Source organism: Falco cherrug, chromosome 5 (assembly GCF_023634085.1).
Source record: "Falco cherrug isolate bFalChe1 chromosome 5, bFalChe1.pri, whole genome shotgun sequence".
NCBI lineage: Eukaryota > Metazoa > Chordata > Aves > Falconiformes > Falconidae > Falco > Falco cherrug.
The window spans coordinates 7,749,791-7,860,570 of record NC_073701.1 but is presented as its reverse complement, the minus strand read 5'-3'; the positions used below and the strand labels follow the sequence as shown (position 1 = coordinate 7,860,570).

Genomic DNA, 110,780 nt, shown 5'->3' with positions numbered 1-110,780 from the left:
ACACCTCATATGCCAACCTGAAAATTACTCATAAAATGTGTCCTCCATGCCACCAACACAACACAGTAAGAGAACGTGAAGTTCTCCTCAATTAGTGACCCTTGGGGTTACATTCTTTGAAAAACCCTTAGGTACATTTGTTAAGCAGTGTGTAACAGCAGCAGTATATACCTAGCCTCTGTTAGAAGGAGGAAGGGGAGTGGGGGGTGGGGGATTGCAGTGGATGGGTGGCATAATCGATATGAAAGGCTAGGATGTGATCAAGGGTTGTACAGGTGTCCTGGTTTCGGATGGGGTAGAGCTAATTTTCTTTTTAGTAGCTGGTACAGTGCTGTGTTTGGGATTTAGTACGAGAATGATGTTGATAGCACACTGATGTTTTAGTTGTTGCTAAGTAGTGCTCACTCTAAATCAAGGACTTTTCAGTTTCCCGTGCTCTGCCAGTGAGCAGGTGGACATGAAGCTGGGAGGGAGCAGAGCCAGGACAGCTGACCTGAACTAGCCAAGGAGATATTCCATACCATGGGACATCCTGCTCAGTATATAAACTGGGGGGAGCTGGCCAGGAGCTGCCGGTCACTGCTCAGGGACTGGCTGGGCATCGATCGGCGGGTGGTGAGCAATGCTATTGTGCATCTTGGGTTCTTTTCCCCTTGGGTTTTATTCCTCTTTCATTTTCTCTCCTTTTCATTACAATTGTTGTTGTTGTTATGATAATAATATTTTATTTCAATTATTAAGTTGTTCTGCTCTCAACCCATGAGTTTTACCTTTTCTCTGATTCTCCTCCCCATCCCAACAGGGGGGGAAGGGAGCGAGCGAGCAGCTGCATGGTACTTTGTTGGTGGCTGGGGTTAAACCACAACAGTAGGGAAGAGAGGAGCTACCTTAAGGGGACCAAGGTGGGAATTAGTTGTATCTTCCAGTATCTAATGGGGAGTTACAGTGAAAAGAGAGCTCAGAGGCAAATAGTAGAAGAACAAAAGCCAACAGTCCCGAGTTACGACAAGATAAATTCCAGCTGAACAAAAAATGCTTCCTGGTGAGATTAGCACAGCCACTGGAACAACTGCCCAGGGAGGCTGAGATGAATCTCTGTTCTCAGAAATGTTCAGTCCTTGTCTGGACAAGGCCCCAGGCAATACGAGTTATCTCTGAAGTTAGCTGGACTCTCATCAGGCAGCTAAAGATTTCCAGAAATTCCATTATTCTAAAATTCTATGAGGTTCTATAGCGAAATAACTCCAGCTGCTCTGTTTTGCTGTCCCCTTTGCATTTTGAACACCTTTTTCTTCCCTCCTCACCCATCTTCTCCATACATAGCAGGAGTCATTGCCTGGAGCTATTCTACTCTTAATCAGCTGAGAAAGGAGTTCTGAGAAAGGAGTTCTGATCCCCTGACTTCACCTGAACAAGGGAACTGACAGTGATAAGAGGTGGGTCCCTCTGGTGCCCTCCTGCCCCACCACCCTGCCCACCCCTCTCTCCTGCTACTCCAGCCTGCAGAAGAAAATCATGCTCACCAGTGAAAGCAGCCCTTTAAAAGCTGATTTCCCATTTATGTGACACTCGTGGGGCTTTGTAACTTGCAAGTGCTTACAATGCCATGTTATTTTGTCTATTGTACCAGTGACACTGGGGCATGCTTTTGTTAAGTAAATCTTTCTTTCTTAAATGTTATTTATACTTTTATTAAAACAAATGGCTTGCAGTATGTTCTGATCACAGAGAACATGTTACATCTACCAGTATGCACAGTACTTGACGTTATTGATCATACAGCACAGATTCTCCTCTGTTACATTGAGTTCATATGAGTCAGGCCACTTACAATGTTATTGACAGGATATTGAAATGACAGCACATAGATGTATTTTTAATGTAAGTAGTATGTGTGGGATGTAATTTACAGGTAAAGGAGAGTGACTGTTAGATTATCTTCTTGAAGCAGGGATTTATTCTTCACTATATACGTAGAATACCATATCCTTTATGAAATTACCCTCTAAGTGAAGGAAGTTTCTCTTAATTATTTACAATCAAATCTATATGTGGCAAATTAATTTATGAAGTAATATTAAATTTAAGACAAATCATGTAAGGAATTAGCTTTGAGAATGTTCTTCAAATAGCTCTACAGTTAAAACATGCTGTCTCTGGTAATATTCTTGTCCATGTTCTGGGCTGTTTCAACTTCCATTAAAAGTCTTAAGACATCGTAAAAAGGCTTTAAAACTTTTAATTTTGCACATAGGTGGGTCCCGGGAACAAGCCCTGCAAAAACCAAACCAAACTGAAACCTTAATAACATCTGGCAAGGGCTAGTTGGTGCTGGGAATAAAAAATGCGTGTGAGAATAGAGTCATACTGTACTGTTCTGTAGAGAACCTTGGGAACACGAGTGGCTCTCGTAACATTAGGAACTACCTCCCTAATCCTACCAGCACTGCAGCTGTGAATTGCACGTTATGCCTTTTAGAGGCATGCCCAGTATCCAGCTTTTTTTTGGATGCTCCTGTGTGCTTCAGGTGACAGGACAATCCCTGAGAAGAATTTTACTGCTTTTGCCTTAAGATTAGAGTCAAAGCAGAAGCAACCTTTCGCTTTTTTCCAGTGTTGTATTTGTTACTCATCAGGGACAGTCTTTTGTGTCAATCCTGTATTTCAGTTTTTCTCATGCTGTCCTCAGCTCATGATCTTCTTTTCCTATCAGTGAGAAGGAAAAGGAAAGCTTTAAACATGTGTCTGTTTCAGACATCAACGGCCATTTTGTCATTAGTATTTCAGTGGCTTGAGTTCAGGCCTGGAGTCTCTTACTCAAGCCTTGAGAAGACTCGGTTCAGACTCCGTGGTAGTTACCCAGACTTGTTGGATTGCTGAGGGAAGCCTGTCAGCCAGGCGCACCTGGCCTGCAAGGGCTTTGCCGACCTGTTTCACTAATGCTGGCCTGACGGATCCCATGTATGCTAAACTCACTGGTGCTTTCGAAACCTTACTGCTAGGTAACGTCTATAATGGCCTTGGAATCCTGCATTTTCTTTTTGATCACTGTGATTTGAAGATATGCAGCACTGCAGTAGGCATTCTCAGTTCTTAATGGGGTGGAGAAATAGGTGATAGGCTTGTCACGTGAAGAATAGTGCAAGCCAGTTTCCCGGGCAGGGCTGAATGTGACTGAAGTCTGGTCATCGCCCCAGGGCTGTGCCACTAACGGTACCAGCAAGGGCGTAATCTTGCAGCGCTGAGGTGAATGGGCACATAGGCAGGAGGCAAGGTGGGCACTGTTGAAGAGAGACCTACATTGCACTGTCATTAGGTGAAAGAGAAGCCAGAAAGAGCAGTACACTGCAGTGCTTAAAACACCTCTCAAACTGCTTAATGAGCAGTTCTAAGTTTTCTTTGCTGCTTCTTGTCCAATGCTTTCTGTCATGCAAAAATGACACGTTCTCAGTAAAGGCAGGCAGACCCTTGTGAATTCTCTTTTGGGTTTTTTGTGATTTGTCTTTTTTTAAACAAGGCGGGCTCCTTTTTCCCTTCTTCATTTTTATTTTAATATTGAAGTTATTAACCATTCATGCAGCGGGCAAAAGTGTAGTGCTGTCAAAGTGTAAGTTAGACGAACAAAGCAAGAGTCTCTCTTTCAGTTATAGGCAGCTCAGTGGTTTGGGGCAAAGGAGAAGGTGAAAACATTGTTTAGCTTTATATAAATGGAGGGGGCTGAGAAAAAAATCTGGTAGAATTCCTTACCTTCAGGTCCTAGAATCACAGAAGTGTTAGGAGAAAGGGATTTCTAGAGTTTTTTCTGGTCCAAGCCATTACTGAAAGAATAGCTGTTCTAGCTAGGAACTGATCCCTTGGAAATGACAGCAATATTTGACAGATAAAATCCTAGTCATTTTCTGAGGAAGATTCATCCTTTTTCCAAGAAAATGACGGAAAAAAACAACAGGGATGAACTACACTGCAAACAGTGTCTGTTACTGCTGGCGTACCGTTTAATTTAATTCTGCGCAGGTACCATGTGATACCATCCCTAGGCCGTAGTCTGTAGGCCAGAAGAAAACAGAGGCACTGTACAGTTTTTGTGAATTGAAACCCAATAGAAATAGATTTCTAAAAAGTAAAAGGTTGAGAAATACTGGCAAAATACATCTTCAAGTATGCTTTATTTGCAGGTGATTAAAAAGATTTTTAGGCAAAAAACCTAGTCAATCTCATCCAATACATGATGGAACATGATTTAGTGCCTAATGCCAGGCAGACTGGAAGATGGGGATATAGGACCAATTATGCAGTTTTTGACGAATTACATGTGATTATATGGTCAACATTCATATAGTAAAAAGACTTGATACATACGTATGAAGAATTATAAGCAGTTAATATTTTAACAATAAGCAGGAGATATTGTAAGAAAAAGAAGGGGTGTAAGGGAATGGGGAAGCTACAGACATCTTAGTAATATCAGAAGCCATAGACATTTTTTTAAAGACATTAGCTTGTTCCTGCAAATCACTGCACTCTTGAGAATACTATTTGCAATTTAAAACTTATCTAAAACATCACCAAAAGGAAACACTAATTCCTATTTTTTTTGAAGTATTTTGTATGAAGAATCTTGCAAAGAACTGAAATATGGCATGGCCAAGAAACATGAATTACCCACCATTTCAGAGACTTTGCATTCATCACATTTAAATACTAGGTGTCTGATTTCGGAAGGTCTCATGCAAAATCCAGCTATAAAAACTCACCACAGAATATTTTCAAGGATAAAAAGCTAATGTTTTTTTAAAGCTGTGACAGACATCCAGTTGTGAAAGTGAATTTTAAAACTAACGGTCCACATTTTCCAGAGGACATTCAAAAAGACATTATTGAACTTTCTGTAAATGCCCAGCTCTTGTCTGCACTTTGCATGGAATAGTTACCAAAGCTGTAACTTTGGACAGTTAATGGAATATATCACTGCCTGGAGTATTGCCAGAGGTAACATCATTATCTTTCCATAACTGCATAATGAGAATTAAATAATCACAAACCAAATTCCTATTATGAAATGACTTTTTTTTTTTCTCATGTACAATATATATATTCATTTATATTGAATATAAGTCCGGTAAAACTATCACAGTAATGTGCTGTAGTGGTCTTTCATAGTGAGAATACTGCCCTAATCACCTTTAACATGCAAAGCTTGGAAGAACCAGAAATTCACAGTAAGTAGTACAATTTGTATATGCATTTTCTGCCATCCTAAAGTTAATCAGCACACTCAAGACTGTTGCTTATTTTTCCTATATGTTTGACAAAAGCTACAGTTCTATATACTGTACATTCACAGTGGGATACCAACCCCCTGTACTTTCTGCAAGAAGGATCAGGTTGCCACTCTCCATCAGAGTAAACATTCTAGAATTTAATATAATAAGCTTGTGAACAGTTTGTCCTAGCTCGAAGTTCGGCAGTTCAGGACTTGATAAAATTCTCCTTTTCATCTCTCTGAAAGGTTTCTTGCTAGCGCATTTTGTAGTCATTAGATACTGACATTTCACATAGCTGTCCTTTAAAATCCAAGTCTACTGTGAAATCCAGGTCACGCTGTAAAAAGATTTAAATGTAACATGTAAGTATGACCGTAAGTTCAGTGTATGAATTCAGTTACCAGTGCTTGAGTTGAAAAGACCTGCAGATTAAAGAGATACCTACCATGGTTTCTAACTTATTTGGGGTTTTAATGTTGCTGACACTGGAAATGAAGGCTATAGGGTGTGTAATAGCATTCACCATACTATCTATGTCTAGGTCATATTAGTGTATTATTCGTAAGGCTGATTTACTGTCCTGGTTACAACTAGGAAGCTTCTGAAATGCTCTGCTATCATATCTGTTCTATAGCCATTTTTTAAGGGCATCCCCCTTTGAGTTGCTCTTAATCTAGGGTAACGGGGTTTCACCCTAGCAGTTATTCCAGAGTAGATCTTGGAAGATTCCCACTGTAGAGAAGCCTTCAGTCATTCTTTATCTTACAGTGACATATTTTCTGGAAAGAGGCAGTACATAGCCCCTACAAAATGGAGCTGTCTCTACAAGCTTTTGAAAGACTTCATGTTTCAGAAGAACAAAGTACTAACAAATCCTTTTGAATTGAGGTAGTCTCTCTGTCTTATGATAACTATCAAGAACACATTAATTTTAGCACCTAAATCTGCATTCGGGTACTTATGGTTGTGCAAACAAATTTGAAATATTTTCTTCATTTTTCCCTAAAAGAAAATAGATACATTCGACCCAAACCAAAATGTTCCAGTCCCCGAAGGACAGCATAAAGGTGTGAAACAGACTGTTTTCCTCTACTTTCACAGCAAGCAGTAGCTTCAGGAGTAAATGTGTTTGAATGATAAGTTTATTTTGTGTTTATTTCTTCCCTGTATCAACACTACTATGAAAACCACATCCAATCTGTATTTGGTGCAAAAAAAGGAAAAGTAATGCAAAAAGGGAAGGCAATGAAACTGAGGATTTGCTGCAGTCAACAAATGCAGTATTTCAACAATTACAGCTGCGTGGATTATAACAACATTATTTTAATGGGTGTATGTTGTAGTAGAAAATGAAGAGATTCTGCTCAAGGTATTTGGCAGAAAATGGTGGCACCGTTTCTCCGAGAGGCTGTACTTCTCATGTCTTGTTCTTCTATACAGGCATAGGTTGTTCATTAGACCATATCTCATGGTCTCCTTACAAGTTAAAAGAAGCACTGAATAACGGACATACTTGGTGTATGCCCATAGCAGAGAAATTGAGGAAGTTTTCACCGGTCATGACAGTGTGGTAGCCATCATGCTTTAGCTTTAGACGTCATCTGTATTTTCTGTGGAAAGCCACAATTTTTAAACCACCATATCACTTGATCGGTGACTTCAAGTTCATTTGATCAGTGAATTCATACAGATGTTCAGCTGAAATCTGTTACTTAATTTCCTAATCTTGGGCACTGGGTGGGAAATCTGGCTATACATGTGGAGTGGAAGTACATACTCTTGATAATCCTGTGCTGGCAGAAGGGATCTTACCCCTGATTTCAGTGACAGTATGAAGAGACCCTTGCCTATTTGTGTCATTAAATGTGAGCCCAGATGATTGCAGAGGGCAGCTGACGTGGTGATGTTCTTGAATTACTTCTTCCTTCCCATGCTATCATATTTGCAGGCTGATGTTCTGTAACATTAGCACTGCATTATCATTGCTGTCAGCAGCTTTGGTGAAGCTGTGACTAGAGCTCTTAGGAACAAACATGAATTTAGAGCCTTTAGTGTGTTTGTTGCTTTACTTACATGGATTATATTTACTGTTGATTATAGTTTGTGATCGGTAGAGTTGGAATTAGAATCAGTGATGCTAACTCACCACATTTTTTGCATTTGGTTTCATAGATATAGTCCCATAGATTTCTTCTCCTCGTCTCACAGTTAAATAGTCCTCTAAGTAGAAGACAGTTTGCTTCCAGTGAGTATAGGGAGCATCGGGTGCTAAAAATATATATATATGGGTATTATTTATAGAAATTGCATTTTTGTCTTACAAATCAAATCAAAAGACTTGGGAACAACTAAAAAAAAACCTTTCTTCTCATAGAATGCTTTAACTTATGTACTATATTAGCAAACATGCTTTACAACAACACAATTATGTTGATTGTCAGTTGGTTGTCTTTTGATTTTTACTGGAATATGTCAGCTGTGAGTCACACCCAGCAAGAAGGATTCCACAAAGCAAGTTACTGGCATAATAGGCACTTTTTTGATGCTTGCCTTTCAACCCACACACATTCAAATCAGGGAAGTCTTTACCACTAAGTGCTTTGAAAGTCAGAAGTCTAAATTAGTTCAAAAAAACAATTAATCAAAACCATGAAAGAAAGGCTCATCAAAAACTATTAATCACAATGACACAGATGAAACCTTTGGCTCATGATCCTGGAAGAGCAGATTTTATCGTTTCCAGGAGGAGAGGGCTGGGGAAAGGACACTTGCACTTTAATCTGAGTTTGGACTTTTTAAAGGCGTCTGCTATGGGCAGTTTGCCAGAGGTGGCTACTGGTCCAAATTAATTTCTAGTCTTGCTTAGCACAATCATTTTGACGACCTTCTTCTATTTCAGGTTTTTGTTTTACTTATTTTATTTCTGATTTAAATTAAAATCTTGGAGTAGTGCCTAATGAACTTGCATTGGTTACTTCTTGTTCCCAGCATTCTTGCAATTAACAGCATCTAGGAACATAAGAACAGGTGTACAAGTTCAGAGACTTCCTGACCTGGCAAAAAAGCCTCTGATAAATTTATTTTTCTTCCATTTGTTTCTCCAGTCACTTTTTTGATGCAGACATGGGCCCACTGTATTGAATCATGCTAATAATATCTTAGCACTGTTTAATAAACAACGATCTCATTTCATTTCAACATCAATGTTTCAAAAAAAACCCACAAACTTGGCTTTAGAAATTGTTTGTGACTGGGGAAAGAGTGAAGCTTTTTTAAAAAACTGTTAGGACAGGAATTTTTAACAGTTCTTTTTTTTCCCAGAATTCTAGAATCAGAAGACAGATATAAACAGACTTCTGTCAGAAGCTGTGTTGGCAAACTGGTATCTTCCAAAGGAAAGAATTTTACTGGATAATTTCTGGCTATGCATCTAGGGAGTTTTAATGACTGTTAATCTCAAATGCTAAATGGAGAGATCCTCTTGCAGGAGTTCAGGTCCAGAATCTGTTTTCCATTTGGACATGCCTTTCTAAAATTTCTAATTGAAAACGTGTCAAACCAAAACAAAACTGAACTTCTGTTTTGAAGCATAACTGCTGTCTTGTACACACACATGTACATGTGCCCTTATGCAGAGCTGTCTTGTTTAGAAAAGCTGGCATACCTGGAAACTTGTGTTCCATGAACAGGATAAGTGTGTGGAATGTAGGCACAAGCCTTCAAGTCCACTCCAAATCACAATTATTTTCTTTGTAATTTTTAAAAAAAGTTGTATCAATGAACTGGCACTTTGTCACGTCCTACAAACTTGGATATTTTACTGAATTCATTGAGCTTTGCCAACAGACACTAGATGAGAGTGCAGACCAGTCTTCTAGACGGTGGTGTCTATTCCTTCAGCTACAGAATGGTCTTTTTATGGAGTAACTTGTTCTGTGCATTCCTTATCATGATGTTCTGAATAGAGGCAGAGAACCAGTTCCCTCAGCCTCCTGTCTACACTCATGCTAATACAGGTCAGGAAGATTTGCTGCAAAGACATAGTTCTGACTCAAGTTCAGGTCGTTGCTCACCAGATTCCAAGAGTCTTTTCCAGCTAAGCTGATTTCTATCCAGTTGGCCCAAGCAGTAGCCTGGAGTTGTTTGGTCCCAGATGCAGGACTTTGTATTTGGCATTGCTGAATTTTACAGGGTTCTCATCAGCCCATTTTGAACCTGTGTAGCTCTAAATAGCAGCCCTTTCTCTCCAGCCTGTGCTCCTCCCAGTTTGGGATCATCAACAGATCTGCTGAGAGTGCACTTTATTCCATCATCCAGGTCATTAATAGAGATGTGGAACAATACTGACCTCATTGTTGGTCACCTGTGGGATGCTGCTTATAACTGGCCTCTGGTTTGACTTTGCTGACTGACACATTTTGAGCCAATTTTTCACCCATGTTACTGTTCACTTATCCAGTCCATATCTGACCAATACAGCCATAAGGATGCTGTGCAAGGTTGTATAAAAGCCCTTGCTGAAGTCACAGTATACAACAGCCACTGATCTTCCCTCATCAACACAGCTAGCTGTCTAGAAGGCAATCAGGTTTGTCAGGTATGATTGGATTTGGTAAATCCATGGTAGCTGTTTTCAGTCACCTTCTTGTCCTTCATACAGTTGGAAAAAGCTTCCAGGTGGATTTGTGTCATAGCCTTCCCAGGAACTGAGGTGAGGTTGACTGGCCTGTGGTTCAGTGGATCCCGCTTACTGCACTTCTTGAAGATGGGTGTGATAGCTGCCTTTTTCTACTCATCAAGAACCTTCCTCCATCACCATGACCTTTGAAAGATGTTAGAGGGTAGCCTTACAATGGCATTGAGCAGCACCCTCAGCATGCTTGGATGCCTCCTGTCTGGTCCTATGGACTTGTTTAAGGTTCTGTAGTCCTGATGGCATGCTTTGAGGCACAGCTCATGTACTATCAGCTTCATGGTATAAAACCTTCTTCAGTGGCTGCAAGGAACCTCTCCCTTTATTTTAGATACTTTGAGTAACAATTAGCCCCTCCACATAAATAGTACTTGTCTTAGTGCAATTAGAGGGGCACCACAGAGGACCCAGAGGAAACCCTGGACCAAGTATGTGGTGTACTTCATCTGTATTCCTTTTGCTTGATCTGCAAAGGAGTCACAACCAGTTGGTTCCCCCAAGAGTGGCCCCTAGATCTGCTGGAACTGGTGATATGGCTGTAGCCTCATTTGCATCAAAGAAGGCCAGAGTGAACTTTGGTTTTAGAAGAAGCCCATGTCAGAAACACACAAACAACTTGAATATGGACTTGAAAATGTTAAGAATTTGGTTTTGCATGGATATCTGACTAGTGGCTCTTCCCCATTTGCATGTAATGACACCCAACCTTTTTTATTTGGTGGGCCATACAGCCTGCTGGAGAAGTTAGTTTCTGAAGTAACTAAGTTTCTGAAGTTTCTGATGTTCAGAGGATTGGCAGTAAAGCAAAGAAAAGCATTCAATAGGAGAAATGTAGCATTTGCCAAGTGACAGGAGACTGAATCTGGAGATATAGGAAGTCTCTCCAAGCAAGCCTCCAAGGAGGCTGAGCCACCAGCAACTAAGAGAACTAGTTGCAAACAGAACAATGAGAAAGGGCAAGTCATTAAAGCTGAAAGGATTCTAGGATGGAAGTGTATGACTAAGCACTTAGAGCCTCTGAACTAGCAGCCTGTGGGAGCTACAGATAATTTAGAGAAGCTAGGTTTTCAGGCACTGCTGATGAACCTCATTCTTGACGGAGGTTCAGAAATATCGGAGATTGTGATTCCGTTCCCCTCTTTCTTATGAAAAGTAGGCACAAAATACCTTGTACATACATTTGCAAGTTGAGGTGGGTCTGCAAAAACCTCTCTGTAAGAAAAACGTGATGGCAAACTTGGTGTCTGCCCGAGGCTTTTGTCCAAATGTAACTTCTCTCCTTCCCCAAGTTCTCACTCCCTGTGTGCTAAGGGAAGCTAAACCCCCACCTGTGGTGGTCTTGCAGAACATTTTCTGCCTAAGTGCCTGAATGAACCCTCTTTATTCCATACACTGAAGAGAGTCAAGAAAGTCCTTATCCCAGTCACCTTTTGCTATACTGGTACTGGAGCAAAGTCTATGTTTACTCTGCAGACAAGCAGCAATAATGTAACAGGTCCTTTTCCTTGCCATGTTTGATGCCTGTTCACTGGGGTGTCTAAGAGTCAAGCAAAGAATGGCTGGGTTTGAGGGCCAGATTTGCTGATGGGACATGTTTGACTGTAAAACATTAATCAAATATCCTAATTTAGTCAACAGATGTTTCTTAAAACGTGTCTGTTCATATGCACACATAAAACAAACACATTCCATGAATCCTTTGCAAATGAAGCCACATTCCCAGTGATATAAAAGATCTTCCGTGTAGTTCTGGCAATATAAGCAGACCTCCTTTACTAGGGTAGGTTTCAGTTAACATCACAATATAGTAACTACACCCTTTGTTCAAAGCTATTTTTTGCAGAAAACAGAAGGCTTGATTATATTACCTTTTATAAAAGATGAATAGGCTGCCTTCTGCTGAAAAAATCAGCCTTCTCTGGTAAGAAAAAATGCCTAAAACCTAAAGGATTTTTCCACCTTAGATAATTTGGTTCAGCACAAACTCAGAAACAGTAGCACTCCAGGATACCACTGTGGTGCCTCACAGGTTGTTCATGTCTCCCGAGCTGCACGTTGTTTCCCAGCACATACCAATGCCTATCATGGTGTGGGAAATACTGTAGTGTAGCACATTTATAGAATGACCAGGGAAACAGTTACTGGAAAAACCTAAGAATAGGTACAAAATAATATCATCCATATGGTTATATTTCTAGAATCAAATATACATAGGTATTTTTTAAAATTGCTTTGAATCTCATGTAAAGGCTTGAGAGCTCCTGTGAAGGTAGGAAAAAAAGAGTTTTCTGATTATATTTAGCTTGTATCTCGTTTACACCTGTTTAAGTTGTGTAATGGTGCTAGCTGTGACAAGCACCACCTGTAATTTGTTGTTCTTGTCATTAAAGCAATCATGATTCTTTTACATTTCTTGCCACACTGGCTGGTTTATTCACTCGGGTAAATGATGCCTTACAGGAATGGAGTTACTCCTTTAAATATCTGCTCACCAAGGTAAGTTAGAGTCTCGCATCTGGGTTGTTAGAGCTGATTTACATAAGCAGTATGTGCGTGGTTTTATTCTGGAAAAAAAAATGATGGTTTTGTTCTAGACTGAGTCAAGCAAGAGCTTTTGCTGAGTTTCGGATTTGGGAGAAACTGGGATGCAGAGCTGCTGTCTCTCACTGAGCCGACAATTCCCTGTCTAATCTGAGAAATGTGACACAGGACTTAGATATCACTGGTGAGGGGCATAAACTCCAGTGTCATCATTTCTGCTGAGCTCCAAGCATGGTAGGCATTGTGAAATCCTGCCTCTGGTTTTGCAGAATTCCTACAAGCAATTGTCCTTTCCCCATCCTGCTCACCTCCCCAAAAGTGACAATAATTTTTATCCCTGAAATTAAAACCTGGTGGTACAGTAAACCTCCCCATACCATCTGACCAGTAGCACTGATATACTGATAGCAATAGAAATGAAATTAAAATAAATACAGATTACCTGTAGAAAACCCCATCTTTTTATGGCACTTTGTAAATTCGATATTAAAATAGGTGACCAAGGCATGAATGTAATCATTGCGCTGAATTTGGAGGCAGAATGCAGAAGTAAATGCCAACTCCTCAGTCTTCACTGTATAAATATCTACTTCCTGTTGTGAGGAGAAAGAAAAAGACATTTACATGCAGTTTGTGACTCAAGGGTAAGTGTTCACCGATGTACTTAAGCATTTTATGTAAGGAACAGCAACAAAGACAACTGGCAGCCCTTTAACACTGTAAGAAATCAGTGGTGCATTTGAGTACATCAACTCATCAGCAAATGATCCAGGTATCTGACTAAGCTGATGGAGTGATGAAAGAGGCCACTCGTGGAAGAGTGAGTGTGAGTGGCAGGGAGGGGCTGTGGGAACTGAAGGAAATCAAGGTAAAAACATGCTTTGACAAATACAGGCACAATGGATGTGGAAATGGAGGTACAGGTCCCAGTTCTAAGATAAGTTCGTCATCGGGGACTGTCAGCATGAGGAAAGATGACGGAGTTGGGTTTTTAATAAAAATAAACTTCTGATTTGTTTGAATATCTCTGGAAGGGAATGTGCTTTGGCTGTGCCAAGTGGTGGGAACATCTGAGGCATGACAGGGGCCTGCTTTTTGCTGACAGTGCTTTCCAGTCCCGATCAGGTAACTGATCCCAAATGGTTAAGCACAGGGATCTTATTCTTGACCTAGACAGAAGCAAATCATATAAATTGTGCTGTGGCTTGACTGCAGTGGTTGGGACCAATGATGTAGTCTCCAGGATTGCTTATATCTGTCAATAACTAAAACTCACTGTTCAAGGCTTAAACTGAGTTTTTTAGATGGATCTGATTTTCCCAGCTAGGTATGGCTTTTATCATCTGGACTGTTTCCAAAACTCTTAGTCATGATAAGGAGGATACTAAGTCTGAAAAACCATCAATTGTCATCTAATGCTACGGGATATGTTTCTTATCAGTGCACCTTCTGATATCCTCCTGAGTGTATCTGGCTTCACTGTCCTTATTGTCCTTGTCAGGGCCTATTTGGCAAGAGGCGGATATCCTGAAAATATTTTTCTCTCTACTATTTGCAGTCAGTATGAACAACAAAACTGCTTGTGCATACAGAGAAATAGAAGCTTTGTAGGTAGAAATCCAATTTTCCTCTCTCTACCAACGTAAGCCAGGAATTGTATCACTGACCTCACCAGTGTTACTTCAGACTCACACTGCAAAAATAGAGCAGAGTCCAGAATGTCCTTTAGAGGGCTAAGCAGCATTTTAGGGCACAAAATAGGGGCTCTTTTAGCAATTGCACTCTGTAATCTAAGAAAAATCTGCAAAAATGGACATCAAAAGATGCAGCCATAGAGTTACTGAGGTCTTTGCGTGGACCACATACCATGTGTTTCCGAGAAAACTTACGGTGAGATGATTTAAGCAAGCTATAGTTTTGGCCTGTCTGATTAGCAATATTGTTCAAGAATAACTTAACCATAATGAACATTATTCTACTACATTGCATTTGCACAAGTGACTAGTGTTTATAAATAACCCACGCTTAGAAGTGGTCATTTCAAGCTGGGATAGCCTTAACATTATTTTTGTTCGGTTGTTCTTCTTGCTTTTTTCTTTTTTCTTCTTTTGAGAAAAAAATAATACTAGGAATAAGAATTTCTGAGATCTCCTTGCAGACTTCCATAGCAGTCTGCAAAACCTACTTTGACAAGCTGGACCGGACTGGTGGGTGATAGCTGCAGATTTCCGTAATTTTTGGTGGCTTTTTACTGGTATTGTGGGGAAATTGTGAATTAAGTCCAATGATGAGACACATAAAAGGGATCTAGCTCCCTCTCTCTGAGCTGTGTTGTCTTTGCAGAGTAAGGTGGAATCAAAAGCAGTGGGGAATATCTTTATTAGAGAAGTTTGTGGAAATGTCTGAGAAATACTGAACAGATGTGCTGGATAAAACGGTGGTCACTTTTGCAGTCACTTCTTTAAGGACAGAAGCGTGCTTTCTTTACTATGTAAGATATGAGGCAAATGTGGGATTTTTTTATTAATTAATGTAGTTTTGAAACTGTCTTGATCCTGTTTTGGTGATATCTTTGAATTGTACTCTGGCTACTATATATTCTTATAGTAAATGTCACTACTCATTCAATGTTAATTGCAGCTAACTAGCACAGGGTATAAATGCTGTCTTTGCAAAAAGTAAGTGGAAAAATCATGATGTAACAGATTTCATTCAGGGTTCAAAAACAACAATAATAAAAATGGGCATAGTTAAGCATGGATCTGATCAAAATCCAGCTTTTACTTACACTAAAAAAATAATATGTTAAGCTGAGCATGTATAAGAGTGTCAGAATTATCAGCTAAATAAGGAGGTCCAGGCTGTGGTTGACACCTCATGAAAGACCATGAGCCATCCCATGCTACGTGTCCCCATTGCAGAGAGACAGGCAGAGCTCCAGTTTTTACATTCACTGCATAAAGAATGGTTCTTGGGCTGTCCTGTGGCACGAATTGCTTTAGGAACGAGCAAATGATGTATAGAAGATCATTTAGGATCACAGGGAGGATAACAGTGAGGTTGAGCTGTGGTGTTGCCAGCTGCTGTGTATTTCTTGTTTGAATGGTATCACCCTAGCTGAGGGCAACCTAACTAATAAGAGAAACAGCCCTGAGTCAGGTTTGCTGATGAGAAAAATGCTGACTTGCTGCCTGACTGGTGTCCTTGTGTGAATTTTAATTAAAGTTACTTCCAGAGTGCCATTGCACCTCTTTCCTGATCCCCTTCTGAGCCAGTCAGCTTACTCAACTAGGATTGCATGAGCATGAAGATTCAAATATCTGGATGTCTGGTTTTGGCAGGGTTTTTTGTTGGTTTTTTTTGTTTGTCTTGGGATTTGGGGTTGACACCCCCCCCCTTGCACTAGATGTCTTGGTTTGGACAAAGAGGGAAATGATGACCCCATCATAGGGTGTGATGGTGAGGCAGTGCTAACCACAGCAGGTAAAGGTGCTGAACTGAAGCAGAAGCTGGAGGACAGGTGGCATTGGTACAAGCGGTATAGACAGGTTCAGGAAGAGGGTTGATCTGAAGGCTGAGAAGTAAAATTAATTGTTAGGGAAAGGAGAAAGGGACAAATCCTCTTTTCTGGCAAGCATTGAGAAAATGACCTGCACTGTCAGTTGCATTCATGTGTATAGATGTGAGGGGAGCACGGAATGCAACCATCAGCCCCCAAAACATTCACTTTTCTAAAATATTTTTTTCTTTTTCTTTTTTCTCTTTTCTCCTTTCTTTTAGTGCAGAGAGCTAATAGTATTAATGTGGAGAGAGAAGAAAGAACATTAAATTTGGGGTGTTTGGGGGGAGCAGTGAAAGGAAGAATGAAGTATCTGAGATTCTTTTGACTAGGTGTTGCAGCATATGTTGGTTTTCTATTAGATGACATAACAGGGAAGCAAGGGTAGCTGTGACTTCTAGGTAACAGAGACCTCAGCCTCCTGCCTGGGCCCCTCTTCTGCCACCTTCTCCTGTTTGCACAGAAGGAAATGCATGAAAATTACTAGGGTGTTGTTTGGTTTGGGGTTTGTTTTGGCGTTTTGTTTTGGGGGTGGGGATAAACCTGAGCATGCTGAAAGGAAAGACTGTGGGGAGAACTGTTAGAAAGGAAAGAGTGGCAGGGAAAGTCACTTTGGAAAGGGAAGGGAGATCTTCATGTGAACAGAAGAGTAGAGAGGAAAAATCAGGAAAAAAGAGCAGTGTTTGAAGATGGAAAATGAGTGGCATAAGTGCTTCTTGCTTTGCTTTAGAAACTGGGAGAAAGGAATGTGATTAGGGAGTTCACTGAAGTCGCAGTGGAGCAAGAGAAAAGTCTCATGAGGGATGCCTTGTCCCAGCCCTCATGGGTCAAGATTGCTATGGGAGAAGAACGTGGGACTCACCAGAGCTCAGACACGTGCCTCACCTGCGTGGCTGGATCTTTCTGAGTAACAGTACATTTTTTGCAGAAAATACTGCAGATCCTTTGAAATAAGGCTTCATACAGGTGAATCATGATGTTTCCAAAACAACAGAAATGTCTCAAAGAATGGATATTTGACCATATAGGTCAATGGTGTTTTTTTCAATTATGCTGTGTTCTCTGATAAACAAGAATGGTGCATAATTTTTTTTTCATGCAGGGATTGCAGTTTGTGCTTTAAGTAACATTAAACTGTGTAATCTTGAAAGTGCGGGAGCTTTAAACTGTTCCTGGAAAGTGTGGGACAAATGGGAGCATACAAGTATATTTATTTCTTTGTTGTTGGTCATTCTGCGTGGCTAGATAGGGGAGGTTATGCAGGAAAGTCCAACAGGAAAATTCCTATGCCCCTGGGATATATTTAAGAGATCATTCACAGGAGCATCACTTCCACAACAGAGCAGATGCTGTATTCCCTGCCTGCACCACTCCCAGTGCGCCTGTGCCTTAGTGGCTGGAGTTCCTGGAAGGGTTCAAGACTTGGGTTACATCCAATGCCTGAGGAGTACAAAAGAGGAAATTTTACTCAAGCCTCCAACATTCTAGATAAGTGCTATGGTCACATAGCGTGTAGGGGTTGATGTCTTCTTTTGCTGATTTTGTAGAACAATTCAGAGCATCTAAATTGTGAATTGAAATAAGTGCAGGAGCCCAGGGCCCTGACTGGTCTGTTAGGAATGCATCTAGTGGCTAGTTCATCTACTAACACACAGGGAGCCAAGACTCATCTGGTAGGCACCCTAAATTAGGTGGCTTTGGGTTGAATACACCCCTAAAAAATCCCCTTGTCAATCTAATATGAATAAGCTGTGCCATATTGATATGCTATAATAAAACATTTGCACAATTAAACATTATCATTTTGTTTATTCTCAGATGTTTTCTTAGGCTAATATTCTCTGCATTCGCAAATATTTTCAGGATCAAAGAAATGCACTTTATATAAATAAACCATGTGCAAAACTAAATTAATTTTTTTTTAAAAAAACCCCAAACATCAGTTTTTCCTGCTTCCATATTTCTAGCTTGAACAAAAGCCTCCCTTCTTCCTGCCTTTCATTGACAATTTTCTGATTTTTTTAGTGATCAGTTTTTGAGGTTAGGGACAGATTCTGGAACGAAGGTTGGGTTTTGCCTGTGTAGTTATTACCCACTTTGCTCCCATGGTGCCATTACATGGTAAAGCACTATTCAGTGTATGGACAAAAGCTTCAGGCCATGTAGAATTCAATACAAAACCTGAATAGAAACAGTATGAAAAATTTTGTCTGTCTTCTTAAACTCAATTACTTTCAAAGGTCTAAAGAAAGCCTTAGATTTGAACCTCATTTAAGGGCACGCAGCTTTTATAACTTTTTATTGCAGAGAAGGCAACCCATTCCGCCACCTGATCTCTCACTCTCCAGACATATTTTATGCAGTCTAAATAGCTGTTTATTTTGTGTGTATTGCAATTTTAAATTGCTCTGGCTCAAGTTCTTTTCAGACACGACCATCCTGCGTTCCCCTCAGTGCAGGTGGACTGTGCACGCATACGTACTCACACAGAGTTTCTACTTCTGTTCCTTTTTGCTGCTTTCAGTAAAGGTTTGGCAGACTAAAGGTATGTCTTTCATTTTTGAATTTGGGAATACTTAATGCTGTGTTTTTGTGTTTTGCCTTAATGTTACTGGCAAAAAGCAAAAGGGAAAAATTAGAGCTGAGTCTTTGGGATAAATGAGCACACTCTTGGATTCATGGACCTGATTCTACCACTGCTAATGATACAGACAGCCTTATTCATGAAAGCAGTCCCACATGAGGAGGATTCCTTCACGTGGAAGGAATTGTAGAGCTTTCATGTGTTCCTGCAGGCTGTGGATTCTTCACCTGGTCTTGTGAATGGGGAGTAGTGACCATTCTGTCCTATAGGTAGAACAGGCTACAAACTAACCTCTGGCTGCAGGGAGAGCACATTAATATTCTGGATAAGGCAAAGAATTAGGAACTTACACAAATCAGGTTCCAATTCTGATCTCATGCTCTGGAGTGAATTACAGTTATTTCATCAGAGCTGACCAATTCAGAAACTGATGCATCAGTCTTTTTTACTGCAAATAGAATTAATTTACTCCTTCTCCTCAGCAGCATTCCATCAGTAATTTCCAACTTCTATTCAAAAGAAGGTAGGGCAATTAAAATTTATATCTAAATACACCATGTCTCTATTTATCCAGTATTTTCACTTGTATAATTTGCAAGAGTCTGAAGTTATAGTTAGCAGTAGCCAGATGAGTACAAAGTCACAAGAAACATCTTGCTTTGGGTATTCCATTAAGTGATCAAGGTATCAATGTTCATGCTTAGTTCAGGTGACAGTATTGGGCATGTGCAACATACTAGTACTGACTAATTTAAAACTACATTTTTCTTCTTAGTGTGGTAGCATTCTATGATGATGGCTTCTGCAGCTAGTTAGAAGCATACAAAGATAGTAGTAAAACATAAGCACCAGGTCTCCAAAGAATCCTACAGTTAGGCGTAAACATTCATAATTAGGTATATTTGGAATTACCAAACCTTTATTAAACAGGCATTGGTCACCACTTGCTTTGGATCTACTATGTCCACCAAAGGCTCCTTCATGGCAACATCCCTAATACAGGTCATGTCAAAGCCGTACACATTCTCCCACCCTGTCAATGCAAATGGATGTGTCAAAGATTAGCAGTAATAATAAAAATATTTTTTGTTTCTCAAAGCATCTTCCATTTGAAAGAATTTCTGCCATCCCTTAACTTTCAGCTCTCCTCTTTAATTCTTTGCTCCCTGCCCCGGTTGTCTATGTCATTGCTATTTTACAGATAATGCAGTTGTGGCAAAATAACCTCTCAATGTACATCTTCGAACAAGTGGCCTTTGTTTTTTGGTATCCCCAAAACTGTGTTATATGAGATTTTTCGATTTTCATGACTTTAAACATTTGAGAGTGTTGCCCAAAGTCATATAATATATCAGATTGAGACTTGGGAATAGCTGTTTAAGGCTATTCTATCCTTTCTTATACATTCTCGTTAATATTTCCTTTTTTATATATAGATTGCTACTGAATCAGCAATCTGCATGCTTTTTTAATTATTTAAGTAGTCTTAGTTTCAGCAAGTGAATTACTGTGAGGAGTAGAATTACAGGTGTGTTTCAATATTTGGGGGATCCAAATATTAATCTGCATGTACATCATGACAAAAAAGCAAAATGTCTACCTTCTAAAAGATTTAAAAGCCATGCTGATCTTCTAGATTTGAACTGTTCTTCTGATTGCTTCTTATCTAGATGAGGGATTTTTTTCTTTTTTTTTCTTGAACAAAATGGAAACATCAAAACATTGAAAAGTACACTGGCTTTGCTTTTAATATTGCTTAACAAAATGAAAACAAAAACCTCTGAAAAAGTGAAATCTTAGTCTTGTGAATCATATGAGTCAAGGTACATTCAGTGCTCCATCTGAAAGTCTGAACTGAACACAGTGAACTTTTAAAAAAATAGTTTCAATACAAGCAGGGAGAACTGATAAACAGCAGTAGTGAGCATAATAGAAATGTCTTGTTTTTTCAGAGCATTTGTGCTACTAGCGTTCCCAGGGGACTATGACTGAAAATATAATATAAGCAAAAAATCTGCATATTTCTAAATTGGAACAAATCTGGACATGAACAGTTCTTTGATATGTTATCTCTTTATTGGGCTGTGAGTTTCTCAATATTTCAGGGGAGCTGGTGGTTCAAAACTTTGGTTTCAGGCATCACAAGCATGTAGGAACTATTATATTTATAGAAGCTCTATGTTTTTATGTGGTTACTCAGAAAAGATTAGCTAGGAAACCCTGCAGGACCAATTTATTAACAGAGGTTTTGGGGCTTCCATTGCTTGATGTATTTCATCCTACATGGGATGCCTTTGAAATTTATGCCACAGTCTGTGTTAGACAGAGACCTATCACAGGAGTTAAAAGATAAAATTATATGTTTTGCATTTTGTAGGAAATCAGAGTAATTGACTGCAGTAGTATTGTGACATTAATGAGAAATCAGAAGTCAGATTTTTTTTAGAAACCTCGTATTGCATTATTTCTTATTCAATATGATGGTTCTGGAGTGCCCTTTGAAATGCTCAGCCCTGCATCTCATATGAAGGCAAGACTTTATCCACCTTAAGAAAGAAAAAAAAAAAAAAGATGAAAAATTGACGTGTAAGGAGACACCATCAAGAATTTCTAAACTGAAAAGGGAGACGAGATGGTGGTGCAGGTAGGTAGTGAGATGGAAATACCTGAAGAAGACACAGAAGTGTAAAAAGTGAGGGGAGGAAGGAAATCAGAGTTGAAATCAGAAAATAAAGTTTCTTAAAAGAAAACAACATTTTAGAGGAGAAAATGAACCCAAGACATTTTTTAAAAATTATAAAATACACAAATTAAAAACAGATGGGTTAGCTGTGAGAAAAGAAAAAAGTTCAAGGCCTAGAAAGGAAGGGGTTCAAAAGCAAGGTGAAAGATGGCACTAGGGATTTTTTTTAGGCCAGAATGGCTTTGATTCCTTTACAGAATGGATGCCTCATACATCCTTTTGAACCTGTAAATTTTGTAAGGTTTTAGCTGTCAAGGTCACCATACAACTCAGGAGAAAACCCTAGGCTGTGCTTGAGGAGTGGGTATTATTCTCCCTGGCACCTACACAGGCTTCTTGTCACTGCCCCACTGCACTGGCCTTGCTTTTGACCCAAAACAGCCATTTTGACCCATTGGCAGTTCTGCGTCTTGGCGCTGAATTTGATTACAGAAACACCAAATTTATTTTCTGAGAGGAGCTGAGAGTCAAGGAATGAGGAGTCAGGCATTTTCATTTAAAGGTTGACTGAACACACTAATTTTACCCAAGCTTTTTTGCATGTGTCTTTAAATAATAAAACTGCTTAGGAATTTTGTGATCATTTTTTTCCCCCTAATGGAAAATGCCTTTAAGTGAAATTGACCAGCTCTAAAAAATAAGTAAAAGCCAAAAAAAGGAGAGAAATAAAAATAGAAAAGGAGAGTGAAATAATGTAGAACTTACTCATTTCATCAAAACTATTACGACCAAATAAATCCAAACTTGGGTGACCTGGGGGACAACAAGTTGAACATGAACCGGGAGTATGACCTTGTGGTGATGAAAGTGAACCACATGCTGAGGTGTGAGGAGTGTCCAAGAAAACTGGGTTTGCTTAGCCTGGGGCAGCAAAGGCTAATGGTGGGACCTAATTGCTGTCTGCTGCTACGGAAATATAGAAAAAGTCCGATTCCCTTCGGGTGACAAGGGACAATGAGGGCATGTTTCAGCATGGAAAATTCTGACTGGATATTCAGAAACATGTTTGCTCCTGAGGGTGCCTCAACGTTTGAAGAGGTGCCCAGAGAAGCTGTGGAATCCCGATCATCTGGCTGCAGGGCAGGGCCCTGAGTGACCTGCTTTAATTGTGCAATCTGGCCAGCTTTGAGCGGGAGGGCTGGGCTAGGTGACGTGCAGAGGTCACTAACAGCACAAGTTAGTCAATGAAACTTTCAAGGAAAAACCCCAACATTTTCAATGTAAAGGAAAAGTCAATTTTCTGCATTTACAAAGTAAACCAAAAACAGTTTAGAACTCTTTATTCACATCAAAATAAACCAGAAATTTCTGATCCTTATTTTTCCTTTAAAAATTCTAACATGAAGTGTTTCAAGATGTTAAAAAAGCATTACATGTTCTTTTTCTTCTTGGCATGCTTTTTAGTGAGATAGCATTTCTTCTAGTCTTCTTAACATTTACAACTAATTTGCATCTTATTAATTTTTCCAATCTTGTTATTTTAAAAACAAAACCCCAGCACCTGGATGGCAAAAGAGTATTACCAGTTTTAATGGCAGTTATGTGGGATGATGTATTTATCAAAACCAAAACTAGATCTCCTAAAATCCACATATTAAAATAGAGGTAGCAGTATCAATATAACTCTAAGAAAGGTCTACATTAATTTATTCATACATCTTTCCTTCATGCACTTGAAATTACTGCAAGTTTCCTGAATTTATCACCAGACTAGAGTTTTCTCAGTATTCATATTTATACTGGAATTCTGGCCTGGTCACCGTGATTTCTTGGCTTTTGCAAAACTTTTGCCAGCAAAGAGATTACAGTAGGCCACTACAAATCAAATATTTTAAGGAAATCACCATAGAAAAGTATTACTGTCAGGCATTTACTCACAGTGAATTTTGAAGTCCTTGTACTGTCTGTCTTCAATTGCTACCACGTACAAAGCAGCTCGGTCTGGAAACATTAGCCCTCCAGGTTTCTGTTGATGAATTGTGGGGAAATGGATCTCGTAATCTATTCACCTGACAAAGACATCACATTTTGAACTGCACATACAAAAACCAGACAAGCACCCCTTGCATGCCTTTATTGTTTCCCTTCAGATTGTCACATCAGCTTTAATCTCAGCAACTCTTGCAGCCTGTAGCAATGCCATTAGGTAGCATCTATACGAATTTCGCCAGCAGTTAATCAAAAGCAAAGCTCTTTCACCAAGATTCCCTTTGTTAATCTTTTTGTTTAAGCCCAAGAAGTGGCACTTGGAGATGTAACCGTGTCTTGTTACGGTGACAGTAGGAGAGGGAAGGCTTGTAGTCAGAAAATAAATGATTGGTCCAGCAAGGAGTATGACATGCAGAGCACCTACCAGCCACTTGTCTCGTGCGAAGATGACTGTGTTTAACATTGACTCATAGAACAGACAGTAACCCATCCACTCGCTGATGATGATGTCTACTTTATCCACAGGTAATTCAACTTCTTCCACTTTACCTTTAAATATTGTGATTACTGAAAAAAGAATCCAAAGAAATATGTTTCACATAATAAAACACCTGACTAACTCCCTTACTGGTGAGTAGCAGGCTGCCCTTTGCAATATGATTCTCTTCTTGAATGCCTGTAGATAAGGGGTGACTCCATGGATTTTACACTATTTTAAAACTACTTGTGGTAAGTATAATAAACACAAATTTTGTATCAGTATAAAGGGGAAAAAAAAACCCAACCAACCCAAACCCCAAACCAAGTAAAACACATATATAAAAAACAACAGAAAAACAGCCTTACCTGGTTACCTGCATGATCTCATTTTACACACCCTTTGGAATTTGGAGGATTTCTAGAACATTGACCAAGTAAGGCAAAGAACCCACTAGAATCCTTTAAAAATCCCTGTAGGTTTGCACATACATGATCTCATCACTGAGATATTAGAGATTTATGGAACTAGGATCTAATTCTTGTCTGATTTTCAAAGATACTATGCTGGCTTCACAATGAGGAAACTACAGCTTATTTCTTCTGTGAATTCTGGGGCGCTGACTCAACTGAGAAAGTCAGATCTAGCCTGACAGTACACAAACAACCAAGTTTGTACAAACACAGTTACCTCATGAAAAACATTTCTCATTCCTTTCTGCTTCGTGATGGAATCTTTTATAGCATACTGGCATTTTCACTCTGAATCTTCTTTCTGATTTAGACTTGCATAACCTTCCACGGTTATCTAAAGTGACTGCTGGAAAACATTGCTGGCAGGTATTTTGTCACCAAATTAGTTTCAAGGAAATTAAAAATGTTGCTGGAAGTTTGATGTAATAGAATACCAGAACCTCAGAGACACTAATACAAAACAGAGCATTAAATTACTGGCAGTACTGTATACTACTTACAGGAGACTGGGCATGCACTGCAAGAGCAAATCAAGAAGCAATTATAGAACTGGTTAATACTAGAACAGATGTTTTGCTTAAAGGAAAGTTAAATGCTGGTTCATATTTAGTTTAGTTGTAACAAATAATTTTGTTTTAGGGTCATTACACAATTCACCAATCCTTCTTGCATTTTTTTTATATATGTCCTATTTACAAATGTATTCCAAATTCTTTAGACAAATAATTTGAAACTTGTGTTTGTCTGCTATTTACGTGTTTGTTACAGTGGGTAAAGTCTCATGGTTCTGGATTCTTCCTCACCAAGGTAACTCGATGAACTTGAAATTCAGGAATAAAGTAAGGACAGAAGAAATATTTTTCTTTCCATTACTAATTTATAAGATTGCTGTATTACTCTCAATAAACGACAGTTTTTAGTGATGGCATTTTCTATTGATGAACATGTTCAACATTCAGTTTGAGGAAGATGAACACACTTTCATTTAGCTAGAACTTGGTTAGCTGTTTAAGGGTGGAAGTGTGAGCAGAGTGATTTTGAGAACTCAGTCCAGGGAAGATGTGGTTTCATCTTTTCAAAACACATGCAGTACTAGTACTCCTCTAACCAGATGCCACCACTTTATTTGCATAGCAAACTTCTAATCCAGACTGTCCCCCTAAGAAATTGAGAACACTGATTCAGACTGGGAACACAAAATATCAGCTGGTAAGAGCAACCTGACTGGAAAAGAGCAGAGTTCCCTTTTCCTTCCCCTTCTTTAAACTCCTTAGTAGCTCAATAGTTCATCTGTTGTTATACTGAAGACTCTTCATGTCTACAAGCTCCAGCCACGAGTTCTCTTTAGTTCTCTTTTCTCCCGAGAACTTTCACTGCCACAATTATTTTGGAGTGAATTTTAGCACTGTTGACAGCTGCCAGTGACACACCTGCAGACTTTGGAGCCCTCTGTTTACACCCAGAACAGTCACAGTGCAAGCAGCATCAGCACAAGTTCCTCCCACCTCCCTTCAATTTGATGAAACATCTTCATAAGGCATCATGTGGGAACAGATTGTATCTGTTCTGGAAACAGTGGGTTTTCTCTTGGTTACCCCCTTTTGCTGACTCTGCATTTCTCTAAACAATTAGGGGGGGGGAGAAAGAAAAAATTTCCATGAGCAACAAGATCCTTTGGCTCAGTACGTGGCTGCATTAAAATGAAAGTGAATGTGGGTCAGTGTAAAGTGTGTAAATGGTAGTTCGGTTGTACAATTTGTCTATATTGGAGAGCAAACTGCAGTCCAGCCAGACTGCTGAGCCTGCCCAGGCGAGTCTCCTGCCAAAGGGGAGGGGTCTCTGCTTCTTCATCCACAGTTTTTCCAAGGGCTCGCTCCTTGGAGAAACAGGAGGAAGAAGCAGTGATAAATACCTTCTGCAGCCTCTGGAGCACACTGGATCCTTCTTATTTATTCTGACAATGAACCCTTCACACACAATTCCTGTTGCTGGAAATCCAAACATGAATTTATTTGCGGTATGCTGTTTGTGTAGCTATTTGATGAAAGACCATTCTGGGAATATACGGGCTCTGCACCAAAGGTGCAGGATAACCAAGCTCAGGGCACCACCTCCTCGTTTTAGTGCCTTACCCCTACTGTGGAGGAGAGTATTTTCTGGTCCTTTGCTTCCTTCTTTTTCTTAGCCAAAAGTTGCACACATTTGCTGACCTCTTATATACCACATCACTGCTGTCTCTTTCACACCACACCACTTGAACACTCATGCTGTACAATAAATTCTCCTCCCAAACAGCTCTGTGTTAGTCAGAAGCTGCCAGTGACAGCAATAAAAATCAGAACAGATCCAAACCAGAACAGAAATCTATTTTTGCGCATGTGCTAGCAGAGCATCAGCACAGATGCAGCTAAAAGCGGGGGCAAACGATATGGTCTAGCTAGCTATGACCTGCATTGCTCTGCAGCAAAGGCAAGCTCTTCACAAAAAGCACTTTTAAATAAGATCTGCCTCATAGCCTCAGTTAAAAAAAGCCTGGTTTTTTAGGTTGTTAGTAGTTTTTTTTAGAAGTTGGAAGTCAGAAGAAACCCTTAGTGAAAAATCTGTATCGATAAGGAATACTTTTTGTTTTGAACCTTATTTCGATTTGAATGTAAGTGTGTGTCAATCCCACTTAAGAGATAATGTGGAATTCAAATGGCAGAATTAATTTGAAAAGTTCAGTTCTAATGTGGGGCCTTCTGTCTGCTTTGCTAAATCAAACTGCCCACAGATTAGTCCTATTTGCTTCTGTCGTCTGTGAGCCTAGAAGTAAATGCAGAAGTAACTTTTCCCATGAGGAATTGCTGTAGTGCCTAGAATGAGGTGTTTAGTTTTGTATTTACATGAGTAAATTATGCAAAACTACCATTTATATATAAACCACACAACACAAATAAATCAGAAAAAGTGAAACAGTTATCCCCTCTTTCTCCTGAAGAAAATATTTTTATATATGCCTTACTGTTGTCCAAGTGGTTAGCCTTGATAATTTTTTCTGAGTAGTCAGATATACTTGAGCATTCAATCTAGGAAAAAAAAGAAAAAAAAAGAAAGCAAGAGGAAGAGTAATTCTGTATTAGAGATCTCAGCTAAAAACCAAACCAAACCAAAACCTCAAAATCTACTGAAGGCAGCAAAGACCCTGCAGAGCATGTAATTATTGATAAAGAGTAAATCAAACCTGTGTGGGCAGGATCATGATCAATGATATCTTAACATTTAAACTGCAGTCTGTGTTTGAGTTAAACAGGCTATATAGAAAAGATTGTTTCTAAAACTGTTGAAATGTGTAAAAAAGAGGCCCTAACCAGAAAATTACATAATTTATTAATGATGTTATTTAATTTATTCCTGCTACTTCAGAATATTGCCTCATTCCCCCCGAAAAGTCTGCTGAAGGGAATGAATTAGCATGGTGCTACATTTCTTCACGTATTTTAAAACAAAATACATTCAAACTTCGTGAATAATGTTAAAATTCAAACTATGCCAATATTGGTCTATGTCAAGAAGCAATTGCCTTTCTCTGTGAAAAATCTATCATCTTTTTCAATGCATAAAAAAAAAATACAGACATTTTATACATAAGAAATTACTGAAATTTCTGTATTTACAAAGACGTCCAGATCTGCATGTCTTTTCCTGTACCCAGTTCTGTGCTTGCATTAGACAAGAAATTACAAACTACCTCCTAGTTTTAGATTTGCCTATTTGCACTCACAGATAGCAGAACAGTGGATGGAAGGACACACAAATCCCTTGTTCTTTTTATATAGGCCCATGAAACAGCTAAACATAATAGCAGGCATAATATCAATCCCTGTCCCCACGGGAACACGAGCATTAATTCTGCTCGGCTTGCCTGTGGCGTTAAACTGCACCTTAAGATGTCTGACTTACCGGCCTGAACATAAACCAAAACTGGCATGTAGAAAGGACCACCAGAGTGCCAGCCCAGAGAGTCCAAGGAAGAAATCCCTTGGGGAGAACTCTGTCCTTTTTTTCCACCCAGCTCCTTCTTCCCTTACTGTAAACAGTATAGACTCTATGTCTTGCCTATACTTACAGCTGTTACCACATACTCAGTTTTCCTGTCTGTATTCACATCTGTCTGGCATTTTCAATTCCATTGCCTATTCTTTCTGCTTGTTTAGGATGATTTTTAAATAAAGCATGGGTATGTAGGTGTTTGAAGGTGGCTTTCCAACCTTTCCAAAGAAAAAGATGCAAAGACATAGTAAGTTTTATTTCATGAATGACTACACGTTTCCAAAAATAAGCTTCATTCTCAAAGAAACAAAATAACAAAACCCCCAAACTCAAATATTCCAGAAAGGAATATATATTTTGGAAAATAAACTTGCTTTAGGGTGGCTAGAACTGTTTGCCTCTATTTTGACTTGGATTATATATTGTGGTACCTTTTTATTTTAAAAAGCAACTCATTTCAGAAAAAGAAAATACTGAATTCTGTAGGTTAAGAATCAGGAAGAAACATCAGTGTTGTCAGGTTTTTCCCCAATTCTCTTTCAAGTCAGTGATCTTCTCAATTCTGTCCTGTTTTACAAAGCCCTTGGATTTCATGAGAACTGTGTGTTCCAGTAAAAAATGTCCATACCTCCATTTACAATCATAGAATGGTTTGGGTTGGAAAAGACCTTCAAATATTATGTAGTCCAACCTCCCTGCCATAGGCAGGAACATCTTCCACTAGATCAGGTTGTTCAAAACGCCATCTGACCACACCTTGAACACTTCCAGGGATGGGGCATCCACAACTTCTCTGGGCAACCTGTTCCAGTGCCTCATCACCCTCATCATAAAAAAATTCTTCCTTATATCCAGTCTAAATCTACCCACTTTCAGTTTAAAACCATTACCCCTTGTACTATCGCTACAGGCCCTGGTAAAAAGTTTTTCTTCACTTTTCTAATAAGACCCTTTTGTATATTGAAAGGCTGCAATAAGATCTCCCTTCTCTTCTCCAGGCTGAACAATCCCAACTCTCTCAGCCTGTCTTTATAGGAGACGTGCTCCAGCCCCTTGATCATTTTTGTGGCCTCCTCTGGACCCACTGTAACACGTTCATGTCTTTCTTGTACCAGGGTCCCCAGAGCTGGATGCAGTACTCCAGGTGGGGTCTCACCAGAGTAGAGTAGAGGGGGAGGATAACTTCCCTTGACCTGCTGGCCACAGTTCTTTTTACACAGCTTGGGATACAATTGGCTTTCTAACCTGTAAGCACACACTGCTGGCTCGTACCCAATCTCCCATCCACCAGTGTTCCTAAAGAGCTTTTCTGCAGAGCTGCTCCCAATCAATTCATCACCACCCAGTCTTTACTGACATTGGGGATTGCCTTGTTGCAAGGGAAGGACCTTGCACTTGGCCTTGTTGAACTTCATGAGGTTCACACTGGTCCACTTCTCAAGCTTGTCAAGGTCCCTCTGGACAGCATCCCTTTCCCTCAAGTATATCAGCTGCCCCCCTCAGCTTTGTGTCACTGCAGGCCTCTGAGGGTGAAGATGCTAAATAGCAGTGGTCCCAGTATGGGCCCTTGAGTTTCTTCAGCTATATCTAGTTCTGTATGTGTGTATGCATCTCATTTTACTTCTCAGTCTTCAGTAACGCTGCAAATGTCTCCTCTTTTACTGAGGTCTTTGGGTCTTCTTCTGAAACTGCTGCCACATTCCCAGATTTTTCTCCTGGGCTGTGTCCTTGTCATCATCTTTTTATTCAAATCAGTTAAAATGAAGGCACATGTCAGATGTTATGTGTCTAACTTCTTCACACCTACACTGTTTTGTTTGTCTGAAAATACCATTCTGCTGCAGTGATTGTCCTGAATTTTGTGTGACTGAGTGCAGCAGATGAACCAAGGTTTCAAGGTACGATTGAATGTATTTTTCTGTCCCTCACTCACCCCTCCCAAGCACCAAAGCCACATGCCAGTCCTATCTCTGCATGTCTTATAACAGCTCCACAGTTAGATGAACACCATCGCACAATCTACTGCTATCCTCCCACAGTGGTTAGGGGTCAGAGCACGTGAAGGAAGAAGAAAAACTGAGGAGGCTGGTTTTGTTCAGCATGCAGAAAAGATCCCCCCAGTCCAAGAGCTTTCTTCAACTATCTACAAAGGCCTTGCAGAGAAAAAGTCAAACTCTTCTCTGAAGTGCATGGTGACAGCACAAAAGTCAGTAATCGTGAGCTGTGGCAAGGGAAATTCCTGCTGATTGTAGCACTAGGATAGGTCCTGAGAGAGGATTTAGGGTCTCCATTCTTGGAGATTTTCCAAAATTGGACTGGATAATGTCTTGAGCAGCCTGATACAGCTTTAAACTTAAGTCTGCTTTGAGAAGGAGGTTGAGTTAGATGCTTCCAGAGGTCTTCTAAAAGAAATTTTTCTATGAGTCAGTGATTCCATGATTTACACCTCTTGAAGATCCAGAGACAATTCTAGCAGTTGGCTGAGGTAGTGGCAAGGAATAATTCCAACAGAGAATAAGAGGGGATAAGAAGAACCAGACAAGGTAGTGGGTGAATTTGAACCTGAAAAAGGGAAAGACTGAGAAAGAGGAGAGTGATTTCAGTGGCACTGTACTCAGCAAACCAACACGCTGCATTTGTCAACAGCTCCCACATCATGCTATTTGAAAAATCACATCTAACTGTGGAGAAGAAACTTGAACATCTCAGCTCTATGTAATAAGTCATGGCAAATGTTTGCTTTTTAAAAGGAACACTTGCAGTTTCCGTTGGCACTCTTTGCCAATAGGACCATAAAGACTGGATTTGACTGTAAGGCTGCCACTGCCAGAACTCTGAAATATCTTCTTTTCCAATACGAATACAACTCCGTAGCTTGCTGTATGATCGGGTTCATGGTGAGGTAGCTCATGTGGCGAGGAAGTTGAAACTCAGGCTGTAGCAGAAGAGTTTTGCACCTAACTGAGTTCCTTTGGGAGTTGTTTCCCGGAGAGCATGCCCCCCAGCTTCAGTGCTGACCAGTCTGGGTGGGCTGACACGGGTGTGCCACTGAGCGTTATAAATGCCTGAGGTACCACATGAACTGTAAAAGAGGTCCAAAGCAAAAAAAACCAAAACAAAAACCCACAACAACAACAAACCTGTGGAATTTTCTGCCAGAGAATCAGATAAGCACCAGTGCCAGCACAGGGGAGGGAGGAAGACCATATGGTCAGGGATCTGGGAGATAGGAAGGTGGGAGCACAGCATCATCGTTTTGTATATGCACTTTCAAAGCACCGCAACATCCTTGTGAGACCTGCATTTCTGCATCACGGAAGCCTCACTCCCCAAGGCTTTGAGATAATAAATTGTGTACTTGGTTTACAACAAATATATGCCAGCTGCCAATTCCATATAAGTCTCATGCTTAAACTCCAAACCTTTTGCCAGCACCTCCTGATTTCAGCTATCTATACTTCTATGCTCTAGTGTGATACTCATGAATATGTGACACTCAATTACATTGGATTTTGTAAATATAAGCCTGAGAATTTAAGAGGAGTCCTGGCGTTTCATGTATCGTTACCATTAATAAAGACACACAGATTAGATCCTCAGTGACATCAATGTCTTCAAATGCAGAGATGTAGTCAACTTAATTTTTTAAATTGTTGAAGAATTACACAGAGAAATAAAATCTACTTATTCTTTTCTGTGTTGTGCCTGCAGGGCAAACAGTAGTACAAAGCAAAAAGAAGCTGTATTTGTCATTTTAAAGTCAGTACAAATAACCGAGTATAATTAGGAAGCAAATTATGCTCTCTCTAATGACTTCTCTGCAGAGAAATGCACATTCATACTCAGGAGAGCTAACTGGCCTCTTCAAGGACCTATGTGGAAGGACCCCATGGGTTAGGGCTCTAGAAGGTACAAGGGTCCAAGAGAGCTGCCTAATATTCAAGCATCACTTCCTCAAGCTCAAGGTAGTGCATCCCTATGAGTAACAAATCAAGCAAAAGGGGCAGGAGACCTGCACGGGTGAGCAAGGAGCATCTGGCAAACCTCAAACAGAAGAAGGAAGTTCACAGGATGTGGAAAAAGGGACAGGCCACTTGGGGGGAATATAGCAACGTTGTCAGAACATGCAGGGATGCAACAAAGGCGGCTAAGGTCTGTTTGGAATTAAATCTGTTGAGGGTTGTCACGGGCAATGAGAAGAGCTGCTTCAAGTACATCAGTAGGAAGAGGGTGACTGGGGAAAATGTGGGCCCTCTGCCGAATGAGGTGGGTGCCCTGGTGATGAAGGATACAAAGGAGGCAGAGTTACTGAATGCCACCCTTGCTTCAGTCTTTAACTGCCAAGGCCAGCCCTCAGGATCCTGTAGGCAAGAGAGAAGGTCTGGAGAAAGGAAGACTTTCCCTTGGTCGAGGAGCATCATGTTAGAGATCATTTAAGGAAACCTGATGCCCAGAAATCAGTGGGCCCTGATGGGTTACTGAGGAAGCTGGCAGATGTTACTGGAAAACCACTCTCCATCATCTTTGAAAGGTCATGGAGAACAGGAGAGGTGCCTGAGGACTGCAAAAGGCAGCATCCCTCCAGTCTTCAAAAATGGCTAGAAGTAGGACCCAGGCCGGTCAGCCTCACTTCCATCCCTGGAAAGGTGATGAAACGGCTCATCCTGGAGGTCTTCTTTACTCCTGATAACCTTCTTTTCCTCATGTTTAGTCAACATGGAATCAGCAATGGGAAATCACAGCTGACTAACTCAATAGCCTTCTATGATGGAGTGACTGGCTGGGTAGATGAGGAGAGAGCAGTGGATGTTGTATACCATGACCTCAGCGAGGCTTCTGACACTGTCTCCCGTAACACCCCCACAGGTAAGCGCAGGCAGCGTGGGGTAGATGGGCAGACAGTGAGGTGGGCTGAGAACTGGCTGAATGGCAGAGCTCAGAGGGTTGTGATCAACAGCGCAGTCTGGCTGGGGGCCGGTAGCTACTGGTGTTCCCCAGGGGTCAGTACTGGGTCCAGTCCTGTTCAACTTCTTCATCAGTGTCCTGGATGAAGGGACTGGGCGCACCCTCAGCAAGTTTGCAGATGATGCCAAGCTGGGAGGAGTGGCTGACACACCAGGAGGCTGCGCTGCCTTCAGTGAGACCTGGGCAGGCTGGAGGGCTGGGCACAGAGGAACCTGATGAAGCTCAACAGAGGTCCTGCCCCTGGGGGGGGAACAACCCCACGCACCAGGACAGGCTGGGGCTGGCCTGCTGGGGGGCGGCTCTGCGGAGAAGGACCTGGGAGTCCTGGTGGGCAGCAAGTTGCCCATGGCCCAGCAGTGTGTGCTGGTGGCCAGGGAGGGCAATGGGATCCCAGGGTGCGTTAGGAGGAACGTGGCCAGCAGGTCAGGGCAGGTGATCCTGCCCCTCTGCTCTGCCCTGGTGAGGCTGCATCTGGAGTGCCGTGTCCAGCGCTGGGCTCCCCAGTTCGAGAGAGACAGGGAACTACTGGAGAGGGTCCAGCGGAGGGCTACAAAGCTGACTTAGGGGACTGGAACATCTCCCTTGGGAGGAAAGGCTGAGATCGCTGGGCCTGTTCAGCCTGGCAAAGAGATGACAGAGGGGATCTTCCCAATGTCTACAAATGCCTCAAATGCAAGTATCGAGAGGATGGGACCAGCCTCCTTTCAGTGGCACCCAGTGACAGAACAAGGGGCAACAGGCACAAACTGTAACACAAGAAGTTCCACCTGAATATGAGGAAGAACTTCTTTACCTTGAGGGTGACAGAGCACAGAACAGGCTGCCCAGAGAGGCTGTGGAGTCTCCTTCTCAAACATTCAAAACCCACCTGGATGTGACCCTGTGCAACCTACTGTAGGCAAACCTGCACTATCAGGAGGATGCACTAGATGATCTCCAGAGGTCCTTTCCAACCCCAACCATTCTGTGATTGTGTAAAGTTCAATGTATTTAAGGCAATCATTCCCATCTGCCTCTGAGAAGTGTTATCGTTGGCACAGAAAACATGCTTTCTTCCATGATTTGCTGAGTTGTAACGTACAGGGAAAAACGTATTAAAGAAATTTGTTTCCAAGACTACAAAGTTGCAGAACTTAAGAATTTTAAAAAGCAAGATAATTCCTTTGACCCCCTTGAGTAGGAGTGAGTCCCTTGAAAATTTTTTTGCAGCTGACAAAAAGCGTGGCTATGTACCAGATCACCAAAAATTCCACACAAGAAAAAACATCATGTCTCTCTTTGGAAAAGGCACACTACTGCAAGTCACAGAAAGCAACAGAACTCCACTAAAGTCACTGTAAATCAAGCCACACAGGAGCTTGGAGAGAAGTATTTCAAGCCATGACAAGTAAGAAAATGTAAATCACCAAGCTAAATTCTAAGGCAAAAATGCACAAACAAGTCAAAATATGAGAGAAATTGTTCTTACCCCATATACCTTCTTGGCTCCTGCCTTTGCCGCAAACATGGAGAGGATTCCCGTGCCACTTCCAACATCAAGGACAATCTTATCCTTAAAAACATGCTTATTGTGATACATTGAGTTTCTATAGGTTAATGTGCGCACTTCGTCCTTTAACATTTCCTGTTATGAAAAAAAGACACCATTGTGTTATTTGAAGTGCTTATATGCATTCATTGCTGCTGAATGTATGCCTTGATTATAATTTAAGCATTATTAATACGCAATCTAAAGAGTTTTTCATGTAGTTTGGGGTGCACACATCAAAGCAACTGCAAAATGCTAGCTACTTAGAATTGAATTATTAAGAAGCAGCATGATGCCCTTTGTACTATTTTATTTCTTCAAATATTACTTCACTGTTACAATTGACAACCAGAATGTAATCTAACTACAGCACTGCTTTGGGCATAAACAGAAGCCATACAGAAATCCCAGCTTTCCTTTTCTCTGAAATCATGCACAGCCTAGAGCCTCAGCAGAGGGACTTTCTGAGGTTCCTCTTTGAACGCAAAAGAAATCGTTCTATAAACTGTTATAAGGCAGCCATCTTGATAGCCTTGCCTAAAATGATGCAGGATGTCCACAGCAGAGCTTAGAGATGCTGTGCCATATGGTACTCGCTTATTGCTCTTCTGTTCACTCATTTATATGACCAATTTCCAGAAGATATTAGTGTATAACCTAGACCACTATCTTGTTGCAGCACTATCAAAACTAGCCGGCTGCAACAAGGCTTTTACCATCCCATCCCAGGTTAACTTCAATAAGTAGTTCCCACACCTTGCCCCAGCACAGCCACCAATCCCCCAGAAGATTTCAAAAGTTCTTCTACTGTCCGTGCTGTTCCTTCATCCTCTTCAGGCCAGTCCACCCTGTGGACTGCATGAACTGTAGAAAAGGTCCAAAGCCAAAAAACCACCTGGATGCCTACATCCAGGGCATGTACACACGTACGCTCTCTCTCTCTTCTCCCTCTGCTTCTTCCAGGTCTGTCTTCACCCAGTGCTCCTCTTCCTCACCCCTCAGAGCTAATTAACTACTTAGCAGGAACCAGCCACAGCTGCACACTATCCAGGTCAGCCAACCCACCGCCCCTGAAGCCAGCCCACAGCTGTATGTTATCAATGTTATTTAACCTGCCTTCGTTCCTCTATAATTCCTCTACATACTACTACCATCTTGTCATAGTTTAAGCAAGTAAACAAATGGGGTTTTGAATTTCAGGTTAAGAAGGATCAGTTCACTGCCCAGCAGCCTTGAAGCACTAGTGCACTGAACTGTTGCATACATCATTTGCTCACTTAACTGTCTTGGCAGGATACTGTATGTACTGTAGATGACTAAAAGGCTGTTTTTATCATCATAAAGCATGGTTTGGTCAGGCAAAGAAAAAGGCAGAGGAACAATCCAAAAACACTGGAAAAGTGATGGGAGCACATTCTCATGGAAACTCTTTGCAAACATATTGAGGACAATAAGGTGATTGGGAGTGTTCAGCAGGATTTGGAGATGATGGACCACCTGACAGCTTTCTGTGGTGAAATAATGGGCTCTGTGGATGAGGGGACTGCATGCTTGTTTATCTTGATTTTAACAAGACTTTCAACACCATCTTCCATAACATACTCATTGAAAAATTGATGAAATACGGACTACGTAAATAGTCAGTGAATTGGACTGAAAACTAACTGAACTGCTGCTCTCAAAATGATGTGATCCGCAGCACAAAGTCCATCTGGAGGCCAGTCACTAGTGGTGTCCCCCCAGGAGTCAATACTGGCACCAATACTGTTGGATACCTTCAATAACAACATGGATGATGGGACAGAGTGCAGTCTCAGCAAGTTTGCTGTTAATTGAAAACTGGGAGGAGTGGTTAATTCACCAGATGGTTGTGCTGCAAATCAGAGGGATTTCAACAAGCTGAGGAAAGAACTGACAGGAATCTGAAGAAAGTCAACAAAGGGAAACACAAAGTCCAGCACATGGGGAGGAATAACCTCACGCACTAGAACAGGCTGAGGACAGGCTGTCAGGAAAGCAGTGTTTTCTGAAAATTACCTGGGGAACCTGGTGGACAGCAGTTTCAACATAAGCCAGAAAGGTGCCCTTGCCACATTTTGGGCTGCACTGAAACAAGTGTCACCAGCAGATCAAGGGAGATGGTTCAGCACTGGTGAGACCACATCTGGGGTCCTGTGTCCAGCTCTGGGTTCCCCAGGACAAGAGATGTTGGAGCAGATCCAGTGAAGGCCCATGATGATGATTAAGGGATTGGAGCATCTGACATGTGAGAAGAGACTGAGAGAGCTAGAACTGTTCAGCCTTGACAAGAGAAGGCTTGAGGGATCCTATCAATGTGTATAAATACGTGTTCAGTTGGGGAGGAAAGGCGGCGGTTACCACTCTTCTCAGTGGTAACCAATTAAAGGACAAGAGGCACAAATGGCATGCACAGGTTTATCAGAGCCTTGTCCAATCAGGTTTTAAATATGTCCATGGTTGGAGCCTCCATAGCCAGCATTTTACCGACTTCCCAGTAAAGAACATTGTTTTCCAATTAAGTTTGTGCCCGTGATATCAACCAGCTCCTTCAGCCCTGGCGGACACAGCCCATCAAGTCCCATAGACTGACGTATGTCTGATTTAAGTGATCCTTCGCTGTTGAGGGTACGTCTTCCTCACTCTGGTCTTTGCCACTCATCTTAGAGACTCAGGAATCCTGAAGGCAAGTCTTGCCAGTAAAAGCAGAACTGAAGAGGTAATTTTCCATGTCCTTTGTCACCAGATACCCTGCCTCATTCAGCAACAGTCCCACCTTTTCCCCAGTTTTCATTTTGCTGTTAATACACCCAGAGAAGCCCTGCTTTGTTACCCTTCTCATCCCTTGCCAGATTCATGTCCAGACATAACTGAGCTTTTCTAACCCTGGCCCTGAAATTACTCCTGGGTCATTTGACCCTTCTTGTACCTCTTGTGTGCTTCTTTTTTGGTTTGAAATTTGTCAGAAGCTTCTTGTTCATTGATGCAGGTCTCCTGCCACCACTGCTTGACTTTATGCATGTCAGGATGGACCATTCTTGGAGGATGCAAGCCTTGAAAATCATCCACTTCTCATGGACACCTCCTATCTGCAGGACCATCTCTTAATGAGATTTTTCCAAGCAGATCCCTGAAAAGGATGAAAAGGATCCATGCTCTCAGGATCCTGAACTTTATCATCTCATGGTCACTGCATCCAAGCCTGTCCTAACCACCACAACCCCAGCTGGTTCATTCCTTTTAGTAAGTATCAGGACCAGCAGAGCACCACACACCACCAACACCTCTGCCATCTCTCAGACTTCACATGTACTTACACTTGGGGTGGGCCCCCTTCTGCTGTGTTTTATGGACTGTGAGGTCTTGTCCACACCACCCTGCATCTTTTGCTTACCAACTTGGTCTACCACTTCCCCGTGTGACTGTGGGTCATCATGTCTTTCCTCTATCATTCTTAGCTTAAAGGTCTCCTCACCAGGTTGGCCAGCCTGTTGGCAAAGACGCTTTTGGCCTGGTTTGTCAGGTGGATTCCATGTCTTCCTAGCAGACCTCAATCCTCAGAGAGGGTCCCGTAGACATAAAAGCTGAAAACACGTCATTAACATCAGCTGCACAACCAGTTGTGGACTTGCAGGAGCACTTCTCCTCAAGTCCTTCTCTGCATTGTTAGAACTAAGGCAAAAAACCACTTGGCACACCTTGCTTGTCATCCCAAGAGCTGTGTGGTCACACTTGATATGCTCCAGGTCTCATTAGTGCTCATGTGGAAGAGCAGCAGTAGTAATCCAAGGCTGGTCTAAGGGCTGGATGAATGTCAGCAGCCTCTCCACGATGTCACAGATTCAAAAGCTTAGACAGCAGGTCAGGTCAGCATATGGGGGCCTCTGTCCCCTGCAGGAGAGAGCCTTCCACTCTTACCACTTGTGGCTTCCTCCCAGTGCTTCTGTGTGGCTCAGGGCCAACTGGTTCTGATGCCTCATTGCACAGAACTTCCTGCCCCTCACCTACGGTGAAGGCACTGAACCTATTCTGCAGCTAGAGATCTGCGGGTGGATCAGGAGCTCTCCTCTGCTTGCCAGAAGTCACATGTTTCCAACCTTTACCAGCAAAGGAGTCTCCACTTCCAAACCTGGTAAGTAGAGACTCTGACTGCCCCTCCTTTCAGTACAGCTGGAGATTTAGGCTCTAGTATCTTCAGGATCTTGGAGAAGATCCAGTTAGTCTCTTCCTCATCTCCATGGTGCTGTAAAGTCTGCCAGTGTCCTCTAGCAGCTCATTTACTTGTTGACACAGATCCTGTGACCAGTGCACACCTCCTGCAGGCAAGGAGGCAACCTCCCACTTCCCAGCATCAGCAAGAGGCCCCAGGTGCTCCCTGCACTCCCTGAGACCTGCAAAGCTGCATCCTTCTACCAGGAACTCGACATGATTTGAGGTCTCTGATGTGTCTTCAATATTTCTCTTAGGTCTCCTTCCCACTCAATTGTTCCTCTATCTTCTTGCCTTCTTGGATTGAATTTCTGAATGCTACACTGGTAAGATGTATTCTGTTTATGTATACACCCCATAAACAATCACTAGAATAATGGAAATAGATACTGTTTATTATGTGGTTTGTGAGAAGTGCAGCTGATTTCACAGTGGCCTTTTTACATCCTAGTCTTTAAGATTCCATCCTCTTGGGTCACGTAAATATATTAGTGTCCTCTTTAGAATTGGTCTATAGTCAGTTTTTGGATGGTAAATATGGATCACTGTGTATTTTGAATTCTTTCCGGGAGTGTATTTACTGGGGGCTGTTGGGCTATATGTTCCCATTAATGCAGCCCGTGCATTCAAACACATGCCAGGAGTCAAGAAATTACTTGGCTTCTCATGTCAGTTGAGTAGCTGTTCTGCTGGCATCGGTACTCAAACATGCAAGCGAACTAAAGACCTAACAACAGTAAGGTAGTTTCCATGTGCGGTTAGGATAGTTTGTGACCTTCATAAATGCATTAAATCGATGCACTCATGAAGATCACCACTGTACAGATAGCTAATATAAGCTCGGTGGATCATACATGAGGGATAAATAGCTAATAAATCAAAGAAAACATTTTAATTGTTATTATTATGTAATAATTGCTGAAACAAAAATAAATATTACCTCATGAATTCCAAAGTGAGCATAGGAATCAAAGTAATAATCCCTGGATGTCATCTCTTCTGGATTGATAAGCTTTGCCATCTTGCCTCGGCCCGGGCAGCTTGGTTGCAATGGAACATGTATGACAGATTGAACTGGCTTTGGAACGACGGTAGGCTGAGGAGGCTGGGATGGGATGGGGCAAACCTAGGAAAAGATGGAATATTGTTAAAAGACATAATTAAAAGAAAATGTTTCTCTCTACATAGCATAGTGATATTGTTGTAACGAGCTAGGAGATAGTAAGACCAAAGACATTTGGGGTATCATAAGTGAAATTTAGGCTGCCTTCCGTTCCTGGCTGTATAAATTATCTTTTCCATCTTAGAAAATTTCCTTAATGTCTTTTTCCTTGATGTTCCAGATACCTACACCAGGGCAGAGTAGTGGCACATTATTGGTGTTGGCTGAAGTGGGTGACTTCAAATATTGACACAAGGCAGTTAAGAGTTAGGTTTTCTCCTTTAAGTGTCTTTTTTCTGTCAAACTACCACAGCTTTGTGAGAGATAACTTGTGATAAACAAATAGTTCCCCTGCAAAGAAGAGCTCATAATCAAAGCATTTTGAACAGAGTGTTGCCAACAAAAAGGACAGGATTCACAACTGATTCATAGTTGTCGGGTAATGTATCTGGCTGTATTGATGTGGTAGATCTGAGAATGCTCACAGCATCTGAAAGTCCCTGACACTATCTGAAAGTCTCTCAGCATGTCCAGAGAGCATCACAGGGAGCTGTGTGGGATATGTGATCCCTAATTTAGTTTCCTGTTGCTGGGAGATGCAGGAGTTATTTATTACCAAGACCTGGCTTACTGCATTTTTCCTTGCATATTGCATCTCCATCGCCAATATTTCAACAGACCCAGAATGCTTACACCTCTTGCACCCAGATTTGACACTTGTAGCACCCGAGACAGAAGGTCGAATGCTTCAGTTATGGTCTGGCCCATGAGCACATCTACATGCTTAATGTGAGCAAAATGCTAAAAACTGAGAAAGATTGAGCAAGACGCTACAGCTTAAACATGTACACTAAGTCACCTGCAAATTATGGGTCAACAAATTCACATATTGAGAAGGTCAGTCCTGCTTAAAATATGTCACCTCCTTTTATACTTTTTTTTTTAATATAAATTATTTTAAGATTTAGTAGTTTCCCAGTGGGGACCAGATTTGCCCGAGCTTCTCCTAGATACTTTCATAAAGTTCACTTTGTGTTCTATAGCTTGATACTGCAAGACATCAATTCCTTGTACTCTCTCTGAATAGCATCAATTAGCCTAGTTTAGTTTACTTCAATATATAAAAAAACCCCACACATTTTTCCCTTGTTCATTTGAAGATTTAAACATGTCACCTTTTCATGTTTTCTTTGGTCCATCTGTGAAAAGTGAATACTAGTAGTTGACGTCCCTGTAACACCTTTCATCCCCAAAGATCCAGAAGTGCTTTATTTATACATCTTTTCCATTTCTGATGTTTTTGACTTGATCACCTCACCCAGTCCACCTCCCATGCAGAATACAATTGTTTCCAATTGGTATTTGTATTTCTGTCCTGTCTTGTTTCAAAATGTCCACCAGCAGTCATTTCCCTTCAGAAACTGTTTCATTGCCTGTCTGTTGCAAGCAACACCTTGATAGCTCATTCTGTCAGACTGTTGCTTGTAATATTCAAACCTGCCAAATCTAACCCTGGTACTTTTAATTACATACTTGGGGTTATATCCTAACGTCTTTCTCTGTTGGTGTACACGTGTAGGTGTACTATACATTTCTGCAGTTACCCTGCCCTGCAGTCCTTTCTGTATTTGTCTGCTGTCTACAGACTTGAACTGTAGATGTTAGGAATTTTGTTTTAATTTAATACGAACTCTGTAAGGTCTTACACTTTTCTCCTGAATCTTGTCCTCCACTTCATTTTACAAGCAAAATATGTAAATATAACAGTCACTGAACTCTTCATTCTGTTCCTGTCTTAGGTAAGAATGTCTCCAGCGACAAGACAGTACATCACAGGCAGTCGCTACCTACTGCAGAGAAGATCTGTCAGTTTTTGTAAATGAAACCAAAGAAGTATTAGCATTTCTATTGCTGTCTAAAGATACAGAATGAACCTAAATTCAGCAGCTCAGGCTAGGAAAGTTGTCTGAATTATGTTGTTTGCTGTAAAGGAATTAACATTGTTATGTCACAGTCTGCAAGACAGCTGAATTCTGCTGCAGCCCAGGAGTGGCAGGGTAATGTCTATTAAGCTACTGAGCCAGCATTAGACTCACAGTACTTTTCAGGTTTATCTAAAGTACCTGAAGACTTACTGCTCTCAACTGTCCATCTACACCTCTGCCAAAGAGTACATGGCCCATGTAGCAGAAGAAATAGAAACCTGTTAGGTCTGCTCCTCAGCTGTCTTGGTTTTTAGCCAAGCAGCCCGTGGTGAAATGTGTTGATGGTGGTTGTGAGACAATGTTAGGCTGCTAACACCATCAGGTCATGCCCTGTTCATCCTGTGCTATAGGTATCCCAGCCTCATGCAGAAGGGGTAACAGAAAACCATACAGAGGTGGTGATCTTCTCAGCCAGCAGCACTCTGTCACAGGGACCCTAAGCCAGCTGCTTCCTTTCTTTTTTAGGCATATTAACACAACACAGACCTTTCAAATTAAAAAATGTTAATTTTTGCAACATCTGTAATACCCACTGCTATAATTTCTGTGTGTAGCACTGTAATTCTGAAACGCCAAGACAAGGTCACAATTACAAGAATGATTTTGACACTGGGGCTCAGGAAATCCCTCTGTCATCGATTTGCTATAGACACTGTGAACAATTTCAGTCAAGAATAACTGATGTCCTATGGAAAAAAAAGAACAAACTAGGGAAAACATAGAAATACAGTGGAAAATAAAAATAAAGAAATGTAATGAAAGGTATTATTTGTATCGGAAACAATTAAGTCTTCAGGTGTACAGCTCTGTGCTTGCTAAACTAGAAACAGCTAAGCTTTTAGTGATATGGTATAACTGCTTCAGAAGAAAACATGCCTTCAAGAGAAAAGCTATCAAGGAAAGACAGCTTCCTGTATACTTTCCAGAACGAAAAGAATCCTTAAGATGATTTACAAGCTTAGCACACACATACCCTATCTGTCAGATACAACTCATCTTTTTAATGACTCCTGAAAAGGGAAAGCATCTGGGCTGGGGGTAAACCTTACATCAATGAAAAAAAAATCTAACAAATTCTGTCTGAATAAACCATATTCATTACAAAAACAGATTCCAGCCAGCTGCACACAGTTCCAGAACACTGGCGGCTGTTAATGCAGACGAAGTTTGCAGGAATGCAAGCAGCTGCCTCAGAGTCTATTAATCACTGTGTTAAACCTGCAGCCCTCTATCTTTTCATCTCCCATTTGCTCCTGAAGATCGAGTTGGAGGGTCTCGAGAATCTGAGAAACAATCTTTTTCTACCATTTTTATGGGACTTAGGTCCTGCTGCTCTGTGCCATTTCAACACTTAAGTCAAAGGAAATTAGGGAAATATTTTCCTATTTTTAAAAATCAAACAAATTTTCTTTCCTCCATCTTTGTGGACAAGGTTGGTAGATTACAGATGCATCAAAGGTATTAGCACGAAGGACTGCTTTTTTAAAAGCTTTGAACTCTTACAAAAGGCAAGGTTCATAACCCTCGTTCATTTCTCAAAATCTCACATCTGAACACACCAATAGGCACTTCATTAACAGATGTGACTTTCAGATATGTGGAGTTGCCCATGTGCATCAATAGAAACTGTTGAAATTCTTCTTTCTTGAAAACATAAGTCAATGGACTTATAAGGCTATTTGGGTGTACAATTTCCATAATACAAAAGAGAACTAGGTCTTCAAAAATCATAGGCTATTTTGAAAATTTGAGCCTTTGAGATACATCCATCTGCCTAGAGAGAGGCAGGATGGCGAAATATGCCCAACTAATTTTTTAGGAGGTTTGTGACAAAAGCAGAAGTATGTAGAGTGAAAATAAACTTGAATGTCAATGTTCATTTCTTGATAAGGTACATATTTTCAGGAAGTAGGGCCTTCAAAGATCAGTAAAGAATGTTTGCCTTTCATTGTGGATGTGTTTTTTCTTCGTGGAGAGTTTATGTTGTGATATTTCTCATAATCAGGATGAAATAGCCAGTTCCTCAGGAGCTATAAATCCACTTTCCAGTTGACAAAAATTAAGCTCAGTTTATTTTAAATTACAGATAACTATGAGTTCAATGCAACTGCAAATCTTTCTAAACTCTGAAACTGCAAATCTAGCCAGACATACTCTGTAAGAAAATTGGGAAAGAGAAATGGTTCTAAAAACTGCTTGCTCTGAAGCTACTCTTTTTTTCAGACACTTCAAAACTAAGCACTGCTTGGAACTTTCTGCATTGAGTGTCTGAAGTGCCAGACCAATCTGTCATAGACAAACTTGTCTGTTTATTAACAGCAGGAAACCCATTGTCCTTTAGAGACCAGTATAGCTTAGAGTACATTACAGTTGCTATGTGCTATCCCTAAGGAGATGATGATAGTAAAAATGTTGGAAAACACTGAGGCATGTTTTGAGACTCTATTGTTTGCTTTAGAATAAAGCCTCTGTCCAGAACAACTGAGACTGAACTGTTATACAAGGAACTTGATTATACACCGAGTGTCCAAATCCTCAAAAAGTCAAAGATGCAAGTAGGTCTTCAGTATGATAAAGTCACGGTTGGCATATTAGGCTGCATAAAAAATAACACTGAGTAGCAAGAAGGAATGCAGAGATCACAAAGGTTTGCAAATCTGTTACTTTTTGTTTGAAAGTTAGAAAGGAATTAGGTATCTAAAGTACAAGATAGGAACTGTGATACATTTGTGGATCTGACCCAGAGTGCTATATACTGTCAAGAATCTTAATGGGGATTATCTACTGGGGAAGAGCCAGAATCTTCTTAGTGACAATTCACAAATTAAGCAATTAAATTTCCAGTTGGGTACAATTCTTCCCCCTAATAGAGGTTAAGCACTGAAACAAATGCTTAGAGGGTTTGTGGGGTCTTCAACCTTGTAGACTGCAAAACTCAGCTGGAGAAGGTCCTTAGCAGCCTGATCTAGCTTTAAAGTTATCTTTTATTTGAGCAGGATGCTGGACTAGGTGACCTCCAGAGGTCCTTTCCACCCTTATTATTCTATGATAGTAAGACATGGGACAGATATTTGTACTGCGAAGGAGATACAGGTGGCAATATCAGAATAGACTTGTAAACCTGAGCCTAGTATGGATTATGAGGTAGGTTATAAATTCAGGTTTATAGATTTGCACACACAATAGGAACAGAACCTGTTTTCATGGGGTTAAACTGCACACTATGAGAAGAATAAAGGACATGACATCCGGAAATGAAAAGCTGTTGAAACTACCTGTAGCTGTATTGGACTGAAATGATAAGAAATGAGTTGACAGAATGCAAGGATGGGCATGAGCTAAGTATCTGTAGCATTTATAAAAGTCTGAGCAGTTCTAGACCATTCTGTGTGCCAGTGCAGGTAATAAAAAGGTTCTTCATCCAACCTGCCCTCTTGACGACTTCCTGCACGTTACAGTGCACCTTGGGTACAACAGAACAAAACAAGGGATAAACTGTAGTTATGGACATTGATGTTTAATTGAAGTTGTGTTTCTTTTTTATAAAGATGGAGATTTTTGCAACGTGTGTAGAAGTAGTCCAGTGCAGGGCATGAACAGTCCTAGTTCAGCATAGAACAGAAGGAAATATGAGATGAATGTATTACTATTCACTGAAATCTACTCTTTGCAAAGTACCTCATGAAAGGACAGCAAAGCATTATTTGAAAAGTGCCGAGAGGTATGTTTCCTTAGGACAAAGTTGCATTTTGATCAACTTTGGCATATGATAGATCTAATGTCCATCTAGTGTCACAGATTTAAATGCAACACCTGGGTTTACAAGGTCCCTGTTACAGGGAACAGCTGGAGAAATGCCTGGTGCTTTCACATTTACTCTGTTGTTTAGAACAGATGGTCTATCATTAGACTCTGTTCCCCATCTGTTTGAAGCCCCTTAAGCCTCATGTGGACTGAGTGAAAGCTGCACAATTAGGAGTTTCTCAAATGCTGGTTAAACTCTCAAACATGATTCTATTGAAGTCAGAGACTTCCAAAGGTTCAGCTCAGTGGGGACTCACATTTTACAGAATCACAGAATGGTCAGGGTTGGAAGGAACCTCCAGAGATCATTTAGTCCAACCCCTCGATAAAGCCCACAACCTCTCTTGGCTGCCTGTTCCAGTGCTCTGCCGCCCTCAAGGTAAAGAAGCCTCGGGGTCCTGACGTATTCCTGAGGGCTGGCCTTGGCAGTTAAAGACTGAAGCAAGGGTGGCATTCAGTAACTCTGCCTCCTTTGTATCCTTCATCACCAGGGCACCCACCTCATTCGGCGGAGGGCCCACATTTTCCCCAGTCACCCTCTTCCTACTGATGTACTTGAAGCAGCTCTTCTCATTGCCCGTGACAACCCTCAACAGATTTAATTCCAAACAGACCTTAGCCGCCTTTGTTGCATCCCTGCATGTTCTGACAACGTTGCTATATTCCCCCCAAGTGGCCTGTCCCTTTTTCCACATCCTGTGAACTTCCTTCTTCTGTTTGAGGTTTGCCAGATGCTCCTTGCTCACCCGTGCAGGTCTCCTGCCCCTTTTGCTTGATTTGTTACATATAGGGATGCACCTACCTTGAGCTTGAGGAAGTGATGCTTGAATATTAGGCAGCTCTCTTGGACCCTTGTACCTTCTAGAGCCCTAACCCATGGGGTCCCTCCACATAGGTCCTTGAAGAAGCCAAAGTTGGCTCTCCAGGTCTACAGTCCTGCTTCCTCCATGCAGGATCCTGAACTCCACCGTCTCATGGTCACTGTAGCAACGTTGCCCCCAACCTTCACATCCCAATCCAGTCCTTCTTTGTTTGCTGGTACAAGGTTCAGCACCTCATCTCTTCAGGCCCTCCATCATCTGTGTCAAAGTTATCATCGGTGCTCTCCAGGAACCTCCTGGACTGCTTGTGCATAGCTGTATTATCTTTTGAGCAGATACAAGGGTGGTTGAAGTCCCCCGTGAGAACCAGGGCTGTATCATGAGGCTACATCCAGTTGTCTGTAAAAGGGCTCATAGACTTTCTCTTCCTGAGCCGATGGCCTGTAGCTAACACCCACAACAGTGTCACCCATGTTATCCTGCCCTTTAATCCTTACCCACAGGCTCTTGACTCATTCTGCATCCACCCCTAGGCAGATCTTGATACATTCCACTTCCCTCTCACATAAACAGCAACTCTACCACCCTGTCTTGCTGGCTTGTCTTTCCTAGGAAGTACAGAGCCATCCCTGACAGCATTCCAGTCATGCAAACTATCCCACCATGCTTCTGTAATCGCAGTGACATCATGGCCCTGTGAACACACGCAGATCTTTTAATTTCTCCTGTTTATTCCCCACACTGTGTGCGTTGGTGTACAGGCATTTCAGAGAGGCAATGAAACGTGCAGGTTTCCCAGGAGGCGTGCAAGAGGATCCACCACAGCCATGCACACCTTTGAGGTGTTTGGCCTTCTGGTACTCCTCTTGGGAGGCAGCTAAGGAATAGATATCTCTGCTCTGGTTGGCCTGCCTTATTCCCCAGTTGGATGTGATGGTGTGAGTATTGCCACTTTGGACCACAGCCCTTGAGTCCTTCGGCTTAAGGAGTGCCTTACCAAGCTGACCAGCCTGCTGCTGAAGCTTCACTCGTATCTTTTAGACTGGTGGACCCCATCCATCCCTAACAGATTATAGTCAAAGAACATTTTAGAACCATTGTCCTCTGGTGGATAATATTAAAAGCAAAGTACAGATGGCTAAGTTAGTTCTTCATTTCATGTGGTAGAGACTAAGTTACTGCAGTCAATATGGAAATTAATCTTCACATATAACCATGCTGTTCCCTCCCAATATAAGCATACAGACTTGTTACACTGCAATGGTCTCTGTCACGTGAGTCAAGAATCTGAAAGGTAGAGAATTAAACAGAGGAGAATTATAGCACTCACGAAAGGGGCAAGCTGTGATGTTCTGCAGCTAGATGTTCTAGGATTTTTTTTCCATTTTTCAGTGTAATCAGGAATGGAAGAGGTGGATATACTCAAGCACACGTTATTTTCATGCAAGATTGACACATATAAGAAATCTGACAGGCCGAGGAATAAAGGCTAGACCAGACATCAGGGCTACACTGTTTCTGAGAGACATTCCAGTCTTCTCAGCCTTTTCCTGGCCCAGTACCATGTAACAGGACAGTTAGGAACAGCTTTCTAATGGAGGTCTTCTGAATTTGGTTCCTTGCTAAAAAGTATGGGCTTTTTGGTTGCTGTATGTTACAGCAGCCTTTCTCCCATTCCAGAATCCAGTGTGAAAAGTTGACTGGTGTGTAGATCGCAGACCAGTGCAGCCAGCAGCTCTCACAGGTTGCAGCTTCTGGTCTCGTGAAGATTTACAGCTACATCTGACATGATAACACTGCAAGTTCCTGCTTTCCACTGGGACATCCCATCCCTTTCAAGGATTCATGTAAGGCAAATAAAACCAAATGATGAAAAAACACCCCCTTCCTACCTTCCTGTTCTTTTAAGCTTCTCATTTTCTGACTAAAGAAGGTGAGAATTCCATTTAATTTCATCATTCTTCGTTTGTTTGGTAGAAGCTGAGACACTGCAGTAGTGAAAAACAGGAAGATGCCTTAGCAAGTGGTCCTCAACCTATCAATGTTGACTGGGTGGAATTCTGTTATCATCATGGGACTTTAAAATTAAAAACTGAGGTCAACTATGAGAGCTAAGAACGTTATTGCCAGCCATTTGTTACATAATTGGCGTTACTTCTATCAACATTTGAAGTGCACCTAACCCTAAAATAGCCGTTAAAGGTCAGGGAGTGCTTAAATCAACTGATCCCCCTGGAATACTTTCCCTGCTCTTCCATTTAATTATCCAGGGGAAAAAAACAAAACAAAACCCACCACAGTAGGTATAAAGTATGTTGTGTGTTTTTCTGCAACAGACATTTCCTTCTGAGATTTCTGGGGTTTAGAAGTTTTGACAGATCTCTTTGCAGCACTACATCCAAAAGTCTCTAGAACAAAAGCAATCAAGATGCACAGACAGAACAACAGGCTGTTTCCCCTTGTTATGACAGGGCTATTAGAGGCTTAGCTTTTGTCTGGTTCAGAGAGAAGGTATGAGGTGTGTCTATTGCCTGTCTACAGTTGAAAGAGGAAAAGCTGATAGAATTTTCCATTTGAACTAGGCTATAGCCTCTGGGAAATAAAGAGCTTTTCCAAGTTTAGTGTCATTTTAGTTCTGATTTGCCTTTCAGGGAGCTGCACAAGGGGAAGAAATATCTCTGCATTAATAAAATGCATCAGGTCTTCCAGCTGATTTTAAAGTATTGGTCAAAAACTCAAGGAATCTAAAAATAAATTGTTCCAGTTTCATTCCTGGGTACTCATTGCAGAGTCACCTCTATATTTGATAGTGGCAGTTGTTAACATTAAATACTTACTGCTTGCACTGATACTAATCTTTTAATGTCCCATCTTGCCCGATCAGGGAGGCACTTCTATACCAACAAGTAACACTCAGATACAACGTGCTGTTCAGGCCCCAAACTCACACTGCCACTTTCAACTCCCATTCAGGTTTGGCACAGCAGAGTGAGAAGGTTGTGAAGGTGTCATATGGCTGGAACAGCACTGGCTTAAACTGCAGTTGTTAGTCTTCCTCTTCCCCTTCCCCTTGTATTCTGCAGTACAAGTAGCCATGGGATGGAAACCCTCAGATTTACGTGTGGCTGTCTGAGTAGAGTCTTCAAATCCTGTCCATCCAGCACTAGTTCTAGGGCACCTGGGCACTGTGAGGCAATAGCTGGAACAAGGGTAAAGGTTATTCCTGCGTGCACATGAACACTGGTAGTTCAAGGTTCCTGGTGAGTAATGTTCTCTGCTGCTTGGGTAGATTTGGCATTTTGCAATCAAATAGGATGATGAAATTGTTCCGTGCTACATTTCCCTAGGAGTAGTTCAAAGCCTATATCGTTATTTAGCAAGTCACAATTCAGTTCCTTTTCCTCCTGTAATGTGGGCCTTAGTAAAGAACGAGGCAGTTTTCTAGGACTGCCTTTGTGCAAACTTGTTGGACTAGCTGGGAGGGGGATTTAGATTTCTCACTGTTCTGCCCTTGCTGGCCCCTTCCCTCCTATGTGCATCAAAGGGGACTCACCAGTGTCACCTTAACATTTCTTTTCTATGGTATAGCTCACAGTGTAGACAGACTGCACTGGAGAATAAAGACTGCCCTTCCCCTCCTCTGCAGAGTCCAATATTCAGTGTGCAAGGCCCTATAAAAGAAGTCTCCAAAATGTGTGGTGGGTCACCCAGGTAAGCTGATGTAACTCCACATAAATTCAAATTACAGACTATCATCATGGCTATGAAGCCATGAATGGTGCATAGGGATCTATAGTTAGAGCATTAGGTGCCTGTTAACAAATGATATTTAGTTGTGTTTTAAGGATGACTAGGCAATTCTTCTCTTTCTTTGGGGGAAAGAAAAAAATTAAGGTCAAGGTCATTTTCTGAGGCATGAAACCCTAGCTTTGTTAGCTATTTTTACTTTGTGATCAACTACAAGCTAGGGAAGACATGCTACTGTTACCTGGAAGCAGCCAGCAGAAATGTAAACGTGACTGATTGCTTTTATTCATCTCCAAGTGAAGAGAGATATTCATGTGCCAAATTACTTTAAAACGCCTCACATCACAAGGCACAGCTTGTTGTAGAAATAGCAACAGAAGTTATAGGAGTCTGTACCGAAAATATCAAAGTTGAACGCAGTGAAGAGGAAGAGTGTGTTGCAGATCATTGCTTAAGGAGTTATGAAGCTGCAAAGCTAGAGAAGTGTGAACTTTCCATTGTGGTTTTCTTATTGGTTGCTCTTATCATTGCTGCTGCATAAGTGCCTGCCTTAGTGAATAGTCAGGGTTCTAATGATGTACAAATAATGCACAAGTGATATAGCCCCTTATGAGAAACTCCTCGATGTGGACATAAAATAGAAAGAAAACAAAAATAGCTTGCTACTTTACAGCTGTTTTACATCACCCTGACAAGCGCATTAAAGTCTATCGAGAAAAGCAGGGGGAGGAGGCTACAGCCCCCATTATCAATGCTCATGATGTGTTTCTTGTGGGGGAAGTAGCTGTACCACTGGTCAGCCTCTTCCCCACCCCATCATCATCTTGACTGACTCTCTAGTGACAGGGAACAGGAACCAGAAAGTGCTAATCAACTATAAACCCAGTTATTTTTAGGCCCTTTCTCAGTATCAGGCAGTACACTGAAATTCACATAAAAAGTAGAGCTCTGCTATATTTAGAGGCTAATTATTAACAAAAATAACCAGAGTATTCTATCTGCACAAATTATTTTCTTAAATTAGCAGAAAATTTAATGGAACCCCTCCTCTGCTTAGCAAATTTCTAACACGTTGATCCCTGAAAGTCACTTTGAATCTCGTACCCCAGTCATTCTCTTCCCCTCTCACTGAGCTTCAGGTGTTTCACAGCAGTTCTAGGAAGACATTATATTCTGGAAGCTTTGCTGAGCTTTAAGATGGAGGAGGGGAAGAACTTCCAGTTGATCACCTACTCCATGTCCTAGCCAAGCTTTTGATTTACTCTTCAGTGTAGTTTCAGGTGTAGTTCAGCTCTAGAGGAGGTCTTTGCCTAAGAAGTACGGAGATTTATCTATTATTACTTTTTAAACTCTGCAGTATAAATGAGGACAGAAAGGAGCACAAGATGGAGAAATGGCAGTTCCTGAGCTGAAGTGCCAGAGAAAATCAGCACACTGATTTACACAGTTCAGTGCTGCTTCAAAACCACCAGCAAACAGGCACCACCACTGAAGAGAAGTCCCATATTTGGCACTTTCATTTGTCAATTAGCAAAAAATCTGTTTCCCAGCACAGAGCAAAGATACCCTGCCAGTCCTTTCGAGCTGTAGCTCACTGGGTCTTAATATGTTACAGCACAGATTTTCTCTTGATCACCTGTCATAACAAGGCTGGCAGGTTTTTTTGTCCTCTGTTGATTTTAAATTAATTTCACTGTGTGACTTTGAAGGTGTCAGCCATCATTTAGTGTGGATTATCAGAGTATTGCATCCCCTGGTGACTGATTAAACCCCTAGAGGTAGAATGCGACTCTCTGAATCAACTCCTAAAATGCAAGAAGTCTCACTGGAGATTGGCAAGGGCAACGTGTCCATGGAACTCAGGGAATAACACAGGATGTGACTGACCACAGCTGTGTCAAGATAAACGTAACTTCTTTGCAACAAAGGGGACTAGATGGTGGCCGTTGTTACAGATAAGCAACTATCAACAGTGGAGTGGTTGCCAAATTTGCTTGCTGACAGATAAAACTTTAAAGAAGCCTGAAGACAACATCCTGGGCATAGTATTGAATGAAACAATTCCTTTGGTTTAGGAATCTTAGAAACAGTAGAGCAAAGAATGTTTCTCCTATTGAAACTGAGTTGAAACCAGAGGTGAAACCATTCTGGATTTGAAAGATGCTTTCTTCTGCATACCTGTGGCTGAGCAGAGTCAAACCCTCTTTCCCCTTGAATGGGAGAACCCAACCACTGGAAGAAAAATGAGGTTATGCTGGCTGTGCTCCCACAAGGTTTCAAGAACAGCTCCACTCTGTTTGGTAATGTACAGGCAAAGGAACTGGAGGCATGCAATGCAGATACCCCAATATTACTTTGCTTCAATATGAAATAAAATGAAAATTGATGGAAGCTCCGATTTTAGGCTTTGGCTCTATGTACATGAAGGACAGGACAGCAGGTGGCATTGGGAGCATTAACTCAGCTGCTTGGTGATTGGAAGTGGCCAGTTGCTTACTTTTCTAAAAAATTAGATCAATCTACAATTAGTAAAGTCTGGCCTACTTGCCTTTGAGCTGTAGCTGCCACAGCATTGCTAATTGAAAAGTAATTAAGAAAATGCCAACCAAAAACTGTCCTAGTGCCCCATGCAGTAACAGCAGTTCTAGAACAGAAAGGACATCACTGGGTCTCTCCTAGTTGACTAGTAAGATACCAAGCAGTGCTGCTGGAACAAGATGACACAAGTCTTGAAATAGTAACCTCCCTGAGTCCTGCCCCGCTATTGCCCCTGACAGAACAAGAATCTTATCTTGGGAAATAGGCAGACAGACACAGTGGCAAGAAGGGTGGCAATAAAAGGGTCAATACTATGAGCACCAATACCTGAAAGAAAGAAAATGGGTTTGGAGTTATCAAAATATACAGAAAAGGAAGTCAAATTGGCTGAAATACTAAAGTGTTGCAAAAATCCTGATAGTGGGCGATACCTGATCATCAAATATTAATATCTACAAGAATGATGGAAAAAAAAAAGTCATGCAGAAGATGCATAATGAAACCCATTGGGGAACAGAAGCCTTAGTAGATAGTACCAAAAGATATGCAGTAGGACCAAAAATGCAGTCCCTTGTTGTCACAGAACAAACAAACTGGCGAGTTGCAATAAGGCTTTACTGTGGGTCAGATTCTACTGTCCATGCTGTTTCTTCATCCTCCTCAGGCCAGACCACACTGCTCCTTGTCTCTGCTACATCCCCATTCTTCCTTCTCTGAGCTCCTCCTCCATCCAACAGCTCTCTCTTCTACCATCCTCAGGGCTATTTAACCACTTAGCAGGAACAAGCTACAGCTGCACATCATCCATGTCAATCAACCCACTGCCGCTGAGGCAAGGCCACAGCTGCATGTTATCGGTGCTAATCAGCCCACTGCCTGCATTCCTCTACACCTTGTGGACATGAAGAAGTGCCGGGTGTGCTGTATGAATAATCCTAAAATCCAAAAGAAACCACCAGCACGACATGTGAAGAGAGGAATTGCTCCTGGGGAACAAACAGATTTTTCTAAGTTACCGAGGGGCAGTCAGCGTAAGCATTTGCCTGTTTTAGTAGATACCTTTTCAGGATGCCCAGAAGCTTTCCTTTGCAATACCAATTGGGTGAGAAAGGTTGTTAAGGTAATATTAAAAGAAATAATTCCTAGATTCGGGATTCCAGAAGGGTTGTCCTCTGATAAGGGACCCCAATTGGTCACAAAGATAGTTCAAGGAGTGCCCACATTCCTCTAGTTTAAGTTAGATTTGCACACCCCTTGGAGACCACAGCCTAGCGGGAAAATAGAAAGGCTGTATCAAACAATTAAGAGACAAATAACAAAACTGTACCAGGAAACCCCTACGGAATGGATTGAGGTTTTACGTTGGCCCTACTGAGAATTAGGATTGCCCCTAGAACAAAGGAAGGGGTAAGCCCATTTGAAAGCTTATATGGGGAATCATACCCAGCTAGCGGCCTGACCACAAAAGAGAACCAAATACACGTTAAAGGTGAACAAGTGCTAAGGAGATATTTAAACTCTCTCTCATGAACCTTATCCTCCTTACATAGATACATAAATCAAAGAGCTCCTTTGCCTTTGGATTTGCCAGTACATCAGTTTCAACCAGGAGATTTGGTTTATCCCAAAAGCTGGAAAGATGAACCACTAAAAGAAAAGTGGAAGGGACCATATACTGTTTTTTTTTATTGACTGCCTATGCAGCAGTGAAATTAGGAGTCGACTACTGAACATGTTATACCCAGGTGAAGAAAAGCACCTACAACTAAACAATGGGCGACTGAACAATCGGTAGACTGTGAATTAAAATTTTCTGAAGTTTAATGCACTGTACAAGGGATTTTGAAAAATCATATCTTGACTTAGATTATACTTAAGGATTAATTTTCTGTTGTTTGCATGCTAGTGATAGGAACTGTAGTAGTAATAGAGTGCCTTCAGAAAAATATTAACATCCTTGTAAAGAGAAATAGTATTATAAATTGCTATTCTTTACTTAGTTATAGTGATAGGACAATGCAGGAGCCCTGAGAGGCAGACATTAAATGACCCTTGGGAGGAACATATGTATTTTTAAACTGATACAGAAAAAAATACAAATAATACACAGAACCAGTTGCTGAGTCTGTATACACTTCCCAGAAAGCTTGGCAAGAGGAATGCCTTTCTAATGTATCTTGGGGAGAGTTATGAACAAATACATCCTTTAATATGAGCCGAGGAATAAAAGAACAGGAATGTGAAGTAACTATCCCTGATCTCCCAGAAAAAATTATTCCACTTTTTTCCAAAGATGCACTTCCCAAAAGGAACAGGTAAATTAGATTGACATGCTGTTAGCATCTAAGGTGTGTGTGTGTACTCAAGTGATAGAATATCTAAGATGAGACACAAAAAGATGGCACTTCTATTGGCATTGCTGAAACGTGGAAACGGCTGACCTCTTAGGGATCAGATTTGAGTTCATGGGTAAAGAAAGTGATACACATTGTGATTGGAAGAGTTCTAATATTTGTAATATTAGGTATTATATGAATTATATGTATATATGTATTAATCCAGTGTACATGGAGATGTTGTTTGATCTTGGGTGGACTGCTTAATAAAAAGATGATACTAATAGAAGGGAAAAATACACATTCTTCCCTTATACAGTCTCAAAGGGGGGATTTGATACAAGAATTATTTACTTTAAAAAAGAAAGAGAGAGAAAAAGAAGAAATACGTAAATACCTATAGTGAAAAACAAGAAAGATTTTGAAAAAAAAAGGGAAGGTTAATTAATCCTTACAAACAGTTAACAAAACATGCCCTTGGGAGAGGAATAGATGCCACAAATATATCAAGCTGGGGCACAACAAGATAAGCTCAAGGAGAACCAAATGGTTAATGAGACTAAACAGCAAATTGTTTAAACTATGTGTGGACTACCCTAATTAGCATACCAAAAGATCCACCCTAGAGCAAAGCAAGCCCCCTACTAAAAAAGCCCCCTCACCACAGAACATGCCCAGTGAAAAAACGGAGACAAGACTTCTAAGAACAAATGAGAACTAAGTGTGACTGGATGTAATTGTAAACAATTGTTCAAAGTGTATAAAATGTTTTACCATGTGTTAAGAGGGGTGCCAGCTTGGCAGATTTATCATCTAGCACCCATCAATGTGCAGACATGCAATAAACAAATATCTTGACTCTGTGTATGGATTGGCATTCAGCACACCGGGTGAAGAACCCAGATTTGGGAGGACAACTCTACTAAATCAGAAATCCTATGTAACCCAACTGTCTTCAAATAAGACATTAATAAGATGTTCAATATTTAATGTTACACCCTCCGTGCATGGAATATCTAAAAGAAACTGGTCAAGAGAGTATTGGACTCTTAACACCTATCTGCTACTAGTATTTTCATTTGTAATCATTAGAATAAAACTCTTGTGAGGACATTCAAAGTTTTATTTTTATCAGATGTAAAGGGCCCAGCTGTAAATAACTGGAGAGAAAACTGGAAGAAAGCCTTTAACTTGTGCTCAGGAGCTCCAGCTGCTGAAATAAAAATAGCTTTCCTGCTTTACAACCATGGTGGGACAAAAGGTCTGACTGTTCTCTCTTGGCGACCTCAAAGTTCAGGAAGGCACTTCCCCTCCAAATTTACAATGAAGAGTGCATTTTCTCTCACTTCAGGCTTACCTTGGAGTGAGAATGCATGAATTTTACACTGAATAGCTTCAGGTTAGTTAAATCACAAAGAGCCTGCCTTGAACCACCTCTTTGCTCTTCATTAAGTGCCTGTCTCCATCCTGGCTTTTACCATTTGCATTCCCTTTCTTGCTGTTTCCATTTTCATAAGGGGTTGGGTGGTTTGTCTCAGCGCTTCCATTGATGCTGATTCATCAGGCACAGTGTGTTATTCTGAGCTGAGAGTGGGCACACGCTTGGCTAAGACCGAATGGAAATCTTTGCCTGATGTATGGACAAAATGTAGAATGCTTTGTCCACAAAACATCAAACCTGTGACTGTTCTGACAGCTGTCAGCACCTCTTTGCAACAAGCAACTGCTGCTTGCACCACACAGCGCCAACCGAAGCCGATCCTTCCTGCAGGACTCAGGCATGCAAGGGCAGCCTGCATTTTGCCACCCCGTTTCTGTGGCTCCCACAGACCATTCCATGCTTTTCTATCAACATCTTATGTGGGTCCTGATTCATCCTTCTTGTGAAAAGCTTTGGCTCTGCCTAGGGCATTCACCAGAGCACATGGGCAGCAAGACCTACATGTATGTGCATGAGTGGTGCATCTTTTCCTTTACTTAGGCAGTCATAGAGAAGCAATTCGAATGCTTGCTGCAGAATCACTACAGACTGCAAAAGTGTCTTCACTCAGAAGAACTGTAGAGCAAAATGGAAATTACTAGAGATAACACGAGCAGAAACGTAACTGGCAGTGGAAAGATCTGTATAACTGGGCTTCTGTTCAAATTAGTCTTGCATTGATGCTGTGTAAATAGGTTGATTAGCATGAAGACTGATGTTCTCAGATGAAAATGCCTCTGACTTGTGATTTTCACTGATTCATGTGACTTTTCTTAACCTGAAAAGCTTAGAGAATGAAGCTCAGCTTTAGAAGGATTTTACTATTCACAATTGTGAAGAATCCTTGAAAACACTGAGTAAAAGTTCCCAGGTACAGAAAGACCTATAAAAGGAATGCATTGACGCAAATTCAGTGTCTTTTTTTAGCCAGTCTCATCACCTTTCCACATACAAGGTTGGCATTATTGTTCTTTAGCCAGAGTATGGGCACAGCATGATGTACAGCAATGCAAAAGTCTTTAATGCACCAACCCCGTCCGTGTTCCAATGGTGGAACAGGCCTTCAGCTTCTCTAGCTTTTTGACCACCAGTGGATGGGGGAAAAGCGAAAAAAAAAAAAAAAAAAGAATAAAACTTAAACTTCATCAAATTCTGTTAGTTGTCTAAGAAAACTGTGAGTCGAAGGACAGGACTGAAAGTTTCACTTGCTAGTTTTCTGGACATTAACATGATCTAAGAAACGGGGCGGGGGCGGGGGGGGGAACAGAAGAGAGAAAAATAATAGAAGCAAAAATAGTGTTTCCCTATAGCCTGCTGCGGGCCATGTCACTGAAGTCAAGATATGCCAAAGCTGATTTGTGTTCTTCATGAATCTCAGGGCCACAAGAACAGCGTTTGGCTCACTCCAGTACTACTCATACCTCATTTGGAAGAAAGAAGCCTTTTTCCCAGTTTGTTTAGTGGTGATTGTTGGAAGATATAATAAATTAACGCAGAGAGTGGGGGGAGATTCAAGGTGATTCAAAGTCTTGTTGACATGGAAAAGTACCATTTTTTTTCCTTTTTGGAACATATCAAGCTTCTTGGGATCCTGTTTCTTTAAAAAACTCTCCTGTTCATGGAATGATTGGCAGCTGAGTGGGATGGAGGAGAAGCATCAGCTCTCATTTCTGAACTGGCTGCACATTCAGAGTTAACGGGGAAGGAGAGCTTTCTGATGGGAAGAAGATTCTAAACATGTGAAAACCAGAATAAAAAAAAAATGGGATTTTCCATAGGACTATGAATCAGGGCACTATCTTTCCAGGACAGTCTGTCCTGGTTTCAACCGGGATAGAATTAATTTTCTTCTTAGTAGCTGGGGCAGTGCTGTGATTTGGATCTGGAGTGAGAACAATGTTGATAGCACCCTGATGTCTTTAGCTGTTGCTAGGGAATGTTTATACTCAGTCAAGGACTTTTCGGTTTCTCAGGCCCTGCCAGCGAGAGGGCTGGAGGGAGCACAAGAAATTGGGAGGGGACCCAGCCAGGACAGCTGACCCAAACTGGCCAAAGGGATATTCCACAGCATAGAGCATCACACTCAGTATATAAACTGGGGCGAGTTGGCTGGGGGCTGCCGATTGCTGCTCATGGATTGGCTGGGCATCACTCAGCGGGTGGTGAGCAAGTATATTTGTTGTGCATCACTTGTTCCCTTTTCTCCCTTCCCTTTGGATTTTATTCCTTTCCCCTTCTCCCTCCTTTCCATTATAATTGTTATTATGGTTACTACCATTATAGGTGTTTTTCCCCTATTTTATTTTATTTTAATTATTAGATTGTTCTTATCACAACCCTGGGGTTTTACATTCCTTCCTGATTCTCCTCTACATCCCTTGGTGAGGGGGGGGACGAGGACAGGGGATGGAGAGGGGAGTGAGCGAGCGGCTGTGCAGTACTTAGTTACTGGCTGGGGTTAAAGCATGACACTGTCATACAAAGGAAAAAACACTGTGTTTGGTCTGTGAGTGTTACTGAAGGTTGGCAGCCCAGCCACCTTAGGCTCTACCTAGGATCAAAAGAATGAAAGAGGATTCTTCAAAGTGTGATTCGGGTTTGAGACGGGCAGAGTTGCCGTTCCGAGGTGTTTGCCTCTATTGATTAGACGAGGCAAGCAGGCCACCAACTCAGACACCTTGCTAAAGCATTGGAATTCATGTGATCAGAATCCAGATTCTAGTTCATCCATTAAAACTAAAATAATTACAATAGCAAGTAATAAGGATTTGTTGAACATCGGGAGCCTAACCTAATGAGCTGTGCATATTTGTCAAAACAGCATGGAAAAAATTACTGTTTTCAAGAAGATCCCAGGAGAGTGACCTGAATAACTCTTGAACCTTTTCAGGAACGTAAGCACTGCAAAAGGCTTGTAAAAATGGGTTTTCTTGAGACACTGAATCATTGGAGGTAAAACCATTCAGCACCAAATAAAAACCAGTGCTTATTTTTCTTCTCTTACTGACAACACAGTAATTTGCAGCAGAATTCTGAAGCATGATGTGAGTCAGAGGAATGCACTGTTTTGCCACCAGCAGCACAACTGACACAAATTGTATATCACAGGCAACAAGATTTCTTTTGAAGACCATACCATGAGGAAATTTCTAAATGATTAAAAGATGAAGGAAGAACAAAGGCAACTGATGACAGCCTCTCCTCTACCTCCTTAAAAAGGACCATCTTCATTCAGCCTAGGATTTCTCACCAAAACCAGACGATTAAGAAGGATTTTGATCTTTAATTGGTGTCAGGGATAGTGAAGTCATATCCAGCAGTTAAAAGTTTTAAACTAATGCAAAGTCATAAAAGCTAAATATAGAATTGCTGGCAAGTACTTTAAGTAATTAATTGTCTTGATTTCCTTTGTTCTGGATTGTGCAGACTGTACAATCCAGTGACTGTAATAAATCATTGGTCTTTTTCATTTCATTGAGACCTCAGTTCTTCAGATGTAAAAGAAAACATAGTCAACAGAGATGTGAACATACCCAGCATTTCATAGGGCTGAATGTTTGAGGCAACCCAGGGACTGTGTGCCTTTGTTACAGGTTCCTAAATTTATTGGATTATTCAAATATCAACCAAGGAAAGAAGAAGAATGTAATGCATAAAATACAAAGCTCTTAGATTTCCAATTTTATCGATGTGTTTGATTTTACAGAATCACAGAACAGTTGAGGTTGGAAGTGACCTCTAGAGATCATCTGGTCCAACCCCCCTGCTCAAGCAGGCCACTTCAAGCCAGTTGCCCAGGGCTACAAGGAGGGAGATTCCACAACCTCCCTGGGAAACCAGTGCCAGTGCTCAGTCATCCTCACAGTAAAAAATTATTTCCTGATGTTCAGGTGGAACCTCCTGTGTTGCAGTTTGTGCCCCTTGCCTCTGGTCCTGTCACCGGGCACAACAGGAAAGAGCCTGGCTCCATCCTTTTTGCAACCCCCCTTCAGGTATGTATATACATTAACAAAATAAGATCCTCCTGACCTTTCACTTCTCTAGGCTAAGCAGTCCCAGCCCTCTCAGCCTTTCATCATAGAAGAGATGCTGCAGTCTCTTCTTTATCCTCACGGCCCTTTGTTGGACTCGCCAGTGTGTCCATGTCTCTGTTGTGCTGAGGAACCCACAATTGGACACAGAACCCCAGGTGTGGCCTCCCCAGTGTTGAATACAGCAGAAGGATCACTTTCCTCAACCTGCTGCCAATACTCTGTCTAATGTGGCCAAGGACACCATGAACCTTCTTTGCAGCAAGGGCACACTGCTGGGTCCTGTTCAGCCTGGTGTCCACCAGGATTCCCAAGTCCTTTTCTTCCAAGCTGCTTTCCAGTTGGATTGCCCTCAGCACATATTGGTGCGTGGGGTTGTTCCTCCTCAGGTGCAGGACTTGGCACTGCTCCTTCTCAAACTTCATGAGGTTCCTCTCAGCCCATTTCTCCAGCATTGATTTGCTTATTCCAATATATTTGAATGTAAAATCAGTGTTTGAACTGTTTTCTGGTTTTATTTTCCCTCATGATTTGATGGGTAGAAATGGGTAGAAACAGGCATCACATACCAGATTTCCTCCTTCTGACAAAAATACTAATTCTCTGTTCTTATTTCACTCTTCCTATATACTTCTATAACTCACAGTCCCCTTAATGAAGCTGTAAGTGGTAGTGGCTTTTAAGAGAAACTTTGACCCTCAGTGACCTCTGTGTTTTTAATAGAGATTACACTTGCACACCTCCAAAAAGACTGCAAGTAATAAAAAATGTCAGATGCAGTCAAGAGGCCCTAAATATAACATATGGCATGGGAAATATAAATGGTGCTTTATAGACTATAATTAAAATTGATGTTCATTATCATGACATCTTACAGGAAAATGTATTGCTGTCGACTTAGGAGAAACGAGCTGCTAGAGAATTGTTCTTTTTCTTTATACAAAAGGTATTCTACGCACTCAGCACAATTCAGAATTGCTAATACCTGTTGAAAATTCTCACCTGTAGCTAGGTACCTGTAGCATTTATTTCTGTCCTTGTAAGATTGTACTGGTCATGGATTTATGTAGGGATGTAGCTTTGGCTTCCAAGAAAGATGGATCTCAGTGATACATAATCAAGAGCATAACAGTGATTTTGTGATTACTGTTAACACTGAGATTCTAAATGGAGCAAAACAGACCACATTTTCTAAGACTTAATCTACAAGGTACAACTGATTTTTCCACTCATTCTCTTAGTGGATCTATAGCTACCTGAATTACTTCAGTATCATTTAAAGTCTTAAGCCACTTAACACGGAGTTATCATATTTGTCTATAATAGGGTAGAAATAGTTTATGTTTCAGGAAATGTCAGACCTGCTCACAGGCAGTTGTGGTTTGTGTGTGCTAAATCCAGGGCATTTGTGAGTCATCAAACTTACTGTACAATATGCACAGTAAGTCCCAGGCTTGGTTGAAATAAACTACAGACTTGGCTTAAATTATACGACAAGTCTCAGACTTGTTTTAAATTATACAAATGTGCGTGGTGTGCAGAAAAATCATCATTCAAAAATACAGGATTCACCTGGCCATGCAATTGTAGTATAACCCCAGGTAAGCCTGTCAGAATTCCCTAATTTTAACCCATACAAATTATCTATGCAGAACTAAAATAAATTTCTAAGCAAGTACAGGCATATATATATGTATGTATGCATGTATGTATGTAAGTATACACACAGTATAGCTAAGGGACAGAATTTCAAAGGTGTGTGGAAAGATACGTGGGATGAGGGTGTCACTCCTTTGAGGGTACCTGGTCACGGACCCTTTCCAGTGCAACAGGGACAGGAAAAGGAGGAAGCCGTGAACAAGACCACGCAAGGGACACAACCTGCCTGGCACGGTGAGGGAGGCAGTGACGAGAACCAAACCTGGTCAGTCACATCAGTTGATAAGAGCACGAGAAAGTTTACTCCAGGGAGGTTATCTGACTGGGGACCTGTCAGTTGGGAAACGAGGGGGAAAAAGGGGAAACCAGAAATAAAATACACCGAGACGCAGACCTGACAAAACAAACACGGAGGCAATGGCACAAAACAAACCTCGCCACCCCAACGGACTGATGGGCTGTCAGGAAACCCCAGGTGCCGCTTCCAGGAAGATCAGCCTGGACTTTGCAAGGGACAATCCTGCACGCTGGAGGGCTCCGGGCTGCCGGGGGGGCAGGAGCCGGCAGAGCTGTACAGACCCCTGGGGTGGGGGATGCGCAGGGGGGAACAAAGGGGGCAGACAGAAAGGGGTGTAAGCGGGTCCAGTCAGCTGTAAAGCGGGGCTGAGCCCTGTGCCTGCTCACTGCAGGTGTCACCGCAGCTTCTTCTGCCTCCTCACAAACCTTTCCCTAAGCACCTCTGCGTACGCTCGCTCCGTCCCCTGGCACGTGGGCTCGGTGCCAGCGACCGGCGAGACCCGCGTGTGTGTGTGAGGGGAACCTGGTGCAGCTCCTGGGGTCACACTGGGGGGTGGGAGCCCCTGGCCTGTCACACCAGCGACTGGAGCCAGTGGGGGTCTCAAACCCCCCGCCACTGGGGCGGGACCAGCGTCTGTTCCCAAAAGCAGCTGTCAGGGGGCCGCGTGCGCCAGGTGGGCACGGAGCTCAGCGCCACTGGAGCGGGACCCCGGGTCACGGCCCGGGTGCCTGGTGCCGGCTGCAGGGGCAGTTTGCATCTTCCCCAGCTCTGGTGAGCCTGAGCTGTGTGTGCGCCTCCACCAGTGAACTCTAAGCTGGACTAGCCGGTGGCTGGGGGGGCCAGGGCCTGGGCCAGGGTCCGCCGGGGGGACTTGTGGATGTGGAGTGCATGAGGGATGAGTGTGTGAGCGCTGCGTGTCTGCAGCGAGCACCGAACTGGAGCAGCCAACAAGTCAGAGACCCTGTGGGGCAGGCAAGGGGCCCCAGGATCCAGGCAGGGGTGCTGGGTGGGCAGAGGGGGCACACTGGTGACCAAGAAATCCACAAACAGGTCTGTGCTTGTGAACCTGGGGTGGGGGTGGGTGCCTGTACCAGTGACCTTCTGGCTCTGCCCACTGAAGGAGACAAGGGGCTTGGCTGTCTGGGTTGTCTTGTATGTGAGCCCTGTGTGCTAGAGCTGCTGGAGGCCGCGCCTGTCTGTGGCAGCCTGTGTGACTAGCCATGTCGGTGTCGCGGGGGGTGTGTGTGTCTGGGATGTGTGTGCAGCCTTGGCACTGGTTGAACCTGCAAGCAGGAAAGCATCAGCCATGTCCCTCTGTCTGAGCTGAGGCTCTGGGTCCCTGGTGGGGCACCAGGCTGGGCTCCAAGGGGCCCAGGCAGGAGAGGTGCTGGCCCAGAGTGGCTGGAGGAGGTGGCCGAGCTTCCTACATCATTTAACAGTATGCAGGCAGAGAAGTATTCAAAAATTTATGCGTATAGTTTTCAGAAGCACCTATTCAACTCGGTGGCTTCCTAGCTGCTGCATCCCACTTTCTGTAGCCTCCAAGGCTTCATCCTAGGGGTTCAGCAGCGTGATTCAATGCCTAGCAATGACCAACTGTGCAGATGCATAACCCTGGCTCAGACTTCTGAAAAAAATCCTAAATTATGAGAGCTTTTACAAAGCCTGTAGCGTGGAGCCATGAAAGACAAAATAAGGTGAAATACAAATTTAAAGTTCAAGGATTCAGGAGGAAAAACAATGACGTGAAGAGATAGAACATTCTGACAGAGTCTGAAGATGGCAACAGCAAAATGAAGCATGAACGTGAAGCAACATGACACTACATGAACATTCCCAGCAGCAGCAGAATCTGACCCTTCACCACATGAACACCTGGACAGCAAAGACTCTGTCTTACGTTGGGAATGATAAGCGTATAGTGGTTTGTCTAGTAACTTGTTAATCCTAACTGCCTTTGATATGTCAGACAATAAATAATTGCTTTGCACTTTTGAGCTGAATATATTCTGCCTACAAGATACTCTCTGGGCATGGTGAAAGGTGCTTGAACAGAGGGAAAGACAGTAACAGTGCCTAAATTTGTGAAGTGGTTTTGAAGAAAAAGTGTTTTCGGGAACCAGACTTCTACGTATTTCTCAATGTACTCTCACTGGCAAAAATGTTCAAATCAATGACCTTTGTGAGAGTGACATTTCATGCATTTTAATTAGGTTGGTCTGACTTGCAAGTGCGCTGGCTTATTCTCTGACCTCTGAGATGTGTAGGTGTTACAGAATTTAAGAAAACATGACCAGTTGTATTTAGTTGCTGAATCAAAGCTGTGAATGCTTGGAAGGGATCTAAACTGAAACAGACAAATCTTTTTCAGTGCTCCCTTTCTGAATTGGGAGTTTGTATTCCTAACAGCTCACCAAGTTAGTTGAATTTAAACTGACTTTAGAGCTTTGTTAGCCCTATATCTGAAATGTGAGCTTATTTCAACTTGAAATGGAAGGCTGTATCTTCCTGTAATTCTCCGCAACTAAACTGAATTTTGTCAGGACACCCATAATGAGGAAGACAGGGAATACAAAAGATGCTACTGAATGAAGATTTTGGACTTTTCTGTGAAACTGTTTTTTTAAACATAGAGTTTCTCTGACAAAATATATAGATGTATGTATATAAACATTTAATGTGGTATAAAAGTTTAATCAAGATATTATGATTTTACAGTATATGAGCCCACACTGGCACAGCAGTGTCTTCTCTGATGTAGTTTTAATAACACTGACAATCTGAGTGCACAAAGAAATGAAAGTCACAGCATAATACGCAGTCTGAATTTATGTAAACAAAAAAACTGTGTATATGTATAAAGACATACACATGATAAGTAATTTTGTAAGTAAACCTATTAATGTGCATTTAAGGAACATCGTATTTTTCTGTGTGGCTGAAATGACAAGTGATCACAGTGTTAAGGCTGTTACTGTATTAATAAATAGCATAGTCTTGCTCAGTCAGAACTGGTGCTGTGTATTGGACTTGCATTTTAGTTCTAAGATGGGGAGTAAAGTAACTTTCTTGGTTTGAAACAGTGTTAGAGTACAAACTGTTGTGTCAATGTGACTGGATATCTTGTCAGTAATTCATTAATTTTCAGACTCTGGGACTACACTGAATATGAATGTGTTTTTTTTAAAAGTGATGGTATTTTGTAACCACATTGAAGGAGCTAATTAAACTTAAATCTCAAGTTTAAAAACCCTGATAAAGGAAAGCTACTCATAAGTCTCCTTAGTAATGGACCAAGAAATATTAATCTTTCTTCGGACTATAAAGGCAATTGTGTGTACTTCTGATACTGACTATCCTCATTTATAACAAGGATGACATATATGTCCTTAAACACTCTCTAAATTTAGCCTAATGAAGTAGACTTGCTCGTATTTGGCCACTAAATATTACTTGGTTTTGGTACACCTAGTCTAAGAAATTTCATTGGAAGAGACTGAGGTTAAACACCCATGAGCTCCAGGTTTGGGTAACGTATTTGTTCTCAAGAAAGCTGCAAATCCCACAATTGACTTCAGTGTGTTTTCAGCATTGTTAAGAAACTTGGATATGTATCTAACATTCAGAACACAGGTAATCCCACTTGTTCAGTGGAATTCCTTTTGCTCCATATTATACAAGGTGGATGAGGAATGTTTTTAACTACCCTACTGGTATGGAACTTGATTCTACAATAAACAATCACGCTGAGTGCTACTGACACACATGAGCAAACTAGTGTGTTCAGCATTTCTTGCATTATTAATAGAACATTTACTGAAGCATTCAAAGATCTTCAGCAATTTGTTAACTCCAACAGGTTCTGAACTACACCTGTTAAAAGATATCTATGTAGTATGTTTCAAAAGCAGTCATTGGTAGTCATGTTGATATAAAGCAGGCTTCTATAGCTCTGTGTTAGCAAGAGAATAATAAGCTTTTACTATTTCAGACCCGTCTTTTAAACAGTTAAGAAAACGATACCAGAAAGTATACTCCTAACATTTTTACACAGTCATGAAACAAAATGATGAAAACTATTCTTGAACAAACCCACTAGTGATTAATCCTTTTTAATACAATTTTATATATAGACGTGAGCTGGCTTTGAATCTTTATAAATCACAAATAATTCTGCTGAAACTGGTGCATTTACATGAGAGTAACCTGTCTTGAGAACAGAATGCCTTTGTTTCCAGTAGGCATGGTTAGAATACTCAGTTTTACCTGGTGGAAATAGATCTTGCAAGCATAAATGCTTTTGCCTTCTACTTTATAAAGTGACAAAGATATTTCATAAGCACTAAGGAGCATTTTTGGTTTTCTGTTGAGAAAGGAACAGACCTATCAGACATAGAGATGGCACAGAGACTCTTTTCTTCAATAAAATAGTTGTATTGAGGTTACAAGAAATCATGTCTTCTATTACAAAGAAATACTAGAATAATTTTGCATTTTCATTAAAATCTCACAGTAATAAGTGAAAGCACCTTCATTGCTTGAAATACTTGTCTGTCTTTGTCTCCCATTAAGTTTATCTGCTTAAACAAAAATTCTCTTAGAAAAGCAGGACTGAAATTGAATGTCAACTACAAAGAAAACAGAAACATAAACTTAGTTTTGAATTGGCCTAGCTTTGCAAGTTCTAGGTTAGCCTTCATTAGTTGTATATGCACTGTTGCAGTACTAGGACTGTAATTCATTAAAGTATGTCTGAAAATTCTAAAAAGTGTGAAATCGAGTTTGGCACTGGAGACTTGAATTAACCTCTTGGTACTGAATGAGAAATTATAGGACACATGCTTCGAACAGCCTTGAAAATGGCAATCAGCTTTTTGATTTAATAGACTATAAAAATTCAGCAGATTAGATATTAATAGAAGGGTAATGCAGTTAAAACAGCAAGCTAGGAAAATTATCTTCTCTGTAACATGTCAAGTTCAGCAATAACAACGTGACTGTGATCAAAAATGAGGTGAAGTAAGAGCCACGGTGGGTGCCCAAGGTGGAGCTGTGGTGAGTCGGAGCTGAGCTGCTGCTCAAGATCCTGACATGGACACTAGTGAGGACTGTCGCATTTTCTCCTGGTTCTACTCATTGGAGTGGTGATGGGAGTGGGTTTCAGAAAACAGTATGTGTGCGTGCAAGGCTGTGAGAGTGGGTGAAAAGTTTTCACTGGCAGCATCTCTCTCACAGTACGGTAAGTCACTTATTTGTGAGATTAACCATTTATTAACAATTTGTGAGACAATTACGGTAGAAGCCAATTTCAATGGAGAATTTCAAGGCAGCTTTAGTACACACACCTTGATAACTAGTTAAAACCAGTCTTGTGATTTTCTGTGTTATGTTCTTTCCTCATTCATGGTTGGTTTGGGTGAATCACAGGGCTAGAACTACATACTATCTCTTCTTATTCCATGACTGACTAATGTAGTCAAAAAACAGTCACCACTGTTTGTATTCTCTCTGACAAAGAAATTGAGGTTTGCCTTAGACCTTAGCAGCTGTTGCAAAACCCCCCGTTATTTCCTTATTTGCAAACTGTAAAAGGGTGAATTGATTCCCTCTCCTGCTGGCCTCCTGCTACCTCTGCCTATAGCTGCTTGATTCCTGACATTTCTTGGATCTGACAAGGGGACAATGAAGTGCAACAAGAAAATATTCTGCAAGTATACAGGCACCAAAAGGGAGGCTAGGGAAAATGCGGGCCCATCGCTACATGGGGCAGGAGCCCTGGTGACAAAGGATGTGGAATGTGGAAAAGGCCAAGGTACTCAATGTGTTCTTCACCTTGTCTTTACTGGTAGACCAGCCTTCAAGAATCACAGTGTTATTCTGTGACTTTTTGACAGTAAATTTAAGTACATATTTCTACTGTTCATGCTTTTATGGAAATGAGCAGCTTCTCTGGATATTGACTGTATTTCCCTATCTTTCTCCCTCCTCTTTCTTCCTTCCTTCCATCCCTTTTCACCCTCCCTCCCTCCCTTCTTCCCTCCCTGCCCACCCACTTTCCTGCCAGCCTTTTGTCCCTCCCTCCTTTTCTTTTCCACTTTCACAAAATAATTTCATTATGCCCTTTGACCTCCAGTAAATTCACAAAGCACATTCTGTTTCATGACTGAATATAGTATTTTCCACAACAGGACTTTTAATGAGGGCAACTTCAAGTTTGCTACTTCTAATCCCAGAAATCTAAGAGATCATGAAATTTGAAATTTTAGTCTGCAATATACTTTCTTGCACAATAAAATATGTTTCCTATTTTGCCTTCTCTGCCCAATAACTGTTCTTGTACCTCGGTCTTCTGATTTCACACCCTTGGTCTGCTTCAGCTTTGCAGTGGGTTATATTAAAGCCAAGGGAACTGAAAGGGTAACGATGGCCCTTTACCTTTTTTAAGGCTCAACAATACAACAGGCAGAGCATCCCTAAGAATTGTTGAACACCCCCTGCTGCTTGTAAATTCAGCTACTGCTAAGTTTAAAACACCATTGACTCCTAAGGAGGCAACTGTATTATGATGTGGCTAACACTATCTCATTTGATTTCCTTCTGAAACAGCTGTTCCAGCTGTACACAAGATGCAAACCATGGGTAAGAAACAGTGCTGCTTTTCAGATTTGATCTCTCTCTTTCTAGAAGAAATAAACCAGAAATAACTAACCCAAAATACCAAAGTAAAATGTGCCAGATACACAGCTGGGCTCAGCCACTAGAGATTTCTGCAGAATACACTTTATTGACACTACCTGGCCATGTGCTTGTAATCAGTTAGTCTTCTGCTATATTCTTCAACTAAGAAAATATTCTTCCTTTCCATTCTCATAACATTTCTGCAGAGCTTTTAGTTAAAAGGAGGTAAGCAACATGCTATATAATACAATGGTCATGGGCCTGAGAAGATGACCTGTAAGAAGAGATTACTGTACAAGGATGCAACTAGAAACTGAAACAGATGGCAGGGTCCCCTCTGCTTTCTAAGTGAGAAATTAAGGTCCACAGCTGAAATAATTTTGGACTGGTAGGTTGCTGTTGGAAGGCCCTGGCTTGGTCACGCATTATTATGGGCTCTGAGACTGGGTTTGAGCTTTCTGGTGATATTAGAAACAATGAAACATAGTCTGTATGGCCAGAAAAAGACAAGAACTGCTAGGCCCTGTGTGATCCCAAGTGTGCATTGTGGGCACTAAAGGAACACTTCAGCACTAATTCTTGGAGACCACTTTCACCATACTATTACAAGAGAGGGAAATGCTATATTTTCTTTTAAAAAGAGGAGGGGGAACTGTAATGGAATGGCTCATATATACTTGGATTCTTGGACAGGACAAGAAGAACACGAGGGACTTAAGTGTAGGGTCCAGACCAAACAGTGTCTTCAAAAATATACACCTCCATGGCCCCTCTTTCAAAGCTGATTTTTTTCCCCCCATACTTTCTCAGAAAAGCTTAAGGAACTCCTTTTCTGTGCACAACGGCTAGGAAAGGTGGTAATGCTGCTTTTTAAACAATAATTCACTCTGGGAAGAAAAGATCCGGGTACAACGCAGTCCTCAATACATGCAAACTTCCAAAAGCATGTCTTGACTTCAAAACAGGATATTTTAAGTGAGGGAGAATAGTATTCTTACCTTGTCTATTGTGTCTCTGTCTAAAATTTTAGCTAAACATTTTATTCCCACCTTAATTTCCTTGCATATGTTTTGTTACTGAAATATTCTCTTCATTTTGGAAAGCAAAGACATTGAGATTTTATTTATGGTCACCTAACATTTCACACTCAAAATACAAAGCAAAATTATCTTTAGTTTCTTCACCTAACAGAGTTTTCAGAAAAGAAAACTTGGCAGTGAGTGCTTCTTCAACTAAGTCTGTCTTATTTCCAATTCTGTTTTCTAAATCTCAAAATTGTTGATGAACTAAAATGAAGATAAAGATTTTCTACTCTGGATTTTCAAATTTAGTTTCTATTTTTAGAAATATACAGATTGAAGAAGACAAAATATTAGATACCTTTTAAAATTTGGATTTTTTTGAGATAGGTTTTTCACAACTGGGACCTGAAAAACCTGTCTTATAAGAAATTAATAAAGCCATCATCCTTCATCTTTCTACAGCTCTTAAATGTCAGTTTAAAACTGAAATACTAAGAATGAGATAGTGCCCATCCTCTCACAGTCACTGTGAAGGGAGAAAGTTGTCTCAGCTCCCATGCAACAGCTTTGAAAGCATTAGTATGCCAAGAGACTCCATGGAGCCAGTCAGTACTTGTTCGGGAACACAGGAGTGAGCCAGGTAGGCTGTGACTAGTCAGCAATTGCTCCAAGCTGGCATGGTGAAGACACCTTTATGGCCATTAACTCATCCACTTAGCGGGCAATCTCCTCTTTCCTTCCTTGAGATGAGTGCTTCTTGTTTCTGTTGTTTAGAGGTTATTCCCAAAGAAGAAAGAAAATTATGGAAAGGACAATCCCATTTTATCCTAAACTCTAGATCAAAATAGAGCTGGCATTAAAGCTAGCGAGCAAGACAGCAGGGCAGCAGGATTCTCTGTGGAATTAGAGACAGGAGCAACCAGTTTCATCATTCACCCCCTTTAGCTGTTCATCACTTCATCTGTCAATGGACTGAATTTTGTTGCAAAGTCAGAAAGGTTGAGGCAAAATTATTTTGAAAGATTAGGTTCAATACTTTTTTAACTTCAAGTATTTCTCTGCTCTGCCTGTACCAGTAAGGGCACAAGCCTTCATCTTTTGGAATCAGGCTGAGGGTGAAGCTCTGGAAGGCATGTGAGTCAGTCCTTCCAAGCTCATGTTTGGCGTGGAAGTAGAACAATTACAAAGGTGCTCATCTACACAATTTCTTGCACTCCCCTCTGAGGACTTCACTGCTTTTCACAGACTGTGGCTGGAAAAAAGTCACTACAGCAACTTCTATGTGAAGTGCTCACTAGTAAGGAACCTTTCTTTTAGCATTGCCACGATGACACAATATGATCTGGCCCATGATGTCAGCAGGAAGAAACATACCCTTTCAGAAAAATACCAGTTTTCTTGACACTAAAATGTTGTTCATTAGAACAACCCTACACTGCCAGAGGATAATGTTAAGGTATCATTATCTTAAGACTCTGCTTTGAGATATTGCTGTTATTCTTTATCTAAGCATAAATGGGGTTTGATCCTATTTATATTATTAATGCCAACCAAAAGTTATTTCTTCAATGGGGCCAAAATATTATGGTCAATGTCTTGAATTTTTAGTATTAAATTTAAAAAAGGAATTGAATGCATTTAACTACACCGAGATCTTCAGCTGAGATAAATTAATGTTCTGCACAGTTGAAATTGGTAGGAGAAGATGGCTCAGAGCCATATTTCTGCTCTCCCACTCCTAAATTGGCTAGAAACCAAAAAAGCCCCCATGACTATATTAGAACTGCCTTGTTACTAGCCTAAGTATTTAGTCCGAACGGGAGCACTGTGCAGGATCAAAATGTGGTGAAGGGGAATACTCCCTGCTTTAACTGAGAGGTGCCTTTATAGCCCTTGGGGGTCTGATACACCCACAATGAAAGATTTTTCAGTGAGATGACGGGACAGCTTTCTGACTGCCTTGTCAGCAGTGCCAAGCACCTAGAGCATGGGCCACTGCTCTGATCTCTATAGCTCACCTGTACTACTTGCACACACCAGCTATCACAATTTTTCCTGTTCAAAGTTATGTGACATGGGCATGTGACACATCAATCAGTAAGGCTGAAAGGTATGTCATAAGCTGCTTCTTCAGCTAGCTATCTGACACCAGGCCAGACCTCCTGTGATTTCAGTTAAGCCTAAGAAGCACATCACATAGCAGCGCTATTTGTCTCTTGGGTAAACATCACCCACCCATTAATTCATAAATAGTGTTCTGAGGTTCTGAGCAATTTAGCACCACCAAATAATAATCTTCTACCGCACCTTTCACCAATACATCACAGAATTCAACAGTATGAATGGGAAAGCTCAGAGGGATTAAATTATATCTCCAAGAAGATCCAGTGTAATAGCCAGGAACAAAACTTATGTTTACTGAATAAATCCAGTCCACCGTTCTGTGTTACGCACACTCTTGCTCTGCTTCTGTTCATTTGTACTTTGATAACTTATTAAAGAGAAACATCTCTTCCTACTCATGAATCACAAACAGGAGCTCATGATTTCAATAGAATTTATAATCTCTTCTCCCTTAAGTAGTGGTATGGCTGGATTTCATGCAGATAGGACATGGCAATCTCCCCACTTCTGATAACAGACCTGTTACTTTCACAGACCTGGATCTCATGATACTGTGCCAATTATATTCATCTGTATGAGGAAGCATGCCTATTATGCCTGTTACCCGAAATCATCAAAAGAATTTTTTTTCTAATCAAAATCCAAGCTTTGTGTAATAGGACATTCAGTGAGGATTCGATTTTGCTACAATTAATAAATTACTGATCTCTCTATTCTTAGCCATGAAACAAACATCTTTTCTTTCTACAGACGCTGCACAGTCTTGAGTATAAGGATTGCCTTTTATGAACATTGTATGCATTGTACAAAACCAGCCAGTTTTAGGTTCTAGAATTGTTTCAGTCAGTGAGAAATCTGTTAGGTGTAGATGTATGTCTCTGTTGGGTATGCACATAAACCCTGGCACTTTGTGCTATTGCAGCACTTTGTGCTTATTGTAGCTTTTCAGTACTTAAGGGGGTCTTAGGAGAAAGATGGGGACAAACTTTCTAGGCAGGCTTGTTGTGATAGGACAAGGAGTAATGGTTTTAAGCTAAAAGAGGGTAGATTTAGACTAGATATAAGGAAGAATTTTTTTTACAATGAGGGCAGTGAAACACTGGAACATGTTGCCCAAAGAGGTGATAACAGATGCCTCATCCCTGGAAACATTCAAGGTCAGGTTGGACGGGGCTCTGAGCAACCTGATCTAGTTGAAGATGTCTCTGCTCATTGCAGGGGGGGTGGACTAAATGGCTTTTAAAGGTTCCTTCCAACCCAAACTAAGCTATGATTCTGTGATTCTGTTTTCTTCACCTGGCATAGGTTCATGAGCTATATTCAGGCACACTTCTGAAATCTCACTTCTTTCAATTTCCTTCCCATCTCTGATATCAGTCCTACTATTAATATGGCTTCCACTTAATATATTTAAAATAAAAAGACACAGAAACCAAAATTTACAGCAGGTCAGCACTATTAATTTTACAGAATCTTCATGCATATGTTCTACAAAGAACACTTTAACTTAATTTTCTGTCTGAGTGTCTTTAATTATGTGCAGAGAACTCACTTCCAGATCTGTTATCTATGCAGACAGTCCTGTTTTATTTAGGCAAGTCTTCTTTCATGACTAAAGATACAGAGGTTCATTTTTATATCTCGAGGAGAGATTCCACAGCTTTTGTTCCCATGGAACTTCTTTTAAAGTTCATGGGATGGCCAAGGGGAATAAAGATTTTCTGAATCTTTTTTATTTGTTTTCCCCTGTGCACTCCAAACAAGGGTCTGAAACCATTCTAGCAATCTTCCTGTTTGTGGGAACCCTATGGCCTCCAGTGAGGCTCTAAATAGAAAAGACTTACTGTTTTATTTCCCTTGACTTTTATTTTTATACAAAGCACTGTATACCCTCAGACTGCTATGAACACATACAAAAAACCCACTGGTTCCACTTAAACTCTGGCAGACAGACTGGTATCAGGCTGTTATCAGTACAATAAAATTACAGAACTATTCTGACCCTGATCCAAGATCCAACAACATCTGTGTCAACGCTTCTACTCACTTAATTATATTTTGTCTCAAGATATAAGGCTATGGGGATACTGGCAATATAAATATCTGTACAATCTGGTACCATGCGAGCACACTTCTGTAAGTTTCCTGGTAAAACAAGGTGTCTTCCTTGACTGGAAAGTAATTACTAGTAAGCTATTGCTTTTCTACTGTCTTGTATTCTTGTTTGAAGTAACAGTGAGTATTGTCTCATTGTAGATTTGGTTTTCTCTTGTTTGTATTTGTTGTCATTATTTCTTTAAACTCTTCAGACTAATGAGCTAGCGCTATGGTCATCAGAGGGAATAAAAAGTTTTTCATACAGTGCCCATGTTCTTTGTCTTAAAGTATTTTTTTAACACCCTACTACTGTTCTATAAAACAGTGTACTTGCCATATTTGACCGAAAGTTTAATTAATGCTCTTAGCTGTGGCAGATTAAAAAAAAAAAATACTATGAAACTGTAATATAAGTAACTGGCTCAAATAAATCTGTGTAAGAACCAGGTTTCTGGAACGCTTTGAAAATGGGGCATTTTGACCATTTGTTAAATGGTTAAATGGTTAAATTTAACTCTTCGTCTCTCATTATAGCTGAAATATTTCACATCATGCCTATCATCATGGCATCAAAGTACTTCAGAAATTTAGTATCAAATCATGTGTGTTACTGGTACCCCATTCGTTTCAAATGAAGCAAATTTATACCAATTCCTGATTTTCTCTGACACTGTGATAAGTCCAAAAGTGTGACACTTTGTGCTGTATTCCTTTTGTCACAGAACATTTCCAAACTTCAGGAGAAAGTTAGAGAAATACAGGTTTGAAGGTCAAACTGGTATCCTATGACTTTGCCAAATATAGATGCTTGACGAGTAGAAGGGCTTCAAAGGTCTTGGCATATTTTGCTTGGTGCACTTGTAAGTCTGCATGTATGCAGACTACTTCTCTCAGTACAGAACAGATCTTAACATCACAAATATGAAAATTAATAAAATAGAAAATATCTTGGCAGGTGTTATGAATGTGTCTGTTCCAATTTTCTTGAGGTAAAAGCACAGCAGGATATGCCTAATCTGCAATATTTTCACTCTCATTTCACAAATCTGTCACTGATGGATACTCTGAGGAGAGGAAGCATAGCATTTCAACACTCTGCTAGCCTGTATGCAGCACTGGAATGAAACTGTCGTTGTTAAGAAAGCCTTCTCCATAAAATGACATTGCAGTTGTGTGCAGCACTGCACAAGCAGAAAGGCAAAGGTGGTTAAACAACAAAAATTTACTAATAGTGAATTGAAATAGAAAAGGAATATTTTAAGAGCTCCTCTCATCTATTTTCCCTGTCTAAATTCCAGTTGAAAAACTGGTTTGAAATGAACTGGCTGTGCTTTTACATTTCTCCTTGCAATACTGCCCAGGATCCTGGGACTTTTAATGCAATATGTGCTGTCAGTACTATGACAGTTTACAGATGTGCAGCCAGACTTCTTGCTATTTATAGATGCCTCTTCTATAAACAGCACTTTATGGGGTTGTAATGCAGTAGCAGGGATGTTCCTTACAAGACATTCATTTAAGAAAATTCTGCTCTTCACCTCGCATGGCAAAGCAGATACATTTATGAAGGTCAAGCAGAGAGAGCACTATTAGGAAGAGAAATAAGGAAGTCATGAGGGAGCAGGACACCTGCTGGGAGGACTATTTGAAAGGAGGAGACGTTTGGCAGAGACATTGAGAGAATAAAGAGGGGAACAATCATGTGCTCACTCACACTGAAGCAGTGCTTTTTTTCTTTATTACCTCCACAGGGCAACTGGGCAGGAGGGTCGGTGCCGCCCGTGAACGTAAGGGCAAAGCTGTTGAAGTTGGTCGAGGTGCTTTGCCCTTGGGGTCTGTACATGGCTGTGCTGCATGTCGCTTAACCATGTGCTAAGCGTTCAGCCAGAGCGCTAGGCACAGGGTATTAATAGAAACGGGGAGTTTGGCGCACACTCACACTTTTTGCCTGTCTCCTTCTCACATGCTGCCAGAGAAGCTGGGACTGCATCCTGCATCGTTTTGCTTTCCCAGATCTGAGACTTCGCACACTGCTGTATCCCTTGAGAAGTGTCAGTGAGGTCAAGACAGCCCTATTCAAGTAAACAAGGGCTGCTCAACCCCAGTGTTGAGGAAACCGAAGGTAACGGGGAGGGGGGTGCGGGGTGGGTTTTCTTGCAGAAAGCGTGAGAGCTCGCAGGGTACCCGTTCGGCCCGCAGGCAATGCAAAGCTATTCTCGGCTCGGCTCAGGCCAGCCGGGCACAGGGCGGGATGCTCCTCCTGCCCTCCGCCCCCTCCTCGGGCAGGTTAACACCGGAGAGACACGGAGACCCCGGCGTCCCCCGACCGCCGGCCCCGGCCCCGCGGCTGGGCCCGGCGCGACGCCCGGAGCTGGCCAAGGTGCTGCCGGCCAGGGACCCCCGGTGCCCGCCGCCTCCGCCCGCCGCCCGCCGCGCCCGGCCCCTTCCCGGCCGCCGCCCGCCCCCTCCTCCTGCGGCCCCCGGCCCCGCGCCCCGGCCCCGGCACGGAGCCTCGCCCCGGCCCAGCCCGCTCCGCTGCTCGGGCAGCCGGCGGAAAGCGGCGGCTTCCGGGAAACAGCCGGGGCGCCGGGAGGGTTCGGCGGGGCGCGAAGTTCTCCGCCCGGGGGGCGGCGGGCGGGGGGCGCATGCAGGAAACCCCGGCGGCAGCGGCGGCAGGGGCCGGCCGGGGGTCCGGGGAAGTTTTCCTGGCACTTCCTGCTGCTTCTGCTGGGGGCTCGGGGCCGGGGGCTGGGGGAGCGCGGCCACCGGGCTCTGCCTCGCATCCTTACCTCGGTGCTGTCGGCAGCGTTCTCCGCCATTTTCCTCCTCAGGAGCAGGCAGCGGGAGGAGTGTTTCATTCCCATAAGAGCTAGCCAAGGGGTTGGGGCTTGGGGGTTGGTGGTTTGTTTTGTGTTTTCAAAGATCACCAAACACTGGCGTACGCCAAAGGATAAAGAGGAAAAAGAAGGGGGGCGGGGGGGGGGAATTGGGGAAAGCAGCAAGAAATCAGTCAGCTTTGTCCTTTCTGCGTCGTCCACGGGAATGTTTGTCTCCTCTTAGCATCGGAGCTCCTCGGGCACTTTCAAGTCCTCTTTCTCCCCTCTCCTCCACCTCCAGCGAGCTCTTGGGATGGGCAGAGAGAGGCGGCACACACTCTTCACGTTAAACTAGAAGGCTGTCGGGCTGTGAGTCCTCCCCTTCAGAGAAAGCAGTCAGGCTAAACAGGAGAGAAGCACCGGCTAAACTGAACTTGGGCGTGCAGTGACCAGCTGGGCATCTTTGTGTCCTGTGGCTACTCTTCCAGAGGCAGAGGGAGCCAGAGACAAAGCAACAGGACAAGGAAATCATAGCCCTTTATTTTCCTTCTTTGGGCTTCTTGCTTTCTCTCTAGGTCCCAGGAAACTTCCTTTAAAGACGATCACACAATTTGCCACCCTTTTTCTATGAATGTCTTCTGAAACAGCAATCCCTTCTTCTCCTCCTCCTCCTCCTCCTCCTCCTTCCTCCCTCCCCCTTCCCTTCCCTTTCCCCTTCCCTTCCCTCTCCTTTCCTTTCCCCTTTCCCCTCCCCTCCCCTCTCCTCTCCTCTCCCTACCCCTTCTGCTCTTAGGCAGAGCTTGGTGCCCTTCTCTGGGAATTGCATTCGCATGTCTTTCACAGAAAAAAACACTATATCTAGCTCCCCCCACCCTTCGCCTACACCCTCTCACACACAAGCATGCATTCACACGTACACACACACAAGTTGTCTCCCTCTCACACAGACATGCACAATTTTTTTTTCTTCCCCATCCCTCCTCTTCTTTTGAATCAGCAACACTTGTCTTTGCAAGGACTCTCGACAAGGCTCTTAGAGAGCAACTGAAGAAGTCTGCTCCAGCTTCTTTCCTCCGAGTTAAGTAGCAAACCTGCTTTCTTAAGGTATCTTCACGTGTGTGTGCTCCCAGCTTCTGTTTCGCTTGAAGATTTTCAGCAGGATCCACACTTCGTCAGAGAGCCGTGAACTGTAGCAATACGGTCCCAATGCTGATGCAAGTCCTGATGAAAAAGGGGGTGAGGGGTGGGGGGGGAAGGTCAGAGGGAGAGGTCTGGCTGGGGAGGGAAGGAGCTAAAGGTGTTTTGAACTTCTTTTTAGCCTTTTCTTAGTGATATCTTCCTCTGTGGGAGAGCATTGCCACCTTCCCCACACATTTATCTTGCTTTCACTCCTCCGGGCATTTTCTAGCTCTGAGTTGTCAGCTGGGAGGATTAGGTTTACCTCACTCGTGTTGCTGTGGGTAAGGGCAGGAGAGGGGGCGTATTACATAATTAATCCTTCCAACTTCACTTTCCGCAGCTCCATTTCCAGCCCACTGTTCTCACGTTTCTGTTTTGTTTTTATATGGAGGAGGTGAGAAAATAATGCTGGGGTGTGTGGGTGTGTTGCTCGAAGGATTTCAAGGACCAGAACAGGATTGTTGCTCTCTGAAGAGTTTGAAATAATTTCCTCTGGGGGTGCCAATGGAGACCTGAAGAAGAGGTTTGAAAGATTACTTTCGATGCATATTTTAAGCACATAGCCAGCTCAGATGAGACATCAGTAACAGATTATGATATATCTGGGGGTTTGAATTTTTGTCCCCTGCAGCCTATTTTAATGCCTTTTAATTAGAGTTTATCCTCAGCTGACCTCTGGAATACTGACATACCATGAACTACTGCCCAAACAACAGGAGGTGCCTGGGCACATGGGAGCCTGAATTATCCCTGAGGTTGATGGAATGGAGATACAGAATGTGAATTAAAGAGCAGAGAGCAAAATTATTCTACCCCACAGGGATGAGGAGGTGGGACCAAGAACATTAAATAAGCAAATTTATTCTTTTTACTTGAATGACTCTCACAAATTTGTGTTCAGATACAGACAGGTATGCAATACATTTCAGGGGTCTGCAATCAATCACATAGAAGTAAGCAACCCAGGGAATCAGAAGGTGTGTGGTGTGCCGAAATGTGAGAGTATGCCATGTGTGCCATGATGGTACCCTGTGGAAACGTTTCAGAATGTGAGAGTATGTTACGGACACACATGCCATATAGCTCGAGACTGGACCTCCGTGAGATACTTTGCAGAGCCATTTGATCATTCAGTTTTTCACAAGCCTCTGATTTCCTGTTACTCCTTTCAGCTCACATTTATTCTAACACCTCAAGTTCTTTCATTGGCTCCACACCACTGCTAATTTTTTCAAAAATCATCCACACCTCCTTTGTTTATAAAGTAAAGTTTTATTTCACACCTTCTAGGAATGAGGCTCAGATAACGACAGAAGCGGGAGCAGGGCATTCCCTTTTTTCTTTGGGACATTCACAGAGCTCTTGAAGGTCTTAAAACCCTTCAAACATGAAAAACCCTATAGCCATTGCTGATAGAAGCTATTTTAGAGTATTCCAAAGATAACCTCACAGTCTTGGGCTGTGGAACTCTTTCTCATTAAGTACTTTGATTTCTAGGTGGAGGGATAAGGAAAAAAATCTGCAAATAAGAACGTAATGTCTCTGCAATCTTTGTCACGATGTTTTTCTCTGCTATGTCACGAATATCGGGTGGTTAGTGAGTGCATGAAGTTTTAGTCAGCATGCATTTGGGCTAACCCACATAGTTTTAGTGTGTCTTCTCTATTTTCAGGTAATACACACAGCTAAACTTAGACTAATTAAATATTTTAAACTTAACCAGTGTTCTATATGGAGAAAAAAGAATTAGATTTTTCAAAACTACTCCAGGACATATTTTCCAGTTTTCTCTGACAGCTGGGTCTGTATTTCTGGTGCAGCTCAATCACTCTTTAGTCAGCTAAATGAGGCATTGGATTTTCAAAAGCACTCAGCAACTGGCAAAACTGGCAGGCAGAGATTTAATATAGCCTTCCTTCTCCTGCTTCAGATACTGCATGACTTGTCCTGGCACCTATTCTTGTCCTCCTCCACCTCTTTATCAACATAGATGATACCTGACTGCTCATCCTTGAACACAGTGCTGATGCTTTACAGATACCAGGAAAACCTTTTAGCCTCATGGTTTTCTAGCATAAGGATGAATGTTTTGGACCTAAACTTCTTTGGAAATCTGCCAGCTGGATGGTGTCCTCACACTTTTATGTTCTATATGTGGTTGAGGAAACTGCTTTGAAAATACACACCGTTTGCTCTAATCTGTTTTATTCCAAATGGAAAAGTATTTGTCCTTCAGGTCTTTTTTTAACCAGTCATGAGCAGAAGTTATCTCTTAAAAGAATTAATTAGCAATATCAGTTAAGAGGCTGAAAGCAGCATGTTTACACACACAGTTACCTGTGTGCACACACGGACACGTGTCCGGTCCATCAGCTTGAATATGGGCCTCAGTGCAAGTTGCTGTTGATACTGAAATTCACAGGTACACTAAACTTTCAGAATATGAGCTTTGAGAGGGGAAAAACTTTGCCTTCAGGTCTGTGAATACAAATCCTGCTGACATCTATGGTTATCTAAGGGTGACAGTTGGCCATTGGAACTGAGTGCGAGAACGTATTTCTGAGCCCCTGTTTTGTTAGACCTCAACAAAAAAAAAAAAGTACTGTTATGAAGAAAATGTCATGATAGTAAAAGTGCATTTGTAACAAAGCCAGGAGATGTCAAAAGCATCTTCTGGATTTAAAGATAGCATGTGTAAGTAAATGTGAAGGTCACAAAGTATTAGAAATTGAGTGGGGTGGTGCTGTGGAGAAAATGGAAAGGGAAGCATTTGTGACTTCAGGTTTCCAATAATAGCAGCTGTGGTCGAGGCTGCTTTGCTCCTTGCTGAGTGTGGCAATAATACTGTGCTGGACCTCAGAAGATTCAGACTTATTGCCAGCTTTGTCATTAGCTTGGATGAAATCCAAATGTCTGCATTTGAGGTGAGATAATCCTGTGCATCGATACAGACTGAGAAACTGTGTAGCAGCCCCGATGGAAAGCGTCTGGGGTTACAAGGTGGGGGTGGAGCTAGGTTGAATATGACTCATCATGCTTTCTCACTGCATAAAAGGCAAACTGTATAATTATCTACATTAAATGGAAAGTGGCCAGTAGAGCGAGGGAAGTGTGATTCTCTTTCTACTTGGCACTGGTGAGACTGCATCTCTGATTCTGTGTCCAGTGCTAGATCCCCTGTTTCAAGAGGGAGCTGGGTACGTTGGAGATGGTTCAGTGAAAGACTACTACGGTGGTCTCTTAGGGCACTAACCTCTGGGGAGAGTTGGGCTTGTTGCATTTAGTGAAGGAGAGGTCAGCATGCATCCAGTAGTGGCTTATGACTAGCTTTAAGGATTGTAACTAAGATGAACCAAACTCCTCTTGATACAGTCAGATGATATGAAAAAGGCCAACAGCTGCAAGTTGTGGCTTGGGAAGTTCAGATTCAACATTAGCAAAAAAAGTGCCCCTCCACATAAAAAAGCCTAACCTTTCTTTGTGCTTTATACATCAAGGAAAGGCTTTTTTTGTTGTGGGGGTTTTTTTGTTTGTTTTTTTGTTTGTTTGTTTTTTCCCTCCAATTGCACCTCTATGCCTGAGGATAACATCAGTGAAATATGGGATCTGCTAAAAATAAAGCTAAGGACATCCATGCACTGGAGAACATCTTTTTCTTCTGATAAAAACTTTCTCCGAAAAATAATTTTTTGGAGAAGAAGATGTAATGAAGTTGCTCTTGTGATGCTTCCAATTGAAGTAGGTAAGAATTACTTCAAACACTGACAATTTGGCATCTTTTCAAGCAGGAGGCAATAGCAGTGCTCCAGTCAAACAATGGACAGGAAATGTAAGGATGAATAAGGACAGTAAGAGAAAACTTAAATAAGAAGGGAGGTCAGGTGTAGGACTGGCAGAGAATGTGGCGAAAATGTGTAGCAAAGTTCTACATAGGGGAACACAGGGAAGCCACAGCAGGCAAAGAAAAGCAGTGATGAAACGCTGAAGACAGGAGAAGGTAAAGTAGAACAGCACTTTGTGTCACAGATAAGATTCATATGGCCTGGATCAATGTTAAACTGTTGCTTATATTACACTGGAATGTTCTGTCATATAAAAGAATCCTTCCATTGGGTGTTCCAAACCCTTCTGCTACCATCATTTCTGCAGCTTTGGCCATCTCTTCCCCCATCACTTATTCACAGATCATAAGGACAATTAGACCAGGAGATTTCACTTTCCTTAATACCTTGCATCTTGATGAAAGGAAGCAGATAGGGTGTAATCAGCCTGGAAAAGACTTCTCCCCTTCTGTTTGACCTCAGATTTCAGCAGACAGATCGGGTGTCAGGTGCCTTTCTTCCTTGTTTGCTTAGAAAAGTGGGGAAGGGCTTTAAACAGAGACTGGGAGCAACCACTGGGCTATAAATCCACTTCCTAGTTGGATGAGAAAATACTGCAGCAAAAATCTATTCCTGCTCCAAAATCTCCACCAAATTTTGGGTTTTATCTGATCAAAGGGAGACAAGGGGCAGGATCCTTTTGTAGTATCACATTGCATCATTTTTTCAAGTTAATAGCACTATATGAATCGATAGCAGCTGCAACTTTTGCCCTTTAAGTGAAAAACTGTCATAACTGATGTGCCAAGGCTAACTAGTTCTCATCGTTTTTCTTTTCTTGTGCAATGTTGAGAAATTTACTGGGTCTGAGTGGTTAGTTCTTTACCTGTTGTTGAAGGTAATATTGGTCAGAAAGTCACAGTGATTTCCTTTGCCTCAAAACATATGTTATATTTGGCAATCTCTCCAATCTCTTCATGCGTTTTCTATCCCCATTATATCTCTCACAAATGCCAGTAGTTCAAATATTTATCTTATTTCATCCAATTCACCCATGTTAATTCTGAAGATTATGAAGTGAGTTCTAATGATACTGTGGATTTAAATAACTTACCTATGCTGTTCCTTCCTGGTCTTTCAGCTTTCCTCATTAACTTTTTTTCCCCCATGTATCATCTTCTTCTTATCCTTCTTCATGAACACTAACACATTACAACCTTCTCCTGGGAATCACTGCAGTTTTCACCCATTGATGCTAAGTTTGAGTGAGAAAGGGTCTATCAGAAGCTAAACTGATCTGAGATACCCATGGCCACAAGCCAAGAATATATGTCCAAAGCTCAGATAATTCAGTGTTAAAATATAGAAACCTCGTCATGAACTGAACTCTTAGCTGTGTTTACAGATTATGAAACACCAGAGAACTGTCTTGCCCCTTGCAGATTCATCATGAGAGTTTTTATATTTTTCTAAGGTTGTAGACTTCTTGTATTTAAGAACAGAAACTTTATTTTGCAGTCAAAAATGCAAACATTTTAACCAAAATGTTCCTTCAGTTTTTTTTCATTGTGAGTGCTAAACTTTTTAAAAGTTGTAACTGGGTCAACTGTCAAAAAGTCCAATTCTGACAACTTCTATAAAGGCCACCAAAGTGGGTCTGCAATCCTCTGTGGATTAGAGGAGCTAAGCAGGCTATTGAGAATTGAGATTACATCAGTGGCAGAGATAAATGGGCATAATATCATGGTATATTAGGCACTGACCTGCATAAGTGATAATACAACATTGCTCAGTTCCCGCCTACCTTTTTGAACCATTACAAATCACATACACTCAGAACAGACAACAAAATACTGGTGAAGTTTGATAGCAAAGTCATCTTGAAGTTATGAGGAACCCAAGAAATATTATGCAAAATATATTCCCATATAATGTAAGAAAAATGTGGATATACTGGAGTGAGTCTACTGAAGGGCCACAAAAATTAATTAATTGGAGAGCTCTGTCATGTGAAGACAGTTTGAGAGTGCTTGATGGAGGCGGGGTAAAGAAGATGGAGCCAGACTCTTCTCGGTAGTATCCAGCAAAAGCACAAGAGGAAATAGGCACAAATTGAAATACAGGACATAGAAACATAAGAAAAAAAAAATCTTTGTTTACTGCGAGGGTGCCCAAAGTAGTTTCATAGTCTTCCTCCTTAGACATATCCAAAACCTGAGTATGAATGGGACCCAACAACTTGCTCTAGCTGGCAGTCCTTTGAGTGGGGGGTTGGACCAGATATGTCCAGAAGTCTTTTCCAACTTCAATGATTCTGTGATTCTGTGTGGTTCTGGAAGATCTATGAAAATCACTTAGACAGCTCTGTCAGGTCTGGAAAATAGCCCTCTGCCTTCTTGATTTCTGTTCCATATTACTCATGAAGCCTTGAAAAGAGATGATTATATATGTATACTCTAGTACCATATATATGTACATATATATATATGTATATGTATACTCTCAGCTTATGCCAAGAGAAGTGGAAGACTGTTGCTTACATTCTGTTCTTGAGTGCTCAGAGGAGAGAAGGCATGTAATTTTATTTGAGGAGCTAAACGTCATTATAATGCCATCCCCCATAAGCTATCAATGGTTAGAGAATATTACATCTGGGCACACAGCTTATCAGAAAGTAAGCGAAGTAATACTCTCAGAATCATGAACCCATTTTTACTGAAATTAAATGCAAATTGCCAGCTTCCATCTTATCTTGTCACTTTCAGCTCTTTTATGATAGCTTTTAAGAAACTTTCCTTTCCCAGAAAAACTCTACCTTCTGCCTTATATTGCTTGCTGGAATCTGAGATGGAATTTCTATATTTAATTAAAAGAGAAATTTCTGTTTCACCTGCTTTACTTTTCTCTCCTGCTGGATTATAGCATGCTTAACAAGTCAGAGGGGAAGACCAGATAAGTAAAAATACACCCATTTATTCAAAGAAGATAATTTGCTTTGTGTCAAGTCTTAGTTGTTTCTTTTCTTCTTAGGCTACAGTCTGCGCTTAAACTTTTAAATTGCTGTTTCACATAGGGTTGAAGGAATTCAACTACACCACAGATGAAGTTGTAACAATTGTGATTACTCCTCTCTTTTCTTTCTTTGCCCAATGGCAGGCACTCTGTCATCTTGGTTTCTGTGACTTTTTCACCTTTATCAAGGGATAGACTATTGATTTCATGCTAGATTGGAAAATGCTAGAGGTATTTATTTGCCTTCTTCAGCATAAGGCTTTGGGAGCACTCTTATAAATCATTTTAACTGGAAGATCTATGAAAATCACTTAGATGGCTCTGTGGTCTGGCAAATAGCCATCTGTCTTCTTGCTTTCTTTTCCATAACTGGCTTATACAGTAAGTCATGCTGCAATGTGTCTCACTTTTTTCTGTTGTGAACAATTTTCTTTAAACACATGTACGTGTGCTTGGCTGTCACTGCCGACAAGAAACCTACTGTAACTATGATAGTGGGTAGGCATTTTTTTTCTTCACAGTTTGGTATTTTCCTTCCTCTTCCATTAAGGAAAATAGCCACAATGCTGCTGCCTCCCACTAAAACAGGAAAAATAAGAAAGTCTGATCAGTGCTGCATGTATTTCATGAACTGAGAGCAACGTAGCTTATTTTCCAGCCTAGAACTTAGCAAAAGTAAGGTCATAATTCTTTACAATGCTGCCTGATGATGCTCCCTAATAAATTAAATACAACCAGGCTTATAGTGTAGAGTCAGCACTCTGAGATGCCTAAGATGATGATATTTCTGGCTGCAAGCAGAGCTTGTCCTCCTGGGTTATTGATCTGGTTGTGGACTTTGGCAGTTGATGTGCTTGTGAACTTTGGCAGAATTGTAGAGATTCTGCTAGTTCATCTGTGGTCCCTGCCAGACAGAAGATCAAATTATTTATACTAAACTCTGCATAACACAGGTAAAATTGTGTGATGTGACCTAGGCGTTAATGGTGCCCACCTGCTTTCTTTCTTCAAACTAAATAAAACAGAAGATGGTAGAAGCAAAACAGCCAAAATTGAGAAGTACAAGAACTTTGTATGTGATAACCTCGTATTTTCTTTCAGGGAAAAAATATTTCATGAGCAGTGCATGATGGCTTGCTTTGTAGTGTTCAGAAACCTGCTTGATATGATAAAAGGCCTCTGGAAATACAGATGTATCAAATACCATTTGTTGAAGTTAGAGAAGTCAGTACAGCAGAGTTGTTCACAGTTTGGATGACGGTGAAAGCTTGCTTCTGAGAAGGGAAAGGGAAGGGGAGCAAGAACATAGCTAGTACTACTAAAGGCAAGGCAAAGCTTCCTTAAGGAAAGAGCTCCTGATAATAGCTATTTTTGTTAAAAATGTGGCCTAGAGGAGCCCATCAAGCTCAGAACCCTGTTGTTCTATGTATTGGTGTTCAAATCCTGCCTTATTAGCTTGTCACTAAGTAGATGAGAGAAAAGCATTATTTCCCTGATTCTTGCTTTACACTTGTGCCACAGAGCTCAAGTGAATTACATGCAACATACTACAAATTCCAGGAGGGTTGGGCCAGAGCCAGCTTTCACATCTATTTCAGTAACTGACAGCATCTTCCTGTCCATAAACCTAAAAACTGGCATGCTGAAAAAAAACTTGAAACAAAATTCAGGCTGCTAGATCAAAACAGTACATAATTAAACATTGAGGATTTAGGAAAAAAGTGATGCAGAATTAGAACTCTTCTTGCGACTAAACTAATTTGTGTGATCCATTCCTCTTCATTAGGAACACTACCTACTACAATGTGGAAACAACAAGAGTAGAAAGGATGCATTTAACAAGAAGGATAAACCATGGCACTCAAAATTAAAATGTTCTTATCCTTAGTGCAGTCTTGCAAAAAGAGATTTGATAAAATATGTAATCTCTTAATGACAAAAAAATTTAAGAAAGTGGCACATTCTCTCCCTTGTACTTACTATGTTCTGGAAATGCATAAAAATGATGATTTATAAGTAGTAAATCCATGTGTGTGCCAGCTTCCAAGGAACGACCAGCTTGGTGAGGAGGAGAAAGGAAACCTACAGCATTTTAAAACAGTGGATTCATGTTACAAGTAGATCTAAGGCACATTTTTTTAAATGGCATATGAAAGGTCATGTTCGTTCTGTAAGAGTATGAGCTCAGGAGGAATTTGAGACATACTAGTCTCAAAAAAAATATGCTATTCTGTGTCTTTTGCTGTCAGGATAAATAAAAACCCCACAACAACCTTAAGCCACAATGAATCCTATAATGGTCCCTGCAAATTATGGAAACAAAAGTATAAACCTTGAAGAACAATTTTAATGGGAAAGCTTATTGAAGTTTCTAACACCTATGGGTGAAATACACACACGGTTAGAAGCATCAGATTTTCATCTTGTCTCTGCCTCAGTTTATCTATCTTTGAGTTCTGCAATCTATAGTATTAATATTTAAGTTTATATTAATCTATAATATTACCCTGCATTTTGGAGTGTGGAGAATTAGTTGATCACTGTACATGCTTTGTGTCATACATGTTTAAAGACAATACAAAAGTCTCCCTAAATGCAAAGTATTATTTAAAGTAGTTCTTATATGTGACACAAGGATGGGAGAGACCACCTGGATTATCATTTCAGGTACTGTAATGGGACATCATCGGGTATTACAACGATATTTGTAATAACATTGTAAACGAAGATACACTGCAAGCTTAAACTACACTAACCATCCCATACACTGCAAACCAAACATGCTTTGTTGTCCAGTACAATCTTACAATTTGCAGTACCAAAAAGCATAAAGTCCTCAAACTGAGAATTGTAAAAGGAAAAGAGCAGAAGAGGTTGAGGGCATGGTCAAGTAGAGTATTGTCAGCTAGAGTAGCCTAATCTTGGTTACTCCCTAGGGCTGAATGTGATTTATATATTTTTAGATTAGATTTTTTAGATTATTTTGCCTCTCTGAGTGACACTCTGCCATATCTAAAAGCTGTTTATTGTCATCACAACTCTAGTTGTTAGTGAAAGACACAAAAATTCTCACATCTGAAAACCCTAGAAAGAAAGCAATCATGAATGGCCCACGTGGCAAGTTTTATGGAATTTTAAGCTTTAATTGTGGTGTAAGATTGAAATTCAAGCTTGTCCTATAGTTTGTGACCATTGCAGAATCCTGTGAAAACTATAAAATATAAACGTACTAAGCAGGATATCTGAACATGGCTTTTCACTGTGCTCTCAATCCTGGTGATCCTGACCATCGGTTCCATCTATACTCACAGCTAATATAAAATATGGTTGTTAAAGACTAACAGTTCTGCATATATAGTGGCAATTAGTGTAGTGTAAGTACTAACTGTTACCAAGAAGTATGCTGCTGATGAATGACTTTAGAAAAAAAAAAAGTTTTACAGTTTACAACTGGACTGGTATCTTAGTTTTCTAGGAACTGCCATTCCAGCAATAATTCCCCAAGTGATACATAATACACAGATATTATATCATATATAATGTACATGATATTATATTATGATATGCAGATATATCATGCCAGGTCTGACAACATGAAAAAGCTGAGGTGGCTGAAGTTCCATGCCTTCAAGTCCAACCAGTAGCAAGGCTGAAAGTGTATCGCCAGTAGGTAGAAGCATACGGAGCACACATATACCACACGTGTATACACATCTAGATGGTCAGCCACACAGATCACAGACACATGGAGCACTCACATGAACAGACCACACCAACATATGAGCCCCGAGGCTGCAGCCTCACTCCACCTGCTGGTACAGACCACATCACACACACACATACACACACACGCTTAAACACCCAGAGCTGGCTGGGACTCCCCTGGTACCAACAGCCAAGTGCCTTGTAGCTCCCAGACCACTTCACCTACATGCCAACTAGTCCAGTTTGGTCTTCACTAGTGCTTACACACTTGCTCACGCACTCGCATTCACTCTGGTTGCTGTTGCTACAGACACATGGACTGCTGTGACCCACGATCCCACTGCAGTCACTGGCACTTAGGTCCACTCACTCCACTCTCTCCAGTTGCTGGTACCACAGACAAATAGGCCCCTCCAACCTGTGATCTGACTCCATTTGCTGCTCTCAGACCCATGTAACCCCACCCCCACCCTGAAACAGAGTGTCTTACCCAGGAAAAGAGTTAGAAAGGAATTGAATAAGAAGGCAGGAGTGACTGCACTGACCAGGCACAGGGCATGGCAAGACAAATGTACCAAACAGCAAACTGTACACAACTAGCCCTTTCTATCCCCCTACCCATCTATTTTCACACACTTGTTCCTCTGCAAATCACCTAAATTAACCCCATTCCTCACCCTTGGTTCCTCTTTTAAACATCCCATAATATGTTTTGTGCAATTCCAAGTTCTCTTCCCTTGCATCCCCTATCGTAGACCACACCCTCAGGCAATAAACTTACCCTCAGTTTGAAAAGATGACCGGAGATTTGCTCCTGATGACACATCTTGATGGGTTTCACACCCAACAGTGGGGCTAATGGCCCTCTTGGGGCTGCCACAGGACAGGGTGTCCATTTTGCAGGAGTCACTGTTCTTCTCAGGGCTTGCAGTGATGGGCCTTTGATGGGTTGCTGGCTCTCCCTGCCGGAGTCCAGACACTGTAGTGAACACCACTATACTTGACTAAGACTTTGGTGGTCCTACCTCTAATGTCACTGCTACTCCACACTTACTGTCACAACCAATACTTGTTGGACTTATCACTCTTGTATTACTAATTGTAGTAATCACTTTCTGAATCTACAATTTGCAGTATCTTGAAAGGATCATCAAAGCATCAAATGTAGTGATCCCAGCTGAAAGGGCACTGAACTTCAGAGCTGGGTCATGGAGGCAGGACAGCCTCATGGGGAGTGGGACATGATGGCCTGCCAGGCCTAGGAGCTGTGGGGGTCTGGCAAACCACACCGGCTTGCTGGGCTCTGGAGGTGGGATGGTCTCAAGTGAAGCCAGGCACCACACTGGGCTCAAGAGTCAGGGTGGTTTCAAGGTGTGTGGAGCACCACACCAGGATCTGAAAACAAGGCGGTCTTCAAAGGAAACTGGCCCACCTGTCAGGCCAAGGAGACTGGGCAGCTTCAAGGGGCACAGGCCTCCCTGTTGGGCCCCAGAGATGGGCTGGGCTTCAGAGGAGCAGAGCACCACACCAGGCCCCTCAAGGGAAGTGGGGTGTTCCCCTGAGCCAAGTTGACCAGGCAGCCTCGAGGAACAAACCTTCATGTTGGGCCCCAGAAGCAGAGCACTCCTGAGGGAAGCAGGCCTCCTTGCTAGACCCTGGGGGTAGGGCAGCCTGGAGTGCTCTAGAGGACAGCAGGTCTCTCTGATGGACCTCAAGGCCATCTGATCAACCTCAATGGCAGTGGGACACCACTCCAGCCTACCAGACCCTAAAGCCAGGTCAGCTAAGAGAGAAGTGGGCCCCTTACCAGGCTGGGTACAGCAGGTGACCTTGAGGGGGGCACCCTCTTCACTGAGCCCTGAATCTGATGATTGGGCAGAGCAACCTCAAGGGAAACAGGGTACCATACTGTCCCACTGTGCCCCAAGATGGGGCAACCTTGAGGGGAGTGGGACACAGCACCATGCCTTGGAGATGCCCCTGCCAGGTCAAGGACACTGGATGGCCTCAGAGAGCCAGGTCCCAGAAACAGGAAAGCATTGAGGGGAGTGGGCCTAGTCCAGGAGCTGGGGTGCCTTGACACAAGTGTCATCTCCATCAGATCACAAGGTGGGGCAACCTCTGTGGGAGTGGGGCACCACACGAATCTGTCTGCAAGGCCCCAGAGGCAGGGTGTATGAGCGTGGAGCTGGCATCCACACCAGGGCACAGAGGCAAGGTTACTTTGAGAGGACTGAGGAACTATGCCAGCCTGCTGTGGTCCAGAGGTAGGGCAGCCTCAAGGCTTGGAAGCAGGGTGCCCAAGAAAGGAGCAAGGCTCTATGCCAGCCTGCCAGGCTGCTGAGGTGGGATGGCCTTGAGAAGAGCAGGGTCCTCATCCTGGAGGTGGGGCAGCCTCAAGGGGACCAGGTCTCCTTACCAGACCACAGAAGCAGGGCAGCCTAGAGGGAAGCAGGGCACAACGCTGAGCCCTGGAGGCGGGCTAGCCTGAGGGAACTAAGCCTCTCTGCCAGGCACAGGATGCAGGGTGACCTCGAGGGGAGCAGGGCACATGCTGGCTCGCTAATGTCCAAGAGGTACAGCTGTTGTCTAAGAAGTGGAGTCTTTACCTGCTATGCAAGGCAATACACACAGGGTTGAGGTATTTCTTTTATAGCAAGTTTGCACAAAGTTGGAAGTAGGTGGCATTCCACAAAGGTACCTCAAAACTCAAAAGAACATGAATAATATTTATACAGTCTAGATATACATGTGTATTTCCTAAAATCTACCTAAAAGATACTATTGGTAATTAGTTATACATGATATTTTTTTATTGGTCTATATATCTCTCACTTTGATTTAAAGTTACAGTGTATTTTTAATTTACTATGTATGTCCAAGGGAAGTTAGGGGATGAGTCTTTTAGTCCTGAATTGAGTTGGTGGTCACAATCTCCCCCTGCTCCCTTTACCAGTTACCATGCATTCTGTTGCCTTTAAGCCATGTGGCAACCTTCTAGTTGGAAGGAACATCTTTGTAGCAAGATGTTTCCTTTATCAGCCCTTGAAGTCTGCTGCTTTAGCTCCTCCTTTATGCATGTCCCTATTGCAAACAATATGCCTATATTTGTGACTTACCAATTTCCCCCTTTAAAACTTACCTATGTCTTTTCTGTGGGTAAGTTTAACTTTTATCATTAGGAATCAATACTGCATATTGTCCTGTGACTCTTTTCACTGCCGTGTTCTTAATACATCCAAATAAATTACAAATAACCATGACCATTGCAACAATTACTTTCAAACTTTGTAGCAAGCTTTGCAACTATCCAGTTAGGGAGAATCCTAACCCTTACAGTATTTTGTTTAACCATCACATTTCCATCATGGCTTTAAGATCACAACTTGACTTTGCTACTTGTTTGTTGTTTGTTTTTTTTTTTTTTATCAAGTTGATCATCTGAACGTTCAGCAATGTTTGGAATATGAACACATCCATTTTTACTATTTAAATTTAAATATCCACATACTCTGTGTTCATGCTGTAATAGTAGATCCAAGGTTAATCTTTTCTGCAGGGCCATCTTAGAAGTAGCTTGTAGCTGGATATTCAAATCTTGCAACAAAATCCATGGGCCATTTGCCTAATCTGGCTACACACACTTCCTGTTTCGTTTATTAGTTTAAGACTTGAGAGCCCAGTTCCATTGTTTAGCATAGCCACAAAAGTTTGGTTTAGATCTAAAGTTAAGATGCCTCATTCCAAGGGACTAGCTGCTGATTTTGGTAATGGAAGACAAGCAGTTACACTGCTTGTGTTATGGCTTCTCCCAAAGGATTGAATGAGTTGCAGAAGTAGGTTTCTTGTACATTTAGAAATACAAAAACTTACTAGTAATTGCCTTGAAATTTTCATCTTAGTAACGTTAAATTGATAGCACTTTTGTTAGGAAGTCTATTATTGGATTTTGAGAACAATAATCTACTTTTATAAATTAACAAAAATATAATTAGCAGTAAAATTAGTAGTCTTAATAAGATAAACAGTCCTTGAGGACAGTTTAATTCTCCATAGGCGTATTCTGAGTCTCAGGTACAGTTTATGGACTAAACTCACAGGAGACCTGAAATTAAAATCCTTTTGAAAATTTCAATTCCAAATCCCCTGCAGGCCTAACAGTCCACTGTTTTTCTGGAGAAGCTTTCCTTACTCTAGTGTAATGTATCCAAGAGTTAATTCTGTTGACCTTTATCGCTGTATAGGCAGTCAAAATTACAAGGTATGGTCCCTTCCAAGTTTCTTTTAATGGTTCATTTTTCCAAGTTTGAATGTCAACGGAATCTCCAGATTGGAATTCATGTGTGGCAGAATCTAGAGGTAACGGTGCTTATTTATTTAGATACCCATTCAGGGATGTCAGTACCTTAGAAAGAGATAAAAAAGAAGCTTGTATAACTCATTTCCCATTACATGCATCTGGTCACCTTTCCCCAAATCAGAATTAACTGGGTATGTTTTCCTGTAAAGGATCTCCAAAGGGCTTACACTAGACATAAAGAATTTCTAGGATTGATTCTGATTCTCATTAATGCTATTGGTAATACCTTTACCCACTTCAAGTAGGTCTTTCGGCACAACTTAGCAGTTTGTCATTTGAAAGTTTCATTCATTCTTTCTACTTTTCCATTTGACTGAGGTCTCCAGGGTGCATGCAGGTCCCATTTAATCTGAGAGAACGTGGATATTTCTTGCACTATGTCCACAATAAAATAAGGTCCATTATCTGATGATACCTTCTGGTATTCCAAATTGGGGAATTATTTCTTTTAACAATACCTTAACTACCTCCCTTGCCTGATTGGTGCAACACGGGAAAGCTTCTGGCCAGACTGAAAGGGTGTCAACCAGAACAAGAAGGTATTTATATCTGTCACGATTAAGCAATTCAGAAAAGTCTACTTGTCAGCGTTCTCCAGGAGTGATTGCCCTTTCTAGGTTGCCAGGTGGTGGCTTTTGCTGAATTTTTGGATTAGTTTTAGAAAAAAGGAGACATTTTTTTAGTAGTTATGTCTGCCAGTGTCTGCATTTTTGGTCCTATAGGATATCATTTAACATTGTTGACCATTGCCTCTGTTCCCATATGAGTTTATGCATCTTAGTAAGAGCAGAGTTCATTAATTGGGGAGTGACTAGGACTTGGTGGGTGAGAATCACCCACTACCCTTCTTTGTTTTTACTACAATGAAATATTTCAGCCAATTTATTGTCTTTTTCTGAATACTGGGGCAGTTCTAATTCCAAATGCCTCGCAGGTACTAATGCTTCTTGGATCTCTTCCTGTAAGGCTGCCTTTTTCACTGCTGAATCTGCCTGGTGGTTGCCTTGAATCATATTCCCCTGACCCTTCTGGTGGGCTTTACAATGAAGTATAGGCACTTCTTTCAGTTCCAATACTGCTTGCAAGAGATAGAAAATCTCATGTCCATACTTAATGAGCATTCCTTGGGAGCTCAGCAGCCCTCTCTCCTTCCAGATGGCTCCATGAGCGTGTACCACTCCAAAGGCATATTTGGAGCCTGTATATATATTGATTCTCTAGTTGCATCCAATTCTTAGAGCTCAGGTGAGAGCTATCAGCTTTGCCTTTGGGGCTGAAGTATTTCAGGGCAGAGGCTGTATTTCAATTTCTTCATTGGTAATCACTACAGCATACCCAGCCTTTCTCACTCCTTCATGCACAAAAATGCTGGCATCAGTATATAATTCCAGTTCTGCATCCTCCAAGGGTTGATCCTTCAGGTCTGGACTACTAGCATAGACTCCAATCGTAGCCATGCAGTCAAGGTGTAAAGGTTCAGCTATTGGTAATAAGGTAGCAGGATTTAAGGGTGACATTGTCTTCAGAGTTGTGTCATCCTGCTCTGACAGTAAGACTTAGCATTTAGCTAACTGGCTGGGAGAAATCCAGTGATGTCCCTTATGCTCCAATATTGCTGTCACTGTATGTGGGACTAATGCTGTGATGGGTTGACCCAAAGTGATTTTGCAAGCTCCTTCGATTAGCATAGCTGTAGCTGTTACTGCTCACACATACGCTGGCCAGACTTTGCTTACCTCATCAACTGTTTTGAAAACCAGGCCACTGGCCTTTCCCAAATACTAGTTTTTCTACTATGTGTGCCTTTTTCTTGGACACCTGTTATCCAGCTAGACAAAAAAAGTTCAGAAGATTAATAGTCGCTTTCAGACAGTCATCGTTCCAGCCCCCCCCAATTAAGGTATCATCTACATATTGTAACAACATAGTGTTCTGATAGATATCTTGCCATTGTTCCAGTTCTTTTCCTGGTACATTACCAAACAGTGTAGGACTGTTGTTGAGTCCTTGTGGTAGCACAGTCCAGCATAACTGTGATTTTTCTCACCGTCATTGGGTTCTTCCATACAAAGGCAAACAGCATCTGACTCTGCTTATTGGAATGCTTCCAATTTACCAGATGTGAAGTAATAAATGAAACGTGTACAAATAACAGTTGTCCCTCCACTCCCGTTGCCTGTCTCAAGGGAGCTTGTGTGATGGGACTCTGTCCACTTATCCTCTCAGAGACTGGACTAAAGTTTTCTTCACTATCATTATCACCACTACTGCCACTATCATCCTGCAACTTCCCTTTTTCAACCCTGTCCTCCACATTCACCAGGTTGCCACTCAGGACCATCATCTGCATATCGTCAGCTTCTCCGCTGTCTTTAATGCATTTTTTTCAAGTTTTTTTGTATCCACTCTTTTTCTTTCCTTTCCCATTAACACTTTCTGCTAATACATACATCCCATTAGCGTCTTCCATAAACAACCTACATTTTTTCATGAATCAACACGAATCATGAACCAAATCAACACACACAAACTCATCCCAGTTCCCTTCCTGCTTCCAAAATACCATTAAGTGTAATATGGTGTTATACTTTGAAGACCGCCACCCCCTCAGGCTGTTTCCCCCATCATCCAAAAAATATTATGGCCACCACTGATTGCAATATTTTTTTCTTTTCTCTTTAGTTGAATGTTGTCCCCCAGTTTTCTCCAGTTTTTCAAAATACACCCTGGGGAAGTACAAGGAGCTGTTACAGTAGAGGATGCCACACCCATTTCCCCATTTTCATGTTCACCAAGTTATATTATCCAATTACCATACCCCATCGGTCCAGACCTTTAATAACCTGCCACTGCACACTGCTCTGACCCCATAGGTCACATAAGGCCCCCTGCTGAGCGTTATTGTGTGACTTACATGGAGATTAATTCCTCCAATTAATAATATTTATACAGTCTAGTTATACATATATATTTTCCAAACTCTACCTAAAAGTTACTATTGGTAATTAGTTATACATGCTATTTTTCTATTGGTCTATATATCTCTCACTTTGATTTAAAGTTACAGTGTATCTTTAATTTTCTATGTACGTCCAAAGAAAGGGGTGATGGTGAATATTTTGGTCCATAATTGAGTTGGTGGTCATGGTGTCCCCCTGGCACCTTAACCTTTGTCCTAGTTACTGTGAATTCTGCTGACTTTACATGGTGTGGCAAACTTCCAGCTGGGCCAGGGAGATGGGGCAGCTTTGAGGGGGAGCAGGGCACTATGTAAGCCCACGAGACCCTTGATGCAGGGTATCTTCAAGGGGATAGGTCTCCCCATTGAGTCCTGAAGGAAGGGTGGCCATGAGGGGAGAATGCCTCCCAGCCAGGCCCTGGAAGCAGGGTGACCATGAGGGGAGTGTTCTCCCTACCAGGTTAAGGAGATAATGTGGCCTTGAAGTGAGCAAGGCTCTACTTAGCCCACCAGCCAAAGACCAAGCAGGCTCAAGGTGACTTGGCCTGTTCTTCCGTCCCTACCCACTAAATGCTGGTGAGGATACGCTTGGAATGCTGTATCCAGTTTTTCTCCTCTCTCTCCAGTCCAAAAAAAGATGTGGAGAAGCTGGATTGGTCTTGTGGAGGACTAACACAATGGCTAGGGGTGTTAGAGCCATTCTTATAGTTGGAGTTGAGTTTGTTTACAATTCCATGAAGGGTAATTTAGAAGGATGACAGAGTAAAGCTCTTCTCAGTTAGGGCAGATGATACAATATGGAGCAAGGGACTGAAAATTGCGTGGGAATTGGAAAATGCTGCTTTGATCTCAGAGGAAACAAAAACATTCATTGAGTAGGACAGCACTGGAAGATGTCACCCAGAGAGGCTGGATAATCTCCACCCCAACCATTTTCAAGATTTAGGTATGCAAACACCTGATACAGCATTGGCAACAGTCCCACTCCAATAATGAAATTGGGATGGAGATGTCCAAGGTTCATGCCATTCATTGCTTCTGGGGTTCTGTGATTCTTGCACCATTAGCTGCTAAGTGCTTCTTTATTTCACTGAATCTTCTTGTTATATAACAAATATTATTAGTGGCTTCCAACTTAAAATTTTCTTACTTGCATCACAAATTCACGACAGATGGGCACTAGTCCACTGAGCTTAGTGCGGCATGAAAAGTCATATTTGGTAGACAGTAGCATAGACAAATAGTGTTTATGAAACAGAAAAAGAAATGGAAATAGTTCATTTTTAAGTGCATCTGTGAATGGATTTCTAAATACATTTGAGTATTAGGAATATCTGGGAGCCAAAAACCCCATTAAGTTCACACTTTAACATCAGGCTTTGGTTCCATTTAATTTATGTGTTTAAGTATTCTTCCTGGCCAGTTCTTCTCAACTGACGCTTAAAAAATCAGTTTAAAGATATGAGCTTTTTCTTCTCCTAACCTATCATCATGTAAGAAAGACATAACAGGTTTGTCAGTGAGACACTAGTGAGCCTCATATCCACTGACCACAAGGGTAATTAAGTAAATCACCTTTGTCTTATCGTCCTCATCCAGTGAATTGCAAAATATAAGTAAAAAGATACATATGGACAGTGGAATGAAATATATGTTTCAAACTGTTCTGATCATCTAACAAATTGCTATAGAATAGAGAGAGACTCCATCATGACTCAACTATATTTCATCTTCCTTGGTTTCTTGACACAAAATATTTTAAAATTTGGCTTTTTGTTGTGGATTGATTTCAGTTTCAAAGGTTTCCAAGTGAAAAGAGTAATTGGTTCCTATGACAGAATAAAAAACCTGCCAATCTCACTAACTTAGATTTAGGAGTTTTCTTTGCCAGGTTGCAGTTGATATTCCATATTGATGTCTTAAAACTCAGGATTTACATTTTCACAAGTAGGCACACTCTGTTGCCAGTGTATGTTAAGTAATGACACTGTATATTTACCCCAGCGAATAAGACCAGACCACTACAGATGAATTCAATCAAAGAAGTGATGACAAGTCAGTTTGCACCTTAACAAGAGAACACCACATTCCCAAAAGCAATAAAAAATTAACCTGCTCACCATGCCACGTACACCGCAAGGTAGAGTTGTAGCATGCTAAATTGTATTATTTGTGTTAATTGTATTATTATGATCTTTTTCTTGCTTAAATATAAGCCAGTAGGATGTGGGTTTAATTGCTAAATATTGATGCAGCTCAATTTTCACTCTCTTCAGCTCTGCCCTTTCTCTTTTAAGGCCTCCTAAAAGTATTTTCTGCTTCGCATTGGTATCTGCTCCCCTCCTTTCTCCAAGCTCCCCTTGTTCCATGCAAAACCTCTATCATCTGCTACAATTTCTCGTCCAAAGGTAGATGAGTGTGGGTCGGCTGACCTTGAACAGAAATTACAGATGAACTGCTTCAATCAAAAATAAGTGTTGATTTGAACAGTCAATTGTAAATAAAAAAAAAGGACAAATGCAGCAATCCTAATGAAACACAAAGGGCCAGATTATCAGATCCCTTGAACTAAATGTACAAAGCACAGGCCAGACAGCACAAGAACATTTCATGTACACCACTCCTGAGGTATCATTATTGTTGGAGCTAATAAGAGGTAGGGCTACAAAAGCCTTCCACTAGGGGATGGTGAGAATGCTTACTCCATTTCAGGGTTACATACATTAATGCAGTCTTTTAGGCAATTAATATTAGTTACATAAGGACTCTTGCTTCATAGGGAAGCTGAAGGAACCTCTAGCTAGCTTAAAATGATAAATGACACTTTCTTTTGTATCTTGACTTTTTCTCTTTTTGACCTATACAACTTAGAAATCACAAGAAATCTGTCTGATCTGTTTATAAAATGTCATATTAAAATCTGTGCTAGAGAATGCAGACTGATTGATGTTGCCATTAGAGATGGTAGATCTCTGTGTTTGCTGATATGAAAGAGTCTGGTTCTGGGTGGTTTTTTTTTCTAGGGAATTTCAATGGGAATATGTGCTTGAGTTAAAAACACTAATAATAAATTTAAGACTTGTTCACTTCAAAAAAACTGTAGATTCTTCTGTCTCACCTCCCTTTTAATGGTTCCTTAGCCAAGCAAGGCATATTTATAGCTTTCTCCATGTATTCTTTCCCCATAAATTAATCCCTCCAAACAGACCCATCAGAATTTTTTTATTTCCCTTCATTTACGGGAATATCTGTCTTTAAGGACAAACCTAGAACTGCCCACAGGACAGTTCTATCAGCTCCAGGGAGAGACTACTTCTGTGTGTTACCAAATTTCAATACCACAGGCCTTTTTTGCTGGCTTATTCCTTTAAAAAATTGTCTGATTTTTAATTCTTTACTTTCATATTCCTGAATTTAATACTGTTGAACTTGTTTCTGAATATTTCCTATCAATCACAAATCTGCCTCTAAAGTTAAATTTTCTGAAATCTATTCCCTAACATACTTCTAACAGCTTTAACTCCCTTTAATATCTGCTGGTTTTACGAATATTTTGCAAAACCTCATAAAATAGACTGACTTTTGAATTTGTCCAAATCCATTAACACCTTTCATACAAACATAGTCAAGGATAATGAAAAATATAACCACGGTAATGAAAACTAAGCAGCTCTGAAACTCCTTAATAATCCTTGACTTTATCACATTTCATTTCAGAGCCTCTTGCTTCCTTCCCACACCGTTATAGTATTTCCTTTCTATATCTTAACCTCCATTTGAATGGAGGCTTGCTTCTTAAATAAGAACAGTGCAGAAAAATCTGCCCCAAAAGGAAAATACAGACATGGCAGGGAAGAATTCTAGACTCTCAGGGTTCTACACTCTACTGCTAATGATAAAGTTTTGACAACCAATGCTAGTGCAATGAGCTGGAAAGCTATAAATGGAATTTCTTGCAATGTCTATGCTTTCATGGGAGTGAGCTGCAATATCAGTGGTTGCTCTGTTCAGGTCTTTGAACCTTGTAGCTCTGACAATTTCAACAGAGGAAGTTTAGCCAATACTATCACTCTCAGTTAAGTGCTAAGGAGAGGTTTTTCTTTCCACCGTTTGCATACCTGCTTTGCAGTGCACTTAGAAGGGTCTCACTGTTGTCTCATTTTAAGCACACACAGAATGCTCTAGGTTGGAAGAAAACCCACTTCTTTTCCTTTTTTTTTTTTTATGGAAAAAAGAAAATGAAAGTATTTTACTTCACTATCAGAAATCATCACTCACTGCAGGTGAGTGAGCAAACAGAAATTTTAAAGAAGAAATGAATATGCAGTTTTGCGCTAGAAATGGCTATCTGGAAATGGCTCTTATGCAGCATATTCTTCTTGAGGATGTTGCAGGAAAGAATGGAACTCTCATACATAAGAGACAGATACAAAATATAAAGCACACAGGAGACTATCAGATTCTCTAACACCTTGGTCTATTCTAAACCAAACCAAACCCCAGTATAACTTCAGCTTTATTGCATATTTGCATCTTTGACTTCAAGGTGAAATTTAAATTCTTGATTCTGAAAGAAAAGCAGGCCAACAAACCAAAACTCACTTATTTCTTATTCTAAGAAAATATGCTAAAGAATATCTAAGACAAAGCATTTTTTTTCTGGAGAGAATCATACCTTTGGAGTCTCTGTGAGGACTGTGAATACAAACATGGTTTGTGCCTCATTATCAATGGGATGACTTCTACTGCCAGTGATTGACGACAACCTTGCTTTTGCAGATGCAGCTTATTATGGTCTTGTTCAAGAGGATGAGTTTTCATCAGACTATTCCATAAGAGAAAGTACATGACTCCAAAGGAACAGCAATTTATTTACACAGCAAATGAGCTAATCAAATTAGACACACCCTACTTTGTCACACATAAGTCGATCTCACAAAAATGTCAAAGCACTCTGCTTTTTCCTACTCCAAGTTTCTTTGCTTTCAAAACCACTGATCACAGCTTTATTTGTCTGAGTTCTGTTTAAAGAATGGAAGTGCAGTCTACAGTATTAAACACCCAGAAAATTATAAAATTACATACATGCCATAAAAGTCATCAGCTAAGGGAAAGGAGAAGCTAGAACAAACCATAACAGATGACTTTTTCATGTTACTGCAGAAGCTCACAGAGACATCCAGTGCCAGCTTAGTTAAGAACCTGGGTCTTCACAAGCAAGCTCTGGTGCTTCCTTTCTAAAGGAATATGTAGCATTACCCAGCTGCCTTCTGTCCTTGCTACCAGAAAATTTCTGTTCAACCACTGAATAAAAAGAAGATAACAGGTGTCCAGTTCACAGCATGTTTTAGACCAAACCACTGTTCTTGGCAGAGTATGCTAAGCTACAAGGTTTTCCAATGAAATGATTAATATGAAGGCTTATGTTCCCTTTCATCACCCTTACTCTCATGACAGATGCTAGCTAGTACGGTAGTGGCCAAGGAGAGTTACAGACTGGAATCTCTTGAACTGACAAAGCAATAGTCAGCAGACTCTTCTGTCAGAGACCTCAGACTCCACAAAAAACTAATTTCCAGAGTATTTCATCTCATATAATGCCAAGTTCAGTACATTTTCAAAAAGGGTAACCTTTTCATATGCATGTACTCCTTTACTTTAAAAAGTCTCATCCCAGGCTATACTGTCAGTCATAAATCCAAGCACTTTGATACCTGTTGTTATAACTGTGACTCCAAATCTGCAGGCAATAACTAATATGAATCAGAGAACCCTTTTTATTTTGAGAAAACAAAGTCATTGATTGAAAATTGCTTTCCTTGGGAAAATACGCTGGGATGAGCTCTCTTTTTGACAAAAGGAACTTTTGCTATTGACTATGTGTGCGTCTCTGAAAATGTAACTCTCTTCATTCTAAAAACCTAAACTGTAAGAGCTGTAAGTTAAATGTTAGGATTCTGTCAGGAAAAAAATAGCCTGAGATTATATAATCCAAATAATGTTTGCCTTTCAATGCCATTAGGGAACTTATTTTCTCTTCAGGTGTAACTAGGCAAATTACTCTTTGATCATATTTTTTCCAGATTTACTCTGAGAATTTGCCCCTAAAAATAAACTGAAATTTAATCATTCTTCACAAATGTTATGTTCTGCTTATGAATGTTTGAAAATGACATACAGCTTCTCACAACCTCAAAAAAACCATCAAAGCTAATGATGATCAGATGCTGTGTAGAATACATTAACTGACAATGCACTATTCATGTGTCTCACTGTCTTCTGTACAGGTTTCTCCTGTTCCCATCAACCCATCAGTTGCCTTTGGCAACTAGTTCTGTATCCTCTAGGCACACGAAGAACAGTCATTTCATTTGAATTGGTTCATCTAGGGCTGCTTAATGTTTGATTTATTTAAACTGTAAAAACTGACAGATGTTGTTAAAAAAAAAGAAAAAAAAAAAAAGAAAAAACAAACCCACAACAAAACAACCCCAAAACAAACCTAGTTTTTCTTTTCTGTTAGATTAGGCAAGGTGATCCAAATCAACGTATTTCTGTTCTGGAACTTTAGATAATGGTTATCTTTCTTACTAAGGGATTCCTTTTCAGTGCAGGTTATCTGATAAACTTTTATTCTTATATAGCCAACATCTTTATAGCAGCTTCGCCTAAGCATAAAATCAATTAAAAACCTTTCTTTGAACTTTGAGTTGAATTCCATCTCTTTTTAAAATTGCTGTTTAACTGATACGATTAATAAGAAAGTTTTTCACCTACCAAATAGGAAACTCACCATTTCTAAAGACAGTAAAAATGACAAAAGAATTTGATCTGAGTGCTTGAACAATCATGTTTTAATGCATGACTGCTTTAGCAAATTTACAGAGATAATGTGTCTTCTTGGCTAATGGAAGAAAGGACTGTAGTACACAATCCTGTGAAGAAACCATATTTATAAAAGAAAGTAGCTAAACAGAACAAAATGAACAATAAGATCACGTGAATCAAGGTTTCCTTCTTCCAGTTATTTTAGAAACACTTAAAATGGGTTGATTTATTTATCTTGATTAAATTTATTCTATTCTGCAAAATGAGATGAAACAGTCCTGTCTTACAGATCTCACTAAGGTATTTCCAAAGGCGATTTTTGTAAGCCTATTTATGCTGATGTTGTAATTCTTACATGAAGTAGATTTGACCATTTGTAGCTGTGGATCAGCAGCAATGCTTGATAGAAAACCCATGCTACTATTAAATCTGTTTAAGAATTACTTTAAGCTTTGTCATGGTTTAACCCTGGCTGGCAACCAAGCACCATGCAGCCACTTGCCCACACCCCCCACAGTGGGACAAGGGTGAGGATTGCATGAGTAAAAGTTGGAAAAATTGTGGGTTAAGATAAATACAGTTTAATACACAAAGCAAAAGCCAACAGGCAGTGTTCAGCCATCTCCAGGAAATCAGGGCTCTACCATGCATAACTGTTACTTGGGAAGACAAACGCCATACCGCCCAGTGTCCCCCCCTTCCTTCTTCTTCCCCCAGTTTATATACTCAGCATGACACTCTATGGTATGGAACATCCCTTTTGCTACTTTGGGTCAACCGTCCTGGCTGTGTCTCCTCCTAATTTCTTGTGCCCTTCCAGCCGTCTTGCTGGCAGAGCCTGAGAAACTCAGAAGTCCTTGACTTAGTATAAACATTACTTAGCAAAAGCCAAAATCATCAGTGTGCCATCAACATTGTTCTCACACCAAATACAGAACACAGCATTGCACCAGCTACTAATAAGAAAATTAACTCTATCCTAGCTGAAACCAGGACAAGCTTTCTTTGGGAAGCTGGAATAAGGCCAATAAACTTCCATATGCAGGCCCCTGATGAACCTGTGGCGACACAAATTCTGAGCTGGAATCCAGGGTTTGCACAGGAGCACAGACTAAATTTAAATTTAAGGCAAGATTCTTACCTAAGTTTCAAACAGTAATCAATCACAGGGTGAAAGCAGATAAAAATCTATTTGCTTCTTTTCAGAAATTGCATATTGCTTTATTTACAAGAACATAATTTGATATCTCAATGGCAAACTTAGCACTCCCTGCTTAAGTCATGCGCTTAAGTGCAGCGTGACTCTGTGTGATGGCAGGACTAAACCTTGAGTAGTCATCAGAAATGCCTTGAATAGAACAGGCTCAGAGAGTAAATAGAAGTATCTTGAAAATTCTGACAGAATAGAAACAAGATACTTTTGCAGAAGAGAGGTAGGAAAGTCTGCACATCTGCTTCCTTCTTTACTATTGAATGATTTCGGCCTCCAGAGCTGTCAGGCCAGTACATGATGCAAATCCTAAAATCCACTTAGAACAGCCAGCTGATTTTGATATAAGCATGCTTTTGCTTGATTTGCAAAGAGTTCTCAGATATACAAAGCCTCCTATGCTTTTTTGATTATTGCTTTGTAAAGTGCCTGTCACTAGGGAAAATCTATTAGAAGCATTTTGTTCATTATGACTTTCATTGTAACAGTTACTCCATATTGCCTTGCAATATGCTGATTTTTTTTTTTCTCTTCATGAAGCACATAGCCTTCTTTTCAACTCCTCTCCATTCTCTGCACTTACAATAAATGTGTTGGAATAATAATTGCCTTTGTAAGGCAGTCCTTTTTGTACACTGTATTATACATAGTAGCTATACATTTTATCTTGGCATTCAGCATTCCTACAAAGTTTGTTCATCAGTTCTTTTTCTTTTGTAATTCATCAAGTGTTAGGGTTGCTGTCATATGCATGTTTGCATATGAAGCTAAGGACCCCAGTTTTGTTAGGAATGTGGAAGTATCATCAAGAAGTGAGCAACTGTTTAACTGAAGGATGCTCTTTACTGTGCAAATCCTCTGATGTTTTATCTTCGTTAGTTGAGTCTCTTCCCCATATTTGGGGGGTTTCAGTTTTGTTTATTTTTTCTTTTTACAGATTAAATTTTGGTGCATTTAGGAATTCTGAAGCCATTATCTTTTAAAATTTCTTTCTGAGATGCAGCAAAATTTCTACCCCAGGGGATTAAGAGTCAAGAGTCTCTGCTTTAAGAACAATCTTCAGTATTTAGGAACAAGGAGTGCTAGAAAGATGTGTAGATACTGATGTCCAGAAGTAAAACCATCTAATCAAACTGCTGTGCCAATGATTCCAGTTAGAAAATAGACTAAGTCTTTCATTAAGCACTTCTATTTGGAAATTCAGCAACTTCTTTTTTTTCCTTCAAGTTTTGATTCAGATATTGAGATGGTTATTTGCATCTGACTTGCTATAAATCATGCTTCTGGTAAACAAAGAATAATGTCAAACCAGTATAATTTCTATGATTTTATATTACTTGATGTTTTTTTGTTTTTAATAGGAATCACAATTTACTTATTGAAAGTATAAAAGCAAGACTAATTAAAGGAAGTTACATTCACAATTTTTGTGACACTGGATTCTGTCTTTTCAGAGTACCTCGAGCTGAATTAGTAGTCTGGGATCTAGCCAACAGGAACTGATGAGGGCTCTGTTTTTCCTCAAATAAAATCACAGGATTGGCAGTAATTGATTTCAAAGATTTTTACTAAAGGTTTGAAGGTGAAAATCTCTTGTTATTGACAGAATTTAGACCGGATCAACTTAGGCTGAAGTCAGGTTTCACAAAGAGAGCAGTATGATGAAGTACAATAGGAAAGTACTTTCTGTGCTTACCGTTTCACTCTAGCTCTTGAGAGACAGAACACATACTTATGTGGTAAGATTCCAAATAAATAGCATACAAAAGAGCTATGAAATATTTCTACAGTGTCTAACTAGCAATTGTATTTAATATGTCTTAACCGTTATGATTCACTCTCCAAAGCTTTTTAGAAACAACTAAAATTAGACTGCTGATGTTATTTGTTGTGGACCACACTGGCAGACAATCCAGTGAGAAAGTGATCTCGCAAAGACAAAGTTAATGAATGTTCAGAGGGTCTTCAAAATTCTAAGAACATAATTCTGCAGGATATTTCTGCAAATCCCAGCTTCTCTCAGGAGGCATAACTGATTGAGGGCACTTCCAGTCACCCTGTATATTTCACATGGGGTTTTTTGTGCTTATAAAAATATCTGAAACATGCTACATGAAAATAAATGTTGGTCACTACCCTTCACTATTGACACAAAAGACATAACAAAACAGAGGCCCAAGAGGAAAAGGAGACAGTGTCATCAGGAGATGCTGAAAATTTTCAAAAAAAGCTGTTGGCATCTTTTGAAAACCTTTAAAGTTCATGATGTTCAGGAACGGTTCTTTTTTTATAATATATGATTAGCAAGGCAGAGGTTCCGCACCTGTGGAGCCGTGAAGTGAGTTCTTTCTGGATCTCAGTAATAAAGGCCCAACAGCAAATGGCTTACTAAAATGGCTGTTTTCATAAGACAGAATATAAAGAGGAATATAGATAGCAAGTGTATCCTGCACCGCTTCAGATGTTGGGCATCCTGCATTCATACATCATCAGACAAACCCTGGATGGATTTCTTCCCCACAACACACTATGGATTCCATCTGTCGAGAGTGATTCCTCCTTTTTGGCCTTTCAAGCTATTACCTATTTTCTTATAAGAAAACAACTATCTTCCTTGAAGGAGGTTCACATGAGACCTTCTTGCTGTACATTTAGATAAAAGCAGGGCCATAGAGGTGATGTAGTAGCCAGTACCAAGTGGAAGCTGCCTGGAGGCTCTTCTGTTACAATGAGCAGTCAGAGTTTATACTGCATGCAAGGAATTTGTGCAGTACAACACAATCCTGGAAGTCACACCGTATGTGCAGCACAGGTCAAAACTGGGCCTATTCAGATAACTTATGTGGATCACTAATTCCTAAATGCATAGCACTCTCTTGGTTAGGATCATCACAGCAGGCAAATACATTTTTTTCTGAAACATTAATAAAAATAACATCAGATAAACATATGTCTAACCAGCTATCTGTTACATAAATTCATGTCTCTGCAATTACAAATACATTTTAGATAGCCAAAATGAACATAATCACATTTTACTTGCAGAGGCTGTGTCCTCTCCCAGCTTCTTGTGCACCCCCAGCCTGCTTGCTGGCGGGGCCACATGAGAAACAGAAAAGGCACTGATGCTGTGTAAGCACTGCTGAGCAATAACAAAACCTTTGGTGTATTACCAACACTGTGTTTGGTCACAAACCCAAGGCATGGCACCATATGAGCTACTGTGAAGAAAATTGACTCTGACTCAGCCAAACCCAGCATTGTGTATCAAGAGGCATTCGCATTTACTTTCCATAGTCCAGTTAGTGAATTGAACTTTGTAGATAGAGGCCAACTTGTTTTCTATGGGTTCCAAGTTGCACACCCAAGCATAAACACACTTAATATAGTGTATGACACTAGTGGGCCAAAGTAGACAAAACTCTGTCTGTCTGGTAAAAATCTGTTTGAACAGAATGAATGAAGCAATGACCAAGCCAATAAGAACCTGCAGGGAGCATGATGCTTGTGTGCATGCATCTGCTGGTCAGATACAAGACAAAGAGCAGGGAAATCAGCTATAGTTAGCAGATGATGTTCCACTCAGTGTATCAAGAGGAAGGAGACTTCCTGAGAAATTGTACCTAAAGAAAGGTGGCGGATCTCATAATACTCTTTTAATACTTGTATAACAATGTCTGACAACTTCTGTCCTTACAAATTGTCTAGTAGCATCATCAGTTCAAAGAACTAGACAAACTTCACTGCAGATGAAAACTGGATTTAGGTTAGCTTCAACTTTAATTATGGAGAAACTGGAATTTCCCCACAAAATGGCCAAAGGTAGTCAAAAATAGCATTACTACTGAAAGATGTGCTCAAATTCCTTATCTCTTTGTAATGCTTAAAATAAAGTAGTTTAAGTCCAGTGTGTAATCTTATAGCTAAATCTGAGAATTTCTGTGATAAATGGTACATGTTGTTGTCATTGAACTATCAGGTAATATCATGCTGTCTCCAGTTCCTTATTTTTATTAACTGCGTCTAAGTTTTTTTTCTATGATTTTTTCCTGTCAAAAGAACAAATTATATATCACAGCAAAAAGCATTAAATAAAAAAAGACACCAGATTCTACCCATGTATATTCAGGATGATCCTAATATTTTAATGGACAATTTAAGATTTATTCTAGCCTTGGGAAATCAAAATCTGGATTTTCATTGTTTTCTCGTTATACTTGTAGTAGCAGCAAAGATGTTACACATCAGAAAAAGGAGAGGAAATGTAAGTGGTCAAAGTTTGAGAAAAGCTGTGTCAACTAGATAATCTCTCTTTTACAGATTAATAGAGAAAATATGAATCAGCTTTAAAAAAAAAGAGTAAAGAGCAAGGGCAGATGATAGCAACGGTGTTTCTCAATGTCTTAAGAATAAAAACACGTTTTCATAATGCTGAGAAAGATACTTGTCAGAGAACTTCCACATAATCTGTTTTCTTCTCTGGTGTTACCCACATACATGCATGATCAAATGGTACTTATTGAGGGATAGATTGCAGTATTATTGCCAGTTATTCTTACTGCATGAAGTACTGTTAAAAATCAGCAGAAGCATACTAAGCATTTCAGTGAGAATCTGAGCAGTAAGTTTAACAGAGCTCAAACTACTACTAGTTGAACTAATAGTACTACACTAGTTGTTTTTGCAATGTTATCTTTCAAGAAGCAGCAATAGCCACATGAGCCATACTTGATAGTGCATATTAGAACAAAGAAGCAGTCATCATAGTAGTAAAATACTGTTCAAAGTAGGCTGTGAACTTACAGTGAAACAGAAATTACTTACAATGACTGGAGTTCCAAAAAGGAGACCTGACAGAATACAAAACATCTAACAGAACAGAAACTCCCCACAAGCGCTTAAATTACCTTTCCAAACTGTGTGCGCTAACAAATACCTGGACAACTGTGCGCATGACATGTAGAGTATATGAGCATGGTTTTGAGCTTTGCCTATAAAATTACCTGTTAGCATATGAAAGATCAAATACCATTCTAGAAGGACTGGGTTGCAGGTGCTAAATTTGCAGAATGTTCTCCATATAATCCCTATCAGTTTCTGAAATCAGAAATACTACACAGAATAAATAAAACTAAATAAGAAAAAAGTAATTATATTTACAATTTTTATTTTTGTGTATTTCACAGTGACTCTACTACTCTTTGCCTACACACAGCAACTTTAAAATATATGAATTATTTAAATTTTCCCTCCACAGAAATGTAGGTTCCTTTAAGTAGTGGATTTACCAGTTACAGTAATAGTATTTCTATCTTGTCTATTCACACAGATAGATCCTCACATGCGTTTCTTAGTTTATACAAATTTTGAGCTTATTTTGAAAGGAGATTATACTTGGGAAACTGGTTGAAAACAATCAGACTTAAAGAATCAGTGATCTATTGTCAATCTAAAGGTATACTTCATCAGTCTGTGTTGGGTCCAGGTTTATTTAACATTTCATTTTGAAATACAAAATGCACAAGCAGAGTTTGCCTCTTAGGAAGCGGTTATACATGTTTTAGAGAACAGACTTTGAATTCAAAATGATCTTGAAAACTGTACTCTGGTATCAAGAAAATGCAATTCCACAGAAGGACAAGTTATTTACAGCTCAGAAGAAGAAACTAATGTAAAAATGTAAAAACTAAGTGGGAAATGGCCAGTTACAGTGCAATGGTGTACAAGCTAGCCTTGAGTCATTAATATGACTCTTGCCAAAAAGGCAATTCTATGTGTATTATAAGTAAAACATGGGAATTAATTTTTCATCTCATGGTGCTACTGAGATTGTAGCCCTGGCATGACAATTTTTGGTCATCAGACTTCAAAAAATGGTAAGTCAACTGTAGGAAATTCAAAGATAAGCTATAAAAGTGACAAAGAGGTTGAGAAAACCTGCACTAAAATGGAAGACTGAAGGAATTTGGATTGTTTCATTTGGTAAATACAACACCAACAAGGGATATTATATGTCTTAAATTAATTTTTTTAAAAAATCATTGAAGATAGTGTTTAGTTGACATCACATCTACTGGACAAGGAGAATTGTTTGG

The 110,780-nt window shown here is 41.0% G+C and overlaps 1 protein-coding gene across 1 annotated transcript; it reads right to left on the bottom strand.

The window, feature by feature from the left end:
* Positions 1-3,977: 3,977 nt before the first annotated feature.
* PRMT8 (protein arginine methyltransferase 8) lies at positions 3,978-78,243 on the bottom strand. Its single transcript, XM_005433361.4, has 10 exons — positions 77,585-78,243; positions 39,954-40,139; positions 34,727-34,882; positions 27,266-27,329; positions 23,738-23,880; positions 23,263-23,350; positions 19,559-19,674; positions 12,941-13,091; positions 7,411-7,532; positions 3,978-5,601 (listed from the first exon to the last, which is right to left on the bottom strand). The coding sequence occupies exons 1-10, from the start codon at positions 77,657-77,659 to the stop codon at positions 5,518-5,520; spliced, it is 1,185 nt and encodes a 394-aa protein (XP_005433418.1). The 5' UTR covers positions 77,660-78,243; the 3' UTR covers positions 3,978-5,517.
* Between the last annotated feature and the right edge of the window lie 32,537 nt (positions 78,244-110,780).

Bases quoted from the DNA above. Each gene is read 5' to 3' on its own strand.
- PRMT8 (XM_005433361.4), bottom strand. From the start codon at position 77,659: ATGGGAATGAAACACTCCTCCCGCTGCCTGCTCCTGAGGAGGAAAATG. The intron at 34,883-39,953 runs GTAATATTTATT...TTTTCATAACAG, and splicing joins CTCACTTTGGAATTCATGAG to GAAATGTTAAAGGACGAAGT. The intron at 13,092-19,558 runs GTTTGGTAATTC...TCCTCACAACAG, and splicing joins CCAATGCCTGTTTAATAAAG to GAAGTAGATATTTATACAGT.